The following is a 144,179-nucleotide window of genomic DNA, read 5'->3' as shown; positions in this document are numbered from 1 at the left end:
CTTTTCTAGGATCGCCTTGATTTCCCTATTAGAGACCTCAACTTGACCACTAGTTTGAGGGTGGTAACTAAGCCCTGTTCTGTGATATACGCCATACTTCTTAAGGAGGTTATCCAATTGTTTTTCATGGAAGTGGGTACCCCCATCACTAATAATAGCTCGTGGAACACCAAACCTGGGAAATATGATCTTCTTAAAGAGCTTGATAACTACCTTAGAATCGTTTGTTGGTGAAGCTATGGCTTCTACCCACTTGGACACATAATCGACGGCTACAAGTATGTAACAATTCCCATTGGAAGATGGGAACGGCCCCATATAATCGATACCCCAAACATCAAATATTTCAACTTCGAGAATCCCAGTTTGGGGCATCTCATGCCTCCGCAAAATGTTGCCAGTCCTCTGGCAAGAGTCACAAGCCTGCACAAAGGTGTTAGCATCTTTAAACATAGTAGGCCAAAAGAAGCCTGACTCATTAATCTTAGCCACCGTTTTAGCGGGGCCATGATGTCCACCATAGGGTGAAGTATGACAACTGGTAAGGACGCCGTGAACCTCCTATTCAGGAACACACCTGCGAAATAATCCATCTGCACACTCACGAAACAAAAAAGGATCATCCCAAAAATAATGTTTAACATCATAAAGGAATTTCTTTTTCTGTTGGTAGGACACGTCAGGAGGTAGAGTACCACCCACTATATAATTAGCAAAATCAGCATACCAAGGGTGATGCTCTACAACTGCATACAGGTTGTCATCAGGGAAAGAATCATCTATAGGTAAAGAATCCTTACCCTCATCATACCTGATACGTGACAAGTGGTCTGCCACTATGTTCTCTGCTCCCTTTTTATCTTTTATTTCTATGTTGAAATCTTGGAGCAAGAGAACCCACCGGAGTAGCCTTGGCTTTGATTCCGCCTTAGCTATCAAATATTTTAGTGCTGCATGATCAGTAAAAACAATAACTTTAGAACCAACTATATATGATCTAAATTTTTCTAAAGCATAAATAACAGCAAGAAACTCCTTTTCTGTGGTGGCATAGTTGACTTGGGCTTCATCCAAGGTTTTGCTAGCATAATAAATAGCATGCAAAACCTTGTCCTTCCTCTGTCCGAGCACGGCTCCTAGTGCAAAGTCACTTGCATCACACATGATCTCGAAAGGAAGGTTCCAATCGGGAGCACATATGATGGGTGCCGATATCAAAGCCTGCTTAATCCTGTTAAAAGCCTCAAGACACTAGTCAGTAAAAATAAATGGGGCATCCTTGAGCAAAAGCTGTGTCAGTGGTTTAGCAATTTTAGAAAAATCTTTGATAAAGCGGCAATAAAACCCCGCATGACCCAAGAAGCTTCTAACTCCCTTAACATTGACTGGGGGAGGTAATTGCTCAATCACTGATATTTTAGCCTTGTCTACTTGTATGCCCTTATCAGATACAATATGGCCAAGGACTACTCCCTCTGTCACCATAAAGTGACATTTTTCCCAATTAAGGACTAAGTTGCACTCTTCACATCTTTTCAAAATTTTAGCGAGATTAATTAAACATGAATCAAATGAAGAACCATATACGCTAAAATCATCCATAAAGACCTCCATGATAGACTCTATGAAATCAGAAAAAATACTCATCATGCAACGTTGAAAGGTAGCGGGTGCATTACATAAACCAAAGGGCATTCTACGGTATGCAAAAGTGTCATAAGGGCATGTAAAGGTAGTCTTTTCCTGATCTTCAGGGTGAATCGGAATTTAAAAAAATCCCGAATACCCGTCCAAATAGCAAAAGAATTTGTGATTGGCTAACCTCTCAAGCATTTGATCTATAAAGGGAAGAGGAAAGTGATCCTTTTTAGTGGCGATATTTAATCTACGATAGTCTATGCACATACGCCACCCTGTTACAGTTCTAGTGGGAATTAATTCATTTTTTTCATTTGTTATCACAGTCATCCCACCCTTCTTCGGTACTACCTGCACAGGACTTACCCACTTGGAGTCAGAAATAGGATAGATAATACCTGCATCAAGTAATTTCATCACCTCCTTCTTGACTACTTCCTGCATGTTGGGATTTAATCTTCGTTGGGGTTGAATGCAGGGCTTGTAATTTTCCTCTAGATGAATCCTGTGCATGCAAAAATCAGGGCTAATACCCTTGAGATCATCAATACTGTACCCTATAGCCTTCTTATGGGTTTTGAGGACCCCTAGAAGTTGGGAAGATTGTAGGTCAGTGAGTGCAGTACTGATGATCACGGGGTGTAGTTCCTGTTCATCGAGAAAAACATATTTTAAATGAGAAGGGAGAGGTTTTAGCTCAGGTTTCTTGACCTCTGCAGGTTTTGATTCCTGAACTAAATTTACTACCTTCATTGTCTCCTTGGGGCTTAACTCTTCTAAGGAAAGAGCCTTTTCAATATCCTGTACCTCATTACCCCAAACGCTTGCATTGTCGCTAGATAAATTCCCGCAGAGAACTTCCTCTAAGGGATCCTTCGCAAGAACCTGTGGCAAGCTATCATCACAAATATCGTCCATTATATCAATTGTATCAATGTAGCAACAATTTTCCTCTAACATAGGCCCTTTCAAAACCTTCCCTAAATTAAAGGTAACATTATCGTCACCTACAGAAAGGGTTAGTTTACCATTTTTTACATCAATAATCGCTCCTGCAGTATGGAGGAAAGGCCTACCTAATATAATGGGTATTTGTGTGTCCTCTGCCATGTCTAAAACAACAAAATCAACAGGAATAAAAAATTTACCAACTCTGACATGTACGTCCTCTAAAATACCTAAGGGGTATTTTACCGAACGATCTGCCATTTGCAAAGTTATATTAGTAATTTTTAATTCTCCCATATTTAATTTAGCGCAGATAGATGATGGCATGACACTGACACTAGCACCTAAATCACACAAAGCTTTATCAATAAAAACATTCCCAATGTGACAAGGGATAGAAAAACTACCGGGATCCTTTAATTTAGGAGGGGATTTATTTTGCAAATAAGCACTACACTCCTCTGTGAAAGCTATAGTTTCTACTTCATTAAAGGCCCTTTTCCTAGTCATAATGTCTTTCATGAATTTAGCATAAGCAGGTACTTGAGTGATTAAATCAGTGAAAGGAACTGTTACCTGCATGTTTTTCACAACCTCTAAAAACTTACCGAATTGTTTATCAAGCTTACTCTTCAGTTGTCGATTAGGGAATGGGAGCTTGATAACTGGGCTCTGCGCATCTCCTCCCTTATCCTGCGATTTACCCTGCACAGAAACATTAGTAGGGTTAGTATCTATTTGTAGCCCTGCAGGGCTAGCAGGATTACCGTTTGGTATAGAGGAATCTAGATCAGGAACTGGTCTATCTTCCTTTGGCATAGGAGGTCCATCATAATGTGAACCACTCCTTAGAGTGATTGCATTAGCATGATCTGTAGGATGGATAGGTTGTGATGGTAGAGCTCCCTGCTGACGGGATTGTAGGGTAGATGAAAGTTGTGCAATTTGATTGTCCATGATTTTATTATGGGCTAGAATAGAATCAATTTGCGCATCCCTACTCTCCATATGCTTTTGCATATTGGCAAGCATTGCTCTAATTTCTGTCATGGCAGGGTCGGAAGATGATGAGGGTGATGCTTGGCTTTTCTGGCCGGCATTAGGATGATAATATTTTTGCTGTGGTGGTGTTTGCTGTTATGGTTGTTGTGGGGGTGGAGGATTTTGTACATTGGTACTCTGGTATGAAATATAAGGATGATTTTTATAACCGGCATTGTAGGAGTTGGAATGGGGGTTATTTTGCCTATAGGTTTGAAAGGCATTAACTTGTTCCATAGAGCTCCTACAATCTTGCTCCCAATGACCTACAATTCCACAATTTTCACAAAAAGCTTCATGGTTAGCAACAGCAGAAACATTAGCTACAGAGTTAGGAGCAGCAGTAAGATTATCTAATTTTTGACAAATAGATGTTAATTGAGCTTGCAAAAAGGATACGGAATCGACATTATGTTTTCCTTTATTTGCAAACCCCCTCGGATTCCCATATTGGGAATTGTGTATTGCCATGTCTTCGATAACCTGTCCCGCATCATCCACATTTAAATTCATAAACCTCCCACTAGCTGCCGAATCTAGTACTGATCTAGAAGAATTTCCAAGTCCATTATAAAATGCTTGGATCAATTGCCATTATGCTAGATTGTGGTGGGGGCACTCTCTCTGTAGATCCTTGAACCTCTCCCAAGCCTCATATAATGTTTCGTCGGCCTCTTGAGCGAAGTTCTGAATAGCACTCCTTAGCACTGATGTTCTCTCTGCAGGATAATATTTATTATAGAAATTCAAAGCAAAAGTTTTCCAGCCAGTAATACCAAGTGCAGTTCTATTCAAACCATTAAACCATAATTTTGCTTTGCCACATAATGAAAAGGGAAAATGAATCTCCCTGATTTGGTCTTGCGTGACCCCGGCTTGTCTAATGGTGTTACAATATTGGCATAAATCTGCAATGTGAAGATTGGGATCTTCACCATTAGCTCCGCTGAACTGCTTCCTCTCTATCATAGTGATAAATTGGGGCTTGATCTCAAATTGAACTCCATCTAGAGCCGGAGTGGGAGTAAGGTGCGGGAAATCTGTGAGTTTCGGTTGCGAATAATCACTGAGTTTCTTCTGGGCCGTCATCTCTGATTCTGAATCTGAAGGAATATCTGTGTCACTAGAATCAGGGGGAGGATCTCTTCGATCGTTGTCCTCCTCAGAACCCGCCAGAATTTGTCTATAGAGTCTCCTTTGCCTATGAAAAGAACGCTCGATCTCAGGATCAAAAGGGATGTCACCTGATCTGGAACACCTGGGCATAAACAAAGAACTAAAGACAAATATGAGATTTGCCTCAAAGAACTAATGTTCTCTGAGGCAAAAAGGGGGGGATAATCTAGACTACAAAAATATAATCAGAAAATAAAAATAAAACCGTTTCCCCGGCAACGGCGCCAAATTTTGACAGGGTAAAGTCGTATCCCATAATCAAAAATAATTACCTAAATCTCTAACTAAAGTAGATAGGGAAGTAGGGTCGAACTCCACAGGGAAACAGGTCTTTTTAATTCTAATTAATTATTATAATCTAAATTATCTAAGTAACCAATAATTTTAGGTAAGAATTCTACACTACGAAGAACAAGTTTAGGGAGAAAAGAATCAATAATAAGGAAACCTAGGGTCACAGGTTCACCAATAATTAATATTCCGGGATAGAACGAAGTAATTAATAATTAACAATGCATAGATAACATGATTAACAGGCTCTCGCAATTTATTAATCAACATAGATCTAACAGGCTCTCGCAATTTACTAGATTTAAGTTCCTATTGAAAATAGCCTTTAATATTAAATTAACATCTGCTCGATTCATCAATTCAATATTGCTAAACATTCACAATCAAATTACATCTGCTCGATTCATAATCTAATTGCAAAGAATTAAAACAATTCAATGAGAAATTATCATGCAATATCAATAATCAATAATAACAAATTATCCCTTCATATTAATTATGGATCCCCATAAACCCTAGAATTAAACTACTCACTAATCATCATAACTAAACCAATCAAGTAATTAATTAAAAGCATAATCAAGAAAACAATCAAAATAGCTGAAATTAAAAAGGGAAGAAATTGTACCAAAAATAATCTGGAATTAAAGGGAGTATTAAGAACAAAAGTTTAGAGAGAATTTAAGAGAGAGAAAAATACTAAGTAGAGAGAGAAAGTCTAAGAAAAGAAGGTAACTAATAATTCCGTACAAATCGTAATTAAACCTCTCCTAAAACAAGAATTAAAACTAAACTAATCAGATTCTAGGAAAACACGCGCCCGATCGGGCCCGCCTTTTTTACAATGCCTCTACTGATGTGTCGCGCCCGATCGAGCTTAGCTCACCCAATCGGGCGCGCCTCTTCCTTGATGGCCCTTATGCGCGCAGCCGCCCGATCGGGCGTATGATTGCCCGATCGGGCCCGGTCTTCTTCTTCGAGGCTTGAACTTCGATTGGGCTAGATTTCTCGGGTCAATCCATATTTCCTCTCGGGTCTCGAATACTTGGTCCAAATGCCTCATGATCCCAATTACCGAGCCCTTAATCACCGGCTCTCACCGATCTTGGGCTCCAAAAGTGGTCGTGTCCTTCTAGCTTCCGTAGTCGATCCAATAGAGCCCGGGAAAATGCTCCAAGAGTGCAATTTCCTGTAAAATACAACTAAAACTACGAAAACACTAGAACACACAAATTAGTAATAAAAGTGGCCCGAAAGAGCCAAAAACACTACTAATAACGACCAAGGGACGGGGATAAAACACTATATAAAATAGACATATCAGAAGCAACAAAACATCCTAACATGATACTAGGATTCAACAAAATAATCTAAGCATGATTTCTATATCAAAAGATCCATAAAGCAATTAAATTACTTACTTTGATACCTCGTATCTCTTTCTAATATATAACAAAATACACACGTTAGTAACTTCAAGGAAAATAATAAATCAAACAATTAAATTAAATAATTGAAATAGGGATTTGGGAACAAACCCTCAGAAAGTATCAACCTTTCACGTCTAGGGCGAAGATAACTTCGAACTTGGCTAGCTGTGTCTAGAACTAATGAATGTGGAATTTTAAGAGAGGGAAGGTTTAGAAAAAAAAAATAGAGAGAGAGAAAGCTTCTAGCTTTTAGAGAAAGAATAGAGAGAGATGATGGTTGTGAATGATTAAAAACGGGGAGATACGACCCCTATTTATAGAAAAAATAGCTCGGAATCAAATCAAGTCAAATCCGGAATAAAATACCTCATGTCGCCAACGACAAGAGTTAGCGCCAGACGGCAGGAGCAGCGCCAGGCGACAGCCTAGTAGTCTCGCGCTAAGTCAAAAGTACAATGCGCTTTGTACATGGAATCATCTTCTTAAAACGATTAAGCAAGTAATTCTGCGTTAAGCAGATTAAAATCATATTTGTGACCAATCACGTATTTTATTCAAAATAAAACATATAATTAAAAATATAATTATCAATCCTAATCTCTTTAGAATTAAAAAGAACCTTCTAGATATTCCTAGAAGATTAAAATCAATCCTAATTACTTTAGGAATAATAATAATTAATAGGCCCTCCTCTAGACCATTGGGCTACATATAAAAACATTGGGCCAAATTTAATTTAATCCATAACTTCCTCATTATGCATCGAAATTGGGCTTATAATATATTGTTGGAATTCTCTTTTCGAGCCCAACCCAACTACACTATTGTAGACATCTAAAAATGTCTCCTTAAAACCAAGCCCGATGATGAACAACCTTTCACCACCACTATTGGTTGGGTTCAGTATTTAATCCCGAGAGTGCTTACAAAATCGTATTTAATTAATTTCAATTTTTGAATAGTCCATGGATCAGTCTTGATGTTTAGTCAAAGCATAGTTTTAATTTTAGCCCAAACCTTTTTTTATTTTATTGTTTTATTATTTTGGCCCAAACCTTTTATTTATTTTATTTACTTATTTTCTTATTTTAGCCCAAATAATAATAAATCAGAAATAACCCGAAATTATCAATCGACACTTAAAATGCTGAACGAAATTAGGGTTAAAAATGAATTTGAACGGAAAACGGGCTAAAAACTCCCGCGTCACGGCATTGTTTTACTGTGTCACGGAAAACTCTCCCGTCTGACGGTGAGATTCCCCGTGACACGGGACACCTGATGTGACACGGGGGTTTCCGTGTCCTTTTCGCGTAAACCCTTAATGCGTTTTTCCCCCGTTCACTGAATATTTCCCGCGTCACACTATAGTACACCGTGCCACGGGAATGCTTCCCGTCTGACGGTGGGATTTCCCGTGTCGCGGTATATTTTTTTAGGGTTTTTATCATTTTAGGGTTCCGTGTGTTCCCTCAGCACATTTTTTCTATAAATACCCCCACATTTCTGGTGTATGACATCAATTAGTTCTCTATTTTTCTCTCTTTTATGCTCTAGCCTAAACACTAGCCTACCCTTCTTCTTTCAAAATTCCTTCTTCAAGCACTCCAAGGAGTCCATACTTTACTCGTGGTTCTGTCCTTAAGCCAAGGCGTGAAAGGTAGAACTGTTTGAGGGTTTGGCCCCAAATCAATTCTATTTAATTTAATTTAATTTAATTATTGTTTTATTATTATTTCCTTGAAGTTACTAACTCGTTTATTATTTTATAGTTGCAAGCAAACAGAATCAAAGTAAGAATTACGTTCCTTTTATTTCTATTATTTTTCTAACGATTTTATGTTGTTGGAATTATAGCTAAATTGCTTCCAATATTAATGTTTGTTCTATTATTATTATGATCACCACATTGCATGTTTAAAGGGAATATGTAATTGAAAATCACGCCTAATAAGATAATTTGGACGACCGGTTTAGGTTCCTTTTTAATCTTGTTATTTAATCAAGTGATCACTAATATTTTAGAATTATGTGTTGCATTAATATTTAACCAATTTAGCATAATAATAGTTTGGAGCAAATTGAATATTTTGTTTATATGCCTTTGAGATTGCAGGAATCACTTTTCATTATAAGAATCGAGTAGAGGCCAATACGGGTGAATGTGACTCCATGACTCATTTCGTACCATCATCCCCGATCCTCCTTTCGTGGTTCCGAACCATATGGAGTTATTAATCTCATGGATTATGAATGGGGTGTAACCTTCACGGGTCAATCGTTGTTGCCTATCGTTGTCCCTTTATCGTGGTTGCCTTTTATGATCAGTGAATGGTTTACAAGTTCTTTAAAAACTTGTTGGCGGCTCCCTACTTTCCTTGTCCCTCAGTGGCATATCCAGGAATTCCGAACTGTGGGTTCGAAATCTTAAAAAAAAAACGATGATCATATATTGATTAAAATTCAATACATAAATTCAAATTTTTATTACAAATGGATGGATTACACAATAAAAAAAAAATAAAAAATAAAAAAAACTACAAAAGCATTCTTCGAGTTTTCATACTTTGAAAGCGTGCTAATACATCATCATCACTAACTCTTGCAAATAAGTCTCTCTCAAGATAAGTAACTAAACTATCATTCAATAGTAACTAAACTATCATTCAAGATAAGTAACTAAACTATCCTTGAACTAGGTGAAGAACAAGTAGAGGACTTTTGTGACTTCCCGGCACGTTTCCAAAAAGACTCTAAACTCATGGTAACAAAAGCTCTACAATCTACAATAATACACAAAATACACAATTAATTATCAATTAAAATCACAAGTCCCCAATAAACACAAATTTGACAATATAAACTTCTTCTAATTATCAAATTTCAATTAACAGAACAAGTAAAAATTTATAATTATTCTAAGTTTCTAACTTCTAAGTTTCTACAATTCAATTTCTCAACAATTCAAGAATTCAACAATATATCAAAACCATAAACCAATTTAAAAAATAAAACAAGCAAACCAAGATTAAGAATTAATAGGAGTAGAGGAATAAGAGATTAAGAGGACTCATAATTGTAGAAGAACTCTGAAATCTGAACTCAGAAGACAGAACAGTCGTCCCTCGTCCAGTCGTCCCTCGTCCAGTCGTCCGTGTCTCCGTCACTTCGTGAGGACGTGAGGTCGTCAGTGCTCCCGGTCTCCGGTCGGTGTCTCGGTGTGTGGTGCTGCGGCGGCTAGTGGCTACTGGCTAGGGTCATAGCCTCATAGGGTGTCAAGCCGTCAAGGTTAGGGTTTTGGTGTTTGGGAATTTGGGGAAAAATGTCGATGTTTGATTTCTGAAATATGAAATATTGAAATCTGAATGTAAGGAGTAAAAAAACAAAAATAAAAAAAAAGTACAAAAAAAGAGGGCAGTAGGAGTCGAACCTAAGACTTAAGGGGCATTAAAGGGGCGCGCTGCTCTATTATTCAGAGAATTACCAATGCACCAAACTTACCCGTGTGATAATTATTCTCACAAAAATTTCTTTTAAACCTTTTTCTTTTTTTAAAAAAAAATATAAATTTAAAACTTATAATTGTTTTCCAAAAAATTTGTGGGTTCAATGAACCCCCTTGAACCCCCCCTAGATCCGCCCCTGTTGTCCCTAATCGTATATGTCAATTCCCACTTCCTAAGAGTAACAAGCATATTCACCACATGCTTTTACGTAGGCGCACTTCGAACAACGCCTACAATTTGGCGACTCCACTGGGATGATTCTTGGTTATTTATCGATTTGAGTGATCGGTATTTAATTAAGATGAGTGGATGAGACTTGAAAGATTCTTGAAAAATATTCCTGTGATTAATTTGGCATTTTTGCATAAGCATAGACGTCTTAACGTCGCATTTAGGTCTGTCCCGTTGGAAAAATTGAATAACTTGATTGTGTACGAAGGAAAATAGGGCACCAGTCAGATTTTCTGACTGCCGTGCCACGGAAGAATATGCCGTGTCACGGTGCAGAACACCGTCTGACAGTGTGCAGCACCGTGGAACAAGAATCTCTGCCGTGTCGCGGCAGTCCTAAAATCAGTCTGGTAGCTTGTTTTCTCTTCTCACAGGCAACTTCCTTCGATTTTTCTGAAAAAACGTGTGTGTTCTACATGCGTCTTAGCCCCGGGGGATTTAAGCTCTATCAATCCAAAAACGCTCATGGAAATAAGGGTTCATCCGAGTTATTAAATCCACTCAAACCATGGAGTCGAGTTCGATTTCATCACGAACTCGCGGAGCCGCCCGTTGGCATACACCCTCAAGGGAGGCTGCCTTGCTAACGCGTCCAAACTCTTAACCATGGTACCCTTTTGACACCCAAAGCTTGACCAATAGTTGAACATAGATCTTGACCTTAGGTTGCGAACTTTTTTTTTTACATCATCGTGACTAAATGCTACATGGTTTGTTTGGTGCTAACCCTCATGTGTTTGCTCTTTTTGTTTAACCATGACCGAGGGTTTTTATTTCCACATAGTAATTAGTACGGACCTTAAAATTGATTAAAATCTGGAAAAACTCACAAAAAAAGACCTGAAACTGAGCACCGTGTCACGGCAAGTTCTGTCGCGCCACGGTGAACAGCGTCGTTACACGGCGCTTTCTACCGGCTGACGGTAGACTGCACCATGTCACGACAGTTAGCACCATGACACGGTGCCCAGGAAAAGTGTCCCGTCAGTCTTTTTTTTGTTTTTGTGCATACGTATGTGGTTAATGTGTCCAGTTTGGTGTCATGTCTAGCTGTACGGTCATAACACGCGTCCATAACCTCACTTAATCACTCACATGTCGTGTTCACACACTTTTTTCGTTAGTCGTGCACCATTTCATGACCGTATTTTAGGGTAGTCTTTTGTCTTTTTTTGTGTCGTTTTTTTCGGAGTAAGTCGGATGGTATCCTCCCATTTATTTTATTTTTTTAAAATAGAATTTCAAAATTCAAATTTTTTTTTTTAATTTTTCCGGATGGGTTAAGGTTAAGTTTTGCCATTAAAGGTGTGTTTGTTTTGGTGTCACAACACTTGGTCAAGAAGCAGGGGTAGATTGTTACGGTTCGAGTCAATACCTCAACAACCTCTTATACCAAAGAGGCGTACAAGGAAACCACCACAATCATCTCCACAAGATCCATCTCCAGTCTACTTTCAACCAATGGCTACTAAGGAAGATATCGAGAACATCAACAGGACAATTGAAATGTTGTCTAACATGATGCAAACATTCACCACTAGAGTCAACACGGTAGAGCACTACTAGAAATAAAGCAAATTACGACGGACTGGTTCCGACGGACCCGAATTTCCGTCGCAAAAAGTGAAATTTTCGACGGATTTCCGACGAATATAAATTCCGTCGAAAATTTCCGACAAATTCCATATTTCCGTCGTAATTCCGTCGGAAATTGTAAATTCCGACGGAATTTTTCGTCGGAATTTACAATTTTCGACGGAATTGTAGTCTGTCGGAAAGTTCCCATAGAATTTTCCGTCGGAATTTAAAAATTTCAACGGAATTATAGTCCGTCGGCAAATTCCAACGGAATTTTCCGTCGGAATTTACAATTTCCGACAGAAAATTCCGTCGGAAAATAATTAAAAAAATTATAATTAAATTCCCAAACCCTAAAGCATCCCTTTCCCCCTTTGTTATTTCCGCCTCTCTTTCTCTCTCAAAAGTTTCTGCTCTCTCCTTCTCTCTCTCCCCTCCTTCGTATTCCCTTTCTCAGTCTTCCGTTCTCCTTCTTCTCCTTCCCTCTTCTCCTTCGTTCTCCCCTCTTCTCTTCTCCTTCTCTTTCCTTTCTTCTTCTCTTCACCGCGCACCCTTTCTCTCTCCTTCGTTTCTTTTCTCTTCACCTACATCAAACACCGACAACAACAACGATACAACACCGGCCGACAACAACAACCGCAACAACACACCACCACCAACATCAATCGCAACAGATTTGCAACACCAACAACCGGGCCGCATCAATATCAAACCCAACAACCACCGTCTTTTTTGGTAGATCTTGTTTTAATTTAGGATAGATTCGTAGATCTAGTTAATTTTATATGTTATTGTAATGATAAATTGTAAATTTAAATAGATAATTGTATATTTATATATTTGATTTAATTTTTGTTGATTAAACATCGTTTTATTTTATGAAATTTTGATTAAATATGTAGATCTACTGGTTTTGTGTGTTATTTCTTGCTTTAGTCGTGTAAATTTTTTTGGGTTAATTTACGGTTTTTTGGGGGTATTTTATGGTTTTTTGGGCTAATTTTTTGTTGTAGTGGTGTCGGTGGTGGTGTATGGTGGTGGGATAGGGTCGGTGGTGGTGTGTGGCTGTGGTTGGGTCCGGATGGGGGGAAGACTGGTGGTGTGTAGTTGTGGTTGGGTCTGGATGGGGGTACTGGTGGTGTGGGGTGGTGGTCTGGGGTGATGGGTGGTTGTTTTTTTTTTTTTGAAAGATTTTTCCGACGGAATTTCCGTCAAAAAATTCCGGCGGATTATATTCCGTCAGAATTTTCCGACGGATTTTCTCTGGCCTGAAAATCCCTGCCGACAGATTAAATTTCGTCGGAAATTCCGTCGGAAAAGCTGGTTTTCCTACAATATGTATTCCGATGACCCGTTACGACGGAAATTCCATCGGAAACCCCATTTCCGACGGAATTTAGGGTGTTTCTGACGGAAAAATTCCGTCATTATTTGCATGTTTTCTAGTAGTGGAGCAAGACAATCAGAACAATGTCACTGCCGTTGCAATGGACAAGATTAAGGAACAGATGAGTAAGATTTCTGAAGAATTTACTTATGTGGAGCAACCTCTCGCCTCTTCGTCCATAAGGGACAAGATTCCTGAGAAGTTTTCCACTGCTGACATTCCCAAGTTCAAGCCTACTGATAATCCGCTTTTCCATTTGAAGGCCTTTACTGCGACCGTGGCTCTTAAGGGAGTAGATGTGACACTCTTCCCTACGGTGTTCCCTCTTTCCTTAGAGCATGACTGTCAACAATGGTTCTACTCTCTAGAATCCAAACATGTTGCGACCTGGGAGGATGTTGCTGAAAGCTTCATGAACCGTTAAAAGTGTAACATTCAGACCAAGACTTCTGAACGTGAACTCTCCATTCTCAAGCAGAAAGAGAATGAAGGCTTCACCACTTACTTAAGCAAGTGGAGGGAAACAACTGCTCTCTTGGTGGATCCCCCCAAGGAAAAAGAGATGGTTTGCTTGTTTATTGCCAATTTGACTCATAAGTATAAGCAACACTTGAAGCTTTGAGTACCTTTGAAGCTGTATACGATATTGGAATCAATATCGAAGATGAACTAATGAAGACTGCTAGTAGCAACATGTAGGCGTCGTTTGAAGTGCGCCTACGTTAAAGCATGTGTGAATATGCTTGGCACTCATAGGAAGTGGGAATTGACATTACGATTAGGGACAACGATTAGGGACAAAGCAAAGTAGGGAGCCGCCAACAAGTTTTTAAGGAACTTGTAAACCGTTCACAGATTATAAAAGGCAACCACGATTAAGGGACAACGAAAGGCAACAACGATTGACCCGTGAAGGTTACACCCTATTCATAATCCATGAGATTACTAACTCCATATGGTTCGGAACCACGAAAGGAGGATCGGGGATGATGGTACGAAGGGAGTCATGGAGTCACATTTGCCCGTATTGGCCTCTACTCGATTCTTATAGTGAAAAGCGATTCCTGCGATCTCAAAGGCATACAAACAAAAATATTCAATTTGCTCCAAACTGTTATTAAAATAAATTGGTTGAATATTAATGCAACATATTATTCTAAAATATTGTGATCACTTGAATTAAACAACAAGATTAAAAAGGAACCTAAACCGGTTGTCCAAATTATCTTATTAGGCGTGATTTTTAATTACATATTCCCTTTAAACATGCAATGTGGTGATTAATAAATAATAATAATAGAATTGACATTAATATTGGAAGCAATTTAACAATAATAGCGTTAGTCAAATCAAATAATAAATAAATCTAATCACGATACTAGCAACAAGAATAAAAATAAGAGTAATTAAGTGAATCAATTACTCACTTTTCGCGTTTCCTTGAATTGCTACATCATGAATAAACCGTTAGTAACTTTAATAAAAATATAAATCAAATTAAAATAATTAAATTAAATAAAAGTAGAGATGATTTGGTCCAAACCCTCAGTCAGTTATACCTTTCACGCCTTGGTTTAAGGACGGAACCTCGGGTTAAGTATGGACTCCTTGGAGTGCTTAGGGGAAGGAATGAAAGAATAAGGAGGCTAGTATTTAGGCTAAAGAGGGAGAAAAGAATTATTTGTGATCAAGCTTGTTGATGATTGAAAAAAGGGGAGATATGACCTCTATTTATAGAGAAAAAATAAGGGTCGAAAAATTAAGATAAGATCCGAATTAAATCGGAATAAAACTCGATAGACAACAGTTTTTGCGGTTTTTGTTTTTATCATATCTTTTGATCCAGAAATCGGAATAAGATGAATAAGATATTTTTGGAAAGCTCTTGAAGTCTACTTTCTAACCCAATTAGAATAAGATATAAGATATATTTGGACCCTCCACATGATCATTGGGTCGTAGGTAAGGTGGGCTTAGGTTCGGTTTGGGCTCAGTTTAATATTTTGGCCATAACTTATTCGTTATAACTCGGATTTGGGCTTAAAGCCCCATCCAAATATGGACCAAAATAAACTGGATTAAACGTTTTATAAAAAGGACACGAAATGAATGATTTTAAAGGACACGAAATGAATTATTTTGGGTTTAAAGGCACGAAAAGAGGAAAATAAGTTATGGTTTGGGGAAATGGGCTAGAAGTTGGGTTGGTTTATGAAATGTATTGGGAATGAACATGGATTTAAGGACTCCAAAGATTACATAATCAACCCGACCAATAATGGCGGTGAAAGGTTGTTCATCATCGGATTTGGTTTTGGGGAGACATTTTTAGGTGTCTACAGAAGCCCCCACTTTGACTGAGTTTGTAGAAACGTCAGTTCGAAAACGATAGTCAAAGTAGTCGATAGGGACGGAGAATGAGCTAAGACGTTCTGCGATCCTAAATCACTCTGTATACGCCTATACCTACAGAAAAATGTTAATTCCACAGATAAAAGAGTAAAGGGATAGAACGCTTATCTGACACCAGTGTATCGGTGACAAATGAGCTTGGTAGCTTCCTATGCTTGAAGGAATCCACCAGATGACGTTTGTTGAAATGCTTTCCATGCTTGAGGAAAGCCGACAGATGAGTTTGGTAGCTTTCTAAGCCTGAAGAAACCTACCGGATGACACTTTTCATGCTTGAAGAAAGTCGACGTATGATTTTGGCGTTTTTATATGGTTGAAGAAGTCCACCGATAATGCTTTCCATGCTTGAGGAAAGCCGACAAAGGAATTTGGCGGTTTTCTATGCTTGAAGAAATCCACCAGATAATACTTTCCATGCTTGAGGAAAGTCGACAGATGATGAGATTGCAAGTCTCTGTGTATCGAGAACCTTGCGTCATGAAATAATGGTGGTTCGATTGTCCCCGAACGTGGGCTGTAGATGGTCCGCTTATTCCTGGACGTGGGCTGTAGTTGGTTCGCTTGTCCCCAAACGTGGGCTGTAAATGGTTCGCTTGTCCCCGAACGTGGGCTGTAGATGGTCCGCTTGTCCCCGAACGTGGGCTGTAGATGGTCCGCTTGTCCCCGGGCGTGGGCTGTAGATGGTCCGCTTGTCCTCGAAAGTGGGCTGCAGATGGTCCACTTGTCCCCGGACGTGGGCTGTAGATGGTCCGCTTGTCCCCGGACGTGGGTTGTAGTTGGTTCGCTTGTCCCCGAACGTGGGCAGTAGATGAGACCTGCAAAAATAAATTTGCCAATGGACTCGTATATATTGTGATTGACTTACCCACTGACTTGACCAAGTTTTACTTGATGTGACATGACATGTGTATGACTTATGAGTGTGTGTGTGTATATGTGTGTGTGCAGACACAAGCAAACGAAAAAATTTTCCGTTAATTTTTGTCATGAGTGGAGGGTACCGACTTTATCCCGAAAATGAAAGATGTGAAAACTGAACTTTTATTTTCAAACTTCCCTCGATGAGAAAATTTTGAAAAAGTTTTTTTTTAAGTTCCCCAAAAGAAAAGTTATGAGAAAGGGAAAAAGTTTTGAACTTCTTCGTTGAGCAAGACAAAATGAATCGCATGGATTAAATTACTTGTCTTGAAAATAATTTATGCATGATGCATGTTCTTAGGCCAGGAGGCTAAGGACAATTACATCATGTGACACGATAGATGAATGAACTTAGGTCATGGAGCTAAGCATCATATATGGTGTAAAGAAACGATCTTTAACGTCACTTAGGTCTTGAAGCTAAGCACGTATATAGATGAAGTGATTATTGCATAATGAACGTTGCTTAGGTCAAGGAGCTAAGAACGATATGCTTTGTATATATGATTAAAAATCATTGATATATAAATGTTGCTCAGCATATTATGCGATGCATGAAAATGAACATTGCTCAGGTCAGGAAGCTAAGCAAGTATACAATGTTTCTTTTAATGAATGTTGTCTTGAAAGATGATGAAACATGCACAGTGTTTAAACAAGATTTCATGATAAAGGGTTCCTAAAGAGAAGGATGATATGGATATGGATGTGTGAGTGAAGTGTGTGAATGTGATACTAAGGCTGGCTGCAAGGGTTACGGCGATGGAAAGAGATGTGAGAAGAGTCAAAGATGATGACTCTTTAGGGTAGGTAGGCTACATGATGTGGGTTCAAGCCCCCAAGTCTAGCTCTAAATGGGTAGGGGTAAGCATTGGATATTCTTTGACTCGATCATGCATGGATATGAATATGAATGTGGATATGAATGTGAATGTGGCCGCACCTCGATGTGAGGTTGCCTATGTATCCGTTAGGAATCAGGCCAACGTAGCTCTAACCGAACTTTGCACAAGTGTATGCACACCCCAAAGAGGTCTTTCAAGGGTTGTAATGTTATTAAGCTGAAGGTTTAAGGAAGAAAGGGGTAAAAGGCTCAAGACCCGAGAGAAGCCCCCAAGATATGCAATTATGTATTAGACTTTGCAAGTTTTATTTTTCATATATATATATTTTTTTTTTGTTTTGAATTTCTTTTTTTTTTTTTTCTTTTTTCCATTCTTGTGAATCAATGTAGGCAATCTCAGATCATGCGGTCCATCACTCACTTAGTATTCATGTTTCTCAGGCACGGTACCAAGCACTCGATGAGAGACGCAATTTGAGACATGTTCATATCAAAGACATTGGAACACTTGCTTTTAGACATTGTTTTTATTTATTTATTTACTTATTCTTTTCCCTTTTTTAATTTGAACTTGCTTTCTGACTGTTACACAAATTGCTCACCTTCCCATCCCAGGGTTAAGTGAATGTGGGTTGAATAAATAAAGTCAATCGTTAGACGAGGCTTAAAGTGGTGGATGAAGAAATGAATATGTTATTGAGCTGTTAATAGGCAATTACAGGGTTGCAAAGGTGCCTCAAGTCATTGGTGTACCATGTGTTTAGTTCGGTAATTGATTTTTTTTTTTTTTTTTTTTTTTTTTTTTTTTTTTTTTGCGAATGAATTCGATGATCGATTGCAAAAGAAAGGAATGCTCATTGATGGAAAAGGTAAGAAATATGACACATAGACAGTACACGTGGATAACGGGAACCTATGCTAGACATATTAGGGGAGAGGGTTGAAACAAAAGAAGAAAAAAAGCATGAAATCTTGTATGGAAACTTGTCTTGTACTTCGTCTTCATGGTTGCTTATGAATTACTTGTTACCGTTAGGGGGGACAAGAAATTTGTTGTTGTTGATGCTTTGATTAGAAGAAAAGAAGGAAGGAATGACGTTCCCCTTATTCTTCCAACTATTGCCTAGTGATTTTAGACTCAAGTACTGTATAAGGATGATTTCACTTAATGCATTCACTCAATACTTGACTTGGATTGGAAAGGAAGAGTGTATGAAACAATTTTGAAATCTGATGGGAAATACTCCACTCATTCCTATTACGACGGAAAATGACGTATGCATGGTCCATATATACGATCATAAACAATATAGTGCATTACTTGAAGACAAAGTGTGTGCAATGACTCAACATGTTTGATTAGGTGAGTTTATTAAGACTCGTGGTATAATCACATGGCTAGACATGAGGAAGTTGTGAAAAACAAAGACCCAATGACCAAATAACACGAAAGACTAAAAACTTGATTAATTTTGTCCAATTTTAATGTTTATGCTATTTACTAGGTGAAAACGGTCCATTGGCAATCATTAGTCATAAATAATATCAACAACAATCAAAGACAAAAAACACATGTTAAGGTTAGTACAAAAAATCACAAGAAACTAGGAAGATGACTAGAATTCTAGAAGAGTTATGACTCATGGGTATAAAAAATAAATGAAAAAAATAAAAATCTATAATCCTATATTCTACGAGTTGACACGGATTAAAAGACTTGGCTAAGACTAGATTGACACGAAAAGATATAAAAAAAAATTTAAAAAAAAAATTGATGCTAAAAAGACACCTAAACTGGACAGGCTGTAGTATATCGGTTATAACTTTTGATCTGTGACTCTAATTTGGGCGAAACCAACTCTAAATCAAAGATAAAACTGGGGGCTACAGATCCATAGGTTTCACGGCACGTAACTCTTTCTAGAACTCTAGATATGACCAAAACAAGTTGACTCTTGTGCAGTATACTGGAATAAAAATCCGTGTGACTCAAAAATTAAAAAAAAAAATATATGGCTCGACTCTAAGAATAAAAAAGGGGTTTGATAAGAGAAAAAAAATAATTAAAAAAATTTCAATAAAAAAATGCACACATAAGCATATAGTCACGCATGATGCAATAAAGTTCGCAACCTAAAGTCAAGTTCTATGTTCGACTATGGTCAAGCTTTTGGGTGTCAAAGGGTACCATGGTTAAGAGTTTGGACGCGTTAGCAAGGCAGCCTCCCTTGAGGGTGTATGCCAACGGGCGGCTCCGCGAGTTAGTGATGAAATCAAACTCGACTCCATGGTTTGGGTGGATTTAAAAACTCGGATGAACCCTTATTGCCAAGAGCGTTTTCGGGTTGATAGAGCATAAATCCCCCGGGCTAGCCACATATGTAGAACACGTACTATTGTGGCAAAATAGGTAACCTAAAAAAAATCATAAGCATAAGTGACAATGCCAATTAAATTGCAGGAATATAATTCAAGAATCTTTCAAGTCTCATCCACTCATCTTAATTAAATACCGATCACTTAAATCGATAAATAACCAAGAATCCTCCCTAGTGGAGTCGCCAAATTGTAGGCGTCGCTCGAAGTGCGCCTACATTAAAAGCATGTGGTGAATATGTTTGGCACTCATAGGAAGTGGGAATTGACATTACGATTAGGGACAACGATTAGGTACAAAGCAAAGTAGGGAGCCGCCAACAAGTTTTTAAGGAACTTGTAAACTGTTCACGGATCATAAAAGGCAACCACGATTAAGTGACAACAAAAGGCAACAACGATTGACCTGTGAAGGTTACACCCCATTCATAATCCATGAGATTACTAACTCCATATGGTTTGGAGCCACGAAAGGAGGATCGGGGATGATGGTACGAAGTGAGTCATGGAGTCACATTCGCCCGTATTGGCCTCTACTCGATTCTTATAGTGAAAAGCTATTCCCGCGATCTCAAAGGCATACAAACAAAAATATTCAATTTGCTCCAAACTATTATTCAGCTAAATTGGTTGAATATTAATGCAATATATTATTCTAAAATATTGTGATCACTTGAATTAAACAACAAGATTAAAAAGGAACCTAAACCGGTTGTCCAAATTATCTTATTAGACGTGATATTTAATTACATATTCCCTTTAAACATGCGATGTAGTGATCAATAAATAATAATAATAATAGAATTAACATTAATATTGGAAGCAATTTTACAATAATAGCGTTAGTCAAATCAAATAATAAATAAATCTAATCATGATACTAGCAACAAGAATAAAAATAAGAGTAATTAAGTGAATCAATTACTCACTTTTCCCGTTTCCTTGAATTGCTACATCATGAATAAACCGTTAGTAACTTCAATAAAAATATAAATCAAATTAAACCAATTAAATTAAATAAAAGTAGAGATGATTTGGTCCAAACCCTCAGTCAGTTATACCTTTCACGCCTTGGTTTAAGGATGGAATCTCAGGTTAAGTATGGACTCCTTGGAGTGCTTAGGGGAAGGAATGAAAACAATAAGGAGGCTAGTGTTTAGGCTAAAGAGGGAGAAAAGAATTATTTTGTGATCAAGCTTGTTGATGATTGAAAAAAGGGAAGATATGACCTCTATTTATAGAGAAAAAAGAAGGGTCGAAAAATTAATATAAGATCCGAATTAAATCAGAATAAAACTCGATAAACAGCAGTTTTTGCGGTTTTTGTTTTTATCATATCTTTTGATCCAGAAATTGGAATAAGATGAATAAGATATTGTTGGAAAGCTCTTGAAGTCTACTTTCTAACCAAATTAGAATCAGATTAAAATATTTTGCAGAACAAAAGATATAGCCGAAATAGTAAGACGGTATCAGTTTTGGATAAAGTTTGACATTTTATTCATATCTTTTCCGTTATAGCTCGGAATTGATATTATAATATATCATTGGAAATATAACTTCAAGGGCTATCCAAACATATAAAATTTGGATAAAAACTATGAGGCACGAAAATAATATATGTCTATCTTTGAACGTCTTTCAATTCGGATAGAAATAGGATTTTCAAAAAGAAAAGTTTTATTCAATTTCAAACTCTTTAATCTTATTTTTTCAAAACGGATAATTAAGATCTTTTAGAAACTTATAGAAGCTTCCAATTGATCCTAATTGGTTTAGGAATGGGATTAAATAATTTGGACCCTCCACGTGATCATTGGGTCGTAGGTAAGGTGGGCTTAGGTTCGGTTTGGGCTCAGTTTAATATTTTGGCCATAACTTATTCATTATAACTCGGATTTGGGCTTATAACATATCGTTGGAAAGCTCTTTTAAAACCCCATCCAACTATGGACCAAAATAAACTGGATTAAACGTTTTATAAAAAGGGCATGAAATGAATGATTTTAAAGGACACGAAATGAATTATTTTGGGTTTAAAGGCACGAAAAGAGGAAAATAAGTTATGGTTTGGGGAAATGGGCTAGAAGTTGGGTTGGTTTATGAAATGTATTGGGAATGAACATTGATTTAAGCACTTCAAAGATTACATACTCAACCCGACCAATAATGGCGGTGAAAGGTTGTTCATCATCGGGTTTGGTTTTGGGGAGACATTTTTAGGTGTCTACACAACAATAATAACAACAGCACTTGGAAAAACAAGAAGAACGACACTACTTCTTTGTCTTCCAAGCCCAATAATGCTGCCAACAATATCAATATCAATGATGTGCTGGCCCTTAATGCTCCTCCTCAAAGATTCCAAAGGCAAAGGAGGGTTTACACGCCTTTGGGAATGACTTATGATGCTGCTTTTGACCGTTTGCATGGTCAAGGGCTGATTATTCCAATTGGACTGTTTCCAGAACCTCGACCAGAGAATAAAACCGCTAGCTATGACCCCAATGCTTATTGCAAGTTTCATCAAGGCAAGGGTCATAATACTGAGAAGTGCTGGAGGTTGAAGGATGCGATCCAAGACCTGATAGATGCTAACCAACTTCCTGTCCCTCCAAGGGGCAAGAAGCCTAACATTCATATAGGTCCTCTTCTGATGCTTTGGCTATCATGGGAGATGAAGTCTACTTTGATCAGTCAATACTCATTCAACATGTGAATGAACCTTTGCCGGAAGTGGTATTTGTCTCGAGCTATGAAGAAGTGAATGGAATTTGGGATAGTGACGATGAAGACGTCTATCTCAAGGATATAGCCTGTTCGTCTCTTGGCACAAGTGAAGATGTTTGGGGAGATCTTGAGGTCAAGGTTCTCACCAGAAGTGGACGATTGCAACATCCTAGTCCACCTCCACCGCAATCACAACCAATTGTTGATCCCATCGACCCTGTGAACAACGATGTTGTCAAACAATCACAAAAGACCAAGGTGGAAATGAATGTATGGAAGCTTTTGGATACCTCTCATGAGCATCAGAAGGCGATGATGAATGCTTTGGTGAAAATAGGAGTTGATGATGATATGACTCCTCAAGGACTGGTCAACTTTCTCACCACTGAATTGCCAAGTACTAGCAATTTGATTTCCTTTTCTAACAAGGATCTTCCCCCGGAAGGGGACCAACATAACAAGGCCTTACACCTTACTGTAGTGTGTAGGCAGATGAATGTTCCTATGAGCCTGGACATTAAGGCTTCTTTCAATCTGTTGTTAGGACGTCTTTGGCTTCATGAGCTAAAGGCGATCCCATCATCGTTGCACCAGAAAGTGAAAGCCATAGTTGGAGGGGTTCCAATTACCATTGATGCCTCCCCCATGCGCATTCAAGTTATCGATACTCCCATCGTCCATGTCGAACATGACGAAGAAGATGAAGATCTCTGGGGGTTTTCGCTCGATGATGTTCTCATGATTGAAGAAGAGGAGAAGTGTCATCTCGAATTTGATCCATATTCAAACACCAATGTTAATGCCATTATGAAGAAGCAAGGGCATTTCCCTGGAATGACCCTCGGACTCAAAAAGAAAATGGCTGAACTTTGGGGGCATTCTGGTGCACTCAAGAAAGATACCTTTGGCTTGGGATTCAAGCCAACAAAAGAAGATGTGAAACAAGCCCTATTGAAAATGAAGGCTCGCTATAATGCTCGAATCATGAAGACGGAAATGGCCATGGATCCATATCCATTCACCCTCAATGGCCAATATATCAAAGAAGGGGAAGACTTCCCATGCTATGAATTCCCTGAGCCTTTCGTCCACGATGGGAAACGTGAACCAGGATTCGAGATGTTCCTTGATTGTGACTTTGTCGAAGAAGGCGAAGAACTCTTCACAATTGAGAAACCAGCTAGTCCAAGCTCTGATGATCTAAACATTAACCTTATTTTTTGACTAGAAAATAATGAATCCAAGCCTGTCTACAATGATGATTCCTAGCTCATTCAAGTTGTTATATCAAGCAAGGATTATGACCCCTCCGAGTTAATCGTCCAGGCTGATGATATTTCAAAGGGATGGCGCAAGACAGTGAAGATCACTACGCCAACCGGAGAGAAGTTGGAAATAACCGCTGGCGAAGGTCCTATGTTTGATCAGTCTGAGTCGTCTGGTTCCGAGTCTAAGTCTGAGTCTAAGTCCGTAGTCGAGTCTTTAGGATCTGAGGCCGACCCTCTTTCTGCTATAGAGTCCAATCCTGAGTCTCTTATTGAGTCTTCTCTTCTTATCTCAAATAATTTCGGCGAGGTTGCAGCTGACCTTGACCCTCTTAATCTATTGACCGATGAATTCAATAAAATGAATACCTTTGCTTATGATGTGTGTCATTCCCCTAACCCTGATCAATATTGCTTTGCTAATGATAAAAATGACAAAGAAATAATAAAAGCAATGGATGAACACGAAAATAAAACAGCTGTTATTGAAGATACAGAAACAATTAATATTTCCAATGATACGACTATCAAAGAAGTAAAAATTGGATTAACACTAAGTCAAGATGAAAGCAAAGAGCTAATTAACTTGCTTAGTGAATTTTTTGATGTATTTGCTTGGTCATACCAAGATATGCCAGGAATTGACAGGGATATAACTCAGCATATGATACCACTCATTCTAGGTATGAAGCCTGTCAAACAAAAGCTGCGCCGTATGAAACCGGATGTGGCCCTCAAAATCAAAGAAGAAATCAGAAAGCAATTGGCTATAGGTTTCATCAAAGTATCCAAGTATCCAGAGTGGATAGCAAATGTGGTTCCAGTTCCGAAGAAAGATGGAAGGGTCAGAATGTGTGTTGATTACAGGGACCTCAATAAGGTAAGCCCGAAAGATGGATTCCCTCTACCTCACATCAACATTCTGGTCGATAACACAGCAAACCATGCACTCCTATCGTTCATGAACGGCTACGCCGGATATAATCAAGTATTAATGGCCGAAGAAGATATGGAGAAAACCACATTCATCACACAATGGGGTACGTATTGCTATACGATAATGCCATTCGGGTTGAAAAATGCGGGTGCCACCTATCAAAGAGCAGCCACGACATTGTTACATGATATGATGCACAAAGAGGTGGAGGTCTATGATGACGATATGATCGTCAAGTCAAAAGATCGCCCAGGCCACATCATTGCACTTCGCAAGTTCTTTGAAAGACTCCGCAAGTACAACATGAGATTAAATCCAGCAAAGTGTGCATTTGGGGTCACATCAGGCAAACTACTTGGTTATGTGATTAGTTCTCGAGGGATTGAAATTGATCCCACAAAAGTCAAAGCGATCATGGTCATGCCGCCACCCAAGAATGAGAAAGAAATTCGAGGATTCATTGGAAGGATGCAATATATAAGTAGGTTCATATAAAAACTCACGGTGATATGCGAACCTATATTCAAGAAGCTTAAGAAAAATGTCCCAGTCACATGGGATGATGATTGCCAAAAAGATTTCGACAAAATCAAAGAATACCTGGCAAACCTACCCGTGCTAGCGCCAGTAATACCTGACTTTCCTCTTTGACTCTACCTTACGGTCACAAGAGAAACGATGGGGGAAATGCTAGCACATGAGATCGAAAATAAGGAGAATGCAATCTACTATTTGAGCAAGAAGCTTCAAGGATATGAGACACAATACACAGCGCTTGAAAAGTTGTGTCTCGCACTTGTGTGGACCGCACAGAAACTAAGACATTACATGCTCACTCATATAGTGCATGTCGTATCCAAGATGGATCCTCTCAAATACTTGTTCGAAAATGTAACACTCCATGGCAGATTATTAAGATGGATAGTCAACCTTGCTCAGTTTGACTTGAAATTTGTACCATAAAAAGCCAACAAAGGTTCTGCGGTTTCTGACTTCTTAGCAGATTTTCCACTAGAAGAAGTTGAGAAAGAAGAAGATGAGTAAAACTTCCCTGATGAAGATTTACTCATGACTGAAGATGATAGCTGGACACTCTACTTCGACAAAGCTTCAAACCGAAAAGGGTTTGGTGTAGGAGTCTTGCTCGTGTCACCCAATGAAGAGCATATCCCAATTTCCATGAAGCTCGACTTTGACGTCACCAACAATGCCGCAGAGTACGAGGCATGCATTTTGGGATTAGAAACAGCTGTGGCCTTGGGACTTAAGAAGCTCAGAATCTACGGTGATTCATCACTAATCATTAACCAGATCTCTAAGAGATGGAAGGTGAGAAGTGAAAGTCTCGCTACGTATCAAGCTCATCTGGAAACTCTCACGGAGCAACTAGATGAAGTGGAATATACGTACTTGCCTAAAGAAGAAAACCAGTTTGCCGACGCACTTGCTAAATTAGCATCAATGGTGCGAATTCCAACAGATACAATCATAATGCCATTGACCATAGAAAGAAGATATGAACCGGCTTATGTTCACGCACTCGATGATGAACAAGAATCACAAGAAGAAGATGAAGAGCCATGGTATACATATATTCTTAACTACGTGACAAAAGGAGAATACCCTCCTAACACTGATAAAAGGGCATGCCGTGCATTGAGGCTCCTGGCCTCACAGTATGTGCTCATCAGGGGAGAACTCCACAAAAGGACTGCACTAGGGAGAAATCTCTTATGCATATCCAAGAAAGATGCACACAAAACCATGGAAAATCTTCATGCTGGCCTAGTACAGAAGATTCAACGACAAGGTTATTATTGGACTACCATAGAGAGAGATTGTCACGAATTCGTCAAGAAATGTATGAAATGTCAAGTTTATGCAAATTTACAGCACGTTCCACCTTCGCTTCTCTACACATATACTTCTCCATGGCCTTTATCCACTTGGGGTATTGACATCATTGGAAAGATAACGCCACCAAGACAAGGGGGGCATGAATTCATGCTCGTAGCAATCGACTATTTCACCAAATGGGTCGAAGCTGCCTCATATGCTAAGTTAGCAGCAAAACATGTAGCTCAATTCATTGAGAAAAATATCGTATGCCGCTATGGGGTACCTCATGAGATGATCAGTGATAATGGAACGCATTTTCAAGCCAAATGCGCGGAATTATTACAGAAATATCATATCAAGCATCACAGATCATCACCCTATAGGCCACAAACAAATGGTGCGGTCGAATCGGCTAACAAAAATGTGAAAACTATCATAAAAAAGATGATAGAAAATTACAAAGATCGGCCAAGTAAGCTACATTTCGCCCTTTGGGGTTATCGAACCTCTGTTCGTACATCAACTGGGGCTACCCCTTTCTCCTTGGTCTATGGAGTTGAAGCTGAACAACCAATAGAGCTCGAAATCCCTTCTCTCTGAATCGCGTTGGAAAGCCAACTAGATGAAGTCGACTGGATAAGAGCAAGATATGATGAATTAGTCTTACTTGACGAAAAACGCTTGGCAGCTTTGCATCATGTCCAAACCTACCAATAGCGTATGGCATGACATTTCAATAAAAAAGTCAAGACTAGGAACATCAAAGAAGGTGACCTGGTGCTCAAGGCACTTCGCAAAAATGTGTTGGATCCAAGAGGAAAATTCAGACCAAATTGGTCAGGCCCGTACATTGTTAAAGCCATCTTGTCTTGCGGAGCGGCACAATTGGTAGACATGGACGGTAACGGTTTCCACAATTTAACCAACTTGGATCAACTCAAGAAATTCTATGCCTAGTTGCATGGGTTCATGACCCAATAGAGCTACGTTTGGCCTGATTCCTTTTTAAGGATACGTAGGCAACCCCTCAAGGGGGTCCGACCACTAAAAAAAATAAAATCCTCCCTCCGTCGATCGAGTACACGCGCCAGTTCAGCATTGCCTCACGATAAAACGGAGCTAAAATTAAAAAAAAAAAGTTGTCGCGCCACGGGATTATCCACCGTGTCACGACAGAGTCCACAGTGGCGCGGTGGAGTTGCAGTAAAAAAAAAAAAAGTTGCCGCGCCAAGGGAATTTCCACCGTGTCACGACAGTTTTCACCGTGGCACGGTGGAATTTCAGACTTTTTGTTTTTTTAGTGACGCAGTCTTTGCGAATTCAGTTATTTGTTCAACGTTTTTTATTTTCATTCTTCCATTGCGTCCGACTTCTTGACTTGGATATAAAATAAAAATATATATAAAATATAAAAAAAAAATTCATTGTAATTTTTATTTAAGGCGAAAATAAATATGCTATTATTATTGAAATAAATGTGACTACAATTATTGGCATCATGCGCCTTATTTTAAAAATTATAAATCATATAAGCAAAGCAATACTGATCTAATCCTTCTTCACTTTAGGAACCTCCTTCTCTTTTTCAACTAGGTCGGCCTTCACCATTAATGTGTCTTTTGTAGCCCGAACCGTCACACCCCTAGTCGAACTTTCACCCCTTTCACCGTTCTTAAAATTCTTTGGTTGCTTCTCTCTATAAACCATCTTCTCCTTACCCTTCCCTTTCACATAATTCTTCCTTTTCGGCATTATAGGAGTCTTAAACTCAATCCCTTGTGTTCTCGGACCTAGACGATCTTTAGGAGGCGCTTTCTTACTTCCAAGACGGCCCTTCACATCAGATTTGCGTGCTCCGACTCGATCCCTTCTACTTCTAGGATTCAACCATGCCTTGTATGCACTAGATAAGGGAGGAGGAGCTTGGTTACTTGCAGAAACCGTCCTCAAAGGTCTTCCAATCCAATAACCCTCGTACTAGAAATACTTTAAGGAACTCGTACACATAATAACATGAATATAACAAAGAATTCAAAGACGAGACACTTACCTCTAAGATGTTAATCTTTGAATTACTTCTGCTTTACAAGTAGATTATGGTCTTCATGTGGTGTTGGGAACATTCTTGGGCAGAGTTCCAATCGTTGCATTCCTCGTAGACATCCATCCTAGCCTGGAACTTGCTCCTCGGGGTTACCCGGTTTTATCTAGAGCATTGGCTCTGGTACTAATTTTTATTTCAGATGATATACTACAAGAGGGGGGTGAATTGTAGTATGTTCCTAGTACCTACTTTTTGCGGAATATGAAACTGATTGTTGTTAGCTAGGAACTTAGACAATGCAAAGTGGTTTTTACGAGGAAACGATCTAGGGCCCAACTGGAAGTAAAACCTCGACCCTCCAAGATATTTCAACACAACCATTTCACTATAATAGGGCAATACCGAATTACAACCTATTATACACAGACCTTTCTCACAAGTTCCACCAAGGACACTTGCTACTCGATAGGACCCTATCCTACCCAACCTAAGTCCCTATATGCACGAAAAATTTATATTTAAAATTTGTGTTTACAGTCCCACACTTAGATTCACTCAGCATTCTCGAAGTGCCTACACTCGGCTTCACACTAGAAGCTCAATCGACTTCACCCTAAAAGCTCCCACATTGTACTCTTACAATTATAATAACGAGAATCCTCACGAACTCTCACACCCCAATACATAAAACACTCAAAACCTTTTTTCCCTTTTACAAGATCACAAAGAATAACTCTAAATACATATCAATGAATAAAGAGATAAAACTAATATGTTGGACACTCAAGATCTGTCTGAAACTTACTAGACGAACTGAAACCAAACCTGACTGGAACTTTGACCTGGAGGTTTGACTTAGCTTCGTGGTGAAGGATGAAACCATTAAGCACGACCACTAAGCTTCATCAGCCTCAACTTTGAATGAATACATATGAGCATATTTATAGTACACCCAAATCATTCTTTTCGTTTTCACCAAAAAAAAAAAAATCATTCTTTTCGTAAAAGATAAGTTTTCTCAAAAGATATGTTTAAAAGATATTTACCAAAAATAAGTTTTCCAAAAATATATATCTTTTTGTTAAGAATATATTCTGTCAATAATAATAAGATATATTTGCTATAAAATCAAATTTTATTTAAAACTTATACTTTCCAAATATATGAACTTATCTTTTCCAAAAGATATACATATCATAAAATCAGATTTTATTCCAAACGTATACTTTCCAAATATACTATCTTATCTTTTTTTTACAAGATATACTTATCATAAAATCAGATTTTATTCCAAACTTATATTTTCCAAATATACTAGTTTATCTTTTTCAAAGATATACTTTTAATAAAATTAGATTTTATTCTAAACTTATTTTTGCTTAAAATACTTTCCAAAAATAACTTATCTTTTTCCAAAAGGGATTTATTAGAAAATAAATATATTTATTCTGTAAAACCAGATCCCTAAAAGATATGCACGTATTAAGTAAATATTTATATCATTAAACCGACCTTTGGCGTATAGACTTAAGTTCCGATTAGGTTCTGGAACTCTGACAGTCTCTGAGTTCCTGACAAGTCAGTAAGTCTAATTTCATTGACTATCATGAGTTCACCTTGGTTCTTTAGACTTGTTCCAAATTGGCTATGTGCAACATACTTACATGAATCCTAGAGCAATATACTTCGATTTCTCTGTCTTCATGTTGTTTCTTTGAAACTCTTGATATGGAATCTTGTAGTATTGATGTATTCTAGATCTTGGGGCAACGTTCCACTTTTGGAACCGCAGGCCAAATTCCTAACTGGAACTTGTTGTCTTCAACGCAGACCAAGTTAACTCCTTAACTTGATGTCTTCAAGTTCCTGTTAGGGAACTTAGATAGTTCTTGTTAGAGAACTAAGTTCCTGTTAGGGAACTCTTCATGTACCTGTTAGGGAACATGGAACTCTTCATTTACCTATTAGGGAACATGCTCCGACTTTCGTGGGAAAGCCAGCCAAAAGTTCCTTCTGGATCTTGTTAGAGAATACCTTTAGGTCCCTTCGTGGTTTGGTTCTCATGGGAGAACCTGCTTTAGGTTCATTCATTATCTATTGTTCCTTTTGAAGTCTTCTATGTTCCAACCCATTGACTTCACATAAGTCAGTTCCTGTCTTCACATGAACACTTAAGAGAAACATTATATTGAAGTTTGTTTTTCATAAACAAACTTCAAGTGATAGAACTAATTAAACTTAAAGCTATGCAAATACTCCTACACATATACAGCTCATGTATGCATAGTGTACTTACCTCATGAAGTTAGCATATGCAAACACCTATTTACATAGTTACCTTCATGGTTCTTTAGCCATCATCATGCTTATCAACCATGACACTCATTATTGTTCTTGTTTCTCTATTACTTATCATATATTGCTCAGGTTCCTTATATATACTTGACATTGCTTAGGTTCCTTGTATCCTGTTCCAAGCATAACTTGTTCTTTCTACGCACAACTTAACAAATACGTTAGATAGATATTCATCATTAATTTACAATCATCAAAACCTAATGCGTTATTGACATGTTTAAGGTGATTATTTATTCATTTAATTGATTGCATGATTTGTAGACAAAGAAAGTAGCTAAGTGAACTACATTTTGGATCCTCTTGTGCAACTGAACCTCAGTAATAGAATCCTAAGAAAGAGAACTTGTTTCGAGTGTTAAAATTAGAAACTTATAAATATGCATTATTGATATGGTTAAGGTGATTATTCATTTATTTACTTGATTACATGAGTTATAGGCAAGAAAGTAGCTAAATGAAATTTGGATCTCTTTGTGCTTATTGAATCTCAAATGATTGTAGTTTAAGGAATAAAAGGAGGCGGTAGCGTTGGTGGCCTGGTGGTAAAGAAGATTGGAGGTGAAGGGGGTGAGAAGGTTCCAGAAGTAGTGAAGGAAGTGAGTCATAAGTCAAAAGAATGAAGGAGCGAAAAAGGAGGCGGAGGCGGCATCGTTGGTGGTATGAAAAAAGAGGTAGGAGAAAAAAATTATTAGGTTTATAATAAATTGGAAAACTGGTTTTAGTAATCCCAACTTTAGCCCATTTGCTTTAAAAAATCATAATTTTGGATTAATATTGAATAATTTCAACTTTAGGGGGTATTCGCTTTTATTGGTCCCATCCAAACAGTTTTCATGGTTATATAACAGATTACCTTGAACACAAAAAAAAAAGCCCTTCTACGTCCACCTCCCACCCCACCCCTTCTTCCCCACATCCCTCAAGCAGCCCCGTTTAACCTACTCTCCGCCGGTGTCAAGCCCAACCCCCGTCAACCTGTTGTCCTCCCCCACCCTTGTCGTCGTCCCTCTTCGTCCTCCGTAACACCATCCCCAGCCCACTTTCCGAAACCACCACCACCATCCTTGAAATAGCCCCCAACACCTCGAAAGCAATCTCCTCCCACCTCCTACTCTTCCCAATCCCTAAAATCACTTTCTCTAGCCCAAAAACCCTATCCCATCCCCTTCTTTAGCCTCGAAACCCTACTCCCTTTCCCTATCTTCGACACTGACACCACCTCTATTAGGGTTTTGGGGCTAGGGAGGGGGAAGGGGATGGAGTAGGGTTTCGGTGTTTGGGAAGGGGAGAAGGGTGGTTTTGAGGTCATTTTGGCGTCGGGGATAGGAGGGAGGCTAGTTCGTAGGTAAGGCATCCATGCTGGAGGTGGCTTGCTAGTTTTGTTTTTTGTTTTTTTTTTTTACAAAAAAACTATTTGATCAATCACGTTCTGACATGTGGCTATTAAATTTTTTAAAAAATTGCCTGTTTAATAACTTATCGGTCATTTGAAACTAATAAAAGTAAAAATTCGAAATTAAGGTTATTTAATTATAATTCAAAGTTGAAATTATTTAAAATAAATTGGACAAAGTTGAGATTATTGAACCCAATTTTCCTAATAAATTTAGTGTGGATGGGGTCAAGACTAGGGATGGCAATGGATCTGGACCCGACCCGGATCCGTGGATCCAGATTCGTTTTTCACGGATCTGGGTCTTCAAATTTTGGACCCGACGGATCCGGGTCGGATCCGTGTCTTGCTGACAAAAACGGATCTGGGCCCTAGACCCGAATCCAGATCCGTGGACCCATTTTTTTATTTTTCTTATTAAAAAAAACTAAAATTGTTTGTTTCTTTATTAAAAATGTTGATAATGTTAGTAATGATAAAAATTAACCCTTTCAAAAGATGAATTTTGGATGCTCATATTATATACATCATCGTTGTTTTTTCACTAGCTCATATGTAACATCGTATTTTTTTTTTTGTTTATAATTTTAATTCAAAATATGAGTGTATAAGTTGGTTAATTTGGGGTTGAACTTAATAACCAACAACGTAAGTTTGAAATAAATTTTTTAACCCGAACATTATATTTATTGCAAAAAATTAGGCAAAATATATTGGACCCGTTTTGGACTCGGATCCGTTGAACCCGACGGATCCGAATCCGGGTCTTCATTTTCTAGACCCGACGGATTCGGGTCAGATCTGGATCCTTTATACAAAAACGAATCTGGATCCTATATACAAAAACGAATTTGGATCCGGGTCCATCGATTCGAGCCGTTGCCATCCTCTAGTCAAGACCTTCACCTCATCAAGAACAAATCATAAGGAGAGACTTTCACTTCCATTTCTTTTCTAATAAAACATTACTCATTTCATATTTGCGGTGCAAATCATTTCAATTGCACCACTGAAGCAAACTCATCAGATGGAAGCTATGATGCTGAGTTCATCATCTCCACTCCATCTATCTCTCCCTCCAAAACCCCTTTTCACTTCCCCTCTATCCTTTCCTTCCCTCCTCAAATTCAAGGTAAACTCTCTGTTTATTCTCTACTTCTCCATTGGATCAACTAATCTTCTCTTTTTGTTTCTTGCTCTTTGTCAATTCAATAACTTTTTCTCCATTTTCAGGGAAATTCAAGACATGGGGTTGTTCTACTTCCGGCGATGTGCATTCCAGGCCCAATTCGAGACACCGAGAAGTCTGAAGATGAAGAGGGGATGCAAGTTTCATCGTCTTCTTCGTCGCCGCCGTCGTCGAGCATTTCTACATATAATTGGTGTGCAGGACTTGGAGGATTGGGATTCCTAGAAACTGCTTACTTGACTTATCTTAAGGTGTCTAATACTGAGCCATTTTGCCCTGTTGGTGGTGGGTCTTGCAGTGATGTTCTTAATAGTGATTATGCTATGATTTTAGGTAATGTTTAACTTTCAATACACAATTTTGTTATTTGGGCAATTTTAAATTTTTATTATTTTTGTTTGATGAACTTACTTTGTTAGATTGAGGATTTAATGAATTTGTTAGATGCATATTAGTGATCTAATTTGGCAATCTGTTTCTATCTATGTGATTGTTTCAAGATGCTTAATTGTTACTGATGGAGTGATGGATGATTTCCCTTTACCGTAAAAAAAATGCTGGTTGATTTATGTTTTATATTAGTTGTTAGGTTTAGGAAGATTAGAAAACGCAAAAAAGAAGGAAGTGGGTTTATTTGTCATCTAACATTCTTATTTATCAGCAAACCCAATCCAGAAGTAGTAGCACGTTATACTGCTCTTGTAAATTGGTCATGCCTGATGTAATTCTCAAGTGTATCATGGCTGACATCAAAGCAAGAGTTATGTATTTCATACCGAAGATTCGAAGAAAACCAGAGGCAGTGGCGATACTTGGTTTGACTGTTTGTTTATGAAGATTTGTGATTCATGGATACTAGTCGGGGGGACTGCCTTCCTAGAAAATGATCGTTTCTCCTAGTTCTTGCAATTGGTTCATGGGGTTTTTAAAACTTCTTATTTAACTTAAAAAAAAGTTGGATGGAAATCATGGAATAATAGTTGGTTAGGTCTTATTTGATTACAATTCCTTCTTCCCCCTCTTTTTCTCCTAAATAAGTTGTGTTTTTATTTTTTTATTTTTAATTTTTAATTTTTATTTTAAAAGACCTCAATAAGTTGCTTTGTTTCTCTGGACTTTTTGTAAGTGGCAAATTAAAATTACTTTTCTTTAACTGTTAAAATAATTTGGTATAATCATTGGTGATTATTCAGAGTTGGCATGTAAAATATATAGGCATTGCTCCTCTATCTACAGAATTGTGGCCTAATTTCGTGTCTCATTCATTAACCATCATAGATTATTTTTCACCCAGTGGTACAGTTTGTGAGTATAAAGAAATAGAGGCTGAAAACCACGTTGTAACTAAGATATTCAGCCTCGTAAACTCGTAAAGTACATAAAACTGCAATAATAGAGAGCAAAAATCTTCATATCGAATATTAACATCATATCGAATATTAACATCATATAAAATTTTAAGATGGCAGGATGACCACACCTTGTATATGTATAGCATTTGGTTCATATTACAAACCCTCTTTGGGCACAATTATTATGCTCTTTAGTAGGACTTATTTGGTATGAAATGTTCTATCTCTGTCATTGGGCTTCACCGGCCTTGCTTAAACACTAGAAATCTTGTAAGAATATTTTATATAATTCACATGTGTCTTGCTTCCCCTCCTTTGAAGTGTATGCTGTGTATCACAGAACTCGTCATTTTCCCTGAGATTTTTCTTTATTTTTCCCCTGAAAAAATGGATATATTATAACTGATGCTGAAGAATTTATTGTTGACCTGAATATCAATTTTAATATCTCTGCAGGTGTTTATGATCCTCCTTTTGCATTTGCCAGGTGTTCCTCTTCCATTAATCGGTATGACTGCCTATGGACTTATCTTTCTCCTTGGTTTGAAGTTAGGAGGGTGGAATGTGCCTCTCAAAATCAATCAAAGTGATGGGCGTCTACTTCTACTTCCTGTCTCTGCTTCCATGGCAGCTGCCAGTGCTTACTTTCTGTACACTCTGGCTACTAGACTTGAAGGAGCTTCATGTTCATATTGTTTGGCATCTGCTACATTGTCATTTAGTTTATTTTTCATCATTTTAAAGGTTAGTCCCTCCTCTTATGGTTAATATTTTAAAAGTAATAATGCACTACCATATTTTTTCAGCAATTATTAATGGCTATGTATTACAGGATTTTGGACTGAAAGAGCTACAAAAAGTTGTCGCTCTGCCATTATGTACAGCTGCTATTGTGCTTGGAATACTAAACAACACATACAATTCACTACCTCTAATATCACCAAGGTAAATACATTGAAATATTGAATGATATCTTACTCAAGACCTGAGACCCGAGGCTTTGAAAATGTTTGGTAGATGCTTTTGTCATGTGTTTGTTATTTTTCGGGGCAAGTCAGAAAAGTTTTAAATGACTCACATAATATATGTAGTATATATTCAGCTAGGCTTACCCTGGAAACGATTTTTGTTTGTCTTGGGCTCTGGGCTGGACCCATGATCTATTATCTCCACACAAAGTTTTTACCGAAACATGCTAGATCTACATCATGTACTCATGTTTCCCAGTTTCCAGTTTCCAATGACTTCTTTGCATGGGGATGTATGGTATCCAAGCTAATGACATTCAGTCATGCAAATTATTGCGACTTTTGCACATATGATGGTTTTCTTAAAACTTGGTAGTCTAAAGCATCTCAATCATCTTACAGTGGGATTATTTGTATTTTTTGTTTGAATCAGTGGGATCATATATAACATGACTAATATATATTGATTTTTGTTAGACCATTGGCATAAATTATCTTTATTAATTTTACTATTTTTTTTGGTAGTGTTTTTTTATTTTTATAATTTCAAAGAAACAATTAATATGTTAGTGGTGTTGATGAGAGCTAAATGGCTAGGGTTTGTGTAATTGCCTTTACCCCTTGAATCATGTGGTTCACTCCACTTTTGCTTATTGGCGAATGGCGACGAGAGAGGGAGAGACGACGTGAGGATATTGTATGAGCTACAAGTGGGAAAGGGGGATTAAGATTGGTGGCTTAGATCCCAATCATTAATCCTCACTATCTAAACTCTTAAAGTGCTTTATTTTGGAAATACTTTCTCCTTTTCCATATGATCTATATTTTCTACTTGTACAAATTTAAGAAAATTAGTGAGTGTAGCATATGAGCCAAACTTATATTAATTTATACTAGTTTTTTGCCCTCGGATGTTCACAGGAAAAAAAGTTATTTTTATATAATTATGTAAGCTTGTATTTATTATAGATTTTGTATACATTTAATATTTTATTTATTAAAGTTGTTATTTTTCTATTATGTATGCTTTATATATTTTTTTTATTAATTATCTTATTATTTTTTAAGGAAAAAAAAGGTTTTTGGCCGGAAATTTTTTAATATAATCGCGACACTGAAAGTGCAGCTGGTACTCAAGAAGGGGGGGGTTGAATTGAGTACAGGGCAGTGTTAGGAATTATTGGATTTTCTTCTCTATTTATGTAGGGGGACCAGGTGACGAACTGGTCCTGCAGCGGAAACAGAAAATACAATAAATAATCAACACAAAGATTTAACGAGGTTCAGCTCAACTCTGAGCCTACGTCCTCCACTACCCTAATTACTTTTATTAATCAACTCTGAAAAACAAAAGCAATTACAAATGATCACACTCGTGATCCTCACACCTAACTCTAGGTGTCACTTAGCACTTGAACTCACAAGCACTTGCACTCACACTCGTAAATGCTACCCAATCACTAACCTCTTAGTGATTCAATACAAACCCTTTGTTTCCCTCTAAATGCTTCCACTCAAAGCTTACAAGAGATAATTACAAAACAATTCTTACTGTGTGCATAAATAGTTTGTAAGAGATGAACTAACTATTTCCCTTAGAGTGTATTTCGAGCTTTCAAAGATAGAGAATTTTTTTCAGAAAAGCTCACTCGAAATTCTGATCGAGTTTATGCTTTTATAAGGTTGGGAGATGAAATCTTTCGTGATCTTTTCAGATCATAACTTAGGTAAATAGAATATCTTTTATTTTGTAAATAAGAGATATTCTAAGATATTATTCTACTTTCCATAAATGGGTAGAATAATATATTCTAAGTTATATGCGAAATAATTCATCTCCAACTTTGCATAAACTGAATCAATTAGTTTAGTAAATATTCTCTAAGGATAGGAAATATATATTCCAGAAAATATTTACTGAACTAATGTCCAGGTTCATGAAACAAGCTACGAAGCAGCTGTTTCCTGACCTGTTAATGTCCTAGGGATCAGGTCAACTTTTCCAGATCTCTACAACACTAAATACTCTAAGTAAGGGATACAAATAGCTCACGTACAAACATCCATGCACACTTAACATTATAAAGACTACAAAGATCAACTATCCTAATCTAAGAGACTTCATAATCTTCAAGTCTTGACGGCCTTCCTTGATAGAACATTCTGATACAGATTTCTTGAATGCTTTGATTCAAAAGGACTTCATATTGCCTCAAGTACTTGGGATAGCTGTTCCTGTTCAAAATGTCAGTTGATATAATATAAAACCAACAAGAACCAGCTAGTCAGCTGTTTGTCATCACTCAAAACCTTAAGTGACTCAACAAATTCCCCCTTTTTGATGATGACAAACACTTTGAAGTTTCCTGCACCTGCACGTTAGTGAGAAACAGCAAAGTAAAGAAAGTTCTAATCTACACTTAAGAAGACAAGACTTTCTACTAGACTTTCTACACAAGGGATATCTTGTGTAAAAGACTTATGACACTGATGACTGACCAGGATAGCCATCTTTATTTAAAAGAAACAACTTGTTTTTGGATTTTTGTAAAAAGACACTGAAACAGTTAGTTAATCTAACTGTTCCCTCTATTTTAACTTGTTTTTGTGATTATCTGACTCAAGGAAATAAAAGACTCAATCTAATTGTCTAACAAGGCCTTTTCAGAAACTTCAACCTGCTTTTCCCCCTTTTGGCATCATTAAAAAGCATTCAAAAAATAGAATTGCACACCAAAATATCGCAAGTAAGCCAAAAATCAGTAGTTTCAACCACTGATCAATCTCAATGCTGCAGGTTAGCACAAACAGGTTATTCAATCACATAAAACTGAAAAAGCTTAAAACTGTTCAGGATTACACACCAGAAGGTTAGAAACATAATAGAAACCACACTGCATTAAAAACAGTCTAGCAGTGTGGGGGAACAGCAAATATTATGGCAGTTAATGGAAGGGGAGGGGGAGACTGAAGTGATCATTCATCATCATCTTCATCCTCTTCTTCACCCTCTGGGTTGATCTCCTCCTCGAAGTCAGACCCTTCCTCATCTGTCTTTTCTTCTTCCTTCTTCTCCTTTTCTTCTGTTTCCTCTTTCTCTTCTTCTTCTTCCTCATCAGATTCATTTTCTTCTTCCTCAGAGCCTTCTCCTTCTTCAGCATCAGGACCCTTCTCACTGGAGGATTCCTCATCATCCGTCTCAATGATCCTACAGTGTGCGGGGTCAAACTTCATCCCAAACTCTGGGGGCAACAGGTGATCAATCACCCTGCAAATAGTGAGGAATTTCCTGTTGTTCATAAGCTTATCAAGCCTCCTTTCTTCTTCAGCCTGCACTAGACTGGCAGCCAACTTTATTATCCTCTCATCCTGCCTTTCCAACTTGGCAAGAAGCATTGCCACATCCTCAGGAGTAATTTCCTCCTGGTTCCCTTCATCCCTTGGGCTACTTTCTTGACCTACAAAAGTCAGCCTCTTTCCAGAGTAGTCAATCTTCTTCTGAGTGAGTATTTTCTTGGAGAACAACTGAAGACTCACCACCTCACCAGAAAAAGAAAACTTGGGATTCTGCTCTTTGATGATTTTGCAGATAAAGGAACCGTAGGGCAGGGAGTTGTGGGATGAAGCATGGCAGTACAGCATGTGCTCCATCATTAGAGCTGGCAGATTAACCTTAACCTTTTTCATGATCAGATAGATCAGGACCATGTCCATGATCCTAACAGTACCTCTGCCTTGACCCTTGGGCAAAAAGACCTTCAAACACATGGAGTGCAGAACCAACATAATTGCCTCCCTAAAGTCACTAGGGGAACCAGCTTCTTCCTTCTTTCCAAACAAAAACTGAGTAATCACCTCAGGTGTTACTCCTCCCATTAGGGGCCACCCATCACTGCTATATCTACCAAAACCATCTCTAGGTATACCCAGCAACTCAGATAAAACAGACTCAGAAACATGTACAACACTACCAGAAACAGTTGATACCACAGACATATCAATGTTTTGCTTCAGATTAACAAAGAACTTACGAACAGGACCAACAAAAGCATCATTTAAATCATTAAACAGAGACATCCATCCTTGGAACTCAAGAAGTTCCTTAACTTGACTCAAAGCAGGAATATCAAAATATTCATTCTCAACACCACAACCAGATAACACAGTCCTAGAACTTAAAGAAGTTGCACCAGTACTGGGGTTAACAGGTTGTTTACCTTTAGCAGCCTTGGAGATACGGGAAACAGATGATGTTGCTTTCCTTTTCTCTCCTCTCTTAGGCTCAGATGGTGTAGTCTCCTTCTCTTCTGTGCCCTTAATGACCTTTGAAGCAGCCCTAGTCTGCCTTTTCCTTACAGAACCAGTAGTGGTACCAGCAACCACCTTGGTCACCACTACATCTAGATCCTCCTCCATCTTCTTGTCCTCCTTCTCCTCATCCAATCCTTCATCAGCCACTTTCTCTAATTGTTTTTCAAGTTTCTTGGCAATCTTTTTAACAGGTTCCCCCTCAGATGGTGATTTGGGGTTTGAAGAAACGGTTTCAGTTATTTGAGTGAGGGTTTCGATGGATTTTTCTTTTGGGGCCTTTTTGGATTTGGATTTTTGTGGAGATGGGGTTAAAGTTTTAGTCTTTGATGGTGAAACAGGTTTTTCCTTCAAGACATTCTCTTTTGAAGGAGTTTGTCTCAAGGGAACGGCCTTGATGGGTTCAGTTTCAGAGGGGTTGATTTCTGGTGTTGCTTGTGAAGGAGTCTGCTCAGAGACGTTCATAAGAACATCCTTGATTGTTTCTTGAGATTTTGAAGAGGGGGAACTAGCCAAACTTCCTTTGGAACCTCCTTTCCTTCCTCCTTTCCTTCCAGTTCCAGCCTTTCTCACCATTGTTGCTAGTCTAAGCTTCGAAGAATTGATCTTGTGTAGAGAGAGAAGTTGAGAATTTTTGATGAATGATGAATAATCACGGAGCAAGGAAGGGGAAGCAAATATATAGCAAGAGAAATTATAGAGACAATCAGAAATAAAATCAGAGGATCAGAAGATATTTGGAAGTTATTTTAATTTAGAAATAACTTCCATAAATGAACAACTGCCCATAATTGCAACTGTCAGATCAAATTGCCGTCAGAGGAAAATAACTGCCATATTTGGAAGATTTTAAAATCAAATAAGAATATAAAAGATATTTTCTCACGGTTTAATTAATTTCAAAATTAATCCGTTCGTATTTGCTGCTGTTTCCTCTACTGGTAGGGTTACTGAAACAGTTGCTTATCTGTTCAATATGACCTTCAATCCTGAAAGTGATTAGCTACAATATTGCTCACATAGAGATAAGCAATTAACATTGAGATAATAGACAGATTGCAAAGGTATGATGCACGCACACATTTAAAGAATACTTAATTAGCCAATCATTGGGGAAAACAGCTGAGAGAGGTCTCTTAGTTTGACCTAGTCAGACCTAACATGACTCTAAACTTGCAGAAAGACTCTTTACCCAATGGCTTAGTGAAGATATCTGCAATTTGTTCTTCACTGTTGCAAAAACTCAGCTCTACAAGACCTTTCTCAACATTATCTCTTAGGAAATGATGTCTTATCTCAATATGCTTTGTCCTGGAATGCTGCACAGGATTCTTAGAAATGTTAATAGCACTTGTATTATCACATAAAATAGGTACATTTTCATAGAAAATACCAAAATCTTTCAACTGGTTCCTTATCCACAACAGCTGGGAGCAGCAAGCTGCAGCAGCTATGTATTCAGATTCTGCTGTGGATAAAGCAACAAAATTTTGTTTCTTTGATCCCCATGAAATCAAGCAGGGACCTAAGAAATGTGCCATACCAGATGTGCTCTTTCTGTCTACTAGGAATCCAGCATAATCTGCATCTGTGTATCCTAATAGTTCAATTGAACCACCTTTGGGGTACCACAAGTACAGATCATCTGTTCCTACTAAGTATCTAAGTATTCTCTTGACAGCCTTTAGGTGAGATTCTTTGGGATTGCTTTGAAAACGTGCACACAAACCCACAGAAAACACTATATCTGGCCTACTAGCTGTCAAGTAGAGAAGAGAACCAATCATACCTCTAAACAGTGTAGCTTCCACACTCTCTCCTTTATCATCACTGTCTAGCTTTGCATTTGTAGGTATTGGAGTTGCATATGATTTACTGTCTTGCAATCCATACTTCTTGATTAGTTCCTTTAGATACTTCTGTTGATGTATCATGATCCCATCAACTGTTTGCTTGATCTGCAATCCTAGGAAGAATCCTAGTTCTCCCATCATGCTCATCTCAAATTCACTTTGCATCAGATCTGCAAACTCACTACACAAAATTTGATTAGTAGCACCAAATATTATATCATCTACATATATCTGTACTACAATCAAATCAAAATTCCTGGTTTTGATAAAGAGGGTCTTATCAACCGTTCCCCTTCTATAGTCATGTTCCATCAGAAAGTTGGACAGCCTTTCATACCAAGCTCTAGGAGCTTGTTTAAGACCATAGAGTGCCTTGTCCAGCTTATATACATGATTTGGGAATTGACTATCAGCAAAGCCAGGGGGCTGCTCAACATATACTTCTTCTTTCAAATAACCATTAAGAAATGCTGTCTTAACATCCATTTGAAAGAGCTTAATGTTCTTATGAGCAGCAAAGGCAATCAAGATCCTTATTGCCTCAAGTCTAGCTACTGGGGCAAAGGTTTCATCATAATCAATGCCTTCTTGCTGATTATAACCTTGCACGACCAGTCTAGCTTTGTTTCTGACTATAGTACCCAGATCATCCAATTTGTTTCTGAAGACCCACCTGGTACCTATGACTGACCTGTTCTCAGGGCTCAAGATGCCACACTTTATTTCTTTCAAATTGATTTAATTCATCTTGCATAGCCAAAACCCAATCAGGATCTTTTAAAGCCATCTTGTAGTCAGTTGGTTCTATATTAGATAAAAATGAGAAAAATGCACAAAAGTTTTCATAAACAGCTCTCCTAGTCTGAATGCCTCTACTGATATCACTCAGAATTTGTTCAGTAGGATGAGAAGATTTATATTTAAAAATGCTAGATCTAGGTGCATTCTCATTTAATCCATCAGAACCATCATGCATCCCTGGTTCATTTGTGCCATCGAATTGGTTTTGCACAGATGGACCAGTATGCTGAGATGTTCCCCCTACCTCCCTTACCTGGGTGAAAAACTTGTCCTGAAAGTTTTCTGTTCCCCCTGAGGTGTTGCTTTCTCCATTTACTTGGGGGCCTTCATCTCCATCCTCATGAGTATCTACTTGTTGAGGATCTCCTTCATTGTGACCAAGTCCTTCACCAGCAGCATCTGGTGAACCAGTAGGTGAACCTGGTTCTTCGAAGGAAACAGCAGTTGATTCTCCTGTAAAATACAAAAGTCCTATCTCATCTAAGTCATCAACCTGCACATTCTCACAACACATATTAAATTCATCAAAGACTACATGAACACTTTCTTCAACACACAAAGTTTTCTTATTGAATACTTTATATGCCTTACTGTGAGAAGAATAACCAAGGAAAACAGCTTCATCACTTCTTGGATCAAATTTATCCAAGCTGTTCTTACCATTATTATGCACATAACACTTACAACCAAAGGTTCTGAGGTATGCTATGTTTGGTTTCCTTCCTCTAAGTAGTTCATATGGAGTCTTCTTCATTTGAGGCCTTAACATCAACCTATTTAACATGTGCATTGTTCTTGCCATTTCTTCCAAAGTCCTGTTCTTCCTCTCAACTACTCCATTTTGTTGAGGAGTTCTTGGGGCAGAGAAATTGTGAGAAACTCCATGTTCCCTGCAGAACTCTATGAAGCTAGAGTTATCAAACTCTGATCCATGATCAGATCTTATGGCAGCCAGTTGATGATTGATCTTGTTCTGAACCTGCTTTACTAACACAATGAGCTCATCAAAAGTTTCATCTTTAGAAGACAGAAATAGAGCCCATGTGTATCTGGAATAATCATCAACAATGACACACACATATCTAGAACCATTTCTACTTTGGACTCTCATGGGTCCACATAAATCAATATGAATAAGTTCTAGAGGTCTGCTGGTACTGATAGTTTTCTTTGGCTTAAAAAAGGATTTGACCTGTTTCCCTTTAGCACATTCTTCACAAACTCTATCTGCCTCAAACTTGATGTCAGGCAGGCCTATCACCAATTCTTGAGACCTGAGTTTGTTAAGAAGTCTAAAGCTGACATGTCCCATCCTTTTATGCCAAAGCCACTGGTCCCTATCAGAAACAGCACTCAAACAGATGGACTTGTTCTCAGGGATTTGGTTTAAATAAGTAATGTAAACGTTTTCATGTCTGAATCCCTGGCAGACAAGTTCATTTGTTTGCAAATTCACTATGTGACAAAGGTTGTCTTTGAACTCAACTTTATTACCTTTATCACATAATTGTGAAATACTCAAGAGATTATGTTGTAAACCATCAACATAATATACATCACTAATAGCATGGGAAAGTGACTTACCAACCTTACCAATTCCAAGAATGGTACCTTTGCTGTTATCACCAAAAGTCACCTTTCCCCCTTCATGAGCTGTAAGTGAGAGAAACTGTTTCCTATCCCCTGACATGTGTCTTGAGCAGCCACTGTCCAAATACCAGTAGGTATTGTCTCTCACTTCAGCCTGCACAGGAAATTCAAACATTAGCTTTAGGAACCCAAATCTTTTTGGGTCCCTTTCCAACAACAGATTCAAGCACGTCTTTTCTAACCCAAATCTGCTTAACATTTTTCTTATTTTTATCCAATCTACTTTTCCTGTCTTTACACTCATATTTCTTATGGCCATTCTTGCCACAATGATAGCATACATGCATGTCTTTTGCTAAGACATACTTACCTTTCTTATATTCCTGTAACCATGTAGTATCTCTGGGAGACCAGTTCCTCCCGTTCCCCTTCCCAGTATAACCAAGTCCCCTTCTACCACTGTTTCTAGCAGTTAAAGTTAACTGGTTCAATGAGTTCTGGGATTGGAGGACTTTATCCATTTTCTTCTTAAATTCTATGAACTCTCTGTCCTTTAAGTTCATTTTCTCATGTAGGGATAAATTCTGGTCAACAACTATCTCAAAGTCAAGCTTAGCTCTTTCAAGCTCAGCTTGCAATTTTGAAATATTTGAATCATGCAAAACTACAGAATCACATGAATTAGTCTTTCTAAGCTGGGCTAACTCAACCTGCAAGCTACAAATTTTAGCTTCACATTCATCATGCATATTACTAGAAACAGTTTCAGAACCAGTACTTTTGCTGTTCTTAACTAGGACATATGCTTTATATAGTTCCTCTACATCATCAACTAACAAGTTGAATCCTTCTAACAGTTTAGACCTATTTAGAGCACTTGCCTTAGATTTTATACTATCAAAGTCATACAAGTCATCACCACTATAATCAAGCGCATTAATGACACAACTTGTGAACTGTTTCTCACATTCATCATCACTGTCATCACACAAACCCATATCAGATTTTATTCTCTGAATTTCAAGTTTGCTTTGATCTAAAGCAATCTCTAGTTCAGCTACTTCCTGCTTCAAGTTAGCACAGACACTTTCCAACAGATCACAACTTGAATTAGCAATATCATATTCTTTAGACTTTTCTTTAAACTTTCTCTTAAAATCATGATAAGCAATTCCAAGTTCTAAACATTGATCTAAAGCACTACTAGCACATTCCATCAAGTTTTCTCTATCATAAAAGAGCATATCCTTTTTGATCTGATCAATGTTTACCTGATGTTGATCCAAGGGGTGCTTCTTTGCCATGAGGCAGTGGACATCTGAGCTGGTTCCTCTGCTGTTCCTGGTACCTTCTTCTGAACTTTGATTCAGTATTGCTGTCATACATACATCTGACTGACTTGAATCATCTCCCTCTTCATCACTGTCTGTATCTCCCCAGACAGCAGCAACCATGGCCTTTTTGTAGGCCATCTTGTCTGCTTCCTTGGACTGGTTGTCCTTCCATTGAGGACAATTCTTCACAAGGTGTCCCTTCTCACCACACTTAAAGCATCCTGTTGCAGAGAAGTTGTTATATTTTTTATTTGATGCATTATTAAACTTACCCTTGATGAATTTTCCCTTCTGGTTTCTGAAACTTCTTTCAAACCTTCTAGCCATCATTCCTATCTCATCATCCTCATCTTCGACTGTTCCCTTTAGTGCAATTCCTTTTGCTGGTACCTTCTCTGACTTAGATCCAACCAGCATTTCATGGGTCATGAGGGAACCTATCAACTGTTCAACTGATAGAATTGAAAGATCCTTTGCTTCATAAATGGCTGTAACCTTGGGAGTCCATTCACCTGTCAAACTTCTCAAAATCTTTCTAACAAGATCTTCATCAGTAAAGCTTTTACCAAGAGATTTTAAATCATTTACAATAGTCATGAATCTACCAAAACAAGTATTAATATCTTCATCCTTAAACATATTAAAAGATTCATATTTTGACATAAGTAAATCAATTTTAGACCTCTTTACCTCACTGGTACCCTCAAAGGCAAGTTCAAGGGTATCCCAGATCTCCTTGGCAGTGGTGCATGCTGAGATCCTGTTTGTCTCATTCTCAGCAATAGCCTGTTGCAGTATTGACATAGCCTTAGCATTTTTCTCCAGCTTTTTGTAATCAGTGGAAATGTATTCATCTTCAGTCTTTGGGACTAGCTTCCCTTCTGGATTAGACTTCTCAATGGTCAAGGGACCATTCTTAACAACCAACCAGCATTCATAATCAATGCCAATGATGATGTTCTTGATTCTGTTCTTCCACCATGCATAGTTCTTCCCATTGAACTTTGGTGTCTTGTTGTCATATCCCATAGCATTCATTTCCTGAGTACTCATGATCTACTTCTCTAGGTGTTACCCTTACAAGAAGCCGAGGCTCTGATACCAATTGAAAGTGCAGCTGGTACTCAAGAAGGGGGGGGGGTTGAATTGAGTACAGGGCAGTGTTAGGAATTATTGGATTTTCTTCTCTATTTATGTAGGGGGACCAGGTGACGAACTGGTCCTGCAGCGGAAACAGAAAATACAATAAATAATCAACACAAAGATTTAACGAGGTTCAGCTCAACTCTGAGCCTACGTCCTCCACTACCCTAATTACTTTTATTAATCAACTCTGAAAAACAAAAGCAATTACAAATGATCACACTCGTGATCCTCACACCTAACTCTAGGTGTCACTTAGCACTTGAACTCACAAGCACTTGCACTCACACTCGTAAATGCTACCCAATCACTAACCTCTTAGTGATTCAATACAAACCCTTTGTTTCCCTCTAAATGCTTCCACTCAAAGCTTACAAGAGATAATTACAAAACAATTCTTACTGTGTGCATAAATAGTTTGTAAGAGATGAACTAACTATTTCCCTTAGAGTGTATTTCGAGCTTTCAAAGATAGAGAATTTTTTTCAGAAAAGCTCACTCGAAATTCTGATCGAGTTTATGCTTTTATAAGGTTGGGAGATGAAATCTTTCGTGATCTTTTCAGATCATAACTTAGGTAAATAGAATATCTTTTATTTTGTAAATAAGAGATATTCTAAGATATTATTCTACTTTCCATAAATGGGTAGAATAATATATTCTAAGTTATATGCGAAATAATTCATCTCCAACTTTGCATAAACTGAATCAATTAGTTTAGTAAATATTCTCTAAGGATAGGAAATATATATTCCAGAAAATATTTACTGAACTAATGTCCAGGTTCATGAAACAAGCTACGAAGCAGCTGTTTCCTGACCTGTTAATGTCCTAGGGATCAGGTCAACTTTTCCAAATCTCTACAACACTAAATACTCTAAGTAAGGGATACAAATAGCTCACGTACAAACATCCATGCACACTTAACATTATAAAGACTACAAAGATCAACTATCCTAATCTAAGAGACTTCATAATCTTCAAGTCTTGACGGCCTTCCTTGATAGAACATTCTGATACAGATTTCTTGAATGCTTTGATTCAAAAGGACTTCATATTGCCTCAAGTACTTGGGATAGCTGTTCCTGTTCAAAATGTCAGTTGATATAATATAAAACCAACAAGAACCAGCTAGTCAGCTGTTTGTCATCACTCAAAACCTTAAGTGACTCAACAGACACGTGTACCTTTAGAATAATCTTGGTGATTACTTTAGCATATAGTCAGTGGCGGATCCAGGATTTCTAACTAGGGATAGCATAGAATGATAAGAAAAAAATAAAAAAGTTCTATAGTATATATTATCGTTTAATAATTGGAAAAATTGTCAAAAATAATATAAATTTTGAGCGGTGCGCCAAAAACAAGTTAAACTTTTATTTATTTCTAAATAATACAAAATTTAGGGGATATCCGCTATAAACAGGTTATTTTACAACCTAGAACCTAAATAACCGATTAAGATTTGTTATATTTTTGATAAATTGTTTAATTAAGTTTTAAATATCGCTTTAATCATAGTTTACCTCAAAAAAATTAATTATAATTAATTAACAATTTAATTATTACCTTTCAAAAAAAAAAAATTAAATTATTAAAATATTTTAATAAAAAAAAAACTCCTCCCTCATCCGTCACCGCCGGCCACCCACGTTCCCCACCAACAGCTCCCCTCCCCAAACTCATGGCGGCGCCAGCCAATCACCTTGCCGGTCTGCTGGCCATTCTTACCTTCGCCGGCGTCGCCCTCCTTTCCCTCATACCAATATCACCGAAACCCCATTCCCCTCCCCTCAAACCACCAACGAAATCTTAAACATTGGAGTAATGATGATTGAAGCTTCGTCGGAGTTAGGGTTTTCACTCGCCGGAGTATTGACGATTGGTTACTGTGATTTCATAGGGGGAAATCATCATCGTCGCCGAAGAAATCATCATCATTGTGGTGTTTCTGATTTGAGTTCGGGCAGCGAGTCGTGCGGCAGTGACTCACGCGGCTGATTATTACTTGGCTGGTAGAAGTTGGGGAAGGGAGAGGGAGCGGTAGGGAGGTCGGGGTTGGTGTCGCCGGCGCAAGGGAAGGGAGGGGCTGCCGTCAGGGGGGTCGTCGGAGGTCCGGGAGTGGAGGAAAGGGGATGTTGGTAGGGAGGAGAAGGAGTGGCCGGTAAAAGAGGTTTATTTATTTATTTATTTATTTTCTAATAAAAATATTAATAACAATAATTATTAAAGACATTAAATAAAATTAAAAAAAAATTAAAATGTTAAACTAATAGAATAACGGCACGTGTCCCATAAACATACTAATCAAGTCACCAATTGGTTATAACTCGTTTATAGCGGATACACCTTAAAGTTTGTATTATTTAGAAATAAATAAAAGTTTGACTTGTTTTGACAGACCGCTCAAAGTTTGTATTATTTTTGACAATTTTTCCTTAATAATTTGGCTTAACTTTTATAACATTCAATTTGGTGGATAAATTTTCATTTTACAAATATGGAATATTTTATATTCTAGTTATCAATATGATCAAATTTATTTAATATGTTAAATAGGTGTAGTACATACAAAGTCATATACTATGAAATTATATTACTTAATATAAATTATTGGTTTACTCATATAAAACTAAAAGTAAATATATTACTTAGCAAATAGATCTATACATTGAAAAGTGCATCAAAATTGGAAGTATTTCCAACGAAGGAGTTTTTAAAAATGTATTGATTTCATTTTTTTTTTTTTTTTTTTTGTTATGTTTGGTATTAATAAATTAATTAACAACAATTAAAGTATTAGTACATAATATAAGTATAAGTATAACAATTTCTTATAACCTAAATGAGATTAAAAAAAAAATAATAATAATAATGTTCAAATAAAACAGGTCTCTCATGTAGATGTAACACCCCAATAATTCTCCCATTTCCAAACCACTTACTTTAAATAAAAATAGAGGAGAATCATTGGCATGTTACCGCCACGTGTTAAAACGTTAAGGCTTTATCAAAGAAGTATTGCAGTGGAAATCCAACTTAAATCTTAAAATAATATAATTTAGAAAACCAATAAGTCAAAGCTTACAAATTGGAACCATAAAGGCCCTTATTTAAAACCAAACCAATAATCAAAGTCCCAAAACATAATTAAAGTAGTAAAACATAAATAAGTTCAACACAAAGAACGAATACTCTCAATCACACCAATCCCTTGACAATGCGTATGTCAAATCACCGAACTTCACATCATCAAGCTAACGTGCAATACTGCTCCCCAATAATACAAGTGTAATAATTGGATCATCGCAGGGTCATTGAAAGGCGAAGACCATGACCAAAAGAAAACTCACAAAAGCACGCAATCAGCAAAGCTGAGTACATACAAGCTACAACGTACCAAACCTAACATGCTCAACTAATTAAAGTAAATAAACATACAACACGAATTCATTAATCAAGACTCCACACTTAAACAATTCAATCGACTCGACATACTTGCTAATCAATTCCAAACACTTGACTCTTTATATTTAATTTAATTAATTTAATTTGGAGTAAGCAATAGACGAGGTTGTCCAATCCACCAAATCATTTTGGTCCCAAATGACCATTTAAAATAAAAGTTTAGCGCAATGCAAGAATGGGCGCGACTCCATTCTCACAAAGTTAGTCTAGGATCCCATCTAACTTTCATTATAAAATAAAAATGTAAATACCAAAAGAGAAGAGGACATGTTGATCAAACAAGCTTCGGAAAGCCACGGGCTACCACGGTGTACCCCAACCCATAATTGTCAATACTCTAGAAGTGCACGCTTTCTAGAGATTTATTGCTCATCCATGTTTCACTTTACGTGATTACAATTTTAATTAATAGCCGACTTAATCAGATTTACTTTTAAAGGTAAGTACCTTACCATACATAAAAATCATACATCAATTTACTTTTAATCTTATTTAGGACAATGGTGATCACATCACAAATTGACCTTTAATTTCATTAAACTTCCAAATTATCCAAATTGTTGAACATAGTCAACCCACCTAGCCATTTCGGCTTAATCCACTTTTACTCAACATACTAACAAGTCATGCTTGATTAATAAATAAAATAAATAACAACCTTGTGGAATAATTAATAAATTCATTCCACTTAAACAATTCAATTCCAATCCTTTAATAATCCAAATGTGGTTAACAAACCAATCTAATAAAATTATGCTTGTATCAACATTCCATACAAACAATTAATCCAATATAATTCAACATGCTTGCATCCATAATTCCATACAAACATAATCAATTCACCAAAACATGTCTCATAAATATAAGCACATGCATAAATCAAATGTATAACCAAACAATTTCCATCCAAGTGTTCTCTAATCATGAAACTAAGTCCTTTTCTTTGGTACCTAAACATGATACTACTTACAACGAAGTAGACATGTACGTACCTCGTGTAAACAATCCTTTGTGCCACTTTTAATCACTTAGAAGTCTCCTACAGAATAATCACCTCCTAGAAAATAACCAATAATCACAAATTAACACTTAAACAAATTTCCAGCAATATAAATTTGATTAAAAGTCCTTAAAACTTCATTAAAAACATGTTTTTATGCTTAATTAATCATTAGAAATGCAATAGGAACAAAAGCCCCAATTTAATTGCTCATTAGAACCCTAAAATCCCAATTTGAATAAATTGAAACCCTAGGTTTATAATTCATAAAATCTGAAAATTTATAGCATAATTAAAATTTGAAATTATTAGTTTACAACATCAAAAACATGATTTTGATACTAAAAATATAATCTTTATACTACAAAATCAAAACCCAAAACAATTTAATAATAAACAAGATAGTAGAGCAAAAATACAAGGAGGAGGAAAGGGGCAGCCATGGTGGGCCACGGCTGGGCCGCTGGTGGTCGCCGGCGGCGGGCGGCGGTGTGGCAGCAGCCAGCAGGTGGCAGTTGGTGGTGAGTCAAAACTCACGTAAAGAGGAGGAAAAAAGAAAGAAAGAAAAAAAAAGAAAAAGGGAAAAGAAAAGAAAAATAAGTGGAAAACAAAAAATAAAAAAAAATAAAGAAATAAAATAAAGAAAAGAGAGTTTACTAACCTTTTTGTGTGGGGAAAAATTTGGGGATGTATGGGGTATTTATAGGAGAGAGAGTTGTAGGGTAAGTAGTAAGATTGAGCCTCATAAAATTAATGGGTCAATTAAGTAAATAAGATGAGTTTAGCTTTATTTGTTTGGACATGAATTATAGAATGAAGAAATGTATAAGAAATTTGTACCAAAATAATTTTCGACCCAAATTAAAAATTGAAACCTTTGAAATTAAATTCCGAAAAAATACAAATATATATTATAAATGAAATAAAATCCCATTTATAAATTATTTAAAAATACGGGGCATTACAGTAGAAATATAAGAAAAAGTAAAATCCAGGACCTAAGAGACCTAATATATATAAAACAGGCCTCTTATGTACAGATACAAGGAAAAGTAAAACCTAGAATCTAAGAGACCTGTTTATATATTTTTAACATGAAAAGAAGTGCGCTTTGTCGTGATTTGGTGTCGGCCTTATGGGCAAAGGCAGCCTCAAAGAGACCGACTATCTTAGATAACGGGTCTCTTTGAACAACCTTCTTCTTTCTTTTTCTTCTGTAGGGGTAGCTTGTGCTACCCCTTGTGCCTTCGTGGATCCGCCACTGTATATAATATAGATTAGCCATGTATTACCTTCATAAGTTAAACTTATATTAGCCGAACTTATATTAGATGAACTTATATGAACATATGAGCCTTGATTTACATTATTAGAACTTAATCAATCTTATTTTACCTAAAATGAGTGAAAACAAAGTGAGGGGTGGAGAACAAAGCCTTTAGGGACATCATGGAGGTACCCATAAAGTATGCCTATAAGGCCTTAAAATTCATAATGAATACATAAAGGAAAGCAATAAAGGAAGGTGGATTCCACCATCCTCCCCCACTTAAAAAGTCTACAACCTCATCAATTTACGAGAATTATAAAAAGAAAGTGAAGATTTTATCCAATTATCATGGAATCTTAGATTTGTGTCTTTGTTGTTTGCGGTCATAAAAGTAATCTAAATTATGGTGGCTTCTTTCTTGTTGGTGAGCAAGCTTCTTTGGTTCCATTGTGCTTTCATACATCTCTGGAGAGCCAACTTTTAGCGAGCTAGTTGTAATTGTTTGTCCTTGCATAACACCCATAATCAAATATTCCTTGTGAACTATGGTGAATTTTTTTTTTCTTTCCAGTCAACCAACTTCATCATCTTGGCTTTTTAGTTGATTGACTTCATGTTAGTGCCTTCTTTCTTGGTTCATAAGTCATTAACGCCGCCACTGAAGAAGTGAGTTGCTCATGTGTCCACCATGGCACAAGTGTTTCACTCATTTACAACAAGGTCAACAAACATTTACTCATTGGAGGACTCTTTTGTCTTAGGAGCTTCTTTGCTCATTGCATACAATTATAGATGTCACCCGTTTTATCCTATTCCTTGTATTTACCATAGGTCAATTCGTTTGCTTGATTTTTTTGTGACTTTTAGTCAAAATATTGTTTCTTTCCTTTCTGTTTGCACTCTTACCATTTGTGTAGGCATAGGTGTTGGCATAATATGTTGTTGTGCAACCTATATATTTCAAAGAAACATGCTTAATTGCGATTCTCATATTGTTGTGGAAAAAGGACGACTTTAGCCTTTGAGCGTTAGGTCCTCCACCTTTTCTTTTATCACCTAGTTTAATGATATAGATAAACTATTCCTCAGACATTCATCGTAGGCACTTCTTTAATAAGCTATGGCCTTTTGAAAGGAGTATTTCACTAATCTCTAGAGTCATATGGTTTCTATCTAAGAATCTTATGTTTAACTTATTATTTCAATCTATAGATGACGATGAATAATCACTTTTCGTTAGTCTCAATTATCCAACATCCAAGCTAGTATTCTTTCACATAGTTGTGATTTGTGAAAGAAGCCCTTGTGTTGGATGTTTTGCATCTTCATTTAAGTGGTGAATTAAGGGATTCAAGATAAATAATTGAGTTCAATCTTGACCTCCTCTTATTGGTCTTCTCAACTTATTTTGCGTAGTGGGCCCACCATAACTTGGCATTGTATGATAAGTACATGATTGTGTCCCCCTTGGGTCATCCCTCAATTAACTGCGCGAATATGGTATGAAGTGATGTGTGGCTATGGGTTGGTGCAAGAAGTGAGATAAAGTTGGGGCAGCTGTTTGCAGTAATGATGGAAATCATGGGATGTTTTGTGTGTTGTGCATTGGGTTGGGTAGTGATCTTATTTGGTGGAACCACATGTGCTATGTGGGCAAGATCCAAATCAACATTTAGTTTGCATTATGCTGAATTTCTTGTAAACATACATGATATCCAAGGGAGTTTGTTAGGAAATTATATTAGGAGATTTTAATTTTGCATAGATGTAATGGGAGTAGGTTAAGAAGTTAGGAGTCATAATACAAGGATTTATAGGCTCATTGTTTGCATTGTGAATAAGATCTAGTGTGTATGTTGGGGGGGGGGGGGGGGGGGGGTTCTCTAGAGAGAGACACCAATATTGAAGTGGCTCAACAGAGTTAGGGTGAATTAAAGGTGATACATCAAATGTATGGATGTTTGTAACTTTGTTTTATTGATACTGGTTTGATTAATGATAAAAGTTTGGATGTGATTGTGCAAGAGACCTTCTACCATTTGAATTATTGTGCTATCATTGTTAATTTGCTATGCATATATTGATCTCGAATATATTTCTGTACTGTTTGTTGTTTGATGGTGACCTATATGGGGTTGTATCTCCTAACAATTGATGAGTCACTAATTGAAGTTGTGTTTCTTTTTTATTTTCACTGAACAGATCAGAAGTCATGGAAGTCCCTTATTATACAACAGAGATTACTTCAGCATCAAGTCCATATGCAATTTCACTTGCAAAACATCTCAAATCTACAGGGGCAAAAATGTATGGGGCTTTTTGGTGTTCACACTGTCAAGAACAAAAACAGGTAATCACTCACAAGTCACAACTAAACTGATAGTGCAAAGCTAATGAAATAAAAAAACTTGTGTCATGATAATTCTGCATCTTTTTGTGCATGTGTGGCGTACCCAATGTATAAAAAACGCTCAAGGCGCGCCTCAGTGAACCTCTTTGAAGTGAGGCACACTATATAAACAGTTAAAAAATTTGGCAGAAAATTGCTTTAGGCGCGCCTTGGGCGCTTTTGGTGCGCCTCGGGTGCCTCTAGTGCGCCTTATTAAAACCGCCTCGCCCAGGCCAAAAAAAGCGTTTACCCCCTATTGCCTTGCACCTCAGCGGCTAGGTGCGCCTTATCAGAAACGCCTCGCCCAGGCCAAAAAAAAAAGCGCTTGCCCCCTATTGTCTTGCGTCTCATTGCCTAGGCGTGCCTTCGGCACGCTTTTTCAAACACTAGACGTACCTATAGAATTTCAATTTGGTTGATCCTAGCTCTTTAATAGTCAAGTTATTTCATTAGTATATTTTTTTGCTGTATGGCTATCTCTGTTGGGCATAGTCTATCTTCTTATTTTTCTTGCTTGTTTTTGGTAAATTGGTGCCTTTGTTATAAGCTATTTTGCATACAACATCTCCACTATTGTCAAGATTACTCCTAATTGGCTTTATAGTGAGATTAGAATAGTATTTGGATCTTCAATTGTTCAATGCCCTAGTCTATGACAGGATCAATGTAGCTTGGTGTTATTTTGCTTGTGTTATTGTGTAAGTTTGAGTTTTGTTGGGGAAGGGGTGGCGGGGAGGTATTTTTTGGAGGGGATGAGATAATGAGTGTTGCCTAATGCTATTTCCTCATTTGAACTTCTTCACCATTAATTTATTTAAGTCACCAAGGCACACTAAATCACAAAGTGGCTTAAAAGGATCCCTATTGCCGAAGTTTGGCTTGACCCTTTCTATGCATGCATTTGTGGTTAACTTCTAGAATCTTTTGATATGGCATATCTGCCTAATCTTCTGTGATCATGGTTATGCTATAATGCATCTACCTAACTCATAAAAAAGCTCGTGCATTGGATAATATCAAAGAAACACCCCTATCAGCAAGTGTACAATCAAAAGCATTAAATGCTGAAGCTCAAGAAATCACAGGGCTCTTGCTTTATTAACTCAAAAAATCTGCGGAGAAGATTCACCGCCATTGAAAAAATCTAACTTCTGTATGATGGGTTTTACCATTCTATCCCGTTGCTTTCAATCCCTTTTTTTTTTTATTGCAATCCTGCCTATTGCTTGGTTCTCTTTAAAATCAGCAAATTCATCAGTAGGCTATGTTACTCTGTCTTGGACACACGTCAAAGTTATTACACAAAAGTGGCGTGTCAATGGTTATTAAAGAATAATGTATCTGTGTTTCATGGTTATTTATATATGATGTAGTTTTGTGATATTTCTGAAGTACACACCAGGTCTTGAAACTGTTTTTAAATAGGTACCTCTGCCAAATCTAATCTGAGAAACAGTTGAAGTAGTGAAATTTTAATCATATTTTACTATAATGAGTTTGTTAGGTTTATGTAATATAGAGCTTAATTTGTACCTTTGTGAAATATTCATGGCACATACTGCACATTACACCAATTGCATTCTCATCAAAGTAGCTATTTTGAACTCCTGTTAAGTGTCATGATGTGGATTCATTATGGTGAAAATTTATTTTCAATGCTTTGGTAAGCAACCCTTATGTTTAGCAGGATAATAAATTCAATATGATTCCCTGTCTTTAGATGTTTGGACGTGAGGCAATGGAGCTGTTAGATTATGTGGAATGCTTCCCTGATGGTGTTAAGAAAGGAATTAAGATTGCTTCAGTTTGTAGTGATGTTGGAATTGAAGGATTTCCTACTTGGCTCATTAACGGTGAGGTGAGTCTACTGTGCTTGCAGCTGATTTCATCGTAAAGTTTAGATATTTCTGTAGCTTTCATGTTATTATTTTTCTTCCCATTGTGCACTCGAAGTGGGCTTAAATTCTCAAAGGCTTTTCTTTAATCTTTAACTTCAGCTATTCCTTTCACCCTACTTTCATTTAGCATGATGTAGTAAAGAAGCAATTTGTAGGCAAGAAAAAACAGTGAGGTTTTTTTGTTTGCTGCTGCAGTTCTTGTAGGCATTTCAATTTTTATCCACTTTGTTGCACATTATGCGCAATCAACAATCTTCGACTCAACATTATTCTAATGAATGTTTCATATCTCAGCTAGCAACTTCTCTGTATAAATGGTAGCTTATATGTATACTCTTTTTGTAGGTAATTAGTGGAGAAAAGACGCTTGAAGAACTTGCAGAAATATCTGATTTCCATTATGACGCTGTAAATCAACCTAATTAAAACCATGGACTCCAATGGTATGTAATTAAGCTTTGTTGGAGAGGAGTTCTTACTGGAAGGTTTGTACAATAGTTGCACTTATTTAGGCTTAGTTACATTTTTCAGATTTTTATCATATGAATAGTTCATGTATGCTACAAGCTATTCCTATTATAAACACGAGAAATTTGTAATCACAAGAGTTTTTGTGTGCTTTTAGCTTTATGTGGGGAAAAAAAAAAAAAAATTGAAAATCGACACTTAAACTTGTTAATATGGTAGAAGCCAAACCTGTACGAAGATTAGAAGAGTAGGATTATGAAGAGGTTAAACGAGGTAAAGGGAGACTAAAAATGACTTGGTTGGAAGGAGTTACGAAGGATATGAAGTATATGGATTTGCGGAAGAATGAGGTATTTGACTGTAAAGAATGGAGGAGGAAGATTTTTGTGGATGACTATACCGAATAATAACTTTGGTTTAGCAGACCTCACTTATAGGATTGGTGATTAACAACCCATAATATCTTATTGAATGGCCAAGGCCTTATTCAAGTAAAAACAGTTGCGCTGATTGTTGTTACTTGTTTGCATACTCAAATTACACGTACTATCATTTCGTAGTGTTTGAGAGTGTGAGGGATAACTCAAGTGGTTAGAGCTCTCCTCCCGATTCCAAGTGATACGATCGAAACTCATTACCCGCCCTTCTGGCTCTCTAAACATCAAAAAAGGAAAAAAAAAAAAAAGTAATGTTTTGACTAACCACTAAATCCTACCCATTAGTTATTGTCAAATCATGGCTAAATCAACCTGGATGTCAACATTTTAATTCTTTTTTCCAATTTGGCTATTCGCCTGCACTACCAGGACAGTAAAACAAAAATAACGTTCATGTATTTCAACCGGCCTCGTGAGTCGAAAGGTACAGGCATCTTGGATAATTTTTTTACAATTAACATTTTGTATTTTTTCTAACCGCATAACAATCATCATGCTATAATATTATTTATTTAGTAAAAAGTGAATCGTGAAACACGCATTTACCGTAACATCAAAGGACAACGATATATACCTATCCACACCCACGTGAATATTAGAATCGGTCAGTTAAATTAATTATTAACAAATTAGCCCAATTCAAATGATTGAATTAATTTAATCACTAAATTATGAATTAATCTTGGCACCATGAATTTATGTCAGAAAATCATATAATAATACTGATTTATGTTGTATGAAATTATCTCAATTATTGTACCTTAACTAAGTATTTATAGACGTCCCCTTATCCTAGGAGAAAAACCATATTCCATAAAAAAATCCCACAAAAGATGGGTAAGTATTATCGATTGTTGAAATTTATTTTTCTACAAACCATCTTTTTCGTATGTTGGCCTAGCAACACTTTGGGTCATCGTCACAAACATGTAAATGGTGATGGTGTGCAACCACTCTCTCAAATTAACATTCTTGATACTAAATTTGCTGTGCATGACAAGGCGTTTGTTCATGTTTCTACCATTCGTCTGCCTTCTAAGGTAATTTATAAAACTGGTTTTAAACCCGTGAACATATAAATGGTACAATGAAATGAGACTATTGTTAGCGTCTCTTTATATGATAATAAAGGGGTAACTTTTATTTAGAGATGAGGTGACATTTTCAGTCTCATTATATAAGGTGTTTAAGAGAACTCGCCTTATAATGTACATACATTAATTTACATCACCTTTTTTCAAACTTTAGGACCAATTAATAATCATAATCTTGATAAATATTTATTTTTATTGTTTAATCATGTTATTATAAAACTTTGTATAGGGAGATGAGGACTCAAAGCTATTTGGTACAACTAAGTCAATGATTCAAGACATAGAGGTAAATAGAAATGAAAAGTTTGCTTAAAAACTACTACTAGTACATTTTACCAAGAATAACTTGTACTAAAGCATATGATACTATATTGCAGTGGACTGTGGTGCTAATTTGAATATTTCTGCAGGATGATGACAATGTTCGCCCAGTAACTGTAACTCTTATGTCTGACAATCCGTCTTCTGATGATTGGGTCGGAGTTTTCTCCCCTGCTAAATTCAAGTATGGTTATATGTCCGCATTTATGTCTCAGTCTTACAAACTATATGCAACTCTATGTCCATTTTTTTTTTTATATACTGGTATATAAAACTGATTTTTGTTACGATATTGACTATCTCCCTATGTAGACGGGCTGTGTGCCACTGGAAGACGACTCCAGACGAGGAAAACACCAAAGTGCTGCACCTCAAGGCACTGATAATATACCTAAAATATATGCAAATAAGACTTATTTGTTAAGAGTTAAAATAGACGAACAAGGGGAAGTTTTAGGCACACTAGGATAAATATGTAAAGCGAAAGTGCATTTGTAAACCATTACAATACAGTGGTTGAATTTTTAGATATTTAGGAGACAAATTTTTCAATAAAACAAAAAGAAAGAAGTTATAATTTGTTGGGAAGTTATATGAGATGCTTTTTTAGCTAGACATTGAACCAACAACTGAGTATGGACACCTTGATGATTTGAAACTTGAAGAGATGTGGTCACAATTTGAGCTTTACTCGCGAAAAGCTACCTTAGTGCACTTCTTTTCAATTGCTAGCTCCATAGCCACTTTGGCCACTATGGTCTATCTGTTACTTTAGACGTCCAATCAATTAGGAATGTCTGACACAAGGCACAAATTAAATCACCTCTTCCTTCTTGTCCTAGATAGTAACAACAAACATTGCTCAGCCAAAAGTTCAGGCTATTGATGATCACCCAAGGGACTCAGCCAAGGTGCTGCATTGGGAATTTGGAAATGAGTGACAGTCACCTTTCAGAATTCATTTGAACATATATGTCTTGAAATGAATTTTTTAAATAGTAATAAAGAGATGATAATTGATAAATAATAATCACCAATGATAGTGAACCATTGTTATTTTCTTAACTAGCTAATCAGATTCTGAGTTTTGTGTCAATACTTTTTTAAGATTCAGTGGAGTTTGTGTTCTTCCTGTCAAAATTTAAGAAGGGTGGACATTTCTTACATTTTTCTTTAATTCTTTTATGTTCAGTGCATCTACAGACTGCAAAGAAGTTGGTAATGACAGAGTTGAGGACCCAACTATATGCACAGCTCCTATCAAGGTTAGCATAGCTTGAAAGGCTTTTAATTTAAGATATGGACTTCAAATTGTAGTAGAAACTTATATCATTTGAGTTTTGATGACAATTAGTACAAATATGCAAACTATTCGAATACAAATTATCTCAATAGTGGAAAAGCTGAGTTGAAGTTCGAGTTGATTAATCAACGAGCAGATTTTTCCTTTGCATTATTTTCTGGCGGCCTGTCTAATGTAAGTTAATCAATTAAAAAGCAGAAGAATTAACCCTTCATTTCTTGTTATCGAGTATACTATGGTACTAATACTTTATTTGTTTGGTGATATTAGCCAAAACTGGTGGCAGTTTCAGACCCTATCTCTGTTTTTCCGAACCCAAAAGCCCCCCTTTATCCTCGAATTGCTATGGGAGAAACTTGGGATGTGGTAAGTTTCTGGGTTATATATTAAAATTTGTGGTTTTTGGTAAATATGGTTCAACTTAAAAAGAAGGAAAACACCATTGTGCTGAAAAAAGTGCCAGACCTAAAGAGAAAAACCTAACAGTTAAACTTAAGACTCTTAAGAGTTTTTGACAGAAAGATCTAGTGTTTTACTAACATGATTTATTGATGTTGCACTTTGTCATTTTACAGATGACAGTGACATGGACAAGTGGTTACAACATAGGTGAAGCGGTTCCATTTGTTGAGTGGGGGGCTTTGGATGGAGCTACCACTCAATCACCTGCAGGAACCTTTACATATACTCGCAACCAAATGTGTGGTATGCTTTGTCTTTCCATTTGATATCATTTTTTTTATTGTATGGTAGTTTGTCTCACTCAAAAAGATTTCATATGGTTAATTGATCTTGAACAACCTTGCTAATTCAGAAAGTTTGTCAGTGACTTTTGACTTATTGAGTTGTTTGGCTGTTGTGATTCTTGTGAAGCTCCACCTGCACGAACAGTTGGTTGGCGGGATCCTGGATTTATACACACTAGCTATTTGAAAGAGTTATGGCCAAACACGATGTAGGAATCCAAAACAATCTATCCACAGTTCACTTGTATTACAGTAATGTAACATAATCAAATGTAGGCTTATAATTGACTTGTCCATTGATTATTCTCCAGGTACTCTTATAGATTGGGTCATAAATTACCAGATGGTTCCTATGTTTGGAGCAAGAAATATAAATTTAAATCACCCCCAGTTCCTGGAGAAAGCTCTTTACAACGTGTTGTAATATTTGGTGACATGGGGAAGGTACAACACTTCTTGATACTGAAAGTTATTGATCTTACAAGTTGTTAGGAAAAAAAAAAAAGTTATTGATTTTACAGAAAATAAATATAAAGGTTTATTAGGTAATAATATGACATCCTAAAGCGTTGAAGCTTGTTTCTCATAAGATATTGAATCAGGGTATGTTTATCGGCTTATGGCATAAAAATGCATTCATTAACCATAACCTAAAGCAAACACTTAATCTTGAAAAATTTTACTAGTAGATTACTTAAAACAGCAGAATGACATTTTGTATTTTAATTGTAATTGAAGGGTGAACAAGATGGATCAAATGAGTATGCTGACTATCAACCAGGAGCGCTGAACACTACTGACCAACTCGTGAAAGATATCGACAACATTGATGCAGTTTTTCTAATTGGAGATTTGCCATAAGCCAATGGATATATCTCACAATGGGACCAATTTACTGCACAAGTTGAGCCTATTGCCTCAGTTAAACCGTTCATGGTTGCAAGGTTTGTATTCCATATGTTTTTAAGCTGTCTATTTCATATTTATATTCAGTGATAGGCTGATCATATTCCATATCAATGATGATACTGTCCAGCGGTAATCATGAGCGTGATGCACCAGATTCAGGATCTTTTTATATATACAATGACTCTGGTGGTGAATGTGGTGTCCCTGCTGAAACAACATTCTATGTTCCTGCCAAAAACCGAGCTAAGTTTTGGTAGGAAATTTTTTCGCTATGTCAACAGATCATCTATATTTTACTCCATTTATTCTTATGTTAGATATATGTTCTATGCAAGTCATAAAAATTAGTTAACAAATTTCTTATGAACAGGTACTCAGCAGATTATGGAATGTTTCATTTCTGCATCGCTGACACTGAGCATGATTGGAGGGCAGGTAGTGAGCAATACAAGTTCCTTGAAGAATGCCTTGCATCAGCAAATAGACATAAGCAACCTTGGTTAATCTTTGCTGGTCATCGCCCTCTCGGTTACTCCTCGAATAAATGGTTTGGTATGGAAGGGTCATTTGATGAGCCAATGGGCAGAGATGACCTACAAAAACTGTGGCAAAAGTACAAAGTTGATCTTGCATTTTGGGGCCATGTTCATAATTATGAGAGGACTTGCCCTGTTTACCAGGTATCTTTTAATTTGAATATTTTGTACTCCGTAGTCTTTATGTCCCTATGAATGACCCGCGTTTTTATAACAAGTCATCCAAAATAACTGGCTATATTATTACCTTTGTTAATAACCTTAACCAGTAACAGAGAAGGTTACAATTTAACTGCTATTGCCTTTGTGTGTATGTGTATTCAGAACCAATGTGTGAAAGAGGGGAGCTCTCACTTCTCAGGCGTGGTGAACGGTACCATTCATGTTGTTGCCGGTGGTGGCGGATCCCATCTAAATGAATTTAGCCCGATAAAAACTACGTGGAGTATCTATAGAGATCAGGATTTCGGGTTTGTTAAGCTCACAGCATATAACTATTCAAGTCTGAAGTTTGAGTATAAGAAAAGTAGTGATGGTAAAGTTTACGATTCGTTCACAATCTCTAGAGATTACAAGGATGTCTTGGCCTGTGTTCATGATAGTTGTGAACCCTACACTTTAGCCGGATAAGATGAAAGATGAAGCAAACCCAATAAAGGCAGAAGATATATGCTTTTTCCTTATTTGTTACTCTTAGTATATTGGTTTTAAATGTTATTGTTTCTTAGGGAGATATTATGTGAGAGTGTAAAAAAGTAGTAATTGTTGTAACACGAAATGTTTTCTAGTTTGGCAATCTATCAATGTAACATTTTTTCTTGTGTTATGCTTTAATTGTGTTTTGTTGACTATAAAATTTGTTACAATATTATATTCATAATTCTAACTCCCTTTGTCTCTTAAAGATTGTCTCATTTGACTTTTTCACAGTATTGTGTAAAAATTATGAATATTATCCCATTATATTATATCATAACAAGATATCATATGATGACATGACTATATCTTATTTCTTGTTAAGAATTAGTGAGAATTTGTGATCAAAATTTTTAAATTTTGACTCAAAAATGCAATGAGACAATTATTTATGACATAGAGGGAGTATCTTGTATAGCTGTGCATCTAAAAGGTTTTGACGCTTTAGATATATAACAGCTCAAAACTCAAATATACATACAAAAATATAATCCAACATACTAATATTTCTTCAGCAAAAAAATTGGTTCAACAGTTATAACCAACAATCATAAAAAATAAGTTCACCAACAATTAGTTGAGAATGTAGCCTCAAATATCTCCATGGATGTTACCTATTTAGATGGTATCAGAATTCTAAAGTCTGACAAAAATATCGCTCATGCATTCGCCAAATCAATATTGATGATGATTCTTGACATGTTTCATAACATGTTCATGTAAAAATAAATAAGGCAATAGGGTTCTCTCAACTCTTGAGAGAAGAATCCCCTAACCTTTGTCGTTGTAACTTAAACAAATGGTTCCAATCAACCCAACAATATAATACTATCATCTAATGTCCCTTCATGGACATCCTATATAACATTACAGTATTAAAGAATCCTGTTTTTAACAAAAGAACAAGATTAGTAACACCGCGATTACATAAAAAGACTATAACCAGTACTGTACAATAAACAAGAAATGATTCAGAAAAAAAAAAAAAAAAACTCTGCTCATTTCTTGCTCTTCTTTTCTCTAGAACCATTCCGAAAGAAAGAACCAAAACCCAAAAGATCTGATGTACCTTTAGTAATATATGGCGGTGGAACGTTCAAAGAAGCACAATTTCTAACACCATTACCATGTGATCCACTACCTCCTGAACCACTCTTCCTCAATGGAGGCTTCTGACAGGAAGTCGAAGAAAATTTCAGATTCTGATTGTTATTGTTATTCATGGTCTTACCATTATTGGAGGCCGGGTTTTTTTGAGTTTGTTTAACAATATCATGAGACGATGATCCGGTTGATTTGCTTCTCAAAAGAAGAGGCAGTGACCAAACAGAGGAACTCCTCTTATTACTGAAATTCTCACAGTTTAAACTGCTGCTTCTGTTGAACCTCCAAAATGACTTTGATTGAGTCTTTTCTTGGCGTACCAAAGTTGCAGTTGTCGTCGAGGTTATCTCCTCGTCTTTGTTGATAGAATTGAGTTTTTCTTTCATCTGAATAGGGATGATCACACCATTAAAAAACAGTTCATCAGCAGGAGAATTATCAGTCTCAGAAAAAGCTGCTGTAACACAGAAGTCGAAATCTTCAGAGTTTTGGTTTGCTGATAAGAGTGACATATCTAGTCTAGCAACATCAATTTCTTGTTGGGTTTGGGTTAAATTTGTTTCCGATAAGTCGTGAGAAAACGATATCCGGGGGCTCGAGCAAGCGCTGCTCGAGTCCCCGCCTGTTATCATGTTCACTGCCATCATTGTTTTGTTTAAGCTTATTTTTTTTTTTGAAAGAGGTCAAATTAAATGGCTTAAAAAGGGGAGTGAAATTGTAAAGATTGTTTTAACATGAAGTCAAAAGAAATAAGTGTGTTAATTATTAAAGTTGGTTTTTTGAAATTGTGGAAAAGATTGAAGAACAAGTGATGAATAATAATAATTCTTTTATGGTAAAGTATACAAGAAAGAAAAATGAGGAAGGTTCAACTGCTCCATCAAACTTTAAAACATTTTTGGTAAACTTAATTGGTTGAGGAGAGAGAAAATAAATAAAAGTAGTGGGGTGGAAGAAGAGGATTGGAATAATGGTGAATCATTATATGAGAATTGAGAATACTTCAAAAGGGTTTCTCTTCTTAGAGAGGCAAAGGTTGAAAAGAAAACTAACCTCCCAACTAACTTTTAGGTCATTTTTCAGGTGATAAATCTATTTCTAATTATTATTTTTTTTTTAATTTTAATTTGAAGGTATCAACATTTCCTAAGAAAAACACGATTAAACTTTAGCACAATTCATACTTGTGTTCGATTTTTTATTTATTTATTTTTTATTTATTTATTTATTTAATTTTTTTTTTTTTTTTTTTGTGATTTTTAAGTAATAAAAATAAAATTTCCTTTATTTAATTAGTCGACACATTCTTTTATTGTGTTGGTCAATAATTCAACACAATATACCAAGTATAAATTACATTCAAAAAAATATTGCTAATTATCATTAAATAAAATAATAATAAAATGGATATTATGAAAATACTCATTGGAAGGCCGAAAATTACCAATCTCTCACATGGTCTTTTTTATTTAAATACGTAATTTACGGAGGTTGTTAAACGTATCAACTAATTAAAATGGAAAAGTAACATAGATTTTATTTTTATATTCGTCTCAATTTAATTTCAAAATCAAAACTTTTATACTTTTATATTGTACTTTTATACATTTTTGCTTATCCGTCATATCATTAATTATTCATATTAATTTTTTGAATTTATATATAGACAATGTGATTAATGATATACGTGAACAAAAAGAGAACAGATAAAGTACTTCCGTATTACTCTCTGTAGCCCCATCAATTAATGAGAAATTTTATGAACCCCTAGAAAAAACATAAAGAAAACGGATGAAAAAATGACTTTTGAATAACTTGTCAGCAACTCAGCATATTCAACATATTTATTTAATAGCAAAAACAAAAATTTGACTTTTAGGCCTTTTATGTATTAATTATTTGATGCATTAATTTACAACTCCTATAGTTAACAAATTATATCTAAAATTAGGAAAATGCTATACATAGCCCTTAGGGCTACATATAAGCATTAAAAATACTCTTGAAAATTGTTTAAATTTAGAAAATCATGACAAATTCACACTAATTACACTGATCTACGCGTGTTTTTGTCATAAATTCCTAATTTTATACAATTTCCAAGAGTATTTTTAATGTTTATATATAGCCCTAAGGGCTATGTATAGCATTACCCCTAAAATTATTATATAATAATTTTGTACCTAATTCCTGTGAAACATGCTGAATATCTGCCATCTATTGATCAAATTGATGTGTTTAAGGTTGAGCATGTCTATTATATTTCGTGTGCACTTTAGAGTTAGAGTTAGGTCACTTAGGTTTACTCAATGCAATTTGTTGCTTATTTAAAGTTACCCATTTTTTTCATTAAGATGATTCCAAATGAGTAAATGAATTAAATAGCTACACCTTATGTTTTTGACATCTTCACATTCACCTAAGAAAACATATTTAAGGAAAAGCTATTTTTATTTAGTTGTTTCATGATTTAACCAAATCTTTTCTCTGTATATGTCATCTATTATCTGAAATTTTCTATATACATCAAGATGTAAAGTGCATCAAAGAGTTATTTCTTCTCATTCAATATTTTTTACTTACGTTAAAATCTTTAAAAGAGAAAAAAAATATCAAATGAGCAAAAAAACCATCATTTGGTGCACGTATGTCTATGTACATCGAGTGTATATAAAAGTATTTGTCCGTTATCAGACAAACTTACTATTTCGTATTGTATTTAGATAAGATTCAGTTCTTATTGAAAGGGTAGTAAATAAATCACACTTGAACATGTCAATCCCAGCTCGGAAAATGACCGGGTTTGGGCATAAATTTTGGGACCCAGCCCGACCCAATTTATAAAAAATTAAATCAGTTTGGGCAGCTCAAAAAACTAAATTTTAATTAAAATTTTGACTCGAAAAGCCTAATTTTTTTGGCCTGAACTAATGGATTTGGGCACGCCTTTTTTGATCCAAAATGAGCCAAAAATTAATGAACTGCTAAACAACGCTTCCATTTTACAAGGCACCGCTCCCTTTTTTATAAATTGGGTCTAGTACTTAGTTGGGTTTGGTCTTAGCTCTTGTTAAAAAGAATAAATAAATAAATAAATAAATAAACAACGCTTCCATTTTACAAGGCGCCGCTCCCTTTTTTACATAGAAGGACGATATTGCTCTTTGTGTAAGTTGTAGTATATCATTTCGACCCCTCCACTTACTAACACGTGGTAAAAAAAAATTCCCGACCCCACCACATTCGACACCACCACATTCGATCCACCACCAAAAATCTGAGTTTTTTTTTTTTTTTTTTTTTTTTTTTTAAAAAAAAAAATCATGTATTAAGCATTAGCGACGGGTTTAGGACGATTGACGACGACAACGTTCGGAAACCGGAGGCTTCGTCGGAGGATTCTGTAAATCGTCGTACTTTTTTTTAATTTTTGAAATAAAACATTTGCCTAAAAAATTAGAATCCACTTAAAATTTCTAAATCACCGGTAACGCCGCCAATTTGACAAGTAAATAAACACGCCGTCAAATGCCTATCCCTAGATCAAATAAATTTGTAACACTCAACTAACCTAATACGAGTATATATATGACAAGAAGAGGGGTCGAAATGAGAACACTAAAGGAAATGGGTAGATGTAGGCTTCACTTGAACACACAATAACATCGAAACAAATTAATAAAAAACAAAACATGCTTAAATATTGATATAAGGGATCCAATCTAGCCACCTGTCGAGGTCAATTGGCTTCTCCTAACATAGCCTTTATGTTGTCACATTAGAACCATATATTGGGAGGTGCAATCAACAATCGATACAAATGAACTTAGCTAAGTCAATTGTCGCATCATTTAGCATTAATTCACCCTCAATCAACTAATTAACAACGTGCACTTTGTAAGAAGATCGAAGTGTTGGAGTTTTCCTCACTAGTAATGCAAATTGGAGTTTCATCAAGTGAGTGTGCAAAGAGTTAGAGAGGGAATGATGGAGAATGCAAGTCTAGGGGATTGATCAAAGCCGAGCTAGCAAGAGAGCTAGAGCTCGGATGCTGGGAATGCCTACGGCATGGCCAAGCTAGAGCTCGTTGCCATCAGTGGTGTCCAGCAGATCCGAGCTATAGCTCTCCTACGCGTTAGCTACTAGCTCGCTTCTTCTTTGGTTAGCTGGAGACCCGAGCTATAGCTCTCCTACGGGAGAGCTACTAGCTCGCCCCCTGTTTTCACTTGCGGCAGTCCGAGCGAGAGCTCCCTGTGAGTGAGCTATAGCTCTCTACTCGCAAGCCCAACCGAGTATATGGGCCTTGCGTGAGGCTCAAGCTGCTTGTCTCTTTTCCGTATTACTCCTATAAATACAACTCCTTGGCATTTATTAAAAGGTGACGTTAATTTCATTATTGAAATAACCTAAACACAAAAACAAAAACCTACCCTTTGAGATCTGAACAGTTCTTGAGTAATTCCACGCTTCGGGTTCGGGTACACGAATTACGAAGGAGAGTTGCGTTAAACTTGGGGGGCGTGCGTCATCAAGAAACTTGTACCGGTGGTGGCGTATTTCGCTTCTAAGGCAGTGGATTATGTTCCACGGCGCGACTGTGAGTTTGAGATCTTCGATCAAGTGTTTTTTTTCCCTTTCATGTTCTCTATTTTGTCATTGGAATCAACAGGTATTTTACCAACAATTTAGAAGCGAAATAGTATTAATTTATTATACGGTTGATTCCTGGATTATTCAATTATAACTAGTATGATCGGGATGAGAATTATTATTCGAGTTATCAATGCATCAATAACGGCATACTCTTTGCTATGTACTCGGCGTCTCGGCATATTAGACGAAATATTAAAACCCTAATTATTTTGGGTTTATTCTTCAAATCGATATTCCGCAAAGGTATTAGTGCGGATCCTATCTGATTGTTTGTGCACGAGAATCCTATTATTATTTTGGGTATTACCGTAATAATTATTTAGCTTCTCGCGTGGATGGAAGCGAGGCTCAAGTTCACCTTAATACCTTACTTGTTAGTAGAGTGGTATTATGCTAACAATCTAATTAGTGGGATAATCAAGTTATTTTTTGTCTTTGCTTCGGAGTCCCACGTGATCTGCAAAAGGATATTTGGTGATGTCTTCTTTGAAGAATATATAGTTTGAAAGTGATGAGTCTATTTTATATATATATTTATTTCCCGTCGCACGGTCATATTTGTGCTTATTTGAGCTCTACGGAGCTATTTTTATAACTAATATACGTTTTCTAGTGTTTTTGTAGAGTTGGTATTATTTTGTAGGAATTTGCAGAATTATGACAATTTCCGAACTTATTGAGCCACTACAAAGATATTGGAGTTTGATCGTATTTTATGACTGTATATTTTAAGCCCAAGGCAGAGTTAAAAAAATTTAATCTGGTGATTAATGGCTCGATACGAGAGGAGGTCCAAGATTTTACAAATTATTATATCACGGACCAAAGAAGTGAAGAAACTTGGGATAATGAATTCTGAAAGCCCAGATCCAAGAACAAAAGGGAGCAGTGAAGCCCAATTCGCAGCCCCAACTGGCCGGGCTCGACCGGGCGAGTCTTGGCCCGATCGGGATGATATCATCAGCGCCTACTTCAGATATTTGGGCTTTGTTGATTTGGGCTCATCATTGTACACCGAATTCTTGGAAAGGCTTCTATTTAATTTGTTTCCTTGGTTTAGTAGGAAGAGGATTAGAAGTTAGACTTGGTCTTCTTTTTCTTTTCCTATATAAGGAGGTAGTACGGGGTAGGGAGTTTGGGTAGTAGTTTAGTTTTTAGTTTTGTTCTTTTCTTAATTTAATTTTTCATTAATTTTAAATTAGTTTCAGTTTTAGTTTTCTTTTCTCTTTCTCTCTCTAACTCTTTTCTCTCTCCTCTTAAACTCTTAGTATTATTTTCTCTCTCTATAACTCTTGGTTTAATTTCAGTAATTTATTCTCTTTCTTTGATCATGTCTCCTTTAATTGTCTTGATTAGTTTAGTTTTTATTATGTGTGAGTAGTTTTATTTCTAGGGTTTGTGGGGATCCATAAATAATATGAAGGGGTAATTTATTGTTGTTGATTATCAATGCTAGATTAATTTCCTATTGATTGATTTAATGCTATGTGACTAGATTTGCACAGATCTTTTATGCATAAGTTTAACAATATTGATTCGAGATTCGACAGATGAGAATTGATGTTTAGGTCTAGTTTCAATAGGCAGGTTAATTTATAAATGGTTGAGTCGAGATTTGAAAGATGAGATTTAATACCAGTAAATTAATTGTGTGATTGTAATACGTAGCGAAAGCCCTTTATGATCTGATTAATGTACGCATTGATGATTGATTATTATGTTTTACCTTGAGATATTATTTATCGGTGAACCTATACCCTAGGTCTTTTATTCATTGTTTCTTCTCCTACTTTTATTCTTTCCCACTTTTACTCATAGTAGTTTAGTTTCCTTCGATTATTATATTTTGGTTACTTTATAATCTAGATTATATTAATTAATTAGGAATAGAAAGACTCGATTCTCTGTGGATTTGACCCTAATTCCCTATCTACATTAGTTAGAGGATTTAGGTAATACTTTTGATTAGGGGATACGACTTTACCCTGTCAGAAAGTCAACTACAAATCTTTATTTGTTCATGATCATAATTTTGAAGTCTGATGATGGAAACTCTCGTATCGTCATAATTTAATGGATATTGGGTTCCTATTAGTAGTTGATCTATTATTATTGGAAGTTGGATAATGCTCTGATGACCGAAGCTTGAGTTACCGACTTTGTTAGTGTGGTGGGTATTGCTACTAAATGTTATGGAGTAATTATCTTCGTTCGTCAAAAGCTTTTGGTACATGCACGAAATCAGATAAGTCCTTCTCAAATCATCGAATTAATTCTAACTTTTTATAATATATTTATTATATGTGCCCCAAGTATGCATAATTTTATTATTATGAAGAATTGCTATGCAATGTGGGGGGTGAGATGAGTTAGTTCTTGAGACTGACTAGTATGTTAGTGTTACTCTTGTTCAAGAATGGTTTTGAGGAGGAAGGTTTCCGTAAGAGACGTTTATATGTGGCTATCTGTTTGTTGACTTGTTGTTTTGCAAGTAATTTACTTCTGCTAATGTATGTTTCGTCCAATGGTAATCTATTTGTGTTCATGGACTTAATGTGTTTTGTCCTAGTTGATTAGGGATGACATGTGTTCTATCTTATGATAGTGTTTTTATTGTTATTTTTCCTAATCATGGACAATGTTTTGTTGAGCACGGAGTATGTGATAAGCTTGTAAGTATCTCTTTTTAGATTAAAAAAGGGGATTTAGAATTATTGGTTCTTTTAATTCTTGTGATCTTAAGTAGCTTTGTTCACGAACTTGAAATGTATTTATTAGCAGAATAAAAAAAGGCTTGACTTAACAAAGCTAGAATGGTCGTGCAAGTTTGAAGTGTAAGTGCCCCACATGAGGTAAGGATGGGAATTAACATTCCATATGTCTTTAAAATCTATTAATATTTTGTGAATGTTAGTATTGTGGGGGTTGCAGATATGTTTCAGTTGATTATTTGTGTAGCAAGTAGTTCACCCAAGAATTTGGTGGATACTCCCTATTTTGTTACCTGAGTCATGATTATTTTCATGTGGTATATGTGATGTGGGGTTTTCCCACTACTACAAAAGTGACCTTAGGTAACACCATACGGTATCACTTTGAAAGTTAGAATCTAAACTAATTTATAAGTAACACATTTGTAACACTTGATTGTAACACTTTGATATTAAGTAACACTTGATTGTAACACTTTGATATTAAGTAACACTTGATTGTAACACTTTGATATTAAGTAACACTTTGATATTAAGTAACACTCAATTGTAACAACTTTTTTTCCCTTTTTATTTGTGCATTTTTTTCTCGACCCTTTTCTTTCAATTCAAAACCCCAAAACAATTTCGATACGCACAAATTTCTTAATACCATATCCAGATCCCCAAATTTTCCTTCTTCCATTGCTACCTCCTTTCCCTCTTTCCATGGCTAACGCTAGCTTAGGGTTTTTAGTAGAAAATTGATGAAATTTATACAGAAATTTAATGACAGTTGACAATATCAGAGGGAGGGTAGAACATATTTGAATGATGGAAGAAGGGCGTTGGTGGTAGCAGTGGTTCCTGATTTTAGTTGTCTTGATATCCATCCTCGTTCACCTCCTCGCTCGCCTCATCTCCTCCTAGAGGAGTTTGAGAAATCAATGGCGGTAACAGAGTTTGAGCAAGAGAGAAGATGATCGAAGATTTAGAGGAAGACAAAAATATCGACGACAATTCCAACGCCGTTGAACCCAGCAAAATCAATCGTAACCAGACTAGCCTTCTTTGCTCAAAGTTTGATTTGATTGTTTGATTATTGAATTGAATTGGTTTTAATTGATACTTGATTATTCTCTTCAGGTTTTGGGTGAAGTGGATTGTATGCTTGGCGTAGGGTTTGAACAAGATGTTTGTTCTATATTAAGCCAAACAAGCTCTAGTATGTAATGATTCCATGTATGCCTAAAACTCAATGCTTCTTGTTGAAAATTTCATATTCTTTTCTAGAACTCTGCGAGTATGATGGTAAAAAGAATTAAAAGCATCAAGTTACTCTGCTTTGCATGTCTTTGTTCCAAGATATAGAAAAGCAATAACTTTACTGATTTGAAGAATTTATTTCGTTTGAAATAATTATCAGCCTGTATTAAGGGAAAAAGAAGGATATCATTGATTGATATAGATTCACTTCTATTTTAGATGAAGTTGATGTTTAGTAAGTTCATGATATTTTTTAAATTTCGTGGCATCCCACCTTTAGCTGATTTCTATTATCTTGATTCATTTGTGCTTAATTGTTCTGCAACTGTGTTTATAGGACTTCCAACTGTAGCTAAAAAGATGCGAAGCAATTGGTCTAGTACTCTAGTACTTGGCCAGAAACTTTATATAGGTTAGTAAAAAGCTTTGATAGAACCTTGGAAATTAATCATTTGATGATAAACTATGAAATTATTCCTTGAAGTAATAACATGAAGCAATTTAGCTCAAGGTTTTTACCAACTGTATATAGCTCTTCAGCTCTTGTCCTGCGTAAAACAAAGGGAGTATGTCTGAAAAGTTTGGGTTTAATTACAACACTAGAATCGCTTGAATGTAATACTAGAAATGGAAGGATTTGTCGCTGTATTTCATGGAGGAAATACTTCATTATTCTTCAATTTTAAGGTTTGTTTCTCAGCAAAAAATGCTAATTTTTGCTTTTGATTCATGAATTTTATAGAGTAATTGGTGTTGAGTTGTTGTTTTAATTTGGTTTTGGGTAGATTTATATTCTCGATTTGTATGAGTGTTTAGCGATTTTTTCTTAATTATCAATGGTTTCATAGTTACTAATTAGATTTCTGTAAGATAAAATTTGTTTTTTGGGGTTTTCTTTAAGTTAAATTCTTATTTCCATTGAAGCGGAAAATGGAGCAACATCTTTGGTGCAATCTCAATAATCATGCTATCTATAGCTATTATTTATGCCACATGCAGACCTGGCAACATCATCCCTTTGAGTAGGATGGGCCAGTACTACTTTGCTAGTTTTCTCTCTCTCCACTTCTTTCAAATTACTGGCTTTTTTTTATTATTGCTTATTGATTGTATTTGAGGGTTGTTTGGCATGATGTAGTTGGTCTTAATTTCTGTATTTTTTGCTGTTAATCGAGAGCTAATTTCATGCCCCCCTTTTTATGTATACTTTTTGTTTGTTTAATCAATCTAATTTCTTAATTTGAACAAGTTGGGTGATGAATTTTTAACTTTACTGATGTGAATGTTGCATAGGTTTTGATTCCTATTCTGAAACCAACTGGATACACCATTGAAAATCATAATAAAATGTAAGTTTAATCTCACCTTTATTTAATGCTTTTTTTTTTCACCTATTTTATGTTTCTTGAGTTTTACTGTTTGCTATTTCAATTATTGAGCATTGTTTTAGAAAGTAGAATTTTGGTGAGTTTGAGTGGTATTGTTTAAGTGCAATTAATCCCTTTTCGTTTAGTAGTTATAGGATTGGATTGTATGAGCGAAATTGGGCAGATATATAAATGGCTAATAAGGTTTTGGTGAGGACAAATTAGTGAATTGTATTATAATTTAACACCAAGATATTTAATTACCAGAAAATCAGCTGTAGAAATTTAGTTAACAACCTGCCCCTCTCTTTATTATTATTGCTCTCACTGATTTCACTATCTTAGAATGATTCTTGTTGCTCTTTCCTTTTACTTTATTGGCAAGTGTGTCAAGGTTGTATATTGAATGAGTGATCTTGCATTGGAATTTTGCAAGTTAATGCATGCACATGTTGTTTTAATATTTTGCAATGTATTTATATGCAATATGCATATGATAATTTACGTATGCATCATGTTGCAGTCACTTAGTTACACTCTGATTTTTCTCTTTGTAAATTAGTCTCTTTAGAGAAATTTTGTACCCTTATGGTGAAACATAATCTAGGTGTTATTGAACAATATAGCTTGAATTTTTGCAGACCCTAGTCTCTATGTGTAGATACCCAGGGTAAAGAATTAAACGATATGTAGAGGTACTTGGAGAGTTGGAGGATCCATAAGCTCATGGATATTGGTTTGCATTTCTCGTGTTTTGACAAAGATACTAAAGTAGTACAATTAATTTAATTTCGCAGAATTTATGTGCCAGAATGATTAGTTTTGGCTCACTTTGTTTAACTATGGTCAGTTATGGAGTGCAACAAAGAAGAGGCCTTGAGGGAAAAGGATATTGCTCTGAAGAAACTGGAAGAAAAAAAATACTGGCACTGACGGTGCATTCAAGTTCATTGGGAAGGCTCGGTTGGAATCATTTGTGGACTCTAAACAACTATAATAGTCGAGCACAGTAACTCTTGCCAGCCACTGCATTTGTTACTGATGTTTGTTGCTACATGATGTCTGCTAGAAGCTTTTGTTGCTGATGTTGCCATAATGCTAGCTTCTGTTTCTTATTTTCTCACTTTTTTTAGCTAGATCGAACTTGATTTTGTTTTTGTTTGGATTATTATCTTGTTAAGCCAAACATTAAAATTAGTGTTTATGATTTTTATTTTTTTTTTGTAAGAATTATGAATTATTTCAATCCAAATTATTATCTATCATATATGTTAGTTTCTCATTCATAATTATTAATATTATTTTTATATTTTAAATATATAAAAATAATAATAATAAATGTTACCTATCAATTAATAAAGTGTTACATTAGTTTGCGAAAAGTGATGTATGATGTCAAATAAAGTGCTACTATATGTCAAAAGATGATTGAAAAATGTTACCTAATAATCAACAAAGTGTTACATTAGTTTTAAAAGTGAGACATAATGTCAAATAAAGTGATACTTTATAATTGAAAAATGTTCCTAAACATAAGTAAGTGTTACATAAGAATTAAAAGTAACACTTTAAAAATGATACTAATAATATAAAAAATGTTACATAAGAGGGTTTATAGTATCACTATTGAAAGTGTTACCATACATTATCCAAAGTGTTACATAAGACCTTAAGTATCACCTAATTAAGTATTACCTATTGTCTATAATAACACTTCTACCACTTTATGTAACACTTTTTGGGTGTTACTTGAAGTTAGTTTTCTACTAGTGTCCAATAATGAAGAATTGACTTCTATATATGTTTCATATAAAGCATGAAGGCTTGTGGGACTGTGGGTGATATGTATGCTGAATATCTGGTACGTTTATCATGTACGAGCTTGATATGTTAAATCCTTGAAATGTCTCAAGTATATGTTTTCCTATGACATGACATGTTAGTTTTGCTCGTTCATAGGTTTTGTTCTTGCTTCCTAAGCTTTTTTTTTTCTGCCAGTAAAGTTGATGACTTCATCATCTAAGGTGTATTGGATTAAAGCTTAATCTAGTGTTATATCATCTTGGTCTTACTTTCTTGATCGAAAGTTGTATGTAGATGTTTGTTGTGTGGTATATCTTCATGTAGTGGTGAATGGAAAAATCCTGAACCATATGGATAAACCTGATTGACTAGTTGTGGAAAGAAGCATGTTAACGCGAGTTGTGCACTCTCTTTGAGTCTGATATGTTTGAGAAGAGTATATCTTGCCTTGATATTAGAAATCCATCTGTTGTAAGTATCTTTCAAGGTGAGTTGAAAGGTGGTTGATTGGAAATAGGATAAAGGTAAGATACTATGTTGTTAGGATTTATTCTGTAAATTTGGTGCTGACCAGCTCTTATGACTCACCTGGTTTGTTCTAAGCTTGTCTGATTTGCAGTAAGGTTGCTTAAGCTTCCTAGCATGATTGATTGTAAATCAAGGGTGTGTATTTAAAACGCATACACAGGTGACAACTTAGAAGATGAGGTATTTTTGCTCATGATGTTATATCCTTTGTGATTTGTATGGTGAGTGGGGGTTAGATTTGAGTACTCTAACTTGTTATGTTAAGTTTTTTCTTAGCATGTGAGTTGAACTTCTTGATGCATGTGTGATGTTACTATGGTTTGCATTGATAGAGTTCATTTGCTAGAATGATCATAAGTTGTTAACTTCACATGCATGTTGTTAATTGAGATAAAGATGTATATGTGTCTCTAAGCCAAGAAACAAGTACAAGGTAATGTGATAAGCAGAATGGTTCTAGGCAGTATGCCAATGAACTAATAAAGGTACGCATCAATCTCATTATTGTGATGTAGAGAAAGTGGTTTGGTAAATTATATTTATCATGTCTAAGCCAGATTTATTTTTATTATTTGGCCTTGATGTTTAATTCAAATGTGCTAATGTTTTGCAATCTAAATGATGAACAAACTATTCTTGACGTGTAGTGTTTTTGTTGTGAACTATATTGTTCATTCTGTTTGTCAAGAGATAATTACTCATTTATTGTTGAGTTTCAGTTAGTACAGGGATGAAGGTTAAAGTGAGAAAATTTCTCAAGTACCTATCCAGTAAATTCTAAGAGACAATGATTGAATGAACAACGATGATTAGTTGAACCTCTTCAATGTATGATTTTTACATGATGAAGGGTGGTGCTCTGTTTCGAGTGAGCTGCAAAACAAATTGTTGTACACTATCCATTATGAAGCAAAGGTTCATTAGATTGGATGATGTGTGTCAAGAAGATGATTGTTGCAAAAATTAATCTCTGGAGGTTTGTCCATTGTGGGGGTAAGTTGATCCTCATGTTCTCTACATTATTTTTCATAAGTGTCTATGTATATTGTCAGGAACTACAGATGTAGTGACAAAGTTAGACAGATCTTGTGGAGATGATACTCATGTCAGATTACGTGAAAGCAAAGAAGAATCAAGCAGGTCCTTATACAAGGATGAAGCACAGGTAAGTGCTTGATTGTCTAAGAGAATATATTTAAGATCTTGCGGGGTATTTTAAATTATTCCAGAGACGAAGATTTAAAAGATGAGTCTACGTTCTGAAGTGATCTGGCTTGATAACCCTCTAAAGTATATGGTTATGAGATTCTTTGGTAGACTTGTTGCTTGATGTTTACAGGTTGAGCTTTAAATGCTCTTAATATGTCCATAACCCAAGTTGGGTGGTCAATTGAGACAGCTTACATGGACACACCGAAGTATTTTAATTTGTTGAACTTTTGTTCTGAATGGGTCTAGAGCCTGGTTTTGGTTGACTCATTGTTGGATTTACACCATTTATGTTTATTGAATCTATAACCTTTTTTCAGTGGTTTGTTGATCAGGTGGATTCAATAAGGTTGAGCGTGGCTCTTAATGTCATTTGTCCAGTTATTCTTTGAGCAGGGATTGATAATGGTTCTTAAGTGGATTTAAGACCATTAGCCCAGTGGCTCTTAGAGTAGGATTGATAATGACACCGAAGGTGGAAGGTTGAGCATTGCTTGCTTTTAATACTACTAGCCCAGTTGCTTGAGAGTAGGGAACGATAGTGATCCTTAAATGAATTAGAATCACTAGCCCAGTTACTTGATGTGTCCATTTTATATAGTATTTTACCCCCGTCCCTTGGTCATAATTAGTAGTGTTTTTGGCTCTTTAGAGCCACTTTTATTACTAATATGTGTTTTCTAGTGTTTTCGTAGTTTTGGTTGAGTTTTGCAGGGAATTGCACTTTTGGAGCATTTTCCCGGGATTTTTATGAAGCAACTACGAGCATTGGAGGAGCACGACCGTCGTTGAAGCCTAAGGCCGGCTAGAGCCATCAAGCCAGTGATTAAGGGCTCGGTATTTGGAATACCGAGGTTTGGACCGAGTATTCAAGACCCGAAGAGGAGATCCGGATTGGGCCGAAGAAATAAGCCCAATCGGAAGTCCAAAGCCTCGAGGAGCCACAAGGGCCCGATCGGGCAAGCTTAGCTCGATCGGGCAAGATGCGCAGCAAGCCAAGGATGTGTGGCCCAAGGCGCGCCCGATCGTGCGAGGCTTAGCACGATCGGGCGGTGCTGTGAGAAGACTTGTGCGAGAAAAAGGCGCGCCCGATCGGGCGGCCTCTAGCCCGATCGGGCGCGTGTTTCTGGAAAGGCTCTTTTGATGAGCAATTAGTTTCTAATTAGGAGTTGTTTTAGTTAGGTTTTAAGTACGTTTTTGAGGATGATTAATTTCACTTATCACCCTCTTCTCTTAGACTTTCTCTCTCTACTTAGTTTTCTCTCTCTTAAACTCTCTCTAAACCTTTGTTCTTATTTCTTTCATTAATTCCAGATTTATTTTGGTAACGATTTCTCTTCCCTTAATCTTAGTTATTTATTTTATTCCTTTCATCATGATTTATTTTATAACTTTGATTAGTTTAGTTTTTATTATGTGTGAGTAATTAAATTTCTAGGGTTTATGGGGATCTAATAAATAATATGAAGGGGTAAATTATTGTTGTTAATTATCAATGCTAGATTAATTTCCTATTGATTGGATTAATGCTCTGTGACTAGATTAGGCTAATTTTTTATGCATGAGTTTGACAATATTGATTCAAGAATCGAGAGATGAGAATTAATGTTTAGGTCTAGTTTCAATAGGCAAGTTAATTTATAAATGGTTAAGTCAAGATTCGAGAGATGAGATTTAATACCGATAAATTAATTGTGTGATTGTAATAAGTAGCGAGAGCCCTTTACAATCTGGTTAATTGATGCATTGATGATTGACTATTATTGATTGTTGGTATTGCATGATAATTTCTTATTGGATTGTTTTAATGTTTTACAATTGCGGCTTGTAAAAGTATAGCAATATTAAATTGATGAATCGAGCAGATGTTAATTTGATATTAAAGGCTATTTTCAATAAGAACTTAGATCTAGTAAATTGCGAGAGCCTGTTAGATCTATGTTGATTAATAAATTGCGAGAGCCTGTTAATCATGTTATTTATGCAATGTCAATGATTGATTACTATGTTTTACCCCGGAGTATTATTTATTGGTGAACCTATGCCCTAGATCCTTTCATATATTGTTTTCTTCCTATTCTCAACTTTAGTAGTTTAGTTTCTTACTTAATTATAAATATTGGTTACTTAAATAGTTTAGATTATAATAATTAATTAGGAATAAAAAGACTTGTTTCCCTGTGGAGATCGACCCTACTTCCCTATCTACTTTAGTTAGAGGACTTAGGAATTATTTTTGATTAGGGGATACGACTTTACCCTGTCATTACTACTCGATTAGGGAACGATAGTGGTACCGAATGACTGAGGTTGGGAGTATCCCTTAATGCATCTAGCCTAAGAGCTCATTGAGCAGTGGATTGATAGATGCACCGTCGAGTTGATAGGGTTGAACTTTTCGTTCTTAATGTTCTTATTCCATTGCACAAAAAATCTTGGGTTTGCAAGGTGCTTGAATGTGTTTTAAGCCTGCAAGGAAAGACCCTAGATGTGCTGGGAATGTGTATTTTATACACAGACGGAACACCTACGTAAGTACGAGGGGTGGCCTCCTTCAAAGGAAATTGTGGTGTAATTTTCCTGAGATACTCATGAGAGCCCAAGGTGTTGGCCAAGAGTGGGGGATTTGCTCAAGTTCAAAAGGTGAAGTATGTGATACATGTTCCTTCCTCGCTCCTGGGAGTGCAAACCTTTGGATACTCACCAGAAGAGTGTTGAATACCTGTGTCACTAAGGCGTTAGTTCAAACCTTATGGATACTAGTGCTTAAGTACCTAACCTTTCATTTTACTGTTCAGATTTCATGATCTCATGTCCGTTTTGCATTAGTGGGGGATTGTTGGAGCTTTCCTCACTAGTAATGCAAATCGGATTTTCATCAAGTGAGTGTGCAAAGAGTTAGAGAGGGAATGATGGAGAATGCAAGTCTAGGGGATTGATCAAAGCCGAGCTAGCAAGAGAGCTAGAGCTCAGATGCTGGGAATGCCTACGGCATGGCCGAGCTAGAGCTCGTTGCCATCAGTGGTGTCCAGCAGATCCGAGCTATAGCTCTCCTACGCGTGAGCTACTAGCTCGCTTCTTCTTTGGCTAGCTGGAGACCCGAGCTATAGCTCTCCTACAGCTCGCCCCCTGTTTTCACTTGCGGCAGTCCGAGCGAGAGCTCCCTGTGAGTGAGCTATAGCTCTCTACTCGCAAGCCCAACCGAGTATATGGGCCTTGAGTGAGGCTCAAGCTGCTTGTCTCTTTTCCTTATTACTCCTATAAATACAACTCCTTGGCATTTATTAAAAGGTGGCGTTAATTTCATTATTAAAATAACCTAAACAAAAAAACAAAAACCTACCCTTTGAGATCTGAACAGTTCTTGAGTAATTCCACGCTTCGGGTTCGGGTACACGAATTACGAAGGAGAGTTACGTTAAACTTGGGGGGCGTGCGTCATCAAGAAACCTGTACCGGTGGTGGCGTATTTCGCTTCTAAGGCAGTGAATTATGTTCCACGGCGCGACTGTGAGTTTGAGATCTTCGATCAAGTATTTTTTTTCCCTTTCATCTTCTCTATTTTGTCATTGGAATCAACAGGTATTTTACCAACACGAAGAACATCAATCTAGTAAAGACTGAATTCAAACCAAAAGCATGAACAAATTCCAACTACATCATCCCCACACCCTTAGTTAATGAACTAGTCACTATCCATAGCTGCAATTAACAAGTTAATCATGAAATCAAGAAAAGGCATGATTAATGAGTAATTAACAAGGAAAAAGCAATCTAAAACAAAATTAAATGGCAAAATAAAGAGAAAAGAGTAAGGAAATGCTCATACATTGAAGTTGAAGTTCTACAAAGAGGTTGATTAAGCTTCTTCTTCAAAATTCAAGCTCAATAATGGAGGAATCCACACTTTCTCTCTCTAAAATGCCAAAATTAAGGATGTTTCTCTCTCTCTAGATTAAGCTAAAAATCAGAAAATTAAGCTAAGATAATCTAATTACATCAAAAGGAGAGTACGGACTATATATATATATGGGTGCTTAGAAAAGAAGAAGTCGAAGACCTTGCGCCTTCTCAAGCTCTTCGCGCGCCCGCAGCAAGGCGAAGTAAAAGCTGGAACCCGGCGATGCGCGTCCACGCACGCATTCTGCGCGCCCTCTCCAATTTCCGTGCGCCCGCAACTTCATGGGTACGGAGAAGTGAAACCCAGATAGACGCGCCTGCACAAAATACAGCGCGCCCGCGCAGAAATAGTGCGCGCCCTCTCCAAGGTCGTGCAGCAGGCGCCCAAGATAATCAAACTTTGTTCTGATCCTCTTCCTCTATGTGCGCGGGTTCTCACATGCAGCACTGGTGCCCGCCTTCTCAGATGTCGCGCAGTGGTCGCGCAAAACAGTCTGCCTTGAATCCCTTGGAGCTTCTATTTGTGCGCCTTCTCACAGTAGTGCACGCTCGCGCATTACTCATGTGTGCTCTCTCGCAGAGGTCGCGCACCGCATCCTTTAGCTAAGACCTTCTTTTCAAGACCATTGTTCCTACAATACACAAACAAGGAAACCAAGGTAGAAAATAGACAAAGGAGATAAAAACTAGGAAAGAAGAAGAACTAAAGATAAGAAAGAGGGTACAATAAAAACACGCTTTTTGTAGTAGTGGTGGGAAAAACCACTAATATGAGCCCTGACATAAATGCCACTCATTAGTAGATTCAGAAATTTAAGGTGGATCTCCACATCCGCCCAGAATTTCCAGATCTTTCTAGGTGGATCCAAAAATTTTAAGTGGATCCACCTAGGTGGATCCTAATTTTTCAGGTGGATCTAATTTTTTTTATTTTTTGTTTTTCTTTGAATTGATTAATTAATCAAATTTATTTTTATAATCTTTGTATTATTATTATAATTTTTATTATGATTATTATTAATTTTGTGATTAATTGAGTAATCAGTATTAGTATTATTATTGTTGTTGTGATCAATGTTGTAATTGTTTGTTGATATTAGTTATAATTTTTTTTCTTCTTTTTTTTTTTCACTTAATTTTTTTTTTTTTAATTTTAGAGAGATGAAATGAGAATGAAGTTATGAGAGAGTTGTGATTTCAGAAATGAGAAATGAGTGTTGTGAGTGTCGTGAGTATTTATTTACGAGGGGTAAATACGGAAGTTCGTATTAAAATGCGAGCGGTGCCTTGTACTCCGTAAAATGGGAGCGTTGTTTAACAACCCCCAAAATTATGGGCAAAGACCAGTCCATCCGTAATCAGTTAATCACCTCCAGGTTTTACCTGATTCATACAATATTTTTTTGGTTTAGTAAAATCTAGTTATATATTATACCTTGTAATAATATTAACCTTTAGAATTTTAGCGTTAATTACAAACTATTACTTATACCTAAGGAAAACAAATGCATAATTAGATATATTAGTGCTCTTATACTGTTATACATTAAGGCCCCATTTGGTTTAATGTAAATATTTCAATGAAAAATTAGTTTTTATGGAAAACATAATTTCAATGAAACCCAAAAATTACAAATTAGAGCTTGTTTGGTTGAATGGAGGAAGTAGAAATTCCCATGAAAACTCAATGCACATAAAATTGTAATTCGTAGGAATTGTCAAAATTTGTTTGGTTGAATGTGGGAATTTCTACTTCCCATGGGAAGTTTAACTTACCTAGGGGGGACTAGGTAAGTTAATTCCTCCATTTTGTGGGAAGTAGAAGTTCCTATGAAGTCTCACTTCCTACATAATTGTCAACCAAACAAGTATATAGAAATCTATTTCCTAGGAAAATAAACTTCCCATGAATTTATTAGGCAACCAAACAAGTCCTTAGTTTTCATTTGTTTGATTTTTTACAAGAGAGATTATAGACAAAATATAGAAGTGAAATTGTGAGAATATATGAGAGGAAAGTAAAAAAGAAGATACGTAGGATGGTGAAAAGTGTGGCTAAAAGCCTAAAACATTTTCTATGAATTCATATTACTTTAAACCAAACGAGGCATATCAGACTTGAAACAACATTGATAAATGCTGAAAAAAAAACGTGTACTCTATAGTTTCTTCTCAATTCAAAGATTCATTTACCTATGCTTCTTAGAAGTTTCAGGCTATAGTGAACTTTATCTACGTTGGATCCATGAAACACCATCAACAATTAATATTCTGATGCACTTTATTTATCCGATTAAACACATCTCTATTATATAAGCAAGGGATGAGCTAGTGATGCCCATCTATATAATACCCAAAATTTCTGCTTACTCTTTTAATACGGTTGGTGTATATAAATTTAAAAACGTGTTTACAACTATGCACAATCAATTCAAGAACAACAAAATGTAACAGAGGGATTGTCCAACTATGCACAATCAATTCAAGAACAACAAAATGTAACAGAGGGATTGTACAATGATTTATTCTTAACATGATCAAATCTTTCAAAAGCTAGTAGACAAGAAAATCGAAATGAATCTATTACTTTCTCAATTTACAATATGTACTGTTAATATGTTATATCTGACAATTACAAAGCCAAAGAAAAACGCAATGCCTTCAGGCAAAGCAGAAATGGGGGAGGGGGAAAATTCATGGAGTTAAATCAATAATCATCTAAGATCTATAACATCAAACTTCAACTTGGGATTCATATATACATCTGTACATTGTTTGTATAAGGGCCCACCATCAGCAGGCTGCTCATGTGAATGAAATCCACGCCGATCACAATGTCTAATAACCGACATACCGCCAAGGGGTTGTCAATCGGAAAATGCCATGGGTTCTGCATGGGAAAGAAATAAATGTTACAAAGATAGCTACAAACACAGAATCACAGCAATAATCCCAATAGAAAGTGGTTCAGTAACAAGTAACGTACTTGGTTCTATCTCTTGGTGCCATAACAATCGCAACAGCTTCAGGCAACATGACCTGAGAAGACATTAAGATTTCTGTCATATCTACAATATATCTGCCAGATCAAAAATCATATCCAAGCATAATTTGTCACATTTTCGCATTGTCAATTTACTGCCAGCATAGCATATTTAAATATGTTAAACAGAGAACTTCGAAAAACAGGCATGGCCTAAGTGCTAACACTAAATCCTTAACCCCGCCTGCTCCCTATACAATACATGTCAACACCTCTATGTTATTCTTTGTTTAACTCACGCAGGTAGCCTGAGTGCCTGACCCCCCCCCCCCCCCCCCCCAACCCCTCTTTCCATAAAAAGAAAATTAGTTTGGCTTCACAATGAACTATAAAGTCATGGACACCAATCTCTTTCATTATTACTTAATAAATGAATAGCTTTCCAAAAATAAATCTGTTATGTTTTCTTCACTTCCAATTTAATTATTTATTTATGGAAATTTTGTAACAAAAAAACCTTTTAGGTTAAATATCATAAAATGACAGCTCTTCAGAATAAATTTGGTTCAAAAATGCACCAATTTGCGAAAAAAAAAAAAAAAAAAAAACCTTCTAAAAGCTTTATCGTAAAAGAAAACCCAAAGTTAAAATTTTTTTGTTTAAAACAACCTAATACCATTAATTCACTTAATTAACCTCTAATTTCTGTATAACTCTTACTTAACTATTTAATAATTAAATTAGTTTATAAAGTAAAAAAAAAAGTAGAAATCCACCACCCACCACCAGTCAGCCACCCTCTCCCTTTCCCACACCCCCCAGCAACCCACCTCCACCACTGGCCGACCCTCCTCCCTTACCCCCGTTGCAACCCTCCCCCTCCCTAAACCCTGGCAGCAGCCCCCAATCACCATAATTATCACCGCATAACCCAATTCCATGTCTTCTCCGCCACAATCGCCACCGCAAAAGATGTAGACAACCGCCGGGATGTTCATATGCACTTATCTTCTCTCTCCTCGAGGTCTGTTCTTACCCTTGACTACTCTAAAAATTTTGAGGCTCTTGATTACATTAATGGTGGTTTTCGTGGCTGAGGTGGTGCGTAAATGAAGGATTGGGGTTTTTGGAAGAAAGGGTTGGGAAAGGAGAGAATGAAGGATTTGTGGAAGTAGCTGCCATTATTGAAGGCATTGAAGGTTGAGGAGAGAGAAAAAGAGAGAGATTGAAAAAGAATAAGAAGAACAAGGAGGCTGCTGCCAGGGTTTAGGAAGGGGACAGCCGGCGGTAGAGGTGGGTCGCCGGGGGTGGGGGCTGCTGTGGGGAAGGGGATGGCTGACTGGTGGTGGGGTGGTGGTTTTCTATAATTTTTTATTTTATAAATTAATTTAAATATTAAATAGTTAAGTAAGAGTTATAGAGTAATTAGAAAAAATTAGAAGTGAATTAGTGGTACTAGGTTGTTTTAAACAACAAAATTTTAACTTTGGGTTTTCTTTTATGATAAAGCTTTTAAAAGGTTTTTTTTTAACAGATTTTCCTTTATATATTATTTTTTGAGTTTTTAATAGCTAAAGCTATCTGTATAAGCCCTAGAGGACAGATCCTGTACCACAATGAAATTGAACTAAACTATTGTCAGTTAGAAGAGCAGATACTGTAACACAATACAATTAAAGATTTCCTGCGAGTGGACTTGACCATTCAGGCAATATAAAAATATTAACTACATATTCAGATATGTTTCTGTTTTCATTAAAGCTGAGAAAGCAAAGCTATTTCAACTGCAATATGTTAATTGATAAAAATAAACTCGGGAAGCTATGAAGTTTGCAAAATTTCTCCAATATAAAACGTCCAGTGAACTTCCAACAGAATAGAATGAAGAAATTTAACTGGGATTCTCATATTCTTAAAAGGGGCTTCTTGAGGCCAAATGCCTCGTTGGAAAAGCACAGGACCATAAATCTGCTCAGGGCAAGCAAATAAATGTAACATTCTCCAATATACCTAAAGAAAATGGTCTTCAACTTTTAGGTTAAATACAGAGAATTAAAGCAAAGGTGTTTACGTTTCTATGTATTCTTACATCTTCTCAGCTAACCATCACATTTCTCATCAATATTTATATATCTCTCTCAGAGTCGCAGGCCATTTCTTGAAGAATGGCAAAAGTTAGAAATATTTATCCTAGCTTTCAGTGGACCTTGTAACTCATACTTCGTACAAAGTTTTCCAGAGCCCAACTATCACTATACTTCATGCAGATAACTTCAATATCATTTGTGAAATGTCCCCGATCAACTTGGAAAATATAGATGATTAAGAGACACAAGAAAACATAACTCAACCTAGGATACAGCCAATATGATAAGATCTTTAAAACATCTTTGACAATTCAGGCTCGTTCAAAAATTATAACTCCAACCCCCAAGAAAAAAAAAATAGAGAGAGAAATATAAGTAATTATAAGGTTTAGGAATCACTTACTTGATATGAGTAATGGGTATGAATGTCAACTGATGACATGAAACATGACTGTGTGGGATGAGTCTGGCAATAGCAACATGCAATGGACATTAGTTTCTCATGAAAGAATTCCATTACTTGGAAAATATTGCATAAAATGTACGTAGTATATAAGATGAAAAATTCAACAGTCTCCAGATCAAAGGCAACTATTTTCACAGTCTAGTATTAGCCATTTAAGAGAAATTTGCCTATTTAGTTGCCGTGACACAATTTTACAGCTAGAGCATAGGATTACAAAACGAAACCCCATTATCTAGAAAAAGGTGATGCTGATTGCTAATTAATTGATTATATTTGTGATGACAACAATAATGATTAAAAAATGTAGATAAATATGCAGCACTGGACAAAGTCTAATATAAAAATCATATACAACTGGTGCTAAAAATCACAATGTATATACCACTGTAAAATGAAGAAAGTGAAGAAATGGAAAGAGGTCCTTCCATACTTGCATGCAAAACTTTTAACAGATGATCAATAGAAGAAATATGACTTAGTCATCATTCATATTTCCAGAATTAGAGTATGCCATATCATGTGTACAGACTAACCATTTCTGAGAATTCTCAGAGGATTAGGAAAAACGTCAGCAAAGAATTTTCATATCAAAATTCTATGTATCATGGACAAAAAAGGAACTGTAGATTTATACTTTAAGGGGAAAAACAGAGAGGAAGATGGAGCAGAATTGAGGAACACACATGGTAGCAAAAAACAACCAATTATTCAACAGATTTCACGAATTAAAAATAATAGCAAATTTAAGAATAATAATAAGATCATTGTACATGAATCCATCCCAGTGGGAAAAGCGATTGTTTATCTTGCACTTCAAATATCTCCTCCTCATTTGTTGCCTGACACTAGTCATACGATCAAGAAAGGCTTGATTAAAATATAGAAAGATCAAAACTTTATATTTCATAAGAAATAGGGATGCACATATATACGAAGTGTATAATTTAAATCAACTTACAGTGTCGGATGTTGATTCCTGCTTCGGAATAATCAAAGCTGTAATATAGAACTTTCTGTTCTTCTACAGAGGGAAAAAAAAGCCATAATGTTAAGATTTCACCAACCATCATATTGTAGAATTAAAAAAAACAAATAGTTGGAAGAGCTTACAAGCGAACCGGCAAGAATACCACATGTCTCCAGATTTTTTGAGGTGTTCGATTTAGCTAATCTCAAGAAAGTATCCATCATACTTGTCGACTGTCAGCAGCACAATAAATCATTCAGAAAAGTAGATACATAAATAAATAAACGAATAAATAAATAAATATATACACTCTACTGATTTTAGTTAAAATCGGGGAGAAAAAAGTGTAAATTTGATAAAATTAACGTGTAATTTTATTTTTTTTTTAAATCTTTTTTAGTACTCCCTCCGTCCTTTAATACAAAGCCTCTTTTGGTTTTTGCACGGGAATTAAGAAAGTAGTAAATTCTTTAAAACTAATGATTAAAAGTACATATATGCATGTGGGGTTAGAGAGATATAGAGAGAAAGAAAAAGTAGTAGGGAATAATTGAAGAGATAAGGGAATTGATGTTAAAAGTACAAAAAAGTAATGGAATAAAGATGACAACTCATAAAAAAAAGGGTAATAATGTCAAAAAATACAACTTTTAAGTAGAATGAGGCATTGCATATTGGTTTACCAAAAAAGGAAATGAAGCTTTGTATCAAAGGACGGAGGGAGTACTATGGACTATGGAGAGTCATCTTCATATTCTAAACAATTTTATACATGGTATAAGAATTTTAATTATACTACCACTATTTGAGAAGGATAAAATGGCCCTTAATGCAAAGTTTTGATAGGCAAAAATAAAAATTATATCTATATAACCTTCGTTCCCAAAAGTTCAGCTAACTAATGGATTCTTGTTTCTATGAAAACTTGGAAAAAGTGAGTGGGTGTAATTAATGGACGATTAAGTAAAAGAAGACTGAGTGAGACATGTTATTAGTGTGAGATATGAGGAATAAATTTTTTATAAAAATATAAAGGGTCAAAATCAGTACTTCCTCCATTCGTTTATAGTTAACATGCTTCATTTTGGCGTGCAATTCAAGGAAGGAAGAAAGAGAGATGCAAAATACCCTCTCGCTCACAATACCACACCCCATACATCCTTCATAGGAATCTATACTTTATAAATTTAAAAAGTGTTCCTATAAACATTTATGTGCCACATAAAATCTCTACTATCATTGTGCCACATCATCATATAACTAGCATTGCGCCACGTCACCATTATCTAGCATTACAACAATTATACAATATCATTATTAATGAGAAAGAAAAAAAAAAATGGTATCCCACAAGCTTCGAACACTAAACCTCATGGATATAACTCACACTTCTTACCATCCTAGCCAATAGTAATTTATACTCTCTTAAAAAGGAATATCAGTTGGTGGCAAAGATCTAATCTAACAGCTCTAGTTTGCTTCTAATCTCTCACCCTAACCCCAACAAAAACTAAGCAAAAGCAACAGATAGATATTTACTCTGAGATGGCATAAGGCAGAAACAATTCAAATAAACCACTGGATGAAATATAATAAAACTAAACCAACATGTCGAATTAACAAAGAGGCAGCTAACATTCTTACTATGTGCAGCTCCATCGGAGATTCTGACTGAAGCAAACTATCTTGCAAAGAATTGTCCATTGTGTCAAGCTTTTCAGTCTTTAGAGGTGGCTCAGAAGGGATTAAGTCTTGCACCTCTGCAAGCACAGGCGGAGGGCTAGGTTGCTTCACAATAACAGTTTCAGGAACATCGGGTTCTTCAAATGAAATCATTGGCTTTTCGTCATCTTGTGGCTTCTGACTACTATAACTACTAGGTTCAATTGTAGGTTGCAAAATTGGTTTTTCACAATCCACAGTGCTTTCATCTTTATTAGCTGCAACTACATCTTCAATAGCCATGACCTGTTGGAGCCTGCTTGTCAACACAAACCACAGAACAAGAGAAATAACAAACAAAATAAACCCCAAGCTGAAAGGACAGAACAGTAAAAAATCACTGCAGTTTCTTTTATGCAATACAAGCACCATTTAAATAGGATATTTCAGAGTTAACTACCAACCCATAAAGCAATTAAAAAACTGGGTACAATGACATCTCCAACATATAATGCCATGACACCATCTCTAGGGGTGTTGAATTATCATTGTTATATAGAAAACGATACTGATAGGTTTGGTTCCACACATCTACAAGACGATTGTCATTAATGTATCTCTATGATGCACAGAAATGAAAGAATACTAAAATGCATCTCCATACTGCACAACACATAATAAAATTAAACATGAGAATTCCTTCACCCACACCCACTAGCAAACGTATCAACTAGAATACTGCAGTAAAACATTGATATACGTCTCTACATCCAGGGATACATATATACACTGATATTTTTTTCTTCTGACAGAAACAATTGGTAAAGAATATATCAACTCATAGTAGTTAAAATAGATGACATGGACAGACCGACAGAACATAACCATCAGACCTACCTTGGAATCTCAACAGGAGTTGTATCAATATTACTGGGATATCGAACCTGCATCCATCAGAGAAAAATCAGCAAACATTTTGGCAATTAGAAAATCAATCAAATTCTATGGCCATGTACCCCTTTATCAGAAACGGGTGGTTGCCACTGCCTGCAGAGCCCATTTGGTCCCAAAATTGAGTGCCTCAAAAGTGTCTCTTCCTTTGGACGGGGAAAGGAAACAGATCTGTATAAGCATCAACACAACCCAACAGTAAAATTTAGGAAATATATGGCTATAGAAAGCAAGAAAAAAGATAATTGGCAGGTAAAGATCTTTCTAAGTTTCACTTGTTACAACCTTTCCTAACATCAATTTGTAACTGCAGTTTTATAACAACATCAAAATCTTAGTTGTTTATCATTTAGCTCAATAAGATAAATCTGATGCAACCTAACCAACAACTGCGTGAACCTACTATAGAATACTATAGTCAATGTCAGGATCAAAACTAACAAGCAAAAGGATTGTGATCAAAATAAACAATTATCATCCTCAGTTATTCCTCACCAACAATTAGCCTAGTTTAAAATGAGCTGGTGCAACCTGGAAAGCACAAAGATGTGCTTAAGGACTGGAAAAGAAGGGGAACAAAGGTGAAGGCAGTATGGTGCTGCAAGTTTGGAACAAAAATTAGCAAACTTTCAAGGGTAAAACTTTTCCAGCTCGAAAATTTAGACGAGACTGATGTATAGTTAGAACTTCGAACCATAATTTTGCCGTACTTGGTGCTCATGGCCCTCCAACTGTACACAAGATACACTCCCAGACTCCCTTGGTACTACTTTAATGCATGATACTATACTCCTCAATAGAATTTTGAGAAAAGTCAATGCCAGGGTAGAAAAGACTATTTATATGAAAAGTGATTATTTCAGTGTCAATAGACTAAGTCAAACCTGTGTTTCCAGATAGACTAAGGTTCATGATGATTTGAATATAGAAAGATGTGATATGCATTACAATGAAGAAAAACATGAGAAAAACCTATGTGTTGGCAAGAAGGTTATGAGACCATAAATCAAGTTAAAATGTTCATTGCCTGACCAAACAATCCCAAACAGATGAACAGATGTGGTACAATTCTATTAAAAATAAATAAATAAATATAAATAATATGAATAAAGTAAATTCAGCAGCAGCAAACCAAACTATAACAGTCAAGATCCAGAACCAACACAGTACCTCAGATTGTCACATTACTTACGTCAGATACAGAACAACAAAACCATATTGGAACTATTATGTTAAATTCTAGACACCAACAGAGTTGTGACATCTGTCCCAGGGTAATTATAATTATAAGGAGAAAAAGGCTTTTGTATCTAAAAATTAACAAGCTGCAGATATAAATCCTCATCAAAAAGAACAATTTGCTCAGAAAGTTAGAATACAGGTAATGCAAGGGTTAAAACTCACAAGGCAAGTTGTAGAAAGAAGAACTAACAGATAATGAACTTTAACTCTAGACAAGAAAAATTTTGTATCTCAATTCTCAATTACTAATATCACTTGATGCTTTAACAACAGCAATATAAAGTATAAACTGATGTAGCATACACAAAATACAGATTTTGTCAAACTATAGAGCAAAGAGAATATTGCATGAAACTTTTATCTTGCTAAAAATGCTAAGACATACAATTTGTTAAATTTCTCTTCCACCGGGATGGTGTAAACATTCTGCTGAGCATTTAAACCTCCATATGCACCCCTGGAAAATATTTGTGTTGCCTTAAACAACATAGAAATGTGAGTACAGAAACTTTTGCAGAAGCCAGTTTCGATTCCAGAAAAAAGATAGTGAGAGACACAAATGTACCTTAACTACTTGACTATTAATTGGAGAGGGTGCATTGATGAGAGGCCATTGCACAGAAGAACTAAGAGAATGATTTTCATTGGGACGATCATTATGATTCCATCCAATAACTTGGTACATGGACTTTCTTTCATTTTCTTTAATTATCTGCTTAACAGCAGGATTCAGAGCCTCCAATTCATTCAAGGCAATTATCAATTGCTGCACAAATAAAACAAATAAAATAAATCACCACACAGAAAGTTAAACACTCATAGTATACATATGTTTTTTCTGAATCTTCTACAGCTGAAAGCCTACACTAAGATAAAACATAAGAAAAGCAAACAACATACATGTAATTTTATTCTTTAATCACCTTTTTCAATAAACTTTTTTTGCTTTGTGGAGATGATGCATATTCCCTATGGCGAGGAATAGTCTCAGATACCAAACTGAAAAAAAAAAAAAAAAAAAAAAATTACAAGTCAGAACAAATCAACATGTATAGCAGATGTGATTTGGGGGGAGCAATAGGTAAATCTCAGATCTTTGTCAATAGTGCAATATCTTGATATTTGAGAAAATATTACCCTAAATTTTATAGGAGGTTCAGACTTTGGGGAGGGATGACAAAAGGGAAGGAGTGGGGGAAGGGGGGATACTACACATTTAAGGGTGCTTTTGTGATATATTGAGGGTGGAAAGGAAACTATTTATTAATCACCGAGATTAATTAGTAAGTTCAATGTAATCCCCAGTACACTGCTATGATTTATTCACTTGATTTCTCACTTATCATGACTTCATAGAATCTTACTAATATGAACTTATTCTTCTTAAATTGAACTTCTTACTTTCTTACAACATTTTGACTTTGACGCTAGCCAATAAGTTTAAAAGTTGATATCTTCACAACATGAATTGAAACGAACTTATTAAGAATATCAAAGCATAGTATGTGCATAGTGGAAGAGTCAAATAACAAAGTAATTAAGTTATTTTCTATGAATTGAACTTGAGTAGCCCACATTTTTCTTGAGTAGAACTTGTCATAATTTTTTTTTTAATCTCAATTGAACTTATTTTTCCCGAATTTAACTGATCTGCATTTATCTTTCCTGAAGTAATTAAAAATAAGGTGAACAAAACAAATCCTAAAGTAACCTTTCATATTCTTTTACATTCCTTTTGTCCCATAAAAGTTACATCAATATTTCTATCCAACAAAAGGAACCTGAAGTTGATCGTGGCTACAATATATCAAGCATTTCCACAATGTGATCCACATATAATATTCCCATGATTAAAAATATGTCAATTATAAAGCCAGTGCGTAAAATTAACCTTTAATAATGATAGGCAAAATGGTTTTACCTTGAAAATCGTAAAAGCATGACATAGAGGTCTATAATATTCTTCTCATTCCGGAAGATAGTAGCCTGTAAAAGTCACAGTAGCAATATTAAGCAGCAAACAAAGGCTTCAAAACAGGAAAGGAAAACATCATAAGTAATTAGAATTACTTGAAATTGTAGATAACTCAACTCCTTAGCAGACTAGAATTAGCACATTCTATCATTTTTTATATTATTATTCGATGGCCGTTTAACCAATAACTACATAGACAGATCATCATCAGTAGTATGGAGGCTTCAACAACCAAACCTAATATAATTCCTAATAACTTCTAAGTTACAAATCACTACCAAGGCTTCGTTCTCCTAATCAGAAATACGAAGATTTGGTCTAAATTCATTAACGTCTTGCTTCGTGGTTTGAATCTTTCAAGTTAGTGTGGTTTGTCTTGATCTCCTAGGTTGATTAAATTAAGATCATATTTTTACAGCAATATGTAGGTAACAACATTATTATGTGAGGTATTGCTATGGTTAATTCAATAAGTGGTAACAAATAATGGAAATGAAATTGTATACAATCTGTAAGAATATTAGTGTCCATTCCTATGGTATATAGGCAATACTAGTTCAATCCAAACAACCGTTATTTCCTCAAAAACTTTCATTATCATAGAGGATACTTATGAACTTATGAAGGAAAACAAGTTTGGGGTGACATTGCATTACTATAGACGTAAGTATGTCACACAGCTTCCCAATTACATTTAAATTCATTCCAATTACTGCAATTAACAACTGGCTATAAAACAAGTCAATTAGAGTCGTATTAATAGTTCTTTGATTCTAACAAGAATAAGTAAGAAGTTTTTGAATAAGTTAAAATGATAATAGCCGAAGCAATATCAGAAATGCAGCTCTAACATGACTTTTTCTTCTGTATGATTTCCTTCTTCGATCATCCAAACCAAAATGAACAAGTATAAGAGCCTAGACTTCAACTCACATAACTGATTACATTAATGTAACTGACTTATGCAACATCTAATATCCTCAATACTGATTACTGGCATCAATATACACTACCTCCAAAAGACAAATCTAATGGTCATATTATAATTAAGAACACAATCAAACTCCACAGATTTTTGAATACATATATTCCAATATAGTGCTCTGTTACGTTCACCAATGCATAGCTCATTATATACACATACTACCTTCGTTTAAAATTATTTGCAACGATTTGACATGAAGTATGAATAGAAAATGTCGAATCGTTACAAATAATTTGATAGAGGTAGAATTACACAAGCAAATGGTACAATAAAATATACAGATAATTAACCAAATCTCAGAAAACTTCCCTCGATTTCATATCAAAACTTACAAAAACCCTACTGAAAATAGAAAATTCTTCAATTTCCACGAAATAATTTGTTTCCACTTATTCCACAATCAATTTTTTGTCTACACAAATCACTCATAAGTCAGTTATAACCAAACCAACCCAAATTCTACTATAACATAGAAAACAACACAAAGTTCAACCTCAATTTTAGGTAATTTTGATCAACTAAAATTCACCAACCCCCAAAAACAGCGAAAATCTATCATTAATAAAATTAAACAGAAAATTTAATTCAGATTTGAAGTAGAAGAGTAACCTGTCTGAGTATATTATCGGCGATCCTGAAGTAGATACGCAGTGAAATGCGATTATCGACGTCAAGCTTCTTAGCGTTAGCAGCAATGTCGATACGTCCAGAAGATGGCCTCATCTTCTCGACTTTTGCAGAATTCGAATAAACCTCAACTTCGATTGATCTAAGCTGGAGCTCCGGAGATGCGCGTCAATGGCGGACGGCGGAGGAGGGAGACGGAGGAAGAGAGAGAAAAGAGAAGAAAGATGATACAAGTAACAAGGTCATTCAGAATTCCACCAAGGGCATAATTGGTATACATTTATGCATTATTTTATTTTGAAGCGTGAAATTGGTTTTTTCTTTGTTTTTTCTTTAGGTAACACCGTAACAAATAACAATGGAGAGATTACGAGGGTGTAGGGGGTGAGCATGGATTGCATATCCTAATAATTTCAGTTCAAGTAGTGAAGTAACCGATAACTAGTGGCACAAAAAAATGATATCCACTAACCAAACCGATTAGTTAGGATACCCAAAGTTTGAATATTTTGATTTCTAAATTCGTTTATCGGATACTCGTTATGATATCTAATAATGAAACTTTAGACTTTATATTTTAATTATAATGATATCACTCTGTTCAAGTCAGTGTAACCAACACACATGCGCCAGGTACCATTCGGCTTCTTTACAAGCACCACATTCGCAACCTAGTCAGGGAATCGAATGAACCTTGCGTCTAACAGCTTTTTAACCTCGGCAGCTGCCGCCTGACTTCTCTCTTCACCGTGATTTCTTTTCTTTTGCCGGATGGGCTTCTTTTTTGGATTAACGACGAGTTTGTGGACAGAGAAATTCGGGCTGATGCTTGACATCTCTTCCACTTCAGAGGCAAAAATGTCCTTGAATTCTTTAAGCTGAAGATGCAAGTCTGAACCTGTAGACACCTAAAAATGTCTCCCCAAAACCAAACCTGATATGAAATATCCAAGGAAAGACAAGTAAAAGGGAGGAGAAATCAAGTAACAACAAGTTCAAACCAACAAACCAAGATAACCTATCTCAAATTCACAAAGATAGATGAAATAGGGGTCTTAATCAAAGCCAACACCAAGTAAAGCTAAGATTAAGGTGTAACCACAAAGATTACAAGGGATGCAATCACAAAGAAAGCAAGATAATCACAAAGATTATGGTAGAGAGTGAAAGTCTCTTGATTACAAAGTTCAACAAAAATTAATATGCAAAAACGTCTTAAAACAACTTAAATAGTTCGCACAAACTGGCAGAAAAACGGGAAAAGGTTCGGCCGAACTCTGGGTAAGTTCGGTCGAACTTGTGGGTAGGTTCGGTCGAACTTTTTGAGTTCGACCACTCCTGCAAAGATGCAAAAATCAGCTCTGAAACTGCCTGGGAGTTCGGGCGAACCACAGTGTAGGTTCGGCCGAACTGCCCTGCTCCTGGACAGCTCAACTTCAAACGTTCATAACTTCTTCGTTTCTCGCTCACATTTGGCATGTGACCAGTCGTTGGAAAGCTCTTGAACTCTACTTTCACCTCCAACTTGAATCACCTAAAAATTCCTTGTAACAAAGGAGATATGGCTGAATGAAGTAGCTGCACCATATATTGATAAGCTTCTTTTCTTCAAGTGTGATGATGGTTAGCCCCGAAAGGTGACCTCCAAGGAGCTTGGCCCTACTTTGTGTCATGACACGTGGCATGTCTTCCACTTCTTCCACTAAGTTCCATGCACCCACGTCAAAACCCGATGATGAACACCTTTCACCACCATTATTGGTAGGGTTGAGTATTTAATATTTGGAGTGCTTAAATCCATGTTCTATCCAATATATTTTATGAACCAATCCAATTTCTAGCTCATTTCCCTAAACCAAAACCTATTTTTCACTTTTCGTATCCACATCACAAAACCGAGCTGAATTGATTTTATGGCTATATAATTTTGATCCAATTATTATATGGTTGGATAGTTCTTGAAATAAGCTTTCCAACCATAAATCATAAGCCCAATTCCGAGCTAAACGAAAAAGATATGAGCAAAACACTAAACTCGACCCAATACCGACACCCTTCCACTAAAACGGCCATATCTTAAAATATAAAAATAATTTTGACCTGATTCCAACTGTGTTGGAAAATAGACTTTATAAGCTTTCCAATGATATATTATATGCCTTATTTTGAGTTACTGATCAAAAGTTATCGCAATTTTAAATACGTGTAAAAAAACTGGAATTACCGCGCACAGTGCAAAAGGACCGTGTCACGGCGCCTGATGACGTGGCACGGTGCCTGGTGTCGTGACACGGTACTTTACATCGTTTCACGGTGCTATTTTCAAAGCTTTTTCGCTACAAATTCCACCGTGGCACGGTACGTGCTGCCGTGACACAATATTTCTCACCGTGTCAGGGTGCTTTTTCCGTGTAATTTCTGCGTTTTCTTATACAGTGACACGGTGTACCGTACCGTGTCACGGTACGTGTTCCATGTCACGGAATTTTCTCGTGTCTTTTACGCGTAAACCCTTCACGCGTTTTCACTTCTCGTAGGTCAAATATGTCCCGCGTCACTCCAATTTTCCCCGCGTCACGGGATTTTCCCCCGTCTGACGGTGCCTGGCACCGTGTCACGGTGTTCTCTGCCGTGTCGAGGTGTTAATTTTTAGGGTTTTTTTTTTATCTTTTTAGGGTTCCGTGTGTTCCCTCTACCCATTTTCCCTATAAATACCCCCTTCATTTCTGCAGTTCTGAGCATCAAATCCTTCTCTCTTTCTCTCTTTTACAACAAAAATTATTCTCTTCTCTTTCTCTCATATTCTAAGCCTTAAACCTATATTCCTAATTACACCATTCTTCCCTTAAGCACTCCAAGGAGTCCATACTTAACCCGAGGTTCCGTCCTTAAACCAAGGCGTGAAAGGTACAAATAACTGAGGGTTTGGACCAAATCAAATCTACATTTATTTAAGGAAATTTTGATTTTTACCACCTTCAAATAACGACTTTGTCGAATTTACCACCTCAAAAAAAAAAAACATTTACTTTACCACCTCATAAAAAATTAAACATCAGTTTTACCACCTTATCTGAGCTCAGGTGACGGAAAACGCTTGTGGGGCCCAGCATAACGGCTAGTTTTTGATTTTTTCCCTAAAATTCTCTCGATTTCCCTTTTATTTAAACCTAGTTCTTCATTTGTACACCAAATTCTTGAATATTGGAGATTAATTTTTGCGATTTTCTTCAGAAATCAGTATTTTTGGGCAACCTTAACAATCCCAAACCCACAAATTATCAAACAATCAATTGAACTCCTCGACAACAAACATAAAAAAGGTAAGCAATTGTCGTTAATTCTGTAGCAATTTTCGTAATTTCTGTTGTAATTTTTTGCAATTCGTTGCGTGATTATGTTGCATTTGCTAAGAGTAATTGAAATTGGGCGTTTTGTGAGGTCAATTAAACCCCAATTTCAATTAAAATACTTAGGGTTCATGTAAGATTAAATTAGATTGGGGGTTTTTGGTATGTGAATTGGCTACTGAAATTAGGGTTAGATTATGGTGATTGTGTTCAAATACAATTAATTTCATTCCTGTTCTTACTGAATTTCAGAAGGGAATGTCTTCAGTTAGCATGTCACCCTCAAAGGAGAAAAAAATGCCAATGTGGAGTTCCAATGTCTAGGCTGACTGCTTGGAGTAGGGAGAACCCTGGACGCAAGTTTAGTTACTGCAAATTCTATGATCCTGTGACTGAGTCAAGGGGGTGTAAAGCTTTTGAGTGGGTGGATCAACCAGATGGAACACCTTGGCAAACAGAGGTGATTAACAACTTGCTGCTGGACAAGAAACTAATGAAGGGAGAGACGAATGACATGAAGAGGGAAGTTGATGATGTTAGTGGACAAAGGAGGTGCTTGCTCAATGAGATTGACAACTTTAAGATGAAATGCAAATCTCTTAGCTCAGACAAGAAGAAGATGAGAAAGGAGGTGCATGGCAGCAATGCAACAACAAAGAAAATGCTCACAGTACATGCTATTGTTGTGTTTTGTTGTTTAATTTTGATTTGGTACTAGCTATGTATTTTAGATCTTAGGTTCATTTTGGAATGCTTAGAAACAAAAAAATCCCCAACTTATGTTGTCTTTTGTTGAATTATTATCTATGGATGTTGGGATGACATTTCTTGTACTACTTTTGACTAAATCAATGAGAAATGGAACTTTTTGGTAGAATCATATCACATTTCATATTAGTACTTGCAACACAATGTTGTTAATTGTTTTACATTGGCTGAGACAAAAGTTAAGGCACCTTTGTGCAAAATCATTGTTCAACTAGCAAATATACTGCCTACTATACACATGAGTAGTTAAAAAACTAGGCTATTACAAAATACTGATGAGTAGACAAAAGTTCACAGTTGATTGAGATCCTTGTCCTTCTTGCTTCTCATTACATGAAGCTTGGACCTCGTCTGTATTTTGACTTTGGGAGGGGTAGTTGCTGGCACTCTTGTGGGCTGACTCAGGCTCTTCTTGCTCCTGGTAACAGGCTGAGTTGGCAAAGGCTCTGTTCTTGTTGCAGGCTGGCTTGACACAGCAGTTGCAGGTGCAACATTACTTGACCCAGCCTCTGCTGTTGTTGGAGGCTGATATTGTGGCAACTTCAGTGCAACCTGCAATCACAGTATGACAAGACTCAGAAACAAAGCAACAAAATACACTTAAGTCACAAAATACACAAAATACCTGTCTTGCTGCTTTCTCTTCACTTTTCTTCCTCTGTTCCTTAAGCCAAGGAGTCTGCATCTGTGGCCTGCCACCCTTTGGATTTGTTGCAGGTGGGTTAGGCTATTCTGGTGCTGCTTCAGCCTTGCATGTTTTGGCAAAGTGGCCAAAACCACCACAGTTCTTGCATTGCTTCTTCACCTTTGGCTTCTTACCCTCAGGTGCTGCAGAAGTGCCCTCCCCTGGTTCAAGATTTCTCTTTTTTGCCTTAGGTCTTCCTGGTTGCACTTTCAGCACAGGTGGCAAAGGCTGTCTGAGCTTGACCTTTTCCCAATGCTTAGGGCCAAGCATTGGCTGGATTGGGTTCTCATATGCAGCCAAGTATGTCACCCTATAGTAATGTGGGTGCACATACAACTCAGGATCATCCCTTTTGTCCATTATGTAGGCAAATGCATGGACACAAGGTATTCCCGTCAACTCCCATCTAAAACAAGTGCATTTTCTCTTTTGTCGATCCACAATGCACTGATCATCCTTGTATTTCACCTCATAAATTTCATCCCTTAAAGCTGTAACCTCACATGTCCTGACATACTTCTCCAACCCATCAAAGACCTTGTTAACAAATGGGGTTAGTAAACCTTCCCAAGACTTTTCTGCCTCCCATTTGTCATTACTCCTCTTCATCATATATCTTCTAAGCCATTCCATTTGAGTTAGAATAGGATTGTCTCTGGCATCTCTAATCACTGCATTAAATGTCTCACACATGTTGTTTAACAACATGTTAGACTTGCAGTTTGTAGAGAAAGCATGCCTTGACCAGTGCTGGGGGTCAGTGTTTGACAGCCACTAGTATGCTTCTTCATCCAAGAAATTGATACTTTCCATAGCAACCTTAAACTCAAACTGATACAGCCACACACATGACAACCATTCAACACAACATAGACACACATGGCATACATTTTTCACAAAATAGAAACACATGCCATTATGAGCAAAACAAAATGTAGATAAATGGGCAAAATTCACAAGTATTTGGCCAAAAACCAAACTGATACAAGCTAAACACAAAATCACCTAGCATACATTCTAGTTCACCATAAAACTGACATAAAAGAAGCTAAATAGAAGCTTACCAAAGTGCTTGCCCTAGCAGCAGCCCAGAACAATTCCTTGAAAGTTGCACCATGAAATTTCAGTTTGAAATTCGACCAAATATGTCTCACACAAAATCTTAGCTCAGCTTTGGGGGCCACATCTGCAAATGCTTCTAAGAGACCCTACACACAAGGCAAAACCAACAAGTTAGTGTCCTACTTTTACAAAATAAAGCAAAGTCATGTAAACACAATATACAACCCACTTACTTTTTGTCTGTCAGACATAAAAGTCAAGCCATCTCCTTGCTCATACACACAAAGTGCCTTGAGCAAACTCTCTAGAAACCAGCACCAGTTGTCCTTGTACTCTATCTCTGCAGTAGCCCAAGCAATTGGGAAGATGGCATTATTGCCATCTTTTCCAACTGCAACCAAGATCTGCCCAGGGTATGCCCCTTTTAGATGGCACCCATCCCCCCCAATTACTGGTCTGCAACCAGAAATGAATCCATCCCTAAGTGCAGCTAAGCACACAAACATCCTCATAAAAGTTGACCTTTCAATTTGACCAATATCATCCACCACCACATTACACTCACTCCCTGGGTTCCATTTCAGCAGTGCCTTCCCATAGTCCCAAACCCTTGAGTACTGCTCTGCTGAAGACCCATATATTATAAGCTTTGCCCTACTTCTAGCCAACCAAGCCTTGGAGTATGTAATTTTGATCCCCAAGTCATTCAAGGCCCTGTCCTGAATCTGTCTGATCTTCCATCTGGGGTTGCCCCTGAACTCCTCCAAGTACCTGTCAGCAAGGAACTCTGCTGTCACCTTGTTGTTCATTTAACTCCTAACACACCTATGCTTAAGCCTTAGTGTCTTAATTTGCCAAGCCTCTGATTTCACAAGCCTTGTTGCATAGAACTTGAACCTACACCTAACACCCTTAGTACATGTACATTTCACTATCCTACAAGTGTTCTTGTTATACACACACTTGCATTTCCTTTTGCAATATGCTGTCAGCCTCTTTGAATCATTGTGAAGAAGGTAATACTCATACCTATTTTCAATTGCATGCTGTCTCAAAGCTTTTCTCAGTGTTTGCATATCACTGAACCTTTGACCAACTACAAATTTGATAGCCCTATCAAAGTCTGTCTCAGGGTTAAACCAAGTAACAATACCCTGATCATCATTTGAATCACCTTCCACACTCTTTAGCTCATTAGAATCACAAGCTGCCTCCTCTTCAACCCTCACTTCAATTGACTGTGGATTTCTTTCTATGTCAAACCCCATGTCCTCGTCATCCCTATGATCCCCTCCCTCAGTAACTCCCCTCAAACTGCCTTTCACCTCACTGTTGATATGCTCTAAATTTTTCTTCAACCACTCTTCATCATCATCAGAGTATAAGTCCTCCTCTCCCTCATCAACTTCTAACTCAAAATCACTCAACTCAGAATCAGAAGACTCTATATCACCATCCTCATCAGTAAACACATCACTGTCATCCCTTAAGCTCCTCACTCTTTCTTTTATTTTTCTCACTAAATTAGCAGGATTTCCAGTCTCATCCCCAACCTTAGCCTTACCCTTACCCTAACCTGCAGCAGTGAGTTTACCCTTCCCTTTATGTGTATTAGCAGTCACTTTCTCATCCCTAGGAAGCCTCTCCTCAGCCTCTCTGTCATGTATAACAATGCCCTTTAACCTAGGGCTTCTCCTAAATGGCTCTTCTTCAGTGGGCTTACTAAGTTTTGGGCTGGGTTCATATACTTTAGGCCCACCAAACTTCTTTTTCAGTTTCTTCCTTTGTGCAGGGGTTAGCTCATTCCCATCTATACATTTGAAGGGTGTTTTCTTAGTCCCTTCAATTGGCTCATGACTGGTAACATACATCTCACATGCCCCCTCTTTGTTCACAGACTCTAGGAAACCATTCACCTCACCATCAACAAGATCCCTTTTACCATTCACCTAAGACTTGCCCTTTTGTTTATACCAGCAACTAAACCCCCTAGGAACCTTCACATTCACATACACAAACCCATCTATAGCTACTTGCCTCAAAAAGTGTACATCTATCTTATTTTTTTCCACATTTCTCATCCAATAAACCCACCCACCATCCCAAGTTAACACCCTCCTATTTTTACCAGCTAAAGAAGGTATAAAGGCACCCCCTATTGTAATTTTTAAGTCCACTGTGTCCATTCTGTAAGAATACCAACAAAAGCACACACAACAATAACCAATTTCAGTAATTACAGTAAACAACAATAAACAATTCACCAATTACAGCAAGTAAAAGCAATTCACATTGACTGTGCACTAAATTAACAGTAAACAAGTAAACCTAACCCTAATTAACTAATTATTTAACAAATGCACACTCTAATTCAGTCAAAGATTCGCATAATTAGGGTTTATAATACTTTAATTCACATATTCCCAAAAAAAGCATAATTTACCCCAATTGACAACCATAAATCCAACGAAATGTACTAAAAAAGGGTTTAAAGTACCTCTTGTAGTCAGGAATCTCGATTTCTGTTAGCAAATTACCAAGCTTTTGGTCCCCTCACCCTGTGGAAGATGACAAGAGAAGCTGATGTGTTGCAATTTTGTGGTTCCAGCTCGATTTCAACCACCCAAAGTGATCTAGGGTTTCCGTTTTTACAGAGAGAAAGAGAAAAATCAAAGGAGAGAGAAACAGTTACAGTGAGAATCAAGAAAAATCAAAGGAGAGAGAGACGAAAATTGATGAGGAAGTGAGAAATTTGGTGAGAAATTGATTATGGAAGGTGAGAAAAGGAGGAGAGAGAGGGAAATCGATTTTAAAAGAATTAAATTGGAGGGAAGTGACAGTTAGCTGGGCCCCACAAGAGTTTTCCGTCACCTGAGCTCAGATGAGGTGGTAAAACTGATGTTTAATTTGTTTATGAGGTGGTAAAGTAAATGGTTTTTTTTTTGGAGGTGGTAAATTCGACAAAGTCGTTATTTGAAGGTGGTAAAAATCAAAATTTCCTTTATTTAATTTAATTATCATTTAATTTATATTTTTTATTGAAGTTACTAACAATTTATTCATGATGTAGCAATTTTAAGAACACGCGGAGTGTGAGTAATTAATTCATTTAATTACTCTTATTTCATTTTATATTGCTAGTATCGTGATTATGTTTATTTATTATTTGATTTGACTAACGCTATTATTGTTAAATTGCTTCCAATATTAATGTTTATTCTATTACTCCCTCCATCCCCGAATGATAGTCACTATTTCCATTTTTTGACACCCAAAATGTTAGTCACATTTCACAATTTTAGGTCTCATACTATAACACAAAATGACCTATATACCCTCATTTTTTTTGGATGTATTATCTGTACTTCCCAAAATACCCTCATATTTGCCTTTGTGCTTGTGCCTTAATTGAATGAGTTGTCTCCCTTTTTAATGACAATCAGTTTCTCTCTCTTCTTTTTGTTTTGCAAATGATTGGGTTTTAGTTTCCATGTACTTTATTTATTTCTCCTTAATTCCCGTGATTTTCACCCAAAAGTGACTATCATTCGGGGACGGAGAGAGTATTATTTATTGATCACCATATTGCATGTGTAAAGGGAATATGTAATTGAAAATCACACCTAATTAGATAATTTGGACGACCGGTTTAGGTTCCTTTTTAATCTTGTTATTAAATCAAGTGGTCACTAATATTTTAGAATTATATGTTGCATTAATATTCAACGAATTTAGCTTAATAATAGTTTGGAGCAAATTGAATATTTTGTTTGTATGCCTTTGAGATTGCAGGAATCACTTTTCACTATAAGAATCGAGTAGAGGCCAAACGGGCGAATGTGACTCCATGAATCACTTCGTACCATCATCCCCGATCCTCCTTTCGTGGTTCCGAACCCTATGGAGTTAGTAATCTCATGGATTATGAATGGGGTGTAACCTTCACGGGTCAATCGTTGTTGCCTATCGTTGTCCCTTTATCGTGGTTGCCTTTTATGATCCGTGAACGGGTTACAATTTCCTTAAAAACTTGTTGGCGGCTCCCTAATTTCCTTGTCCCTAATCACATATGTCAATTCCCACTTCCTATGAGTGCCAAGCATATTCACCACATGATTTAACGTAGGCGCACTTCGAGCGACGCCTACAGCACCCAACTTTGCAAAAGCAACCGTCCCCACCTTAACATAAGTACGCTCTAGATAGATGTCGTCCAGAAGTATATCAATGTGTTCACCAGCCAGTTGGGGACGGAGGTCGTCTAACCGTTCCCCAGTCAGTGTTACTATTGCTTTTCCTTGTTCACTACCACCAGCTGGTTAGCTTTTCTCTTTTTTCCAACGGTTGCTGGGGCAAGCTTGGGATCCTTGACATCGTCAAGGTCTATTGGCTCCTGGCCGGCTCCATCCACAGTAGGTTTGACGTCCGAGAGATAGCATTCTCATGCCGTCTTCTGGTCCCCATTCAGGGAGCCAACAAAACCATCATCCTTTCATATTTCAGCAGCATGAGAGAGGGTATGATAACTGCCTTAGATTTGTTCAAGGGTGGACGGCCTAATATGAGATTATAGGTGGTCGGTTCCTCGACGACCAAGAACATGACGACCATGTGGCGTCTTGTTCCTTTCTCTCCCAGCCAGATGGGTAGATCAATTCTACCCACCGGATGCACCATGCCACCCCCAAATCCAATTAGGGGATTAGTGACCAGCTGCATGCTGCTGGGCTTGTACTTAAGCTTCTTCAAGCACTTGTAGCTGATGATATCAGAGGAGTTGCCTATGTCTATGAGGATCTGGCCCACCAGCTGGTTGGCGACCTTGCACTCAATGACTACAGGGTCATCATGTGGCAGGCGGGCCGCACCCCGATCCTTCTCAGTAATGATGACCTTAGGGAAAGGGGTAGTAGACGCTTGCCCCTATCAACAACATTTACATCCATCTTTCTTAGATGGTCCTTGGTGCCCCGAATGGTCGGGCCACCTCCTACGAATCCGCCTGCTATGGTGTAGACCGGCTCTTTGTCCGTCTCCAAACTACTAGTAGGCTAGGGAGTCTTTTTGGACGATTGCCCCGGATTAGTCTTGGGAGTCCCTTTGGAGGCCTTGAAGATGTAGGACTTTAGTGCTCCTTTGTCGGCCAGACGATCCAACAACTGCTTGAGGCTGTAACAGTCGTTGGTCTCATGGATGACATCCTCATGGTAGTGACAATACTTGTTTCTTTTCCGACTCTCGACGGAACCTTTCATTGGATTCGGCTTCTCAATGGTCATCCGGTCCTTTATCTCCATTGCTGGGCTATGCCCTTCGGTGTAGCTAGGAAGCATCGACACTAGGCGGAATCATCCAACCCTTATAGATACATGAGGTGGTGTATGCCAGAAGGTGATCTTCTAGGTTGGTGGTACCATCATAGATGCCCACCAACACATGTTTAACCTTGGCCGGCTGTGCCACCTTGGTTATTTCCTTGGAGAAAGCAGAAGGATGTTCCCCAAGGTGTTACAGCCGGAGCTTCTAGTCCATGAGTTGGACTTGGTATGCGCCTTACCTCCAAAGATGGCAGGCTAAATGTAAGGCAACTATAGACAACCATTTGTATCTCCCTAAGACCAAACCCGGTGATGAGTACCTTTCACGTCGAATCATAATCGAATAAAGTGAAAGTGTAGAAAGTCTAGTGTTGCGGATAGTTTTAATTTCTTTTCTTTTCTCTCTATTTTTGAAAACCTATTTTAAGAAAACAACCAGTCCAGTTTTTTTGGTCCATGATATGGGTCCAATAATAGTGTAGTTGGATAGGGATTGAAAAGAGCTTTCCAACGATATATTATGAGCCCAATTCCGATGAATATTGAGGAAGTTATGGCCAAATTACTAAACTGGGCCCGGTTTGAGCCTTATATGCAGCCCAATGATCTAGAGGAGGGCCTAATATGGATTTATCATTCCTAATGCAATTAGGAATGGTTTTAGTCTTCTAGATTCTTCTAGAAGGTTCTTTTCATTCCTAATTCAATTAGCATTGATAAATTGACTTTTGTTGACTTTTTAGAGTTTTAATCAGAATAAAAGAATGTTTTTGAGGAAAATACGATTTTATCCTCCCGTACGGTTAATTTCTATCTGATTTTAGAAAACGCGTCAAAAAACTTGGTTAGCGCCTAACACCAGCATTAGCGCTTGCACTAAGCTTGGCGCCTGGCGCTAACTCTGTTTTTTCACGTCAGAACTTTGATTCGATTTTCTATCTTTTTGGCTGATTTTCTCTATAAATAGCTCCTAAAAACTCCGTTTTCAATCATCTACAATCATCAATTCTTATCTCTAAACTTAAATTTATTCTCTCTCTCTTTCTAAGCCTAGCTTTTTACAAACACAATTCCTCATACATTAGCACTAGATACACTTAGCATTATTCGAAGTTGACTTCGCCCTAGACGTGAAAGGTTTTAATTTCTGAGGGTTTGGTCACAAATCTCTATTTCAATTATTTAATTTAATTGTTTTAATTATTATTTTCCTTGAAGTTACTAACGTGTGTATTTTGTTATTAGAAAGAGGTACGAGGCATCCAAGTAAGTGCTTTAATGATTTTTATTGTTGTTATGATGTAGAAGTCATGCTTAGATTGTTATTATGATTCCTAATGTCATGTTAGGGTGTTTTGATCTTCCTAGTATCATGTCTAGGGTAACTTTAATATCAAGTATGATTAAAAGTATGATGCCTTTTATTTTCTTTCCTAATATTCATGTTAGTATCATGTTAGGGTTAAAGCTTTGATTTTTATTGTTTAGTGACATGCTAGGGTTTGTTATTAATCTTGTTAGTATCATGCCTAGGATCGTGCTATTATTATGCTTTAGCGTTGATATGATTATTTTAATTATGATTATTTTAATTATTATTATTATGATGATTATTATTATAATTATGATTATTGTTATTATGATTGTTATTATGTTGCTTGATTTTTATTGTTATTGCTTGATCACGCCTTTTATGCATGTTTAAAGGGAATTGGTACTTGTAATCACGCTTAATAAGATAATTAATAATTTTGTTAGGGTTAATGTGATTATAATTCAAGTGATCGCCAATAATAAATTTATTTGTGCATTAATATTCAACCAACATAGATAAACAAGTTTAGGTTTAATCCTATTGATTGCATGTTAGTCAGAAAGCGCACATGAAAACGATCAGAATAAAGTAGAGGCCTATTATTAGGGCATGTTCAATCTCTTTTAGGTTGGATTTGTACCTTCATCCCCAAACTACCAGTCATGGTTCCAGACCTATTGGAGTTGACGATATCCTGGATCGTTAAGGGGTGTAACCTTCACCCTGTGAACGGTTTACAAGTTCCTAAAACTTGTTGGCGACTCTTTTGCTCTATCTTCTTTCCCTTTGGACGCCACCGTACTTTAGTGTATGATCACAGTGGGGTTCAAGTTTGGGATAATGCTTGAAATATTCCCTACAGTTTTTGGCGACTCCACTGGGGAGGATTTATATTTTAATTCCTGAAATGTATTTCGGCAATGATTTAGAATGAGTGGATGAGACTCGAAAAGTTCTAAGTATTTCATGTGTGTAATTTTGATTAACATTATTGTCATATGCATAAAAAAAAAGATCTCATTGGAAAGACCATCCGTAATGAGTTAAAACATAAGATTTTTACACGTAGGAAATTTGAGGAATATCTTTCACAACTAGGATCGAAATAATGCCGCGCGAAACTGGAAAATTTTATCGAGCACAGAAAGCTGCTGAGGCATGTAGGAACTAGCGTCAACGAACAAGGGCTAGCGCCAACCTTTTGACGTTAGCGCCAGACGCTAAAGCCAAAAGCTGGCGCCAAGTTCTTCCAATACCGAGCTAGAAATATGCGTTCTAATTTCGACCAGTTTTTAGCACTGTTTGCTCGATCCTACTTCCTGATTGAGTTTTTCTCACTTTTCTTAAACCCATATGTGTTTTACATATGGACATAACCCTCTGGGAATTCATGCTCCATCAACCTGATTGAACGCTCTGAGCAACAAAGGGTACATCTGAGAATGTTGAATTCACCAAACCATGGAAGCGAGTTTTTCTGAACTCGCGGTGTCCCATCCACTCGCGCCAACCCTTCACGGTTAGGCTTCTGCGCGGTGCATCCGGACAATTAACCATGGACCCTCTATAGACTAACCCATATCCCAAACTTTAGAGAACTAGAGCCATGGTTAGGTTGCAAACTCATTGCATCATGTTGTGCCTACTTGACTAATTGTGCATTTTTGGTTGTGCATTCTCTATGTGTTTTTTCCTAACCGTTTGTTTGACTTGTGTTAAGACAAAATAAACTGCTTAATGGCTAAAAAGACTTTGCTTAATTAATTAATTGTGGTAATTAGAGTATAATAATCTAATCAGAGTTGACTTAGTTCGACTTTAGGCATACCCTATGGAGTAATAATACCGAAAGCAGTTCCAGATCAACGTTCCAACACTGGCGTTGAGATTTGGACTGCAGCGCCACTCCGTGGAGTGTAGCGCCTGGCGACAGCTCTGTCGTCTGGCGCTACACTATACGGTGCGGCGCCAGTCCTGTCGTTTTGGCGACAGTTCGGTTTATTGCTCGAGTCATCACCTTGTGTCTAATTAAACAGTTTGCTAATTAATTCGGTTGATTTTTATTGTTAATTATACCTTGTTAAGTCATTAATTGAGTCTAGTCACATAGTCTAGCCAAATGGTCATGACACGAGTCTTAACATGTCACCTACACTCACTAGTCTTAGCACACACTTTGTACATACTCTTTTCACACCATGACCATGTCTTAGGTTCATGCATGAGTCAGTTTTATTCCGTCATTTGAGTTGGGGTACATTCTATTCCTAATTCTTCATATCCCTCCATCTACATCATCTTTCTTCACTTCCTCCATCCATTTCATGTTGAATCGAGTTTGAGTCAAATAATTAACAATGAATATCCCTAATTTCCCTCCCTTTTCCACAGTACTGGTCGAGGAGAGAAGGGCGATTAATCAAGGAAAACCTCTTTGTTCAAGTCTTACTTTTTGATAAACCGATTCGTCAAAAGAGGAAAGCTAAAAAGAAAATGGCAACTCAAGAAGAAGTCAACGAACTTAAGAATAAATTGACTACCGCGACTGAGGCATTGAAGGTTTTAACCCTCAAAATCAATGACCCTATGAAGCAACAACAAATGGAACTCATGCAAGAAAGCTTGAGCAAGCTATCTAGTGATTACAAATTTCAAGGCATTAGTTCACAAGGGGTCTCGGTGGACAAGGAGCTTCTTCCGCAGAAGTTCAATGCCAATGACATCCCGAAATTCAAGGCAACTGACAACCCTTATTTTCATCTAAGAGCCTTTGAAACTATAATGAACATTAAGGGGATTGATAAGAAAGTCTTTCATTCCTTGTTTTCTTTATCTCTTGAAACCGTTTGTCAACAGTGGTTCTTCTCCCTGGACAAAGAGAAAACCTCTACCTGGGAATCGATGGTAAACGCTTTCATTGATAGGTATAAATGCAATATCCAAGTCGAAACTGATTATAGACAACTTGAAATGCTAAGACAAAAAGAGAATTAAGGCTATACTTCTTTCTTCAATAAGTGGAGGGAAACTTCCGCTACGATGATTGAGGTCCCCACCGAAAAAGAGTCTGTGAGGATGTTTATCAAGAATCTCCAAGAAAGGTATTCAAAGCACTTAAAATATCAACACAACTTGAACACTTTCAAAGCTGTCTATGACATAGGTATCGAGATCGAAGACGACCTTGCAAAGCAAAAAGCTACTAACAACAGTAACCACGGTGGCTGGAAAGGAAAGAAGAACGACTATCCTTCTTCTTCCAAAAATGCCCACTCTAGTAACAATGTTAGTACCTTTGATCTCAGTGAAGTTTTAGCCATGGATAACCAAGGATCTAAGAAGCAGCTAAGGAAAGACTTCACCCCCATTGGGATGAGCTACAATACTGCCTTCGATCGACTCCATGCCAAGGGACTCATTACTCCCATTGGACCTTTCAAGATCCCGCACCTGAAAAGAGATTGCCTACTTGGAATCCTGATGAACACTGCAAGTACCATCAAGGTAAGGGTCATGCTACTCAGAGCTGTTGGAAACTAAAGGAGGCTATCCAACATTTAATTGATAATTACAAGCTTCCCATGCCTCCAGCTAACAAGAAGAGCGAGTGATGATAAAGCAAACGACACAAGACAAGAGGCGAGCTTCAACGACAAGATTTCGTGACCTTTTTTTTATTTCTTTTTTTCCCTTTCCCCAATAAGTCTAGCATAGGCACCTTTTTTTATTCCCCTTAGATTAATTTTGTAGATTCTTTCTTTTTTCCTTTTAATAAAATGAGCATTTATTTTCTTGCATATGATCATTCCATTACATTGCATCATAAAAAAAAAAAAATCCATGTCAAACTAAGCACAAGGTATACCAATGGTTTGAGGCACCCCTTGTAGCCACATCATATCACCTTTCACCCTTCAAATATGCAATCCTTTTTTGGTAAACCACTTTTAGCCTCGTCTAACGATAGACCCTTCATTTTTTCAACCCATATCTACCTAACTTTGGGATGGGATAGTGTGCAACTTATGCAGTTTTCAATATCATAAAAAGCTTGAGTGACTTCAAAAGATCAAAATAGCAAAAAATAAGCATAATAAATAAATAAAAGTGTACAAAAGGGCAAGTGTTCCAATGTCTTTGATATGAACACGTCTCAGATTGCGTTTCTTATCGAGTGCTCAGTACCGTGCCTGAGAAACATGAATGCCAAGTGAGTGATAGACCGCATGATCGGGATTGCCCACACTTATATAAAAAAAAAATGCTAAAGCAAAAAAGAGAAAAGAGATAAAAAAAAAAAAAAAAAAAAAAACAGAGTAGAAAGCCTCAAGAATAAAAATGTAAAGATTAAAAAGCAAGGTTGCACACCTTGGGGGCTTATCTAGGGTCTTGAGCCTTTTATCCCCTTCTTCTATAACCTTTAGCCTAACCACGTTACAACCCTTCAAAACACCTTTTTGAGGTATACACACTTGTGTGAGGTTCGGCTAGAGCTACGTTCGGCCTGATACCTAACGGATACGTAGGCAACCTCACATCGAGGTGCGACCGTAATAAAAATGCTTCCATATTCACATTCACACACTCACACCACGATCATATCAAGGGATCCTCTATGCTCATCCCTATCTACTTAGAGCTAGACTTGGGGGCTTGATCCCTACATCATTAGCCTACCTAGCCTAAGAGTCACCATCATTTGACTCTTCTTGAAATAATATCTTTCCACACACTCAGCCTTTGCGGCCTAACTTTAGTGTCACTTTCACACACTGCACAGATACATGACCAAATATAATTCCCGTAGGAACCCTTTGCCATGAAATCTTAATACAACGCTGAAGCATGCCTTGTCATATCAACATCAATCATCATTGCATCACAAAGTACGAAGTGCTTAGCCTCCGTGCCTAAGTTACCCAAATACTTTCATCATTGAGTCAATAATTGAGATAGCCTAGGATGGATTAATCCTTGCACCTTGAGAGATAGTAATTAACAACATTTGACTAAGCTCATTCAACATGAATTCGAAAATTTCGATTCTTTTTCGGGAGAAAGTCGGTACCCTCCACAAAAATGGCGGAAATTTTGTTTTTTTGCATTTTTGAGTCGCCACGATCACATTACAATGCACACACGAGTCATGTTCACATTGAGTCATGTTGTGTTATCACATTGAGTCAACACTATGCACACACGTGTCATTTCACTTCGAGTCAGTCAATCACAGCGAGTCAAGTTTATACCTTGAGTCGTGTCAAGTCAATGAGTCAAGCGACATTAAACTTAGGTCAACCCTAAAATAATTAAAGAAAGATAAGCAAAGTCCTATATTCAAAGATATAAATGCAGGTGCATCCCAGCAAGCGAGGACATTCTCGGATTTCTTCGAAAAAATAAAACCGCGAATATGACACAGGAGATTCCTCCAAGATAAGAGGAATTACATTGATCGGTAAATTGGAGATGAAGAGCTTTAATTTACAAAATATTTGAGCCGATTTGGTTGAAAGGAAACGACTAAGCTCAAAGTTTGGAGCAAAACCAAGCAACAACGGCAGCAAGAGCAGAATAGGGAAGACCCGACTCCAGCACCAGACGTCAAGGCTGTCGTCCGACAACAACATCTGGCGTCTGGCAACAGAGTTCAACGCCTGGCGCTAGATCCCAACGTCTGGCGACAGAACCAATTCTTGGCGCCAGAGATATTTCAGCAGCGATAGAGCTCGAAGCCTCTCAAGACAGTTACTTCAACCTCGTACAATAATTTTGGGTTCCTTAGTACGCCAGTTAGCCCCTATAAGCAATTTGACATGATTGAGTAGTCGATTTGATTACAACCGCAAATAAGTGATCGACCTGACGAAAGATCGTCTCACTTAGCTTAAAGCGCCTGAACATTGGCTCATCGCAAAGGCACCAACATAATGGTTCATACAATTCAAAACGCCGACATATTGGTTCAGAAGCATCAAAATACAGGTTCACAATCCAAGACATCGACATACTGGTTTACAAGCAGCAGAAGCGCCGACACACCGGCTAAAGCAAAGTTCAAGCGAGCTTTAAAGATTGATAAGCGTTGGTCTTCGGTGATTTTCTTCGGAATATTATCGCAACATCAACTGAGGATGACTTCAAGTAAAGTTATTTTCGACAGCGTTCGCTAAGATTGTGGAAGTTGTCACCAAAGATTTGAGAAGATAGCACGAGATGGGCGATCTTCGACGGCATTCGCTAAGATTGTGGAGGTTGTCACCGAGATTTGAGAAGATAACGCGAGATGGGCGGTCTTCAATGGCATTCGCTAAGATTGTGGAGGTTGTCACCAAGATTTGAGAAGATAGCGCGAGATGGGCGGTCTTCGACGACATTCGCTAAGATTGTGGAGGTTGTCACCGACATTTGAGAAGGGCGGTTCGTGATGAGGCGGTCTTCGACGACTTTTGCTATGATTGGGAAGGTTGTCACTATGATTCAAGAAAGAGGCTCGAGATGTAGTAGCATTGATCGACGGCGTTCCCTAAATTGCGGAATATCGTCAAAACAAACAGCAAGATGGCGTTCCCTAGATTGTGGAAAGTTGTCACAACAACAATACGACAGCAAATCGGTTACTTCCAGAGACGTGTGCTCGGCGGTGCAAGATACGGGTTTCTTAACTCACTTATCTATTTAACTAACGCTAGTTTGCAGGTATCGGCGTTACAAGAATGATTTAGGATCGCAGAACGTTCTGAATCGTTCTCTGTCTCTATCGATACTTTGACTTTTATTTTCGAAACTTGCGTTTCTCCAAACTCAGTCAAAGTGGGGGCTTCTGTAGACACCCATTTGTGTCTCCCCAAAACCAAACCCAGTGATAAGTACCTTTCACGTCGAATCATAATCGAATGAAGTGAAAGTGTAGAAAGTCTAGTGTTGCGGATAGTTTTAATTTCTTTTCTTTTCTCTCTATTTTAGAAAACCTATTTTAAGAAAATAGCCAATCTAGTTTGGTTGGTCCATGATATGGGTCCAATAATAGTGTAGTTGGATAGGGCTTGAAAAGAGCTTTCCAACGATATATTATGAGCCCAATTCCGATGAATATTGAGGAAGTTATGGCCAAATTACTAAACTGGGCCCTGTTTGAGCCTTATATGCGGCCCAATGATCTAGAGGAGGGCCTAATATGGATTTATCATTCCTAATGCAATTAGGAAAGGTTTTAGTCTTCTAGATTCTTCTAGAAGGTTCTTTTCATTCCTAATTCAATTAGCATTAATAAATTGACTTTTGTTGACTTTTTAGAGTTTTAATCAGAATAAAAGAATGTTTTTGAGGAAAATACGATTTTATCCTCCTGTACGGTTAATTTCTATCTGATTTTAGAAAATGCGTCAAAAAACTTGGAGTAGACACCCATTTGTGTCTCCCCAAACAACAAACCCGGTGATGAGTACCTTTCGCGTCGAACCATAATCGAATGAAGTGAAAGTGTGGAAAGTTTAGTGTTGCGGATAGTTTTAATTCTTTTCTCTTCTCTCTGTTTTTGAAAAATTATTTTAAGAAAACAGCCAGTCCATTTTGGTTGGTCCATTATATGGGTCCAATAGTAGTGTAGTTGGATGGGTCTTGACAAGAGCTTTCCAACGATATATTATAAGCCCAATTCCGATGAATATTGAGGAAGTTATGGCCAATTTACTAAACTGGGCCCGGTTTGAGCCTTGTATGCGGCCCAATGATCTAGAGGAGGGCCTAATATAGATTTATCATTCCTAATGCAATTAGGAATGGTTTTAGTCTTCTAGATTCTTCTAGAAGGTTCTTTTCATTCCTAATTTAATTAGCATTGATAAATTAACTTTTGTTGACTTTTCAGAGTTTTAATTAAAATCAAAGAGCATTTTTGAGGGAGATACGATTTTATCCTCCTGTACGGCAATTTTTATCTAATTTTAAGAAAACGCGGGATTTTCTGAATCAGCGCCAAACGCCAGCTGTAGCGCCTGACGCTAATGTTGGCGCCTGGAGCCAATAGCCGGCGTTGGCGCTGGTTCAATTTTTTGTGCGCCAGACTCTGTTTTGATATTTTATCTTTTTGGCTGATTTTCTCTATAAATAACGTATTAAAAACTCCGTTTTCGATAACCAGTTCTCTTCAATAATGATCTACCAACTCTCATCAAGATTTTCTTGATTACACACTCTCTCTCTCTTTTCTAAACTAGCTTCTCTCAAATATAAAAATTCCTCATTCATTAGATCTAGAAACACCTAGCCATATTCGAAGTTGCCTTCGCCCTAGACGTGAAAGGTTTAATTTCTGAGGGTTTGGTCCCAAATCTCTCTTTCAATTATTTAATTTAATTGTTTGTTTATTATTTTCCTTGAAGTTACTAACGTGTGTATTTTGTTATTAGAAAGAGATACGAGGCATCGAAGTAAGTACTTTTATGGTTTTTATTGATGTTATGATGTAGAAATCATGTTTATGTTGTTATTATGATATTCCTAGTATCATGTCTAGGGTAACTTTAATATCAAGTATGATTGTTATGATGCCTTATATTTTCTTCCTAATATTTATGATTGTTAGTATCATGTTAGGGTTAAAGCTTTGATTTTTATTGCTTAGTGACATGCTAGGGTTTGTTATTAATCTTGTTAGTATCATGCCCAGGATCTTGCTATTATTATTATGCTGTAACATGATTTATGATTATTTTTATGATTTATGATTATGATTATTATTATAATGATGATTATTATTATAATTGTTATTATTATTATGATTATTATGTTGCTTGATATTTATTGTTGTTGCTTGATCACACTTTTTATGCATGTTTAAAGGGAATTTGTACTTGTAATCACGCTTAATAAGATAATTAATAATCTTGTTTAGGGTTAATGTGATTATAATTCAAGTGATCGCCAATAATAGATTTATTTGTGCATTAATATTCAACCAACATAGATAAACAGGTTTAGGTTTAATCCTATTGAGTGCATGTTAGTCAGAAAGCGCACATGAAAACGATCAGAATAAAGTAGAGGCCTATTATTAGGGAATGTTCAATCTCTTTTAGGTTGGATTTGTACCTTCATCCCCAAACTACCAGTCATGGTTCCAGACCTATTGGAGTTGACGATATCCTAGATCGTTAAGGGGTGTAACCTTCACCCTGTGAACGGTTTACAAGTTCCTAAAACTTGTTGGCGACTCTTTTGCTCTATCTTCTTTCCCTTTGGACGCCACCGTACTTTAGTGTATGATCACAGTGGGGTTCAAGTTTGGGATAATGCTTGAAATATTCCCTACAGTTTTTGGCGACTCCACTGGGGAGGATTTATATTTTAATTCTATTGATTGTATGTTAGTAAAAAAGCGCACATGAATACAATCAGAATAAAGTAGAGGCCTATTATTAGGGCAGATTCAATCTCTTTTAGGTTGGATTTGTACCTTCATCCTCAAACCCTTATTTGGTTCAAGACCTTATGGAGTTGAGGATCTCTTGGATCGTTAAGGGGTGTAACCTTCACCCTGTGAACGGTTTACAAGTTCCTAAAAAACTTGTTGGCGACTCTTTTGCTCTATCTTCTTCCCTTTTGGACGCCACCGTACTTTAGTGTATGATCACAGTGGGGTTCAAGCTAGGGGATTAACGCTTGAAATTATTCCCTACAGTTTTTGGCGACTCCGCTGGGGAGGATTTCTATTTTAATTCCTGAATTTGTTTCGGTAATGATTTAGAATGAGTGGATGAGACTCGAAACGTTCTAAGTATTTCATGTGCGTAATTTTGATTAACATTATTATCATATGCATTAAAAAAGATCTCATTGGAAAAACCATCCGTAATGAGTTAAAAACATAGGATTTTACACGTAGGAAATTTGAGAAATATCTTTCACAACTAGGACCAAAATAACACTGCGCGAAACTGGAAAATTTTATCGAGCATAGAAAGCTGCTGAGGAATGTAGGAATTAGCGTCAGCAACCAGAGCATTGGCGCCATAATTTAAACTGTAGCGCTAGACGCCAGCATTGGCGCCAGGCGCTACAGCTAAAACTTGGCGCCAAGCTCTGTTTGCTGGCGCCAAATTCTTCCAATACCGAGCCAGAAATATGCGTTCTAATTTTGACCAGTTTTTCGTATTGTTTGCTCGATCCTACTTCCTAATTGAGTTTTTCTCACTTTTCTGAAACCTATATGTGTTCTACATATGGACATAACCCTCTGGGAATTCATGCTTCATCTACCTGATTGAACGCTCTGAGCAACAAAGGGTACATCCGAGAATGTTGAATTCACAAAACCATGGAAGCGAGTTTTTCTAAAACTCGCGGTGTCCCATCCACTCGCGCCAACCCTTCACGGTTAGGCTTCTGTGTGGTGCATCCGGACAATTAACCATGGACCCTCTATTGACTAAACCATGGACCCTCTATTGACTAAACCATATTCCAGATTGAAGCTCCAGTATTGGCGCCAAAGTCTGGACTGTAGCGCCACTCTGTGGAGTGTGGCGCCTGGCGACAGTTCTGTCGTCTGGCGCTACACTACACAGTGCGACGCCAGTCCTGTCGTTTTGCCGACTGTTCGGATTATTGATCGAGTCGTCACCTAGTGTCTAATTAACCAGTTTGCTAATTAATTCGGTTAAATTTCGCTGTCAATAATACCTTGTTAAGTCATTAATTGAGTCTAGTCAAATAGTCTAGCCACATGGTCATGACACGAGTCTTAACGTATCACCTACACTCACTAGTCTTAGCACACACCTTGAGTATATGTCACCATGACCATGTCTTAGGTTCATGCATGAGTTGGTTTCTTTCCGTCATTTGAGTTGGGGGGTACATTCTATTCCTAATTCTTCATATCCCTCCATCTACATCATTTTTCTTAACATTCTATTCCAATCTTTCTTCACTTCCTCCATTCATTGCATGTTGAATAAAGTTTGAGTCAAATAATTAACAATAAATATCCCCAAATTCCTTTCCCACAGTACTTGGTCGAGGAGAGAAGGGCGATTAATCAAGGACAACCTCTTTATTCAAGTTTCACTTTTCGATAAACCAATTCGTCAAAAGAGGAAGGCTAAAAAGATAATGGCAAGTCAAGAAGAGGTCAATGAACTTAGGAGTCAATTGAATGACGTGACTGAGGTGTAAAAGGCTTTAACCCTCAAAATTGATGACCCTGTGAAGCAACAACAAATGAACCTCATCCAAGAAAGCTTGAGCAAGCTATCTAGTGACTATAAATTTCAGGGCATGAGTTCACAAGGGGTCTCGCTGGACAAGGAAATTCTTCCGCATAAGTTCAACACCACTGACATCCCTAAATTCAAGGCAAAAGATAACTCTTACTTCCATCTAAGAGCTTTCAAAACTATAATGAACATTAAGGGTATCGATAAGAAAGTCTTTCAATCTTTATTTTCCTTATCTCTTGAGACCGTTTGCCAGCAATGGTTCTTTTCTCTCGAGAAAGAGAAAACCTCTTCCTGGGAGTCCATAACAAACGCTTTCATAGATAGATATAAGTGCAACATCCAACACGAAACAGACCATAGACAACTCGAGATGTTAAATAAAAAAGAAAACGAAGGGTTCACGTCTTTCTTCAACAAATGGAGGGAAACTTCCGCTAAGATGGTCAAGGCTCCTACCGAAAAAGAATCAGTGAGGATGTTTATCAAGAATCTTCAAGGGAAGTATTCAAAGCACTTAAGATACCAACACAACTTGAATACTTTCAAGGTTGTCTATAATATAGGCATTGACATTGAAGATGACCTTCTGAAAGATAATAGTGCGAGTGCAAAGAAGGACGACTATCCTTCTTCCTCTCCCATTAATGAGGTGCATGCCACGAACGCCACTAAATCGCGAATCCAAAGGTCGAAAAGAGTGTTCACCCCACTTGGTATGAGTCACGAAACAGCTTTCGAGAAGTTACATCACAAAGGACTAGTCATGCCCATAGGGACTATCAAAGATCTAGTTCCAGAAGCCAGGCCACCCAAGTGGGACCCCAATAAGCACTGCAAATATCACCAAGGAAAGGGTCACGACACTGAGGAGTGTTGGAAACTCAAAGAAGCTATTCAAGATCTGATCGATAACAATGAAACTTCCGAGATTCTAGCCATCGAAGATGACTAAGCATCCTTTGATCCATCACTTCTTATCACACCTGTAGGAGAGCTCATGATCGAGACAGCTTATATAACCTCTCTCGATGGAGTAGCCATGATTGAGGAGGATGAAAGTCTTTTCTTAGATAATACCAGGGAAGACTCATCAAATTTGAAAGAAGACGTTCGAAAACTGCAAGATGTCGTTGCCATGCTCTTGAATGTGGTAGAAGGATTAGCAAATCGGGTGATGGCCATCGAACAAAATTCTCGCCAAGAGTTTAATGAAGAACTCAATGCTCCTAAGCCACGAGCAAAATGGACCATTGAAGAATACACACCAATAGGAACGACTTACAATGAAGCTTTTGACTGTCTACATGATTAAGGTCATATTCACTCCATTGGTCCTAGTCAAGACCCTCCATCTGAAAAACGTTTTCCCAATTGGGATCCAAATTCCTATTGTCGAGGTCGCGGTCACACTACTGAAAAGCATCTTGCCCTCAAGGATCGTGCTCAAGACTTCATCGATTCTAATCTCCTTCATGTTCCTCCGCGCGACAAGAAGGCCAAGATTAGTAACAATAACAATAGTGGCTATAAAGGGAAGAAGAACGACTATCCTTCTCCTTCTGAAACACCTACTCTAGCAACAATGTTGGTACTTTCGACCTTAATATGATCTTAGGATTTAGAAAGCAACCAAAAAGGGAATTTACCCCTATTGGAATTAGCTACGATGATGCTTTCGATCGACTCCATGCCAAGGGGCTCATTACTCCTATTGGACCGCTTCAAGATCCCCCGCTTGAGAAGAGAGTGCCTAGTTGGAATCCAAATGTGCGCTGTAAGTACCATCAAGGTAGGGGTCATGCTACTGAGAGCTGTTGGAAGCTAAAGGAGGCTATCCAACATTTGATTGATAATAACAAGCTTCCCATACCTCCAGTTAACAAGAAGAGCAAGTGATGATAAAGCAAACAACACAAGACAAGAGGCGAGCTTCAACGACGAGATTTCATGACATCCTTTTTTCTTTTTCTCTATTTACCCTTTTCCCAATAAGTCTAGCATAGGCACCTTTCTTTTCCCTTAGATTAATTTTGTAGATTCTTTCTTTTCTCCTTTTTTTTTTTTTTTTTTTTTTTTTTTTTTTTTTTTTATAAAATGAGCATTTTATTCTCTTACATATGATCATCACATTGCATTGTATAAAAAAATAAAAAAATCCATGTCAAACTAGCACAAGGTATACCAATGATTTGAGGCACCCCTTGTAGCCACATCATATTACCTTTCACCCTTCAAATATGCAATCCTTTTTTGATAAATCACTTTGAGCCTCGTCTAACGATAAACCTTTCTTTTTTCAACCCACATCTACCTAACCTTGGGATGGGATGGTGTGTAACTTATGCAATCTCAAAAGCTTGAGTGATTTAAAAAAATCAAAATAAAAAAATAATTACAAGCAAAAAAATAAATAAAAGTGTACAAATGGGCAAGTGTTCCAATGTCTTTGATATGGAAATATCTTTGATAAGAACACGTCTCGGATTGCGTTTCTTATCGAGTGCTCGGTACCGTGCCTGAGAAACATGAATGCCAAAGTGAGTGATAGACCGCATGATCGGGATTGCCTACACTTATAAAAATAAGATAAATGCTAAAACAAAAAAAGAGAGCTAAAAAAGAGTAAAAATTCAAGTATAAAAACAAATATTCAAAAGCAAGGTTGCACACCTTGGGGGCTTATCGAGGGTCTTGAGCCTTTATCCCCTTCTTCCTTAACCTTTAGCCTAACCACGTTACAACCCTTAAAAAGACCTTTTTGAAGTATACACACACTTGTGCGAGGTTCGGTTAGAGCTATGTTCGGCCTGATTCCTTACGGATACGTAGGCAACCTCACATCGAGGTGCGACCGTAATAAAAATGCATTCATATATACATTCACACACTTACACCATGATCATATCAAGGGATCTCCTATGCTCATCCCTATTCATTTAGAGCTAGACTTGGGGGCTTGATCCCTATATTATTAGCTTACCTAGCCTAAGAGTCACCACCTTTTGACTCTTTTCAATATATTTTCCCACACACTTAGCTCTTGTGGTCTAACCTTAGTATCACTATCACACACCGCACAGATACATGACCAAATATACTTTCCCTTAGGAACCCTTTGTCATGAAATCTTAACATAACGCTGAAGCATGCCTTGTCATATCAAAATCGCTTATCAATCATCATTGCATCACAAAGTATGAAGTGCTTAGCCTCCGTGCCTAAGTTACCCAAATACTTTCATCATGGAGTCAGCCATTGAGAAAGCCCAGGATGGATTAATCCTTGCACCTTGAGAGATAGTATCAAACAACATTTGACTAAGCTCATTCAACATGCACCTTCAAAAAACTTCGTTTCTTTCTTTTTTCGGGTCTTTTTTTTTTGGGAAAAAGTCGGTACCCTCCACAAAAATGACGGAAAATTTTTGCTTTTTTTTTTTTAATTTTTTTTTGCATTTTCGAGTCAATCAACACTATGCACACACGGGTCATGAGTCACACGTGTCACTTCAAGTCGAGTCAACCTCGAGTCAATCACAGAGAGTCAAGTTTATACCTTGAGTCGTGTCAAGTCAATGATTCAAGCGACATTAAACCTTAGGTCAACCCTAAGATAATTAAAGAGATTAGCAAAGTCCTATAGTAAAAAATGAATACAGGAGCAGCAGAATAGGGAAGACCCTACCCCAGCGCCAGACAAAAACATCTAGCGTCTGGCAATAGTTTTTAGCGCTTGGCGCTAGATCCTAGCGTCTGGCGGCAAAGTCAATTCTTGGCGCCAGAGATACTTCAGCAGCGACATAGCTCGAAGCCTCTCAAAAAGGTTATTTCGACCTCATACAACAATTTCAGGTTCCTTGGTACGCCAGTTAGCCCCTATAAGCAATTTGACATGATTGAGTAGTCAGTTTGATTACAATCACAATAAGTGATCGACCTGATGAAAGATCGTCTCACTTAGCTTAAAGCGCCTAAGAATTGGCTTATCACGGAGAAACCGACGTACTGGTTTTAGCGGAAGCAAAGTTCAAGCAAGCTTTAGAGATCGACAAGCGTTGGTCTTCGGAATTTTTTTTTTCGGAATATTATCGCAACAATCATTCAAGCTCTTTTGTCCAGAGACGCGTGGACATATAATTCAAAGCTCTATTGTTTAGACGCGTGAACATTTCCATCAAGCTCTTTTATTCCAGAGACGCGTGGGCATCCTATTATCAAGATCTTTATTCAGAGACGCGTGAACATTTCTATCATTCGAAGCTCTTTTGTTCAGAGACGCGTGGACATTTCTTTCAAGCTCTTTTGCTCAGAGACGCGTGGGCATCCTATTATCAAGCTCTTCATTTAGAGACGCGTGGACACATCATTCAGAAGTTCATATCCAAAAAATAAAGAAGCTCTATTGTTCAGAGACGCGTGGACATATCCAAAAAATATAGAAGCTCTTTGTTCAGAGGCGCGTGAACATATCCAAAAGAAGCTCTTTGTTCAGAGACGAGTGAACATTGAAATAACAAGATGGCGTTCCCTAGATTGTGGAGAGTTGTCATAAACAACTAAAGGTGATTTCAAGCGAAGCAATCTTCGATAGTATTCCCTTGGACGTGGAGTATTATCATAGAGGAAGAGGATTGTTCCAAGTGAAGCAATCTTCGATAGTGTTCCCTTAGACGTGGAGTATTATCAAAGCGGAAGAGGATCATTTCAAGTGAAGCAATCTTCGATTGCATTCCCTTGGACGTGGAGTATTATCAAAGCGGAAGAGGATCGTTTCAAGCAAAGCAGTCTTCTATGTCGGAAGCAGTTACAAGCGTAACGGTTTTCAAGCGGGATGGCATTCTCTTGGCAGGAGATCATCAAAACAACAGCAAAGCAGCAACAAATCGGTTACTTTCAGAGACGTTTGCTCGACAGTGCAAGATACGCGTTTCTTAACTCTTTTATCTGTTTAACTTACGCTAGTTTTGCAGGTATCGGCGTTACAAGAATGACTTAGAATCGCAGAACGTTCTGAATCGTTCTCCATCCCTATCGATACTTTGACTTTTGTTTTCGAAACTTGCGTTTCTCCAAACTCAGCCAAAGTGGGGGCTTCTGTAGACACCCATTTGTGTCTCCCCAAAAACCAAACCCGGTGATGAGTAACTTTTGCGTCGAACCATAATCAAATGAAGTAAAAATGTGGAAAGTTTAGTGTTGCGGATAGTTTTAATTCTTTTCTCTTCTCTCTGTTTTTGAAAAATTATTTTAAGAAAACAGTCAATCCAGTTTGGTTGGTCCATGATATGGGTCCAATAGTAGTGTAGTTGGATGGGGCTTGACAAGAGCTTTCCAACGATATATTATAAGCCCAATTCCGATGAATATTGAGGAAGTTATGGTCAATTTACTAAATTGGGCCCGGTTTGAGCCTTGTATGCGGCCCAATGATCTAGAGAAGGGCCTAATATAGATTTATCATTCCTAATGCAATTAGGAATGGTTTTAGTCTTCTAGATTCTTCTAGAAGGTTCTTTTCATTCCTAATTTAATTAGCATTGATAAATTGACTTTTGTTGACTTTTCAGAGTTTTAATTAAAATCAAAGAGCATTTTTGAGGGAAATACGATTTTATCCTCCTGTACGGCAATTTTTATCTGATTTTAAGAAAACGCGTGATTTTCTGAATCAGCGCCAAACGCCAGCTGTAGCGCCTGGCGCTACGCTTGGCGCCTGGCGCTACGCTTGGCGCCTGGCGCTACGCTTGGCGCCTGGCGCTAATGTTGGCGCCTGGCGCCAATAGCTGGCGTTGGCGCTGGTTCAATTTTTTGTGCGCCATACTCTGTTTTGATATTTTATCTTTTTGGCCGATTTTCTCTATAAATAACGTATTAAAAACTCCGTTTTCGATAACCAGTTCTCTTCAATAATGATCTACCAACTCTCTTCAAGATTTTCTTGATTACTCTCTCTCTCTCTCTTTTTTAAACTAGCTTCTCTCAAATATAAAAATTCCGCATTCATTAGATCTAGAAACACCTAGCCATATTCGAAGTTGCCTTCGCCCTAAACGTGAAAGGTTTGATCTTCCTAGTATCATGTCTAGGGTAACTTTAATATCAAGTATGATTAAAAGTATGATGCCTTTTATTTTCTTTCCTAATATTCATGTTTGTATCATTTTAGGGTTAAAGCTTTGATTTTTATTGTTTAGTGACATGCTAGGGTTTGTTATTAATCTTGTTAGTATCATGCCTAGGATTTTGCTATTATTATGCTTTAGCGTTGATATGATTATTTTAATTATTATTATTATGATGATATTATTATAATTATGATTATTGTTATTATGATTATTATTATGTTGCTTGTTTTTATTGTTATTGCTTGATCACGCCTTTTATGCATGTTTAAAGGGAATTGGTACTTGTAATCACGCTTAATATGATAATTAATAATTTTGTTAGGGTTAATGTGATTATAATTCAAGTGATCGCCAATAATAGATTTATTTGTGCATTAATATTCAACCAACATAGATAAACAGGTTTAGGTTTAATCCTATTGAGTGCATGTTAGTCAGAAAGCGCACATAAATACAATCAGAATAAAGTAGAGGCTTATTATTAGGGCAGGTTCAATCTCTTTTAGGTTTGATTTGTACCTTCATCCCCAAACTACCAGTCATGGTTCCAGTCCTATTGGAGTTGACGATCTCCTGGATCGTTAAGGGGTGTAATCTTCACCTTGTGAACGGTTTACAAGTTCCTAAAACTTGTTGGAGACTCTTTTGCTCTATCTTCTTTCCCTTTGGACGCCACCGTACTTTAGTGTATGATCACAGTGGGGTTCAAGTTTGGGATAATGCTTTAAATATTCCCTACAGCAATGCAGGCGGCCTGTATATTGGCTGGGCCACATACTGTGCCGAGTTAATGATATAGGGACCTGTGTGGACGGAAGGACCGCCTGACGAGGTTCCATGTACAGATTGTGAATTCCTCGCTGAGGTATTCTTGAAACTGTCTAGGTAAGTCGACGTAGAAGCCGACTCGGATAACTACTGTTTCTTCTTTTGCTCGATGTAATGTCGGGCATTAGAAAAGGTTTTCTTACTGCCGTCCGGCTGAACATGCCAGATGGCTTTCCTCTTCACTGTTTTAGGGAAACGAAATTTAAAAAGGTCAAACAAAGGCCGAGTCCTTTCCTTGTTTGTAGGATGGGGAGTAGGATGTTAGTCCTTGATAGACTTAGCTTTGTCAGATTAACTGGTTTCTTGGCCGACTACTCTTTTCTTGGAGCAGTCGTCTTCTTTGTGATCAAGTCCTTAATTTCACCCTTGAAACTTCTCATGAATTTCATGAGTTCGTCTAGGGTGACTGGGGTTGAACCTCCCGCCTGGTTAACACACGGTTGCATATGAGGGTTGCTAGGACCCGCCTAGTCTGCGTTCCGTTCTGGCTTATTCTTGGAACAGATGCGCTTTGAGATGAGTAAACCGTCGGAGGCCACATATGTTCCGACCTCAACTTCATTATCAGAATCATGGTTTGAATAGACTTGTGGATCAACCGGAGATCGATTGGTCTATAGAGGCGGTACAAGTTCTTGTAAAACCATCTTTGAGGTACTATCCCAACAGACGGCTCCAAATGTTTTGGGTGTTTTAACCCTCGGGAGAGTTATAGGTCAAAGACTGGATCCAATGAAGCCGCATGTACATGCAAAACAACGTAACTCCGAAAGTTCGGAGGTCTGCCTCCGAAGATTAAGTTAGTACGGGTTCGGAGTAAAAGGATGCGGAAAGTAGAGTTTCTTCTCAGATTCCGAGATCAGTTGTCTATCTGTTTCTTTAGAATGACAGGTGATGTAATGATTGGAACGTGCCCCAATAAATGGGGGAATATCCCTAATTATAGGGTCCTAGAAAAGTGTGCCTTGTCCTAGGGTTTGATGACCAAGGATTTAAGGCTGCGCCGTTTTGCGGCTACCTTGGGAATCAGGCCATATCTGCTTGACATGTGTCATCTCCTAAGAGGTCCATTTGGAGCCCTTTTTTGAGTGACACATGTCGCGCTCTAATTGGGCCATTTGGCGGGGTATAAATACCCAAATCAAGCCCAACTAGGGGAAATAGCTCAGATTGAGCTATACTCTACAACTAGCCCCTCTAGAGGTGGTATGAGGTCACTCATGCCAGCTATTCTGAGCGTGTAACCTTATTGGTGGTTGCTCAACGAGTCGTCTGGCTAAATTCCCCCGTACACCTCTAGCCCCTTATGTCTCTAGATTGACTATGCGATTCTGAGACTTGGGAGGTCACGCTGCAAGTTGGTGAAGACGTGGTTGTGCTATTGCTTATTGATAGTAGCCTTTTTCTTGTTGTTCATGTCTTTCACGTATATGAGGATATTTAATTTATCCCTGCTGATGCGGAGGGATGGTGGACTTTCGGGGATGAACTTAAATTGTTCACACTGGAGTCTGACACATGACGAACTTGTAGGGATGAATTTCGATTGCTTTCGCTGAAGTCTGAGAAATGACGAGCTTGCAGGGAGGAATTTTGATTGCTCCTGATGAAAGTTTTTTTTTTGGCGAGAATAGTGCTTTGCATGAATGGGACACGCGTCGGCCATCTGAGGGTCAGTTTATTTTTACCGAAGTGACATGGCGGTTTGGCTTTATTGCCCATCCAATCGCACATTTACTTCCCATTTAATTCATTATCTCCCTCTTTTCTTTTTTCCTTCTTCATTTTTTCATCTTCTTCTTTCACTTTTCAAAATTTTCGCCTTTCATCTTTCTCACAGACGCACGTCGCTCCTCCATTGTTGTTGTAACTTTTCTTCTTCCTTATTCGCTATTCGCTTTCGCTTTTATTTTTGTTCTATTCTTCTGTTCTGTTTGCTTATTTTCTCTCGCTCTTCGTTCTTTATTAAGATTTCTTGATTTTTTTCCGGTAGCTTGAAATCCTGTTATTCACTTGGCTTCCTGGTGTCGCCATTGTTGTTGTGCTTTCTTGCTTCGCAGGCCATTGTTGTTGTGCTTTCTTGCTTTTGCAACTACTTTTGTCATAAAGGTACTTTCTTTGTACCTTTTCTTGTATGTATGTGTCTAATTTCATTTCTTTTTACGTTTTTTACTTGCAAGATGGCGTCTTTTGATAAATTTTGGTTATTTCTGTCTAATTCTTCCCCTTTTTGTTATTGTATTTGTACTCACAATTCTTTTTTCCCCCATTTCTTGCGTTGTTTTTCTACACTTGCTCTTTAGGATTTTTTGACACCCCATTTTCTTCGTCTTCCTTTGGGTCATTTTTGTCTTTGTAGATCTTAGGATGTCTGACACCACTGGCAGTCAAAATGTGAGTGGCCCTTCTGTGGGTACCGAGTCAAGCTCTCCGCCTAAATCATCTCACTCAGGTGATCGTTCCGCGCACACTTCCTTTACTTCTCTTTCTTCTCCCCCCTTCCTTTGCAAATGGTCATGCCTTTCGATTGCGCTCCTGCTGAGAGATAAAAAATCATATGTGTGAGTTGTTGGAGTATGTAATTTAGCAAACGGGAATTGATTTTCATCAAACACAACATGGCGACAAATGATGATTTTTCGAGATGATAAGTCATATCATTTGTAGCCCCTATTATTAGAAGGATACCCTAATAATACACAAGGTGTAGACATTGGTTGTAACTTATTAATCATCGTAGAAAAAAATAGAGGGTAACACAAACACCCAAAAACCCGAAGATGAGAATAAGTGGAAACCCGATTATAAAGAACTTTAAGAGGAGACTTGTTTCCCAACAACTTACTTGGAAGGACATTAAGAAGATATGTTGCCATTTGAAGATCATGATGCCAAAATGAGGGGGGAAGAGAGGCATGAGCAAGAATTGTACGAGAGATATTGTTTATAGTCCGAATTTTACGTTCGGCTTTCCCATTTTAAGAAGAGGTATAAGGTCAAGAAAGACGAAATGACATCCCATGATTTTTACCAAATTCCCAAAAAGGACCATTATCAAACTCCCTACCATTGTCACATTAAACATTATATATATTAAGTTTGAATAGGGTGGAAATGTGAGTTTTAAAATTCAAAAATAGGTCATAAACATCCGATTTCCGGGCTAACGGAAATGTCCACAAATATTTGGAATAATCATCCAAAAAAAATATAATATCTATGTCCAATAGAGCTCAAAATAGGAGAGGACCAAAGACCACTATGTAAAATATCAAAAGGCAAAGAAGTACTCGAAGATAAAGGAACAAAAGGCAACTTTATATGTTTTCCAAGTACACATGAACCACAAATACTAGAGCTAGAATGTTTGATACAATCAATGCTTTTATTCTTCCTAAGCACATCTAAATAGAAGACCCCGAATGACCCAGTCATTAAAGCCATAGCTTAGGAGTAACGACAGCAAAAAAGGAAGGAATAGCTTGATTGTTGTGAGAAGATGAATTGGGATAAAGGTCACCTCGGCTATTACATCTCATTATTGGCCTCCCCGTCCGATGATCCTTTAAAAAAAACCCAAAAGGATCAAACTCAATTGACACCGAATTATCAGTAGTAAATTTTCTAACAAAAATCATATTTTTTATCAATTGGGGAGCATGTAGAATATTTTTCAACGAAAAGGATTGACATGAGGAAGATATATTAGATTGACCATAGCCCAGAATTGGAATTGTGTGACCATTACCGACAATAATATTATGATTAGGATGATTGATTAAATTAAAATAAGACGAGAGGTTGCCGGTAGAGAAAGTCATATGACATGTTGCACCGGTGTCCATTTACCAAGCCAGATCAGGTTGCTGCAGAGACATGGTGTGCATTGCGGCTTCAATGTCTATGGAGTGTATGAACTGGACTGCCCAAAAGAAGAAGGAGGAGCTTGTTGCACGTAAGCCTGCTGCTATTGTAGCCTTAGGCCCAATAGACCGACCTGCCTTAAGGGAGGGGGGCTAGCCCACCTTGAGTGGGATAAGGACAGGGAGGTACGGGCCAAGGCCACCCCCATGGTTACTGCTGCCATCGTGGAGGTTGAGTCGGCTGTCCACCCGAGCCACCCTTCTGACCGCCCTTGCCACGACCGAAGCCGGAGTTGTCGCGACCACCATCGGAGGTTTTCCAACCACCACTGTTTTTCCGGCCACCAGAGTCCGAACCACCATTGTGTTTCTTTTTTGAACCACCTGATTTCTCAAAAGCACTCGCAACATGGTCATGTGTCGTAGCCATCAAGGCAGACTTCATGGCTGCCTCCTTGGCCATGTCGGCCTCCTCTTAAGTCAACATCGACCGAGCCTCATAGATTGGGGGTAGAGGATTACTCTATCGAATTAAAGTGCCTACTCCACGGTAAGGCTTGGTGAGTCCCCCAACCATTTGCAATACCATACGGCTATTAGAAACCGGAGCCCCAACGTTTTTAATTGATCCACAAGGCACTTGATACGTTACCATTTAAATCAAATATTATTTATGATATAATTTAATTGATCCGTAAGGGACTTGATAATTTTGGGATCAGCGTGGCTAGGTAAGTGGTTTTGGGGGCCGGGTTAGGTTAGGTGGGGGCGGGCGGCCAATTTTTGGTGATTTTCGGTGGTTAGTTTGGGATGGCAGCCAATTTTTGTTGAGTTTAGGTGGTTTGGGGTTAGGTTTTTGCGGTGGGAGAAGGTGGTTAGATGGTTTTAGGGGTTGGAGAGGGCCTGCCGACCATTTTCGCGGGTGGGGGAAGGTGGCTGGATGGTTTTGGAGGTTGGCCGGCCGGTTTCTTGGTTGGCTAGGGGTGGCTGGGATGGATTTTATTTAATTTTTTCCTTTTTTTTTCTTTTTTTTTTATTAATATTAGGCCAATCATGTGTTGACATGAGGCGTTTTTTTTAAAAAAAAAACAAATAAATTACCTTTTCAGTAGGTGTAGACACCTGATTGTGTCTCCCCAAAAACCAAACTCGGTGATGAATACCTTTCGCGTCATTGATTAACGAACGAGGTGAAATGTGAAAGAGTCTCCTGAATCTCTCTGTTTTTAATAAATAAGTACTTTTTTTAGTACCCTGTTTATGAAAACGTCCAGCCAGTTTAATTTGGTCAATGATATGGGTCCAATCAATTAGTATTACATGCACCATGGTGCACCTAGAAATAAGTGCACCTAGAAATAGGTGCACCTAGAAATAGGTGCACCAGGCCTAATGTGCTACCCAGCCCAAACGAATCTGCGCCCAACAGAAAGAAGTCCGCGCCCAATAGAAAGAAGCCCAGCCTTTTCTTTTCCTTTTTTTCACCATTGAATTTTGATATTCTCTCTATTATTTGAAAATCTAAATTAAAACTTTAAACAACCATTTTCGAGTTTGATCTCTCCTCTTTTTTTTTTTAATATTATTTTTTGTTTCCCTCATTGACAATTTTGATTCTCTTTTTTTTTTTTTTTTTTTTACCTCTAAATTACTGGAAGCTCTAAAATTTTCAACAAAAAATGGGAAAAACTCTACTTTCTCTATCCACTTTAATATAAAGTTTCTTGTATTTTGTTAAAAAAATAGAGATTTGCTTTTTTTTTTTTTTTTTATAGCTTTTTGACCAATTTTGGTAGATTATGCAATAAAGTTAGCGAATCTAATGTTAATCGTTCCATATCCCTCATATTTTTGTTCATATATTTCCTGTTTGATGTTCATATGAGTTGTCTTTTATGTCTATATATATGTGCTATATGAAGCAATAATTTGTGTATAAATTTTATCAAGTATTTTGGTATGAATAATAATTTATTTGGATGTTGTGTATTTCCTTGTTTTGTTGTTTAATATTTAATTATAGACTAACTACTGAACACCTTAAAGAAACTTTTGAATATTCCCCAAAATCCCCCAGAAATTTATGATAAGCCCCCAGAATTTTCTGATAAGCCACCAGAAAACACTAAACCAACCTACAAAACCTCTGAACCCCCTACAAAAATTTCTGAACCCAAATTACAAACCACTGAACATCCTTCAAAAACATTTTAACCACCTTCAAAAACCTCTGAACTCTAACCACAAACCACTGAACACCTTACTAAAATCTATGAACCCCCTACAAAAACTTCTGAACCCCAACCACAAACCACTGAACACCCTACAAAAACCTCTGAACCCCCTACAAAAACTTCTGAACTCCAATCACAAACAACTGAACACCCTACAAAAAACCTCTAAACCCCTTATAAAAACTTCTGAACCCCCAACCACAAGCCACTGAATACCCTACAAATTAAAAATATCTGAACTCTCTACAAAAACTTTTGAACCCCAACCATAAACCACTGAACATCCTTTAAAAACTTCTTCACGTTAAAACACTGCTCAAAATGATGCTCGGCCTTTAGAATTTCCTTATAAACAACTTCATATGTTATAACTGCAATAAACAAACACAATTCATAATAACCATAACTGGAGTTCAAAAATAAAACAACAAAGTTCAAATATAGGAAAAAAATGTTCATAATTATGTTTACAATCAAATCAAACAACAAAGTTCAAACACTGAAAATCATAAAAAAAAAAAAAAAAAAAAAAAGCAATTAAAATCAACAATCAAATTCAACGCACACTTTTAGTAGCTTAATTAACATTAAATCTCAAATTAATTAATAATTAATTAATAACAACTAAAATATATGAATATCTTTCAAATTGATCACAAAAATTCTACAATAGTAATCATATGAACCGAATGTTCAGAATCATATTAAACGAACTCTAACAGAATTGTTCAATAGTTTAATCAACAAATGATCAAATTCATCACAAATTAATAAAAAACAATCAGAAATCAAAATCTCATCACAAATTTCAGCAACTTAGTTAAAATTAATCAATCGTTTGATCAATTCATCAATTAATCAATTGAATAATATGAAATTAAAACTAATTAAACCTAAAATTTATGCGATCAATTCAAATCAACAACCACTCAAAACAGTGTTAGAATCAATAGCAAAATGAAAAATTAATAACTAGCATCAACAACAAAAAACCTAATTAGCAATAATTATCAAATAAATAACGAAATCTAACCTGCAATGTCGAGAACCTGAGGTACATAAATTAAATCCATCGCAATGATAGCAGTGATGAACGAATTCAATAAAAAATAGTGGAATCAACAATACAATGGAGATAAGTGCATTTAATGAAAACGAAGAGAGAAAATGGAGGAGAGAGAAAATAGAGGAGAGAGAAATAGATAAATTAGAACATGTGAAATAGAAAAGGGAAGAACATTGAGAATTTGAAAGAAGAAAGCTATAGTTGGTAACTACTAACTACGTGGCATCAATTCATTGGTGGTGCACACAGTTTAAGGTGCACCATGGTCCATCTCATAATTTTCCGGGTCCAATAATGGACAATGATATAGCTTGAAAAGAGATTTCCAACGATATATTATAAGCCGAAATCCGATTTATAACAAAGAAGTTATGGCCAAAATACTAAACTGGGCCCAAACTAAGCCTTACCTACGACCCAATGATCATGTGGAGGGTCCAAAGGCTTAATCCAATTCCTAAATAAATTATGATTAATTAGAAGCTTCTATAAGTTTCTAAGAGATCTTAATTATACTTTTGAAAAAATAAGATTAAAGAGTTTAAAATTGAATAAAACTCCTCTTTTTTAGAGTCCTTGTTCCGTTTGAAATGAAATATGTTCAAATATTATTTTTTTGCTTCATAATTTTTATCCAATATTATATGATTAGATATATCTTGAAATTATCTTTCCAATGATATGTTATAATAATAATTTCGAGCTATAACGAAAAAGATATGAAAGTATATAAAATTGACACCCTCCCACTATTTCGGCCATATCTTTTATTCTACAAAAGATTTTAATCTTATTCCAACTATGTTGGAAAGTATACTTCATGATCTTTCCAACGAAATATTATTTTCCTTATTTTGACTTCTGTATCAAAATATATCGTAAAAACAAAATCCGCAAAAACCTGTTTTTATCGCGTTGCGATACTTGTTTTTGCGCCGCGTCAAAAGGAGTTTTACTCCGAATCGAATTCTAGATATTTTCTAATCGTTTTTGGTCGAATTTGTCTATAAATAGGGTTGATATTCCCTGTTTTATAATCATTAACAAGCTTGATCATCAACATTCATCAACAAGCTTGATCACTAACAATCACCATCGCTCTCTTCTCTCTTTAAGCAAAGCTTATTATTTCTTTATCTCTCTTGATTTCTAAGCCAAGCCTTTTCAAAATAAACTATACTTCAATCACCAAAATTAGACACACCTAGCCAAGTTTTAAGTTATCTTCGCCCTAGACGTGAAAGGTTGATAATTTATGAGGGTTTGGTCTCAAATCCCTATTTCCATTATTTAAATTAATTGTTTGATTTAATATTTAATTGAAGTGTACTAACGTGTGTATTGTTTTGATAGAAAGAGGTACGAGGCATCAAAGTAAGTAGCTTAATTGTTCTATATCTTTAGAAAGAATGCTTAGATTTAATTAATATTTCTAGTATGATGTTAGGATGTTCTTTAATGTTTTCTAGTATCATGTTTAGGTTGCTTCCAATTTCTTATATCATGATAGTATCATGCTAGGGATAAAGCTTTAATCTTTTTTATTTAGTGACATGCTAGGATTTTTTATTAATCATGTTATTGTCATGCCTAGGATCTTGCTAATATTATTATTCTTTGTTGTGATTATTATGATGATGATGATTTGTTGTGTCAATATTATTGTGTTTGCTAGCTATATGTTATTGTTATTGCTTGATCACGCCTCTTTTGAAGGTTTAAAGGAAATTTGTACTTGAAATCAAGCCTAATAAGATAATTAATAATTTGATTTAGGCTAATGTGATTTTAATTCAATTGATCGCCAATAAAAGGCTTATCTGTGCATTAATAATCAACCAACATAGATTAAACAGGTTTAGGGCTAACCTAATGATTGCATGTTAGTTAGAAAGCGCACATGAATATGAGAAGAATAAAGTAGAGGCCTATTTTAGGGCGGGTTCAATATCTTTTAGATTGGATTCATACCTTCATTCCCGAATATCCAGTCATGGTTCCAGACTACTATGGAGTTAGCGATCTCTAGGATCGTGAAGGGGTGTAATTTAACCTTCACCATGTGAACGGTTTACAAGTTCCTAAAACATGCATGTTGGCGACTCTTTTGCTCTAGCTTCTTTCCCTTTGGACGCCACCATGCTTAAGTGCATGATCACAGTGGGACTCAAGTTTGGGATGTTTGAAATATTCCCTACAGCAAGTAACCGGTTTTTGGGACTGTTAGAGAACACTCAAGTCATAGTTAGAATTATTAAAAAATAAACCTTAGTTGGGATTATTCGAAGTAAATCGCCCATAGTTAGAATTATTAAAGTGTATTTTTCCTATTTTTTATATCACAAGCATACAATATTCACATACTAATATGCATAGTTCATCTGTTAGATCTAATGTACACTAATTAATATTATACATTGGATATAGATTTTATCATGACTCAAATTTTTATAAGGTTTGTTAGATCTAATGTATACTAATTTATCTTGAATTTAATTTATTTGTTAGTTCTCTGAAATTTTCGATATTGTTAGATAATGGTTTTCTTCGATTTTCGTGACATAATAAGATTAATATACAAATATTAATAGTTATGATAAAATGAATTCCCCATAATCAATCAATCATGAATCAATAACTATATACTAAAAGAAACACCAGAAGTGACACGTGTCATCTCCAGACATGCCCTTAGTTTTTTTTGTAAAAAAAAATATTTTAAAAATATCTTATACTACCTCTGGTCCACTTTACTTGCAAATATTTCCTTTTTGGGCTGGTCCACATTACTTGCAACTATTTCCTTTTTGGGCTGGTCCACATTACTTGCAACTTTCCCATTTATTTCCTTTTTAAGTAAAGTTTTTTTATGGAATTTTACCATTTAACCCTTATCTTTATAATAATTCAACTTTGTTAAACTACTAACCTTATCAGATTAAAAAACAAAACTGATTATTTAAATTAATCATTCCCACCAAAATTATACCCCAACCCTTCAAATTCAACAACTCCCCAACTACCTCAATTGAATGCTTCTTATTCAATTCATCTGATGAATTGATTGGAGTTCATTTATTCTGGAGAATTCTCCAAAATAAATCTCTCCCACGTAAACCCTACTTCTTATTTTCTTTCTCCTCACTCGCCGAATCCCATCCTCTCTCTCTCTCTCTGTCTCTCTTCTTTGGTTTGTTTTCTGTGAATTCCTCTATTCATCCTTTCTATGTTTCCACTTTTGAGGTCCGTCAATGGCTTCTCCAACTGACAAAAACCTTGATCTAACTTTCCATGAAACCCTAGAATCAAGTGCTTCTAGCCGCCGATCTGGTAGCGTCACCTACAAACCCCAGCGTGGAACGAGTATCATGAAACCCATTCGCCGTGCTTCTGTGATTGCGAGGAGGCGGATCCGGGGACAAAACTCGCTGACTATGACATCGATGAGGAGATGCCCAAGGTGGTGGTCTTTGAGGCTCTGGCCCATGATGAACCACCGTCTGAAATGGTTCCTGTTGGTGAGGGTTCCGTGGTTGCTGCGGTTGTTTCTGGTGGGGGTTCTGGGTCTCTAGTGACTGAGGTTAAGGTTTCAGCCACCGAATCTGCTACCGGGGAGTCTACCCTAGTAGATCCGGAGGTTTCTGAGGTGGTTAAGCCACCGGAGTCCCAAGACCGTGATGAGGGGCCTTCCTCCGGCGCAAAACGCATCAAATCTGGTCCTCTAGACGGCATGACGAGGGAGGAAGTCATTGAGGCTTACCTGCAGATCTACTACCCTCAGGTCAACCCCCCTCGTAATTGAATGCACAGCGTATACTCTATAAACCCTAATTTTTTTAAATTCTTCTCTGTTTGTGCTTGTATTGTGCAATGAGATGTTTAGCAGTTGTTTGGTTGGTTGTTGCTGCGGTTAGTGTGAGTAGTTCATTTGGTTGCATGACTGTGAATTTTATTAAATGAGAAGTTGAAGCATGACTGTTGGAGTAATTGTGCCTAGTTAATTTTTTTAGCCTCTCTATTTTGGGATGGTGGTGTTTGATAGAAGTTGATGTCTGTTTGTGATAAAAGTGGTATTTTTTGGACGTGTAGGTTGTTTGCTGGTGATAAACTAGTTTGGTTTGCATTTATTGGAGATGTTATGTGATTGACCTGTAGAACATAGAAATTTGCCTATATGTTTGTTGCATTGGTGGAATTCACAGTTGATTGGTGTATTCTTGTTGTTGAAAATGAGTCCCCTGCTGGTTTTGTCAACCTTCACCTAGTTGGAATGGAAGTGTTCAATTTTGACCCTTGTATTCTGCCAGTCATGCATTGAGTCCCTTTTTGTTAATGCATATCCCTTTTGGTTTTCCATATGATGATGGGACTAATCTGATAGCTACTTGGGTGGTCTGGATGCTCCATAAACCTTGTCATATTGGTTTTTGTTAAGGTACCAACACTCACTAAAGCTTTGACTGAAAACACACCCATTCTGATGGAAATAATAGGTTCTAAAAAATAAACAAAAACACAATTAAACTTGTAAATGTTTGTTTAATCAAAAGATATGAACTTGACTGATACATGACTGCCAAATAAATGAACCATTTGTATCTACCAAAAGTACACATAATCTAACTCAAAAATTTGTTTGAATAGGAAAAGGTTATGTGTGGCAGTCAATATTGAGTCCCCTAATACTACCCTTCCAAAAGTTATGCACATTTATCAGTTTGCATTTACTTCCATGTGCCCTTCATCATCTCCTGTAATTGTGATTGTGTCCAAAAAATGGACTACCTAAGCAATGAGATCCCTGTCTACTTCAAGTAGTTGTGGTAGTAGACCTTGGCTGTCCAAACTTCTCTTCTTCATGTGTGGGGGAGAGAAGTAATTACCACCTTGCTTTTCCAGTATCTTAATCATGCAGGATTGAAGTGTGATCCATGTGTACTTGTTTAGTATAGGATCAAATTCTTGAAAAGCTCTAGCAACTTCCTTGATTAAGTCGTCTAGATTCCTTGGAAATGATTGATATTGTAATGATTGAATCACACTAAACAAGCCTAAATCTAAAATATTTGTTTCTGGTGACTGAGCTGGTTGGAAAATGAATTGAATGTTGAACCCATGTGCATGACAAGCTGCTTGAAATTCTTCATCCTTTGGTACCTGATGAGGCCTAGCATTATCCCATTGTATGATGATGTCCTTTGGTAACTGTTGTGGCCATTTTTCATAGATTATTGGGATGACATGTGTTAGCAGCATCTCCCTTATGCACCCTTTTGTGACACTTTGAATTGCCTTTGTCTCTAGAGTCCCTGCATCTTTGTTCTTGCTTTTCTTTTTGTCTCTTTCATACTTTACAAAAGGAAAAAGGCCATATTTTCCATCATGTATCATGTTGTTTTCATCATCAAACAATGGCTTCCCTATCATTCCCATAAACATTGCTTTGATCTTGAACCTCCTTAATTGTTAAGCCCTGTATGGATCATCTTCTGTTGGCAGTAGGTAGAAGGTTCTTGTTTCTGGATTAATGTAGAACCATTTCTCATCTAAATGTATCCATTGTTGCATATCAGTGAATGTTGGGTCCCCTACTGTTGGTACAGGATTTATTAGACTTAAAACCCATTTAAGTCTTGACACTTTGTGCTTCTCTGTCAACGCTGGGTGATTTGTGCTTGTGTGTATTCTCAGCCTGCCTTGCTGCCTTAGCCTATGCAATGCTGTTTTGGGTATTTTCAGTGCATTAGCATATCCCTTTTCAGCTGTTCTTTTGTACAATGGTACAGATGTCAGGAACTCATCTGTGTATTTTTTTGCTTTGAGTCCTGTCCTGCCTAATTTTTTTGTATTCACATCAACAACAATACCTTGTGCTAGAGAATGTTTTATTACCTGAAACCATCTTGTTGTTGTAGATTTGTGCACTGAATGTTTTCTTGCCAAATTGGCTAAAAAGCCTCTTGACAGTGAATCCCCCTCCATGTGCAACATAATCTCCTTAACAATTGCTCTTTTCTGTTCTACTGTCATCTCTCTTGTTGGTCTGCAATTGTGTTGTAGCTCTTCTTGGTTTGCATCATCATCTGCATCATAGCCATCTGCATCATTATCTTCATGATGTTGGTCTTGTTCCTGATCTGAAACTGACGACCATTGATACTCTTCTTGGATGAATTGTTCTTCGTTTAAATCATCTTCCATGAGCTGGTCCTGTTGAATTAACTCATCCATAAGTTCGTCTATGAACTCTGCCATGAGTCCCTTCTCTTTTTTAAATTTTTCAGGATTGTTTTTTGGTGATGAAGTGGCGGCTAGTGGTTTTTGGACGGTCTTCAACGGAGCCTATTCCTGTAATTAATGAAGCTGCATCTACTAACACAGCTTTAGGAATTAGGATTTAACTAATCAACTTTTAGATGGTTGTAATTTGTTAGGGCTGCCTGTATTTTGGATTTACTAAACTAATTTCTGATGTGATTGTACTTGAATTAATTCTCCCCCCTCCCCCCTCACCAATTCCCTTAAAACTGATCTTTTGAAAATAGGGAATTGGAAGGGAAGCCCTGGTTTTATATAGGGCATTTTGTTTGAATTGAATGGATAAATTTACAATTTGGGGGAAATTGGTTAAAAATTTGAAATTTGGGGAAATTTTGGGAGGGAAACAAGGTGGAAAAAAATATTTCCCGCTACTTTCATTTGCTGCCAGGAAATAAGGGTGGGAATTTCCCACTACTTTCACAAAAGTACAAGGGGTTACAAAAGTCAAAAAGGGGACTACAACTATTCCCTCCAATTTTATCTCCTAATAACATACCCTTACTTTTTCTAATTCACCCCTTAAAGTTTTGCCTCGGCCTCCGCAAACACCCTCAAAGTTGCTAGTAAAGTGGACCGGAGGTAGTACTTCGTACTAAAATAATGACTACTTTTTTTTTGACAGAAAATAATGACTACTTTTTTTTTTATTATAGTAATTACTATAAATAAAAGATTTAATATACTTCACATCTTTAAACCTACGAGATTGAAAACTATAAATAAAAAATGATACTTCGTAATCAGATTTAACATGCATATTTTGTGAAATGATGTACTACAAGAAAAATTATCATTGTTATGATTTACCTAAATATTTATGTAATTATGTAACATTAAAGTGAAAATTTTTATTGAAAAAATAATTTATTTCAATATATATTTTTTTCCTTCCCATTTATTTCTTGTTATAATTATGGAAACTCTAAATAAATTGTTAATTTTAACGAATATGATAAGAACCAATATTTAATTTGATTTTAACAAATACCCCTTATGAACCCTAGCCATATTGCTATAAGACACGACATGCACATCAATATCCTTCATCCCTTTTGAGCCATCATTCATTGGAGTCTCATCCACCATTGAAACCATGTCCACATCATTATCAGTAAATGAGTCTTTCCCCACCCCTTATGGTGAATTTTCTGATGTTCGTTTGAACTTTTTATTCGATCTGCGCATAAAATCTGTTTCCTCCGTCGAGAACTCCTTTTCTCTCCTTTCGCTCTCCATTTTTTATTTCTCTTTACAAACAAACAAAACTATAATTACTACAGTATTGACTATTGTCAATACTCAACTAACTCAAGTCATAGATTGATAGATTTAGGGTCTGCTCTCTTCAGCTTATTTTTAATTCAGTTCAGTTCAGCTCCAATAAGCTCAATTCAGTTCAGTTCTTATCTTACTTTTCCTCTCTCATAAAATATTCAGTTCAGTTCAACTCTAATAAGTTCATTTTAGTTCAGCTCAGCTCATTTCAGTCAATCAGAACAAGCCCTTACTTTTTTTTAAAAAAAATTAATAATGAAAAGTTAATCCATTTTTTAAAAAATGTTATTACACGTTTAATTCCAGAAAATACAAGTTAATATCCAATATTAACATGACTTGTTAATATCAATAGTCTTTGGTAAATTCTGAAGCAAAAACCTTTTTTTTTTCCTCTCCTCTATCACCACTGAACCACCACTACTCGCGCCACCTTCTAACTACCACACCACCACCAACACCGTCATCCGACCATCGCACGGCCACTAGGCACTAGCATGACCATCCGACCGTGCGATCACTTTCACCATCAATCGACCACTTCCATCACTAATCGACCACTTCATAGCCATTATTCCACTAACTTGCCCCTCGTGTTCAACAAAAAAAAAAAAAACTAAACGACCGTTGCACCTCCACGCGCACCACCCTTTCTCTAAAGGGGTTAGTATGGGCCCACTTTACATATGTTTTACTAGGGTGTATTTTGTTTTGACGGTCGGCTGATTTAGACTCGTGATGGTGGTCGGATGGTCGGAAAGGTCATGGGACTATGGGAGGGGAGGAGAGAGAAGGAATAGTGGTCATGGGAGGGGAGGAGAGACAGAATTGAGTAGCCATGGGGGGGGGGGAGGGGGAGAGAAGTGCTTTTATTTTCCAAAATGTCACTATATTAACAAGTGATTTTAATATAGGATATTAATGGGGACTATCTCGTTTAATTGTTAGTTTATGTTTTCAATAGGTCATTATTTAATTTGACCCTATATTTGGTGTGTTCAACATTATCCTTGAAAGGCTTGAATTCATATTTGATTATTGATTTTATTTGGTAAAGTCTCTTCAAATTCCAGTTTGTAAATACTTTTTTGATTTTTTTTTCCACACTACATATTTGTGTTTATTGACAATAACATAAAATATATACCATTTGTCTTTGCATTGTACATAGTATTTTTTTTAAAGTGACTTTTGACATAAGTTTATACAATTTATTTTTTTATTAACATCACAATAAAAAGATAGGACTACATTACAAAGCTTGACAAACTAGTTCTACAACTATTAGCAATATCATGTGCTGTTTTAACACGCTCCCTGTCTACTTTCCAAATTACATACCTCTGAAATTTAAGGCCCCACTATCGAATGCCTTCAAATGTCCAATGATTACTAATGGGTGTCAGCACTTGTAGACACCCATTTGTGTCTCCCCAAAACCAAACCCAGTGATAAATATATTTCATGTCAAATGATGATCGAATGAAGTGAAAGTGTGAAAAGTCTAGTGTTGCGGTAGTTTTTATCTAAAACCTTTCTTTCTGTTTTCGAAAACCCGCTCTATTTTATAAAAACGTCCAATCCAGTTTATTTTGGTCCATGATAAGGGTCCAATAATGGTTTAGTTTGATGGGGTTTGAAAAGACCTTTCCAACGATATATTATAAGCCCAATTCCGATGAATAATGAGGAAGTTATGGCCAAAATACTAAATTGGCCCAAACCAGATTTTACCTACGACCCAATGATCATGTGTGGAGGGTCCAAGGGTTTAATACTATTCTTAAAATAATTAGGATTTATTATAAGCTTCTATAAGTTTCTAAAAGATCATTATTATCCTTTTTGAAAAGATAAGATCAAAGAGTTTGAAATTGAATAAAATTCCTCTTTTTGAGAGTCCTAATTCTATTCGAATTTAAAGATGTTCGAAGATGAAAGATGTTATTTTTGTGCCTCATAATCTTTATCCAAATTTTATATGGTTGGATAGATCTTTAAATTATTTTTCCAATGATATATTATAATATTAATTCCAAGCTATAACGAAAAAGATATGAAAGAAATACGAAACTCTATCCAAAACTAACACCCTTCCACTATTTCGGTCATATATTTTTATATACAAATGATTTTAATCTGATTCGAATTGGGTTGGAAATTGGACTTCAACAGCTTTCCAAAGACATATTATATGACTTATTTGGACTTCTGGATCAAAACATATGATAAAAACAAAATCCGCAAAAAACTGTTTTAGCGCCAAACGACAGACCTATCGCCTTTGCGACAGAACTACTTTTATTCCGATTCGAATTCTAACTCTTTTCTATCGTTTTTGGACTATTTTCTCTATAAATAGAGGTCATATTCCCCCTTTTCAAATAATCAACAATCATCAAGAATTCCCTGATTCTCTCTCTTCTCTCTGGAGCAATATTGCTTTCTATCTCTCTCCTTCTTAACCAACCCTTTTGCAAACACGATTCCGCATTCACAAGATCTAGACACACCTAGCCGAGTTCAAAGTTGCCTTCGCCCTAGACGTGAAAGGTTGATAATTTATGAGGGTTTGGTCCCAAATCCAGTCTAAACTTTTTAACTCTTTCTTTCAATTATTTGATTTAATTATTTGATTTATTATTTTCTTGAAGTTTACTAACACGTGTATTTTGTTATTAGAAAGAGGTATGAGGCTTCAAAGTAAGTAATTAGCTTACTCCCTATTGTATCGATGTAGAAAGCACGCTTAGATTTTGTTTAATTCCTAGTATCATGATAGGATGTTATTATTGCTTTCTAGTATTATGTTTAGGTTGCTTTTTACTCTTTCTTATAGCATGTTAGTATCATGTTAGGGCTAAAGCT

The 144,179-nt window shown here is 36.8% G+C and overlaps 5 protein-coding genes, 1 long non-coding RNA gene and 2 pseudogenes across 8 annotated transcripts; 3 read left to right on the top strand and 5 right to left on the bottom strand.

Moving 5' to 3' along the window:
* Nucleotides 1–33,258: 33,258 nt before the first annotated feature.
* Nucleotides 33,259–57,504, top strand: LOC145586139 (thiol-disulfide oxidoreductase LTO1-like). Its single transcript, XM_081642881.1, has 7 exons — nucleotides 33,259–33,474; nucleotides 33,576–33,864; nucleotides 35,371–35,627; nucleotides 35,716–35,828; nucleotides 54,821–54,968; nucleotides 56,728–56,865; nucleotides 57,251–57,504. The coding sequence occupies exons 1-7, from the start codon at nucleotides 33,370–33,372 to the stop codon at nucleotides 57,329–57,331; spliced, it is 1,131 nt and encodes a 376-aa protein (XP_081499007.1). The 5' UTR covers nucleotides 33,259–33,369; the 3' UTR covers nucleotides 57,332–57,504.
* Nucleotides 57,505–58,643: 1,139 nt separating this feature from the next.
* On the top strand, nucleotides 58,644–63,580 carry LOC145573418 (putative inactive purple acid phosphatase 27; annotated as a pseudogene). Its single transcript, XR_014097460.1, has 12 exons — nucleotides 58,644–58,850; nucleotides 59,315–59,409; nucleotides 60,418–60,490; nucleotides 60,580–60,702; nucleotides 60,799–60,894; nucleotides 61,104–61,233; nucleotides 61,402–61,483; nucleotides 61,586–61,718; nucleotides 62,013–62,218; nucleotides 62,311–62,436; nucleotides 62,554–62,863; nucleotides 63,044–63,580. The product of XR_014097460.1 is annotated as a putative inactive purple acid phosphatase 27 (transcript).
* An 833-nt stretch (nucleotides 63,581–64,413) lies between these two features.
* LOC145573402 (uncharacterized) lies at nucleotides 64,414–65,163 on the bottom strand. The gene has a single exon (XM_081631790.1). The coding sequence runs from the start codon at nucleotides 65,161–65,163 to the stop codon at nucleotides 64,414–64,416; it is 750 nt and encodes a 249-aa protein (XP_081487916.1).
* Nucleotides 65,164–72,507: 7,344 nt separating this feature from the next.
* LOC145586133 (uncharacterized) lies at nucleotides 72,508–75,760 on the top strand. Its single transcript, XR_014100804.1, has 4 exons — nucleotides 72,508–72,914; nucleotides 73,009–73,104; nucleotides 74,422–74,477; nucleotides 75,346–75,760. It is a non-coding gene; the product is annotated as an uncharacterized LOC145586133 (long non-coding RNA).
* An 8,732-nt stretch (nucleotides 75,761–84,492) lies between these two features.
* LOC145598938 (AMSH-like ubiquitin thioesterase 1) lies at nucleotides 84,493–96,203 on the bottom strand (annotated as a pseudogene). The gene is made up of 14 exons (XR_014103662.1): nucleotides 95,863–96,203; nucleotides 94,215–94,279; nucleotides 93,217–93,292; nucleotides 92,859–93,059; nucleotides 92,679–92,770; nucleotides 91,117–91,222; nucleotides 90,998–91,044; nucleotides 90,083–90,416; nucleotides 88,582–88,671; nucleotides 88,430–88,492; nucleotides 88,242–88,316; nucleotides 87,409–87,471; nucleotides 84,922–84,974; nucleotides 84,493–84,825 (listed from the first exon to the last, which is right to left on the bottom strand). The product of XR_014103662.1 is annotated as an AMSH-like ubiquitin thioesterase 1 (transcript).
* Nucleotides 96,204–100,725: 4,522 nt separating this feature from the next.
* Nucleotides 100,726–101,391, bottom strand: LOC145573386 (uncharacterized). The gene has a single exon (XM_081631789.1). The coding sequence runs from the start codon at nucleotides 101,389–101,391 to the stop codon at nucleotides 100,726–100,728; it is 666 nt and encodes a 221-aa protein (XP_081487915.1).
* A 66-nt stretch (nucleotides 101,392–101,457) lies between these two features.
* Nucleotides 101,458–102,554, bottom strand: LOC145573370 (uncharacterized). Its single transcript, XM_081631788.1, has 3 exons — nucleotides 101,979–102,554; nucleotides 101,748–101,891; nucleotides 101,458–101,514 (listed from the first exon to the last, which is right to left on the bottom strand). Exons 1-3 carry the CDS (start codon nucleotides 102,552–102,554, stop codon nucleotides 101,458–101,460), a joined length of 777 nt encoding a protein of 258 aa, XP_081487914.1.
* Nucleotides 102,555–138,500: 35,946 nt separating this feature from the next.
* On the bottom strand, nucleotides 138,501–139,154 carry LOC145573353 (uncharacterized). The gene has a single exon (XM_081631787.1). The coding sequence runs from the start codon at nucleotides 139,152–139,154 to the stop codon at nucleotides 138,501–138,503; it is 654 nt and encodes a 217-aa protein (XP_081487913.1).
* Between the last annotated feature and the right edge of the window lie 5,025 nt (nucleotides 139,155–144,179).

This window comes from Chenopodium album, chromosome 2 (assembly GCF_948465745.1).
Source record: "Chenopodium album chromosome 2, dcCheAlbu1.1, whole genome shotgun sequence".
Classification (NCBI taxonomy): domain Eukaryota; kingdom Viridiplantae; phylum Streptophyta; class Magnoliopsida; order Caryophyllales; family Amaranthaceae; genus Chenopodium; species Chenopodium album.
The sequence above is the reverse complement of the archived record's forward strand: the minus strand, read 5'-3'. Positions and strand labels throughout refer to the sequence as shown.

Excerpts from the sequence above, each read along its gene's own strand:
- LOC145586139 (XM_081642881.1), top strand. The coding sequence starts at position 33,370 with ATGGAAGCTATGATGCTGAGTTCATCATCTCCACTCCATCTATCTCTC. Across the intron at positions 33,865-35,370 it reads TGATTATGCTATGATTTTAG|GTGTTCCTCTTCCATTAATC; the intron begins GTAATGTTTAAC and ends TGCATTTGCCAG. Across the intron at positions 54,969-56,727 it reads ACTGTCAAGAACAAAAACAG|ATGTTTGGACGTGAGGCAAT; the intron begins GTAATCACTCAC and ends CCCTGTCTTTAG.
- LOC145573402 (XM_081631790.1), bottom strand. The coding sequence starts at position 65,163 with ATGGCAGTGAACATGATAACAGGCGGGGACTCGAGCAGCGCTTGCTCG.
- LOC145573386 (XM_081631789.1), bottom strand. The coding sequence starts at position 101,391 with ATGTTGTTAAACAACATGTGTGAGACATTTAATGCAGTGATTAGAGAT.
- LOC145573370 (XM_081631788.1), bottom strand. The coding sequence starts at position 102,554 with ATGAACAACAAGGTGACAGCAGAGTTCCTTGCTGACAGGTACTTGGAG. Across the intron at positions 101,892-101,978 it reads TTATGTCTGACAGACAAAAA|GGTCTCTTAGAAGCATTTGC; the intron begins GTAAGTGGGTTG and ends CCTTGTGTGTAG. Across the intron at positions 101,515-101,747 it reads CTGCTAGGGCAAGCACTTTG|TTTGAGTTTAAGGTTGCTAT; the intron begins GTAAGCTTCTAT and ends TGGCTGTATCAG.
- LOC145573353 (XM_081631787.1), bottom strand. The coding sequence starts at position 139,154 with ATGTTTATGGGAATGATAGGGAAGCCATTGTTTGATGATGAAAACAAC.